We start from the raw sequence: 144,179 nt of genomic DNA, 5'->3' as shown, positions 1-144,179 counted from the left end.
GAATTTGGCTATTTGCTCAAGTTCATACATTTTGAAGGAGGTCTTACCACAAGTATACTCAGTAGTGTCTATACTTTTACAATGAGATTGAAGCTTACAAGGGATTTAATTAATTGGGCATTTCACATTAAAAATCTTCAAGTTTATCATTGCAAGAGAACTGAAGTAAAAACAACAAATGAGTTGTTCTTGGATGTGTCAAGAAACACAAGAGTTAAGAAGCACTAGAGAAGTATCAAGAGATACTATCTTGATGAGCGTGATGTTTATGTTTAATCTTCTTGCTGAGCTTGAGTCTTCCAAATCTTCTTAATGAGGGTTGCACTTGCTTGTTGATTTGTTGTGATTTCCTTGATGGATATTGAGTGTTATAGTAGATTATAGTGGCATTGACCAACTCGAGTTGAATGAAGTAAAAGATGAGTTTGAAGCTTAATGTTTATGAAGTCCACAGTTAGGGTTTCTGAACTTATTAGTTTTTTCTTTACAGTTGCACATAGAAGCAATCATTGCTCGAGGCATTGGTGAGAAAGAAGCTCATATAGTGTCCTAACAAAGCCCTATGGTTGTAGGTTGAATCACACTTTGTGTCAGGAGTTGGGAGTATATGACCAGCACAGGTGCAAATCTAGACAATGATCTCCAATTTCTACAATGGTAGGCTCAAGGCAGGGTAATGTTGATGTTTGAAGTGATACAAAGAGGCCTTAGTAGTAGGGAAACATTTCCCCAGAAGGAAGTTCAGTGAGATTTGGCACGTAGAGAGAGATATGAGAACTCCAAGTAGACAGGGTCTTGCAGGCTATGGCTACCATGAAGGTAGGGAGTGTACATGAAGTTGGAAATGAAGTCAACCACTTGGATTGAGTTGGATAGAGATGAAGAGGAGCTAAGAGAAGAGATTTCAAAGTTGATCCATGCTCACCATGGCTTTGATACCATGTTGAGAAACACGAATTTTGAGCATGGTTTAGCTATGGAGGATAGAATACATAGACACGAACCATGATGACATAGACAAGAGACAATGATTGTTACTCAAGTGAATTAGGTTCCAAGATTAAGTGCTTGGACTCATAAATAAAATCTTGAGTAGGACATGATAAGGACACAAATTGGAAGGAGAAGGTACAATAGCATTGCCTTGAAATAAGAACCAAGTACATGCTTATGTAGCCTTTGGGTTGTTCTCCTCACTGTGCTTATGGGATACAAAGCATCTCTTCCCAGAGCTTACATCATTTGACATATCTTTCAATAGATTTAGGCCCTTCACTATCGTAGCCTAGAGATCCATCCAGTCTTCCATGTTTCCTTGCTTGAGCCATACCATAGCTCACCACACTGAGGGGGAAGAGATCTAATCCCCCACCACCCTGTCTGTCTAGATTGAAGATCATGAAGAATTTGAGGTCGAGCATGTCTTAGACTCAATGATCTCCTAAGGATGATTGGAATACCTAGTTCACTGGAAAGGATATGACATCAATGATCATAGTTGGGAACTTGCAGAATATCTCTAAAGCGCACCTCTCAAAGTTAAAGAATTTCACAAGAGGAATCTAATGAAAAAGGACCAAACCACCAAGCTGCTCCTCATGGAACTTGTCTTAGAGGAGAGGCTGATGTCATGGATGTGCCATGATCAATTGTATGTATTAATTATTGTTCATGCCATATGAATCCACACCCCATGTGATTGCACCCTTAATAGGACATCCTCCAACCAACCACATGTGAACCCACCCTTGCCATGTCATCATAGAACCTTCTAGAAGATATTCCATTTCATCACCTATGTCATCAATAATGTCAACATGGAACATTCTAGAAGATCTTTAGCCACTCTCCAACACCTATAAAAGGAGGGGCTTGCCATAGAGATCCTTAGTCTTGCCAATGCCAATCTTGGGAGCTCAAGGAGTTGAGATTTCCAAGTAAGTAACTTCGAGTTCCAGTTCTAGTTCTTGTCTAGTCAAGGTATCTAGTCTTGTCTTGCCTTCCATTATACTTATGTTGTCCTATCACCTTGTAATCTTGTAGTACGAGATCTTGTCTAATACTATCTTGTATCTTATTCATCCCCATCCGAGGGAGATCTTGTAATTCTGTTACCTTGTATTCATACCTATGGTCATGGGTTGTGGGGTTGTTCATATCCTATCGAGTCATGTTATCTATAGCTACGGTCCCGAATTGTGGGATTTTTTGTATCTTATTAAGTTATCATCGTACCTTGTGCCCCTATGTGGGGTTATCTTATAATCAAAATTATTATAACAAATCTTCATCTAGTCTAGTCCCTCAAGCACAGTCTAGTGCTCCCATAACAGTAGTTGCCCCAAGGTGTTCTGGTGGAGAGCTTCCCTAGCCACTTTGAGTTTTCTATTCAATCCCTCCATTGTGTCCTATTCTTTCAAGTTGGTGACTTTTGTGAGAGTCTTCACAAAACTCTTTTGTTGGATTCTCATTATCTTTTCTGCACACTAGGCCTATCTTCTGCTACACCTTTGTCATGCTTAGCCTTTGCAAGTTTGCAAGCAAGGTCCTACATAGGTTCCTTTCTTGCATTGATCAAACTTTTTTCTTGCTTGCTCCAACCCTCACTCTTGCCACTTTGTCAGGGCTTTTAAAATTTTGATGTGTTCTTCGTTGCTTCATTGGAGGTGCTCATTCTCCTAGGTCAACATGGCTATAGTCCTCTTGAGTTCTTCCTATCCTTTGGTGGCTTCCTCCCATTGCTCTACCAATTAGAGGGTTCTCTCCTTTATTTTCTTCACTTCTTCATTATTTAGCCATAATTGCACAATTTTTCGGTCTTGCTCCTTTAGCCTCTCTTCTAGTTTTTCCATAATTTTTTATGTCTCCTCATGGAGGGCTTCCACATTTTCTCTATTCTTTTTCTCCTATCTATACTATGCAAGTAACTCCTCATACCTATCATTATCCATCATTTTTCTAGCCAAGGTGGCTAGCACTATTCTGAGAGTGTAAACCTCCCTAGTGTACTGCTGTTGGAGCATTACATAAGCTTCCTTTTCCCTTTCCAGGGCTAATATCACCTGCTTCTTTTCTTCTTCCTTATGGTCCCTTTGCTTTTCAGAGTCTTGAGAAGGTTATCAAATCCCAGTCCAGTTTCCTGAGTGATATGGGGAACTTGAGATGAGATGTCCTTTAGTCGTGGCACCTTCTCTGTCCTCCTTTGTGATTTAACTTCTTCTACTACAAGCCTCTTTGATCTTGTAAGAACAGATCCCACTAATGGACTTCTTGACAAAATTGAGTAGAATGCTTCTACCCATTGTTGACCTTCACTTGAGATCTAACTACTTCCTTTTGACCTAGTAAGTGGTAGAAACGATAGTGGGACAATAGATAGTGTGGTTCTTTCAAGTACTTGGGTAGGCTATGGTGGTGGTGATAAGGGATGAATTGGCCTTTTCCCCTTACCCTTGATTTCCTTGTGCCCTTCTCCACTAGCTGTGCCTCCTGCTCTAATTGAGCTGATGCCTCATTGATTGGTATTGGGTGGGGCTTCCACTATGGTTTCTTCTCTTTTATGCATATATTTCACTTAGTTTTGTACAACCAGATGATATTCCTCCTCTGCTATCTTTTCCTTGGCTTGTCTTTCTGTTGACTGCTGTAGCTTATCTAGACTCCTCCATGGCTGTTTCTAATGTATCTTTTTCTTCTGATGGAGTATTTTCTTCTTCACCCTACTTCTTGGTGGTGTCTTTCTTCTTTCTAGCTTTTGCTGATCTTTTCTCATTATTCTTCTCTTTGTCATCTTTCCATGGCTCTTTTTCTTTCCTAGCCTTCTTTTCCTTTTCTGCTTTTTAATGGCTTCTAGCTTTACTTCCTATTCATCTTCCATTCTTTTCATCCTCTCTTCTTTGGTCTTCTTTTCCCTCTGTGTATGTATCCTTTGTTTCTTCTTGTTGAGTGTGGTTTAAGACCCTTCTTCTTCTTTTGTTTTCTCTCATCATTCTTGATCATTGGATCCCATTTTTCTTATCGTGTCTTGTCCGTTGAGGACATGGTTGTATCCTCTTGGGTGTCTGTTGCCACCTCTCTGGGCATGTTGGAATCATTCAATGCTTCTTCAATGATGGTGTTTAGTACCCCTCCAAATACAACTATGGCTACTCTCCTAGTGGCTTTTTCCCTGGCAAGCTTCTGGTTTTCCATTGTGACCTCTTCAAAACATGTGGACTCACTAAGTAGCATGGTTGCTGCATGAATGACACTTCTTGTCAAGAAACCCAATGTGGGGTTGATCATGGTGTGTACAAAATGATTAACACATAATTATGGTGGATTGTAATAGACAAGGAACTCCATGGCTATAAATAGAAGGCACACAATATGCACCCTCAAATGTTCTCTCTTATCTTTCATTGCATAGACTAGTTACATATATAAAGGAGGAGATGCTCCATCAATGATCTCTCACACTTTCCATGTGTGTGCCCATGTGACACTATATAACCCACACTTTACATGTGTGCCCTATGTGGCATACTTTTAGTCCACATCTCTCATCCCTATTCGTGCACCAGGCAATCTTAAACACATAAGAGTGCTTTCACATATACACAACCACAAACACTGAAGCTTACATTCTCAACACTTCTTGTGTATGTGTCCATATCCACATCTTTTAAATCTCTTGTGACGAAATCTTTAAACATGTTAAGGTGGATCCTGTTCATTGCAACATTGTGGTGAGCATCGGAGAACAATGCGTGGATGAACTTGGTCTATATCTATAGACCAGGATCGAGGATTGCCTCAAACTTGATGCCATCATTGCCCATTTGTTGCTTTGTGAAATTAAGTTGGGCTACAACATCTTTCTTTGCCTTCAATTTGTAGGGGCATTGTGGTAGACCTAGGGCATGATATACCAATCCTATTGAGAGTGGAATCTTTACCTTCTGTAGTCCTTTAGGCATCTTCATCATGATGGTCCATGTTGTTTTATTTCCATTATAATTTGTTTTAGGAATTCAATGCATTTTGGATGGTTAACTCTATCCCCAAATTTCTCCACGTACTTAGCTAAGGAACACAATTCCACTAGTTATTTGGCTTCTTGTTCATCGTTCACCACTTGTCTATGGTTCTATATCTGTATGTACCTTAGATCTCCATTTCTTAAGATATCAGTGCGCATGTTGTATTTTGCTTGCTCTACATTTGTGAATGGGATTTGTAGCTTCCTGTGTCTATGCAGACAACATTCTCGTCAACTCCTACCATTTTTGATATGCCTTTTGTGAAAAAGAAAAAATTGCAATGAGAGGAAGGTTTGAAATATTATATGAGCTTACACACTTTGCGTGTTCAAAAATTAAGCAATGCTTCCCTTATTATAAAAGTTGCTAATAGTAATATATAATGACTTACTTTGAGCACTTGATGAACACTTTTGAATACTTGATAATATTTGATGAACACTCTCTCTCCTCCTTGGAGAGTTAGCAATTCTTCCTAGCTTACAAGAAGGTGAGCGGGGGAAGAATTGGGGTGGCACAAGCCTCAACACATGTTATGAGGAAATGATAGAAAAGATTAAAATAAAAGAATGAAATTTGTACATAGTAACTAATAGAAATGCACACAAGAATGTAGTTTAAGGAGAGGATGTCAAATCTTTCTACAAAAACCAATCATAAAAATGACGATTGTATTCCATGGCAGCATAATGGTCCATGTCAATTGGTCTAATGTCTACATGCATTATATAAGTGAGAACATCTGTGAGAAAATCTCTCATGTTTAGGTGGCTAGCAATATTTAGCTCCTCCTCACATAGTACTCTATCCAAATATGGAGGTAATGGCACATGATCTTCTAGAGGGGTCTTTTGGGTGATGGCCAGCACTCGGAAGGAAGTGGATGTAGTGTAGCTGGGATCATATTTAGTGGACTTGATGGCTCATCATTGTTCCACGTTAGTAATTATCTAACAACTGAGTCATTGCCATTGTTCATGTAGAGTGAACCACTTGTGAAGGAATGCACATTCTAACATGGCTAGCTTCTCTAGGTCAACTATTTCTATTTTTAAGGCTTCTACATGATTATGCTTAAAAGATGTGATTAATTAGCTATGTCTGGTGGCTTGCTCTTTGCTAATTTGTGTGCTAATGAGTTCTTTGGCAATAGAGGTGTGCTTGGTGAAGATGAATCCATACTCTTACCAAGAGCAAGGGAGACCTCTTACTACTATCGCAATGGCTTCATCTAACAAATCTAAGTCCAAGCGGTCATAGCTACGAGCAAATAGGGTGAATATATTGTCAAGAGGGTGGATGCTATTGGCTATACTATTACTCATACTAGTAGCCATGTTTGCTATGAGTTCCAGTATGGAAGGTTTGAGGTATGTGGACAATAACTCGGTAGGAGGTTCTAGTTTATTATGACTTATCGATGATATACTTATGCTTGACCTTGCTGGAGGATTTGCCTAATTGTCATGTAGTGCTGGTGTGCACTCAAAAGTAGTTGTGGTCATTGAGGACTATCCCTGTGGGATAATTGGATTGGAAAGGGAGACAGTTGTTGAGTCTTCTTGAGATGGAGAAGAAGTTGCCTTTAGGTCTGGACAATTGGTATCTGTTTGTGTAGTTGCATTGATGATGGTGTGAGAGTAGGAGGCTCTTGGTGTTTAGGTTTCCATTTGCAGACAGATAATGGCGGTTGATGATGTGGAGTCATCTAGCCCTTGACTATGACATTATTGAATTTTTCCATTTGGGCCCAAGATTAGGTGGCTTGCTATGTTGTTGGTTGTTACAAGGAAGCACAATAGTCATATTAACACGAGTGTAACTAGCAATATGAGAATGAATTGACTTCCCTTTGGTATGTGCAGTTGTGAGAGTGATCATGGTGGGATTCTTTGGTAGCCATAGCCACATTTGCCTTCATAATACCCTTGTACACATAGCAAGGCCTTGGGGACCCATCGTGGCTTTACATGTGTTTGTTTGCCATAGTGCCAACTTCTCTATTGGGTTTTTGATAGTGGGTTTAGGTGGCCTTGAGATTAGAGTTTTTTAGGAAGAATACTCTATGTCAGAATCACACTTGGCATGTACATTTTGACCAGGGGTTAGCTTGCTTACAAGTTTATGTTTGCCCATCTAAGCTTGTTGCAAGTCATACAATATTTGTTTATCCTCTTACTAGAGTTGGTGGTAGATGAAAACTTTGGTGGGAGGCAGTGCCATAGGCTAAGGCCTGGGTGCCCTTGCCAAAAGCCATTATTATTCTGACATTTGTGAGAGTGAGGTGGATATGTTGGGTTGTGTAGTCAACATTGCATTGAGTTTGTTTCTTGAAGGTTTGTCCCAACAATGTTTCATGTCCCACTCCCTTAGCATTCAGAAGCACGTAAAAAATAACAAGAAGGCTTTCAGTCTCGATGGTGATCTCATGACTCTACACTTTCCTAGCAAGAAGTATGGTTTTCTCCCATGTGGGTTAATTTTAAACGAGGTTTGGATCAATTGGGATTGCTTGGCTTGATTTTGGTCTAGTTTTTGTACTTGCTATGTTATTATCAACACCTTCGTTGGTCAATGCATTAAGGACATGGTCTTTTTGGGTCATAACACACGGTTGCAAGTAGGTTGGTACAATGGTTTCCTCATCTTCACAATTGACTTTAGTATTTGATATTGCTTGTATGTTTATGGGTGGCAAAAGCACAGGGGGCTAGTGGAGTGGATGTATAGGTGGGTAGTGATTCTTAATGCAATTTCCATTGAAGAAGCCTATGCCCTCCCCATCTAGGGTTTTTAGCTTCACATTGCTGGTTTTGCTAATATGACGAACCTTGAATGGTCCTAATCTGCCAAACTTCATTTTTTGCTTATGGTCCTTGATCAAATAGAGTAACACTACGTCACCTTTTTCAAAGTCACGTTGTTTGACATGATTGTCAAACCAAGCCTTTATTGATTCCTTTTCACACATGAGTGCATGAGTGGTGATAAGTCATATTTCAAATAATCTTTCCAATTCATCTAAGTGTTTGATCCAAGCCTCTATTGGTCTTCCCATCTCTTTTGCATAGTTATTAAATGCTTGGAACAAATAATTCAATCGACAAAATGGCTTTTGTTCCATAGGTTAGCTTGAATGGTGTTTGTCTAGTATCTGTTTCATAGGTAGTGCAATACACCCACAAGGCTACCATTAGCTTATTGTCCTAATCACTTCGCAAAGTAGAGATAGCTTTAATTAGTACATTGACCAAGATTTTGTTTGTTGCTTTAGCTTGATCCTTGACTTGGGGATAGTATGGTGATGAATTTTGATGGATAACCAAAAAGGTGGACAACAGATGCTTAATGACATCGTTAATAAAATGTGTGCCTTGATTGCTAACTAGTTCAATGGGGTAGCCAAACCTAGAGATGACTTGATCCCAAAGAAACTTAGCAATGGTCCATGCATAATTTCTCCTCGTTGCCCTTGCTTTAGTCCACTTTGTAAGGTAACATGTGGCTACTATGATGTATTTCACTTGGGAGTACTAAATAGCAGGACTAATGGGTCCAATCAAGTTGATCCCCCATTTTTCAAATGGTTGGCGTGCTATCACTAGTGTCAACTCCATTTTTTTCTTTTGTATGGGAACTTTTGTGTGCTGGCACTCATCATAGTGCTTAACAAACTTTGCAGCATTACAAAACAACATAGGCCACCGCAATTAAGACTGCCAAACCTTTTGTGCAATAGTATCTCCATTCAAATGACCTCCCACAATTCCACCATGTACTTGGTGAGCACATCATGCATCTCATTTTTATAGACACATCCTCTTAATATACCATCTTACCCAAACCAATAAAGTTGTCCTACAATCATCTAGTAAGACTGAACCTTCAAAATGAGACACCTTAGTCTAGCTTTTTCAATCAAGTGATCAAGGATTCCATTTTCTAAAATTTGTATTATATTATTAGCCCAATAAGTTGTAAGGTCTGCTTTGTAAAGTTTCTTTTCGTTGGATATCTTGAAAAGGTGAGCATTAGGCAAATCATCCATGATGCCTTTCCCAATAGGTTCTCTAATGGTTATGTGGGACATGTGATTTGCCATATAATACTACTTTTCCTTTTACACCACCATTGAGAAATCAAATTTCAACTAGAGCAGTAACCATAGGCAATGCATCCTATTGCATAAGGCTTGTTAACAAGATAAAACAATGCTTGATGATCAACAAAAAAGGTGAATAGCATAGCCAAAAGATAATGCCTAAATTTTTTAACGACAAACACCATTGCCAACCCTTCTTGCTTTGTTGTGGAGTAGCTCATCTCTGCATCAATGAGCTGCTTTCTAGCAAAGCTCACTAGGAAATCCATGTTATGTTCACTAGGTTGGCACAACATTGTCCCCATGGAAAATTTTGAAGCATCAATGTCCACATGATGGACCAATCTGGGGCTCTTAAGATAGAAGTTGATGTTAGAGTCTCTTTGAGCTATTCATAAGCTTGTTGGAACTCCTCTGTCCATTCAAACATAATCAGCAACTTGTATAGGGGTTTAACAATCAGTGCATAGTTCAACACAAATCATCAATAGTATCTAGTATGATGTAGGAAGCATGGGACTCCCTTGTAGTTTGTCGGAGGTGGAAGATAAAAAATCACCTTCACTTTTGAGAAGTCCATAGCAATTCCATTCCTTGACACCATGTGCACTAAGATACATTTGTATTTTATCCAAAATTGACACTTCAAGGGGTTCAACGAGAGACCATATTGTCTACAACGTTCAAAGACTATGCATAGTTTCTCCAAGTATTCTTTCAATTGGTATGAATAGATAGCTCATCAATGATTACTTCTAACCATTTTCTGAGCATGTCTTTAAATATCGTACACATGAGATTTTGGAAGGTGGTAGGGGCATTGGTTAGCCCAAATGGCATGACTATATAAGCAAACACTCCCCATTCAGTGGCAAATGTTGTTCCTATTTTGTGCCTATTGTTCAGGTGGACTTGCACTTGATTATAGCCCAAAAACCCATTGAGGAAGTTGTATGCCTCCTTCCATTCCACTCTCTCAAGAATGTGGTTGATATACGGAAATGGATAGTTGTCTCTCTCAGTATAGCTTCATTGACTTCTCTATAGTCTACACACTTTGATCTTACCACTCTTTTTGATAATTACAATGGATGATACCCAATCTGTGTGCTCAATTTTATAAATGAATCATGTGCCCAAAATTTTATCAATCTCTTCGTTCACAGCATGAGCATACTTTGGATTCATGGTGTAAGGCTTTTGTTTAACTAGTGCTGCATTAGGGATCATAGGAATATTGTGGGTTACTATACTTGAATCAATGCCTTTTAGCAACTCTATGGACCATGCGAGCACATCAAAGAATTCCTTTAAGACACTAACAAGGTTAGCCTCCTCTTTACTAGGAATAATGGTTGGGATTTTTCACCTTTACTAGCCAAGTTGACTTCCTTGAGCTTGATAGGACCTTCAATGGGCTCGTTGGTTTAGCCTTGTCATTTTGCTCCTAGTAACACCACTATTTTATCACCCTTTTTGAATTTCATGAATCATTTAGGTAGGTCATGTGGTTTTCTTTTCTTTTCAGCATTCGAATCCTTTGCTTCCTTGCTTCCTCCTTCATCGGTGTTCACCTCAAGTGGGGACTGGGAGGTCTCCCTTGGTGCATCAGGGTCCTAGGGGGTTTTGGAATTTGAGGATCACTATTAAAGCTTCTTTCAGAATTGGAGTTGAATTCACAACCTTTACTAAAACGAGTCTCACTAGGTGGTGTGAGCTTAGACACTGATCTTATTTCATACATGTGAACACAGGTTAGGTTTGTTAGAGATTGGCATTCCTTGGATAGGTAGGTGTAGATTTGAGCAATTTCTAGCAACTATACCAGTAGGTAGTCCACGTGGTAGGAAGCCGATGTTAGTAGATGACATGAAATAGGGCAGGTGACATGTGTCAAGTCAGACATTTGTGCTACAGTTAGGGATTGTGCATGTTGGATAGTTTTTGTCTAGTCAACTACATTTAATGTAGCTAACCTACATTATTTGATGCATTTTTCTTGGGCTATTTATAGGCCCTAGTTTCCACACACTTGCGTAGTTGTGCTCTTAGTTTTTAGGTTGCAAATCGTGGAGATTGCCCTTGGGATTCACAAAGTGAGATCTTTGAGGTGGACACACATTTACATATTCTCTCTACACTCGTGTACATATATGCATCCTTCCACAGCATTCTACACTGTAGATTTTTTATGTTTCACTCACTCTCACTCTCACTCTCACTCTCACTCTCACTCTCACACACACACACACACACACACACACACACACACACACACACACACACACACACACACACACACACACACACACACACACACACACACACACACACACACACACACACACACACACACACACACACACACACACACACACACACACACACACACACACACACACACACACACACACACACACACACACACACACACACACACTCTTTGTCTTGGTCATTCACTTTTGCATTGCTTCACTCTAATAGGGTTAACCTTATTTGTTCATAGTCAACCACATCTAGATGCTCTAGCCAGGTCCAGTGACATTTCATTTTCATAACCCCCTTTTCTATCCTAAAAGCATTAGTGCCTTTGGGCTAAGAGTCCATCATTATTTGCTTGATTGTCCGCCCATCAGTGTCATAGTCTCTGGTTTCCACTTCTTTCTCATTATGCTCATTCCTAGCGTCACAATCTATGCATTCTTTCTCACAATCATTGTTTACTTGATTGTTTGCCCATCAATGTCATAGCCTATGGTTTCCACTTCTTTCTCACTATCCTCATTCCCAGAGTCATAATCTACACATTCATCATGAGAATCCTCTCATTTAGAAGTCTTGGTTCATCGTCTTGCAAGTTCTCATTGTTCCTTAGTAGAGCCCAATTGTATACTAGGTTCATGTTGTGCAATCTAGCCCATTTTTACCTTGTCTTTTCTATGAGATCTGCAAGAGCTTTTAGGTTGGTTGTAGGGTTGCATGCTAGTTTTCTAGTTAGATACTCAAGGACTTAGTGTAGCTCTAATTTTTTGTTGGAACATGGTAGGTCATAGGCAAAAATTTTGTGTTTGAGTTTCATGCCATCATGCATAGAGGTACTATAGGCAAGGCATCCCTTGGTGCATGGACTTTCACCTCCTCATTGAAGGTGCTTGCCTTTTCCATATCCCTCTTGTAATCATCCTCATTGTCAGAGAATGAAAAGTCAATGGTTGCAAGCACATATATCCAATCCCGCTCATTGTCAGAGAATGAAAAGTCAATGGTTGCAAGCACATATATCCAATCCCGCTCATTCTCTCGACAGGGAATATATTTGGTTAATGGACTGTAGTTGGGACTACCTATGATTCTCTCTTGAGCATGGCTAAGATGGCATCTAGATCGACTGATGGGGTCTTCCAAGTGTCCATCTCTACTCGAATTGCCTCCTTTCTATTTCTAAAGGATATTAATCCATTACGCTAGTCCTATATTACATAGACACTTTGCATCCATGGTCTTTCTAATAAGATATCATAGTCCACTCTTGTTATCACAATGAAATTGACTGAAAACTATACTCTAGCTATCTTGATTAGCCAATACTTTAGTACTTCAAACAAGTGAACCTTCGTATTGCTGGCTAAGGTTACATTGAATCTAGTAGTTTCAATAGGTAGAATTCCCCATGCTTGTAGCACTCTATGGCTAAGAATGCTCACTTGTTAACCTTTTTGCAAAGAAGCCACAAGAAGCAAGAAACACCAAGCTACTAGATTACACCAAGGAAAGCCAAACATTAAAAAAGCAAGAGGCACAAAAGTCAAGGGCATTCAAGAGTGACAGTCTAAAGGAATAATGATTGCAACCGATTGGCAAAAATTCAAAGCCTAAAAAAAGAGCAATCATTAAGATGGAAAAAAAAGGCAAAAATAATGTAAGAGCATTAGATGCTCTAGAAAAAATAAGAATGAAGAAATATAACTAAATAAATTTTGTATAATCATTTTCGAGCACTGGGGTCACTCCCGTGCAAATTGTAATTAATGCGCATTTAATGGTCTGTGAGTGAGTGAGTTTGGACAATTAGATGAGACACTGGGCTCGAAAAGCGGGCATCAAGAGGTTACGAGTGGTGGGCACCTTGAGATAAGAGGTCCAACCCAAGTTTAAATTCAAAGGTTACATATATATGGTGGGAAACCTTATTGTAAATCACTTCTATGACCAATGCAAAGTAAGCTTATCTCTTTCTTCTCGACTAAGTTTGCTTCCATATCTGTGTAGCTACCTCATGCTTGTAGAAGTTCTGAGGACAGGAGAGATTGTGAGCTTACTTTTGGTCTTTGCTGTACTACTCCATCACTTCTCCTCACCTTCTTGGGATCTTCCTAGTTTATAGGGTGAAAAGGTAGAGATTGCATTATAGAGACAAAGAAGTAGAGAGGGTTTAGGGGGGGAGGGAGAGAGAGAGAGAGAGAGAGAGAGAGAGAGAGAGAGAGAGAGAGAGAGAGAGAGAGAGAGAGAGAGAGAGAGAGAGAGAGAGAGAGAAGAGAGATCGATGGTGCCTGCTCGCGACCTGCCGTCTCGTCGTCGTCCGTGGCTTGCTTCCCCCTACGTACAGCCGACATAGGCCGTCGCCCGCCCGTATCATCCCTGCCGTCGCCAGCCTGTGGAGTCCCTGCCGTCGCTCGCCTGTATCGTCCGTGTTCGTGTCACGCGACTGACTCCGCAGCACCGTCCTGGTCCTTCCCGGGTTCCCTTGCGCCGTTTTCCTAACCACTCCCGCTGCAACGCCGGCCGACGCCCGTCAGCTTTCGCCTACGCTGCTGTCCGCAGGTACGCCTGCTTGTTTGCTTCCCTTCTGCAGAGCCGCCCGACGACGGTCAACCCTAAGCCCCACAGTCGTCAGCAAGGCAGCGTCTCGACCTGACTGCTTGCTGATCTGCACGGCAAGCAAGAGAGAGAGAGAGCGAGAGAGAGACGTGCCACCCCGTCTGCAGCTGCCTTGTCTCCGTGCCGTCGCCTGTCACCGCCCTCGTGTCGTCACCCACAGGCTCCTCGCCTGCATCTGGCAGCCCGTCAGTTGCGCCTCTAGCCTTGCTGTCGCCCGCGTGCACTGCGGGCTCTGTGCCTGGTTCACGCCCGTCCGCCTTGTGCGTCCGGCCTTTTGCCCGCACCTGATTTCTGCCCACGCCTGAGGTCCGCCCTCGCCTGTCGGTCGCCCCCCTCGCCTATGCGTCAGTCCTCCTTCGAGATCAGCTCGTCATCCAAGATGGCTGGATTGGATCTGGATTTCATAGACAAAACGGTGGCAGCACTTGGCCCGGATTCTGATGCTGAGGAATCGGAGGATATGGTTCCGTGCACTGAAGAGATGCCCCCGGGTCCTGACATCCAGCCTGCGGGTAAACATACCAAGCATACCTCGGCAGAGATAGGTGTTATTCAGGATCGTTCCTATGCGAAGGTTGCTTCGGATTCTGTGGACTCTCAGGATGTGGACTGGGAACATCTGCTGGAATTTGCCAACACTCTGCTTGGCGAATATGTTCAACATAACCAGGAAGCCTTTTCTGACTCTGCACCTGACGATGTTCTGGAAGCTACCGTTGACCCAAAAACTGTCCTACGATCTTTTTCGGTGTTTTATGAACGCGATGTGATCCTCTTCTTCACTGGTCGAATCCCGCTGCTTTCCCGTATTCGCCAATGGCTGCAGAGTCTGCTACAAGGAGAATGTGTTGAAGAGATTTTTGTTGGGTCCCGGGGTTTTTTTGAGGTCCTCTTGAAAACTGAGACGCACCGTGCTGCTCTCCTGTCTAAACTGCCTTTGTTTTTTGATCGTCGGTTGGTTCATGTGGTTCCATGGCGCCCGATGGCAGATTTTCAGCGCCTGCTGCAACGTGAATGCCCTGTGTGGGTAGAAGTGGAAAATTGTCCGGCTGTTTATTGGCCGCTATTGAAGGATGCTATGGCCGCTATGGGCACGGTTTTGGTCCCTCCCAGTCTCAGGGCTGTGAATTGCAAGCGCTTGTGCATGTTATGGGATACTGTAAGGAAAAGGCCTGCTTGGTTGCGCCTCAATTGCTCTGGCATGCATCCGTTACACTTTCGTTTGAAATGGGGCAATTTTGCAGGCCATTGCTTTTCCTGTGGACAGTTGGGGTATTGCCATGGCTTTCGTTTGTTCTATGCAGGAACACAGGCCATGCATTATTCGGGTGTGCTCATGATTGTACATGCCAAATATCAGCCTGTTCTTATTAAAAATGATGTTCATGGCCGCTTTTTGGTGGTTGAAATTTTATTCGAAGGGGAAATCTTATGGTTACTTGGCCTCTATGCTCCGAATGATTCGTTATCTCGCCGAGAGCTTTGGCAGACGTTGCAGACTTCCTTGTCACTTGGTAGATGGGGCTTCTTCATGGGGGATTTCAATGTGTGTTGATTCTTCCTAGTCCACATCGGAGCACTCGGTCATGGATGCGCCGGAAAGTCGTATGTGGCATGAGTTGGCTCTTGCTGTTCTTAAGCAAAATCTCTGGTCCTGGCTACACCCGTCTTCTACCGGGTTTACTTTCCATTCGGCCCAGTATGCAACAACATGGTCGCGGTTGGACCGTATATATATATCATGCAGAATGATGATTTTCTTCCTGAGATGCTCGAAATAAAAGTGTTGCAGCAATATGCCTTGTCGGATCATTTCCCTCTACAGTTCGAGTTGCTTGCACAACCTATTGCACCTTTCAAGCAATTTTTGGAGAGACTCCCTTTGCGTTTCAACTCGTCCTACTTGAAGCATGCAAATTTTTAGGGCTATATGCAGCAATTGCTTGACAGATTCGTCTTGGACTTCTCCTCTCAGGGCACTGCGTCATTTGACAGATTGCTCTCTAATGTGCAGCGGGTTGCTCGGCAGTATGGGATCTATCATGCCTCTCTTTGTCGGCGCCGTCTACAGGCAGCGGAGGACCTGCTGGTTTTGGTTCGCTTGCACTGGCCATGCAGGTGGCCTATCTTATTAAAGAATTCCAGTTAAAATCGTATCAGCAGGCCAAATTGCAACATCTGACAGAGACTTTGCAAGATAGTGCATGTCAGACCCATAAGTTCTTTTGAGCTCTCTATGGCTCTCCTGCTCGCGAGAATATGACCAGATTCGAGGATGCAGAAGGCCACCTTATCCTGGATCCACAGTCTATTGTGCATATGTGCAGGAATTATTTCCGTCACCTTCTCGGTTCCGCTTCTCCACCTTCAGCCCAAATCACTCAGGCCCGTTCGGTTTTTTATGACCTAGTCCGCAATCAGCTTCCGCAGGACATCCAAGCTACTATGGAGTCAGATATTGGTGAGGCAGAGGTTATGGATGTCTTGTTACACTTGCCCAAAGATAAAAGTCCGGGTTGGGATGGTCTCACCAATGAGTTCTTTGAAGCTTTCGCTACTCAACTGGCCAAACCATTGCAGGCTTTATTCCAGCAGGTGTGGGAAACGGGGATCATGCCTCCCTCATGGAAACAAGGACTTATTAAACTACTTCCAAAAGTTCCTTCGCCATCTAAGTTGACACAGTGGCGCCCAATTTCTTTGATGGGTTCAATGTACAAAATCTTTTCCAAAGTAATGGCAAATCGGCTCCATAAGCATCTCCCTGCCCTTGTGCACCCTCTCCAGTATGGTTTCATTAAGGGCCAAAATATTCTGCACAATGTTTTGAATGCCCAATTGGCCATTGATTATGCCAGGCATTCTAATCAGGAGGTAGTACTGGTTCAACTGGACCTGGAAAAGGTTTTTGACTATCTGGACTGGTCTTTCATTGCTGAACTTATGTCTGCTATGGGCTTTGGTGCTCGGATGTCTCGTCTAATCTACACCATTAGTGCTGCGACGTCTTCGAGAGTCATGCTGAATGGAGGTGTTACTGAGCCATTTGTCCTTGCCCATTCCGTCAGACAGGGGTGCCCTTTGAGCCCTCTATTCTTTGCCCTGGCGACACATCCAGTTCTTTCCATGTTATCTCATATGGCCGCCTCCTCTCAGTTGGCTGGACTGTCGCTTCCTACAGGACAGCACTTCATTAGCCAATCTCTGGCGGATGACACCTTTATGATTTTGCGTGCGGACAAGGATAACCTTCGAAAAGCATTGGATGTTTGGGGTCTCTTTGGTCAGGCGTCAGGCCTTCGTATCAATGCGCTCAAATCAGCCATTCTAAGCTGCACGGAGTCGAATTTGTAGTCCTTGGACTGGCAGGGTCTGGTTGTTCCTCGTGGCTCCATTGTCAGACATCTTGGATACCCTTTGGGTGTTGGTGTTCCCCCAAAGCAGCTTCTGCAGTGGATCTCTCAGAAAATGGTGACTAAGTTTATGTATTGGAAGTCTCAGGCCTGGCCCTTCCATGTTCGCCTCAAAGTAGCCCAGATCATTATGTTGCCAATGCTCACCTATTTCTTGCCATTGTTGCCCTGGACTACTACGACTCTGAATGCTCTTACTCAGTCTATTCGCTTCATGCTATGGAAGGACTCATTGCATGCAGGTATTTCCTGGATCTCGTGGTCGCATGCGTGCACCCCCAAACGCATGGGTGGTGGAGCTATTTTAGATGCCCAAACTCACATGCAGGCACTCCGTTGGTCTCTTTTCCGCGCCATGTGTTCGTATCATCATCCATAGGTCGATATAGCCCGTTATTTCCTTGAGGCCCATGGGCTTCTGCATGGCAATACCCAAATCCGGAGTTCTTGGTGGCATGTTCTTAATGCTGATTCGCGGTTCTCCACTTCTTCTTCATCGCTGCTTACTCATTTGGTATGTTCCTGGAAACAAGTCCTTCAAAAGGCTCAGTGGCATCCAACGGAGGATCGCTTGGCTACTAACTCTTTTCAATTGGAATTACTGGCAGTCTCGCGTTTACTTTCGTGGGAAGGTAAACATGAGCTTAGACCACAATTCAACAGGATGGCACGTTTGGGCTTGTCTTCGGTTGTGGATGCCACCCTTGACAGTCGCAATGTGCTTATATCGTTTCTATAGCTAGGAGGCTTTTCAGGATCCCTCGTGGATATAGGCCTTTATGGGAACAGCTTTTGACGGCGCTCCAGAGCAGACAACCCTTTCCTGCCCTTGCTTCGGATCGTCCCTGGCAGGATTGGGACCTACAAGGCCGGCTGAATTTGAGCAAAGCTTCTGCTAATCAAGTGTATCATCTTCTGATTACAGATCATCAATGGCTAGTTCCTAAAGCGAATGCTTTATGGGGATTGCGTAAATCCCGGTCATGGTGGAGGGCAACTGTGATGGAGGGCTGGTTGAACAAGACACCCTTTAAATATAAAGTCTTTTTTGGCGAGTGATGATTGGGGGTCTTCCGCTTGCTTCGGCTCTTTCCAAGCGACGAATCTCCAATGGCACCTGTTTCTTTTGCACCACTACTATGGAATCCGCCCGCCACCGATTTATTTCTTTCCCCGTCGCTAAGAAAGTCTGGTTATTTTTGTCGGCTGTTTGGCGAGGGGTGGTTGGTATCACCCTGCGTCCCTTTCATTGGGTTTTTGGCCAGCCCAAATACCCTACTCCCGCACAACCCCATATGAAGCTCATGTATCACTTTCTTCGATACTGGGGCTGTTGGCATAACTGGACCATTCGGAATGCTTTTCTGTTTGACTCCGCCTACAATGTTCAGCGGCATATTGTGAGGCTTAAGGGCCTCTTGTATTGGCAGTTAGCTCTTCTCCATCGTTCTGATTTGCTCTGTACGGAGGACTTCCGTCCCTGGCATGTGGCAATTTCCTCCGCATCCTTGCCATGACATTGTAACTTGTAGTACTTAGAACCTCTTCACATGATGGCTTGGATTGTCGTCATGTATCTTGTAATCCAGTAATCTTGTATTTTTTTCGTAATTAATACAATTACCTTTTACGAAAAGAGAGAGAGAGAGAGAGAGAGAGAGAGAGAGAGAGAGAGAGAGAGAGAGAGAGAGAGAGAGAGAGAGAGAGAGAGAGAGAGAGAGAGAGAGAGAGGTGATAAACTTGGGGGAGCTTGGAGGAACAAGCAATAGAGGCCATATCATTGCATGCAAAGGACAAAGGTCAAGAAGTGTAGGGCTTGTCATAGTGTGCATCGGTGGAGTTGTTTGTCGGGTAGTCTGGGAAGACTAGGACATGCTTGCATGACAAGAGAACAATGGGGCTGAATGTTGAATTCAATTAATTTAGTTAAATTTTCAATTTTTAAATGTTCGATCATCAAGAACAATCAAAAATCTATGATTGACTGCTTGGTGTTGTATTGAACACTTGTCAATGCTTGATTATCGTGGAAATAGTGTGATTGTTAAGCTTGTGATTGACAGTGTTCTGCCCAAGCAACTAGATGAGTTTGATTACTAAAAATTATTATTTGAACTCTTGTGAAGCATTGAAAATTTTTAAAAATTCATTGGTTGTATGAAGTATAAGGGTAGGAGCTAGACGAGGTTTGACTAGCTAGTTTATGGGGCCTATAGGGAACTTGTTCTTGGTCATGTTGTTGATTGAATGATCAAATAGGGAATTTCTGTAACTTATTATACGAGAGTAGAAAAAAAATCATTAAAATTTGATTGGAACTTGAGGTATAGATTGGGAAAACCACTTGGCTCAACAAGGGAGCAAACTAATTGTAGTGATGCCATCGTTGGCTAGTCGAAACTAGTGAAATTCTAAGCCAAACTGTGCAAGCCATCAAAACTCTCATGGAATGTATCCAAAGTAGGCCACAAACCTACAATTTCTCTAATAATCATTGAGCATTGACCATGGGTATCATAGACAACACCTATTGTAGTGGGTTAGTCGTCTGTAGTGTCAACTACCTCCTCTTAATAGGGCATGATGATGCATAGTTTGGAGAGGTATGAACCAGGGCAAGAAAGGACTTCACACCCATGTTTAGCTTAGAAAAGCTAATATTATTACTAGCCCAAGAGGTGTATTGAGTTAGTTGTAGTAGAAAAGGCTATTTCTATAGCTTAATAGGCTGTTTGGGGGGACCTGAAAAGCTAGGTTGGGGACTCTCGGGAATATAGTTGCAACCAAATTGTGATTGTGAGCTCTTGTACCATTCCCCATCATGGAATTGTAGGTTTACAAGCTTGAATTGTAGTTTTTTCACGAGTAAGAGTCTTACACACTCTGTCATTTGTTGTGAATAGATTGATTGATGGGAAGCAATCAATTAGTCATTGCCTAGTTGTGGGATTGCCCTTTTGAGATTAGAGGGATGACTTGCTCATGGTTTGGTGGTCTAACTCCTTGTGTTAAAGATCACTAGGTCATTGGAAAGAAAATTTCTCTAAAATTAAAGGGGGTAGCTTATGACCTTGTGGAATCACATGCAGATTGTGACCTCTAATGACAACACATCATGGACCATTGTGGGTGATTTAGAGACCTCCTTGAGGACTGACCAATTGCATGAAGCATCTTGTGAGAAAGATTTAAGTGACCTTTGGCATCCACTTGTGCCATCCGCTTGAGTCACATATGAGTTGTGACCTTCTCATCAAGACTGAAGCTAGTAGAGGCTATTAGTCACCTCACAACTTCCAATACCCTAGAGACTAGTTTACACCCTCAGGGGTATTAGAAGCAGCTTGGCTAGAGGAAGAACCATAAGAGTAGAGCATCACTCATTGCACTCGAAAAGTGTAACGGTGGCTTGAGGATACTTTTGTTGCTTGGAAGGGAGAGATTGAGCACATTGCACTAGAGCCCAATATTGATGTTATGAGAAGGATATCAGTATCATTGTCATAACCATCCTTGGGTAACTTTGGTTGAAAGATCCACATTGGTTGCAACCAAAAACTTACCAAGGACACCATAGGGGAAGGTTTGAGTGTGAGACCAACTCGAGTGAGTAGTAAGGAAGTTGCAAGCTAAGCAAATGTGAACAACATTGAATCGATGATACCACACACATATCAAAGTAAGCAATGAGGACAATCTACAATCTTGCGACCTTGAGGAAAGAAAGGAAATACAATCATACACAAGAAGAGAATATTGATTAGGGCAAGAGACTAAAGAAGTTGCAACATGAGAAGTGAGAAGGAGATAGAAAAGTGTACCTTCATAGGGAAAAACACCACAAGAGGCACCAAGGACTTCCTAGGGATTAGAAGACTATAAAGCCATTGAGAGGATGCACATCCTTGACCTAGATCTTGGGTTCAACCTTGCAATTGATGTGGATAACAAAGTAAAACCAAAACAAGGAACTTGAGTGACGGGAGTATTGAAAGAGAGAAGGTCAATGTACACATCCAAACCTCGAAGGGAACTACCATATTAGAAAAAAAAGGAGACTCAGATATGAGTGCCATCCTAGCCATCAAGGGATGCAAGGCAGCAAGGTGAAAGCACTTGTAGGTGCTAATGCTACATCTCATGGATCAAAAGCATAGAGTATTTCGAGCTTGCAAAGAATCCCCATAGGAACCCTAGCACCTTATCTGGGCTCATTAGCCTCAATGCGATGGATTTTCCAATCAACATTCAATACTTGGTCACTCTATGATCAACATACTCATGGCAAACATAGGGGAAGAGAGGTAGAAGAAATCATAGTAGACATAGAGGTGGAAAGGAAACTTAGAAGGGACCTCACTAGGCAAGTTGCAAGATTCACACACAACCAACAGGTAGACAAGCAAAGGAAGGAGACCGAACTAGGACAAATCTAGTGTATCTTGGATCTGGTAGGAGGAACCATTGCAGTAGAACAGGTAGGGGAAGCAGGAATACCTAATGCAGGCCTTAGCCCATTCGAGCCCGTTCTTGAGAGATTGCTAGACCGCACATCAATAGAAAAGGGTAGTGTTGCACTAGCTATGATACTTCTAACCGGCTTGGGGGCAACACCAAGAATAGGAGACAAACAAAAATACCAATAGTCACAAAACAAGTGGACAAGTGTAGGGTAGGAGATGATCATTACAGCTTTGTTGAGCAGTTTGAACAAGTATGTGATGCAATATTTAGGCCTTTGTGAGAGGTAAGAGAATGCATAGAGATTGAAGCTCAAGCTCAGCTAAGAGTATAGTTGACAATGAAGAGAGTGTGGGAGTGTGATAGCATTACATCCAATATAATAATCAAAGAGTGTAAGATGCAAGTACCAAGTACAACCCTTAAAACCTTAGGGTCGCTAGAGTGTGTTCACACCCAAAAGGTGTAAAACATGATAAATGTCCAAATTGTGCAACACAAACACATAAAATAAAAGAGAATAAATCTAGGGAAAAAACCTATCGTAAGGAGAGTCAAAAGTACCCCAGTGTCCTATCAAGAATCATCAACACTCCTCTATGAGCGTAGGCATGAGTCAAACCCAACAAATCCCCCTCAAGTGAAGATTGATCAATATACAAGGGTCATTGTCCAAAGGAGATCAAATTTAAAGCATTGCACAATGCTTCAAATTTTTCACGAGCAAGAGCTTTGGTGAAGAGGTTTGCCACATTACTAGTAGTAGGACAGTAGATAAGGCTGATATCACCTACACGTAGCCTCTCTTTGACAAAGTGATAGTGGATCTTGATGTGTTTCATGTGTGCACTTTGATTTTACAACTCCAACTACACCTCCCCTAAGAGAATGTGGACAAAGGGCAACTCAGCCTGCTCAGCCTATTCAACTTGCTCTAGCTTAGCCACTTTCCCAAAGATGAACAACACAAAAGGCATGGGACACACAAGATGCTTAGGCTTTGTCACTGATTGCATTGGTAGTTCAGCGGTCCATCATCCCACACATTTGGTCTACAGCTTCTTCACGAGAAGCATGACTAACCTTAGAGCAAATTTTTTCTTGAAAGAATGAGATACACATCTCTTTCTTGAAGAAGAGCTTGAGATTGTGAAGATGGATGAGGGTGATTCTATACACAATCATCTAAATAAAATCCAGGACTTATGTGAGTAGCTTATGAATGTAGATGAGTATTACTCAAATGTGTAGTTAATTTCCCTCGTATTTGGCCTTTCGTACAGAATTGAACCTCACCATGAGGATTTCCCCACAACCACTTACTTTCCTTTAGTTGATCGGTTTGCTCTTAGAGGAAGAGCAGACAAGAAAGAACACTGATGTGGATATTATAGCCTTTCAACAAGTTTTTATGGCAATGCAGAAGGACATGTGCACCTAAGCTAAAAATGCTACGTAGAGCTCTAGCACATCATGTGCTTCATAGAGTATCAAGAAACATGGGGTAAGACAAGCCAAGAAGGGCAAGTACCACTATTGCAAGAAGCCAGGACATTACATCATAGAATGTAGAAAGCGCATAGTCGAGGGAGAAGAAAAAGGAATCAAGGATGTCTGCCTTTTTTTATGCACCTTCAACTACTACTAAGTCTACGTATTTTGTTGTTGACCAGGACTATTATTTTTACATATGTAGTTATGACTCTTGTTGGGCTGATAGAGCCTTTAAGTCTATTGAGGATGCAAGCACGTGGTTTTTTGATAGTGGTGCTTCTAGGCATATCACATCCTGCAAGGATTTGTTCTCTTCCATTATTGTAGCTCCTATTGGCAAGTCTGTGCAGTGTGCCAATAATGCATCATACCATGTTAGAGGTATTGGGGAGATTATGTTGACAGCCATTGATGTCTCTATTCTCTGCTTGTACGATGTATTATTTATGCCATGCATAAAGAAGAATTTATTACAAGTCACCTTTAATGATGACATATGTATGGTCAAAGATAAGGAACACATGACTTTAGTTTTGACTGGCACTTTATGTCATGGGTTATATGGGTTAAATGCTTATTCACTTGATTAGTCTGTCTATCTAGCATCTACTCTCACTCTTGCTATGCCACACACAAATTTATGGCATGCTCGCATGGGGCATGTAAACTATGGTAGCTTGATGCTCATGCAGCGTACACAGATGCTTGATGGTTTACCTCTCTTGGAGAGACCTCTTGAGCATATATGCGAGGGGTGCATTTTGGAAAAAATGCATCATTTTTCATTTCCTCGTGATGTTGCTTTTAGAGCAACTACTAGATTATAGATTGTGTGCTTGGAGATGTATGTGGCCCTATGCAAAAAAAATCATTGGGTGGCTATCACTATTTTTTCACTTTCATTGATGACTTTACTCGTTTTTGCTAGGTCTATTCTTTTGTGAAAAAGTCAAAAGTGTAAGATACATTTTTGGCTTTTGTAGCACTTGTTGAAAACTAATCTGGCTACAGGGCTAAGAATCTTTGTTCGGACCAAGGGGAGGAATATATGTCTTTTATGTTGAGTTTGTTTTTGAAGCAAAAAGGCATTGTCACTAGTATGCTATTGCTTATACTCCACAGCAAAATGGGATTGTAGAGAGGAGGAATCGATCACTCATAGAGATGGCCAGATGTATGCTTAAAGCAAAGAGCTTGCCACATAGTTTTTGAATGAAAGCAATTATGTGTGCTTGTTGTGTTTTGAATAGGTGACCCACCAAGGCATTAAAGAATGTCCCACCTTTTGATGCTTGGAATAGCTTGGAAATCTTTTGTTGGACATTTTTGTACTTTTGGGTGTCTTGCATATGCACACATTCCCAAGGTACTCAAAAAGAAGTTGGATAACAAGGTTGTTAACTGCATTTTTGTGGGGCACAACAGTGAGAGCAAAGGTTATAGATTATATGATCCTATCTCTAAGAAGGTGTTTGTCATTAGGGATGTGGTTTTTGATTAAACTTTAGAATTATCCCTTGCTGGTTTTGATACATATCAAGCTGCCAATGATGTATTTGAAGGGCTATTGTCCATTTCTTTCAGTGATAGAGTTGGAGCTTCAACAAGTGAACTTAATGTTCAACCATTTGCTCCATTAGGTAATGTAGAAAATCATCCTATGACTAATTTGAATATTCAGCAAGGTGCTGAATTTGAAGTTCAACAAGAGCTTGTACACACTCACGAACCTAGGCAGATGCCTAAATGGTATTTGCAGACTATAAAATATAGCCATTTGGATGCCCCTATTGCTAGTTGTAGTAGAAGACAAGCTCATATACATGATGGTGCACATACAATGGATTTTATTATAGCACTAAATACATTCAATGATGAGGAGCCTATATGTTTTGAGGATGCACAACATAGTGTGCATTGGATGGTAGCAATGCAAGCTAAGTTTCATTCTATCACAAAGAATCAAACATGGGATTTAGTGTATTTTCCTATTGGAAAGAAATCCATTGGTAGAAAGTGGGTCTATAAGCTAAAAAGGAATGCATGTGGATCCATTGATAAATATAAGGCCAAGCTTGTGGCTAAAGGCTACGCATAGAAGAAAGGCATTGACTATGAGGAGACATTTGCTCCTACATCCCGCATGACTAGCATTCGGTCTATGGTTCCTTTGGCTACCCATTATGGATAGATTATGCACTAGCTTGATATAAAGACTGCATTTTTACATGGGGAACTTCAAGAATAAGTGCATGTATAGTAGCCCATTGGTTTTGCAGGTGTGGGATATGAACACTTGGTGTGCAAGTTGAAAAAGGCTCTATATGTTTTGAAGCAAGCTTCTCGAGCTTGGTATGCAAAGATTGATGCCTTTTTACATTGACATGCATTTATAAACAGCTCATTAGAGTCTACACTTTACGTATGTAAAGAGGGGGGATCCTTGCTAGTCATATGTCTTTATGTCGATGATCTTTTGCTTACAAGGACACATGTTGATTAGATTTTAGCATTCAAACAAAACTTGCAATAAAATTTTGAGATGCCAAATTTGGGGCCTTTGCACTATTACTTGGGCATTCCGTTCATTCATGATGCTAGAGGCATTGGATTGCCACAATCTAGATACATTGGTAAACTTATTGAGAGATTTGGCTTACAGGATTGCAAGCCAATTTGTACACCAATGGAACCTAGACTCAAGTTGTCTTTGCATGATGACACTGATCTGTTTGATATCCATACGGATGTCTCATTTGCTTATGCAACACAAGGCCAAACATTTAGTTTGCAGTTTTAGACCTAAGCAAATATATGCACCAGCCACATATGTCACATTGGCAATCTGTCAAGCATATCTTTTGTTACTTGCTGCAAGGTATTAGGACTCTTGGATTGCTTTATGCCAAGGGGGGACCATTGCACTTACATGCTTACAATGATTCTAATTGGGCTGATGATTATGATTCTCATCACTCCACTAGTGGTAATTATTTCTTTCTTGTCTCATCTTGCATCTCTTGGCTTAGCAAGAAACAATCCATAGTTGCCACATCATCATGTGAACCTAAATGCAAGGTGACTTTCACTACCACAGTTGAATGCGTCTGGCTTAGACACTTGTCAGCTAATTTGGATGTATCTATCATGGAGCCTACTTCTTTGTTCTTCTTCACCCTCAGTAGAATCCCAAAGATTATTTGCAATTAGCATATTCTTCATCATAAAAGACCATAGAGAATAGTTACTGCCATCTAACCTATCCTCCTTGGACACATATGTGAATACATCACCTCCCTAATTGGCCATGATAATGCCACTCATCAAGGAGAAAAAGAGCAATACTTCACACTAGAACAACCTGGAAATCTGAAAATTTCTAAAAATTATAGCAAGCACTTTGCTGTAATTAGCAATTGTAATCACACTCTATCAAAAAATTATCTGAAGTACATGTTGTCTAAGGTGCAAATAGTGCTCAACAGCACTAAAAATGCAAAAGCCCCAAAATTCTTGTGTGAAAATTCACAAAATTAGTCTATTGTAGATTGTTCTTGATGTACATTTGCCAATATCTAAGTTAACAACAAAAGCCCCAAAATTTTGACCTAAAATGTACAAAATCTTTGCAAGAAATGTGTCCTAGACACTTGCAAGAGTAGAGAGATGCTGTCTGAGAAAAATCCCCTTCCCAAAGATGAAGTTTGAATTATAAAATTAAAAACTTGAAAGATTTTTTCTTTTTAGCTTTGATAATGCAAAGCTGGAGTCGATCTGGGGGACGCTAGTGGCGTTCAGTGTAGTGGCACCTAGGGTAGGGACATGGAGCATAGAGCTGGAGGGTGAGTAGCTGCTCGTCATGGATTGGCAGGGTGTATGTAGTGCTGGTGCTGCCTATAGAATAACTTGGCGTAGGGGGCAGGGACAAGAGTAGGTTGGCGGTGCAATGGAGCAAACCAAGGGCAGTTAGGGGGCAGGGACAAGAGTAGGTTGGTGGTGCAATGGAGCAAACCAAGGGCAGTAGGGGGCAGATGCTTGCAATAGGAAAATAGGCCAAGGGCCATGCGGGTGGCTTAGGTAGACTTGGTGGGTGATTGCTTAGGTAGTGGTGGGCACCTTTGGTGTTGACTAGAGGGCGAGTGGCTATTATTGGTGACTCTATCTGGCGATGAGTTGGCTCTAAATTGGAGCTATAAGTGGGGCCAAATTCTGTGCAGGTGGTGCTTGGAGTTGAATGCCAAGAAGTTGAAACTTCAAGAAGCTAACAATAGCTGAGAGGTGGCGGGTCACCTAGCGATGGCCACGAGCTGAGTTGAGCAAAGGGCTACTTTGATACCAAATGTGAGAGGTGAGATAATGCATAGAGATTGAAGTTCAAGCTGAGTTGATAGTACAGTTGATAGTGAAGGGAGTGTGTGAGTGTAATGGCATGACACCCAATACAATAATCAAAGAGTGTAAGATCCAAGTATAAAGTACAGCCTTTAAGCCTTAGGGTTGCTAGAGTGTATTCACACGCAAAAGATGTAAAACCTGATAAGTGTCAAAACTGTGTAACAAAGACACATAAAATAAAAGAGAACAAATTTGGGGGAGAAAACCTCTTGTAAGGAGAGTAAAAAGTGCCCCAAAGTCCTATCAAGGATCACCAACCTCTGTGAGTGCAAGCGTGAGTCAAACAAACCCAATAGCCTTGGCAAGCAATTCATAGGCCATAATAAGGGTGGATGATCTACTAAAGGAAAGAAGGAGCAAAACCTCACAACCAATAGGAATCATTACTATCCATAGCAAAGATCCACAATTCATAGCAAGCAGATGACCTCTGAAGCTCAAGAGAAAGGGAATAGTGTGAATTTCTCCCAAAAGATGCCTAATCTCAAGCTCAAAGTGATGAAGCTTCAAGATACTATGTGAAGACCTATAAGGACAAATATTCAATGTGTGCACTACGACAACATCTAGTAGTAGAATGTCTAGAGCCCAAGACCTAGGACTTATGCCAATTGTGGCAGGTGTAATAGGCATGAAGCTATGCACTATAGATTGCCTTGACACCTACCATACTAGCAATCCTATCAGCCACATTATCTAGTGAATTGCCCCTTCCAGTTTGGTTGAGGAGCTCCATTATCTCTACCAACTCCCAAAGAGTAAAGCCCAGTTGCACCAAGGGCAGACATCAATCCAACAGAAATACCTAGATCCCCATTAGCAATCATCACCTTTCCTTAGAGCAATGTTCCCATGCATTATGTAGAGGAACCCCTCAATGAGGAACCATGTGTCAACCCCTACATCTCATATGATGAAGAAGGAAATTTGGTTCTTATGGACTAAAGACCCATCTCAGTGATGACATTGGGTAGAGGAAGAGGATGTGGATTTGGAGGAATGCAGTCACATGAACCAATGACATGCTAGAATTGTAGTCACCCTAGACACATCTCCTCTAGATGCCTGGAAAAGGAACAAATGAACAAGGACAAGACTGAGTTGTGATGCCCCAATGTAGCATAACCCATTTATATGTTGATTTCCCAAGAAGAAAGGCATCAACGAGTGCCTCTAACATTCCATCAATTCCCTTGGACTATTTGGGATAGAGAGTCTCAATGATGATGCTATGCCTATACGACTTAATGTGATGACCTGAGCATAAGTGAAGCAAGTTAGAGTGATAGTGCCTCGACCTAGCAACATAGATGTATCTTCCATTGGCAAGAAGAATAAGAAGAAGAAGAAGAAGAGAGAGAAAGGAAAAATCAATTAAAAAAGAAATAGTGTAACAACGTTGACATTAGGAAGGCAAGTGCCTAATGTAGAACCCGAAACATCTGTACCAAAGTCTGAGAAGAAGGGGATTGCTAAAGTAGAAGAGTTTCCTGACCCTAGGCATTAGATGGAAAATATAGAGAAAGTGAGAGGATGGGTAGAAGAGACTTAGGCACACATGGGAGAATCCTTACAAGATCATGAGGGAGATATCTAGCATAGAGCTGCTCTCTCCTTGCCAACCTACTTGAGAGAAGTGACTAGCCATGGGTAAGAACCTCACTCTCAACCAGAGAAAACCACCTTGCACCAACTTGACCTAGGGATAGGAACTCAATATCCTAGACAACGAATAACCAATGACATTGATGTATGACTACTATCAACCCTTGTTTCAACACATGTCATTTCCCTTGGGGCAACTAATGAGGCAAAATCAAGGATTGTGGATCATCTTTAAGGCGTGGGTTGAGAGACAAGAGAAAACTATGCCACTAGATGGAGCAATAGCAACATCCACATACCTAGTGTGATACCATCTCTAGTGGCAAGATCACAACAAATAAATGCCTTTTAGAAAGATATTGAGATGCATGCCATCCTATCCATAATAGAATTGGGGGATACAACACAAAAATGCATAATAGTAGACACCAGTAGGAGTGAGCATCCTTAGCCACAAGGAGTTATGGTCGGCAAGTTGTTCCAACTCTGCGATTTCTTGATTTGTGGCCGGGGTTGTAGTCTTGTTATATGACATAATGAGATGTTGCTTGATGGCTTGTTTGTGGGATATCTCAATTGCAATTAATTCCTGAGCTGCTTTAGAAGCCTTGACAAATACAAATTCAGACTCTTTCCAAGAGCAAGGGAGTGTTCGTACTTCCGTTGTTATAGGTTCATCAAAGAGGCCTAAGTCTAGTCGTTCGTAGCTTTTAGCCAAGGTCATGAAGTAGGTCCAAGCGTCAGAGGCAAGCAACCAAGTTGTCCCCTGTATTTTCAGCTAAGTCTGCAGCCAAGGTTAAGATTGATCGTCGCTCATAAGATGGTCGAAGACCGGTGGGGGGTTGAGGCTTAACAAAACTAGAGAGTTCAACAGCCAATAGTCACAGTTTGGGTTTTTCTTTAGGTTGGAGCTTGACCTCACATTCGATGGGTTTAGTGGGAGTTGCAGCTGTCGTGCCACTAGATGCCTTCGAGATGTGAGAGGTATCGTTAGCGCTAGAGCTAGGAATTTTGCTAGTGGCGGGCTACGATTTTGGGAGGTAGATTGGTTCAGGCCCTACTGAGCTAGAGTTTGGAGGTTCTACGGACTTAGCAACTTGATTCTCTTGTGTTGTGAGTGTCTCTGGCATGATTTTTCGTGTGGTCAAGTTTGAGGGTGGCATCTGAGTAGGGCCTTTGGCCATTTTGGCTTGAGGTAGCCAAATCTAGGTGTTATCCACATAGTAGCCTTGCGATTGCAATAAGGTCTTGGGGACCCATTGCGGCTTGACTGTGCATCGACGTTTATGGCAAAGCCTTGGTTTCCTAGGTTTTGGGTGTAGATGATGAGCTTTGTGAGGCCATGGGTTTCTATTCCTATGTGGCGCTCCTTGTTTAAGTACCCATTTGAACTAGGGTTCATGGGCTTTAGTGTGGGTTTTAGTGGGTTGTTGGCCCCAAGGCTAGGTGGGTTGTGATGAGTCTTGGCCCCCCTCCTTAGCCTTGGTGGTGGGTTTCTTTATCGGTGGCATTTTGGACTTGGAAAGGGTCACACCACCCTTGCTGAAAGCTGTAACTATGTGGACATTACCCATGGTGAGGTGGATGCGCTACGACTCGTAGTCGACATTGCAATGAGCTTGCTTCTTAAAAGTTCGTCCCAATTGCGATTCCATGCTTGCATTCTTAGTGTTGGGCAACACATAGAAAATTATCGGCATGCTTTCAGACTCGATAGAAATTGCAATCTTGCACTTTCCCAATAGTTTGGAGGGTTGGCCTCCATGAAAGGTGAGAATGATCGAAGCTTGCACTCGAGAGCTATGGCGGGAGAGCAAAAGCAAGAAAGAGAGAGACAAGAAATGGGAACTCCAACAGTCACAATGTGTGACCGGGCCTTCCTTTATTCAAACTGTCACTAAAAGAATAAAGAATAAAGTGACGGTGATGGGCACCCGCCACCTGCAGTGTGCCATGGTGGTGACTGTCAGTGTAATAATACACGGGCGGCTAGGCGGAGGCACCTTTACCCCCAACAAACTACCACTTAAAGGCGAATCTGCCCTAGTGAGGAGTGAAAAGAAAAATAAAAAAAGATAGTAGTACATGTACACATGTACAACAGGATGAGGAAAGACGTTATCTCATCCCATGCCCATCAACCTCCTGAGGAAGGCAAAGCGCTTTGTAGAGAGGCTTTTCGTGAGTAGATCTATAGGATTCTTGTCAGTCGAGATTTTGACAAGATCAATAGACTTGTCCTCAACAACCCCATGTATGAAGTGATACCTCACCTCAATGTGTTTCATCTTCTCATGGAAGACCAGATTCTTGGCTAACTGAATAGCACTCATAGAATCCGAATGCAGTGTAGGGGTAGCATCAATACCAAGGTCAGCAACCAAATGACCCAACCAAATGGCCTCCTTACAAGCCTCAGTGGCTGCAATATACTCGGCCTCTGTAGTAGAAAGGGCCGTGCATTTTTGCACCGTGGATATCCAAGAAAGAACACCTCCAACATAGGTGAATACATAGCCTGAAGTGGACTTTCTACTATCTGCATGTCCTGCATAAGCAGAGTCAATGTACCCCATGACTCCTGTATCCTGGCTGCCATAGCATATGCACATATATGCAATGCCCTTCAGGTACCTCATGATACCCTTCACGACATCCCAATGCTTCTTGTCAGGTGTAGCCATATAGCGTGCCACAACACCAACTGCAAAGGCAATATCTGGATGAGTGGCTATCATGGCATACATAAGATTGCCCACTGCAGATACATAGGGAATCTTGGCCATCTCGGCCCTTTGCTCATCTGTCTGTAGACAATCAGCTTGTGATACCTTCACATAAGAAGGCAATGGATAGTCAATAGGCTTTAGATCTTGCATGTGGAAGCGCTCAAGGACTTTATGAATGTACTCCCTCTGTGACAAGTAGAGAAGTCCCTGATGCCTATCGCATCTAATGCGCATACCAAGTATGTGAGCGGCCTGTCCTAGATCTTTCATCTCAAAGCTCTTCTTGAGATGAGTCATAAGAGCATCTAGCTCATCATGAGCTTTCCCTGCTATTAGCATATCATCCACATAGAGTACAAAATCAATAAAGAACCATCACGGGCTTTCTTCTGTAAAGACACGGATCCATAGCACTCCTGCTGTAGCCCTGTGACTGCATAAAGGCATCAAACTTATGATACCACTCCCTAGGTGCCTGCTTCAAGCCATAAAGATTTTTCTTCAATTTTCACACTAGGTGCTCCCTACCAGGTTCTGCAAAGCCCTTAGGTTGCTCCATATAAATCTCATCATGCAAGTCCCCATGTAAGAAAGCTGTCTTGACATCCATCTGGTATAAATCCAAGTCAAGCTGAGCAACCAAAGCCAAGACTAAGCACAGGGTGGTCATCTTAACTACAGGAGAAAAGACCTCATCAAAGTCCACACCATGCTCCTGCTTAAAACCCTTTGCTACAAATCTAGCCTTGTATGCCGGCTTGGGGTGTCCAGGGGTACTTTTTAGCTTGTACACCCACTTGCATGGCAAAGCCTTCTTGCCCGTAGGCAAGGAAACCAAATCCCAAGTGTCATTCTTATGCAAGGAGTCTACCTCAGACTACATAGCCCTCTCCCAGGAATGGTTGTCACCCCTACGCATAGCCTCATCATAACTGAAAGGCTCTCCTGCATCTGTAACCAAGACATAATGCATCGAGGGCTGAAATCTATCAGGTGGACGTCTGTCTCTAGTAGACTGTCTCACGGTAGGCTCTGCTGCCTGCCCAGCTGCTTGTCCAACACCCTGACCATGAGCATTTGCTGCAGTTGTAGGCTGTCCAAGTGGCTGTGCGGGAGCTCTCGGCTCCTCTTGAAATATGACCTTGTGGATCTCAACAACTCTCTCAGGCTGCCGATGCATCTTTTTTTCATGGAGGACTACATCATGACTGCGGATGACTTTCCGTGCCTATGGATCCCAGAGATGGTAACCCATCTCACCTGCATCCCCATAACCAAAGAGAATGCATTCGACACTCTTAGGATCCATCTTACTTCTCTTTTCCCTAGGCACATGGAAAAATGCCTCACATCCAAAGACACAGAGATGCGCATAAGAGGGAGGTTTTCCAGTCCATACCTCCTCTACAACCTAGAAATCCAAACCACTAGAAGGTGATCTGTTTATAACATGCACAACTGTACTAATTACCTCAGCCCAAAAGCTCTGTGGTGGTAGGCTTGCATGGCTAAGCATACTACATACACGCTCCTAGATGGTTCTATTCATTCGCTCAGCCAAACCATTCTGGAGGGGTGTAGGGGGCGGTCAACTGACACTTAATACCCCTCTCATCGCATAATTGCTCAAAAGCACGTGAGACATAATCACCCCCATTATCTGTTCTTAGGCATTTTAGCCTATACCCAGAGTGGTTCTCAACCAATGCAAGCCATCTTTGAAACACAGCCAAGACATCGGATTTCAGCTTAGTGGGATAAGCCCAAAATTTCCATGAAAAATCATCTATGAACATAACAAAATATTTTGCACCACCCATAGATTGACAAGGCAGGGGCCCATAAACATCTAAATGTACCAATACCAAGGGCTCACTCATGCATGGCCTAGTAGACTTCTTATGCGTGGACCTAGTCTGCGTGCCATAAAGACAATGCTCACATGAATCAAAACATGCATAATCAAGGGGTGGTAAGTACTGCAAACCAGAAAGCATTTTCATTCTCTTCAAAGACGTATGACCCAAACGGGCATGCCAAAGAGATACATGTGGGATAGAACCCACAGAGAAAACATAATCAAGGGAAGAAGCGGATACAATCAAGGGATAGAGGCTGCCAGCCTTGGCACCTCTCGCAATCACAAGTCTGTCACGAGTGATCTTACATGCAGAGTCTCCAAAAGATACATTATAACCTACGTCATCAAGTTGTCCAGCTGACATGAGACTGTGTGTCAAAGCAGTTACATGATGACGTACATCTTGCATAACAAAACTACTGCTAGAAGGAAATTGCAGCCTAATATCACAAATGCCCACAATGTCAAGAGAGTTGTCATCACCCAAGCGCATAGAACCCGAAACAGTATGGTATGAATGAAACCACTCTCGGCAAGGTGTCACATGAAAGGACACACCTGAGTCCAAGAGCCAACACTGTGCATACATAGAGTGTATCTCTGTCATCTGGGAAGCACTAGAAGAAGCTGCAAGGATATAATCATCGTCATCAACATCCTCAGGCTGCATAACATTGATCTCTTCAATTTTAACATTGGACTTTGCAGGCATTATGCTGCGAAGACTTATCATGCACTTTGTCTTTCCTCTTATCTTTGCGCCTTTCATTGTGCAGTTCATGGCATGGTGGCCTAATATGGCCCTTTTTCCCACAATGGTGACAAATAACATCTGCATTCTTGCCACGGGATTTGCGACGTGACTTCCCATGAGACTTGGACTGAGATTTCTGAGAATCCCGTCCACAGCCACTGCCACTACCATGCTTTCCATATCCATCATTCCTGCTTCTAACTATCATAGCATGTGACACATGAGAGGCATCCAAATTCTTATGGTTAACCTCTTCTTGTAGAAGCCCACAATTGCAATGCACTCTGTTCTTCCTCAAATACATTGTAATGAACCTGTTCTGTGAGAGATAATACAATAGTGGACTTGCATAACTCATCAAGCTCAAGCTATTCCTCATCCAGCATAGTTGCAGGCGGATGCCCGCTCAACCTCAAAGGTTTGATCTTCGATTTTTGCACCAACACCTGCCAAATCTGGCTCTTCCAATAAGAGTAATTCGTACCATCAAGCTTAGTGATGTTGAAAATAGCATGATCAGTGGACGAATTCACCATAATGCAGGCTGGAAGACTATAGACAGTTCAAAATTGCTTGTTGTTTACCGTAGAAAATGACCAAAAAATCATCAAAATCGAGAGAAAATGGTGAGAAAAGTGTAACCAAAGCTGTTGCCCACCAAGTACTAGTGAAAATACATCATTTCAAAATATTTTAGCATGAAAAATCCATGTCTATTTCATCAGGAGTTATATGCTTGTTGTAATAAATGATAGCAGGTTACCATGAGAGTCAATTGCTGACCAAATCATTACACCAAGTCAATAAATGACAACCAAGACATGATCAGCCATAAATGGGCATAAATCAGCACCAAACAGTCATCAAGACCCTGAGCAAACACCCAAACATGTCACGAAAGAATCCGTCATTGAGTAGGCATACCCCCTGGACAATAGGGCAAAGTATACATAACACTGGCAAGACCTGACACTAGTAGGTGTATGCTCACAAGAGTGCAAAGCCCAAGCTCAGGTCAAAAGCAACTCCAAGATATCAGTCCATGAACCATGCAACGTATAACTGTAAGAGATCCCAAAGTCTCAAGTATCTGAAAAATGCTCAAATAGCATAAACCTCTTGTTCAATGTCGGTCAAGCATACAAGATGCTCCCACTGGCACAAAAGGCGGATAAACGAGATCAACAGCTCAATCAAACCAAGTCAGAGTACCAAAGTCAGGTAACCAAGACAATGCCTCAATAGCATCCCAAGAGCATGATGACTACAAAGCAACTGTAGGTAGCATCCATGAGCAAGACATACATCCCAATAAATATCTCTGACAACCAAAAAATGACATCCAATACAAAATTCCAGAATAGCAAATGAGAATCCAAGCCAAGTCTTCAGAGAGCACTGAAGCTCAACAAGTACATGGTACACTATGCCAAGACAAATGCATGAAGCCGTAGGCGTCGGGTAAGCATGTACCCAAAGAGCATATAACTGTCAAAGCACTGACCACTGTCAAGCATAAACCAATGTCAATAAGTGCAGGCTGAAATAAGCTCAAGCTTCCAAAAGCATCTGGATCCAATGATAAGCTCGAAGTTGTCCCTCGATGATCAATACATCATAGCATAGCCCAAGACATACACCCGGAACCAATAGGCATATGTCAAAGCATGAAAGATAGCTTCAGCCAAAGAGTATTCAAAATGCATTTACTATTATAAACTGAGTATTTCCAGCCCTACAATTGGACCAAAATCATAGCATTACATATAGCTTCAATCCCCCAATCAATCGGGATGCAATAGGCATCAAACCGGTTATGTAGTCATGCCCAAACAAGCATAGGCATAAACTGTGAATGTAGCACTAGCATCAAATGTCTATGGACTATTTATAACAATCCTAAAACACTATTTTCAACCACCAACCAATACCTAATCCCAAAGGATCAATGCTGCCAAGCATCAATACATGTGCAAAAGGCCAGAAATGGAGCCCAAACAAGTGCTTAATGCCAAGCTGGAGCTGGGGCTGGAGTGACTGATGTGTTGCTATCCACAAAATAGGTGCAAATCTGCGTGGAGTTGCTACTGGTCCTGCTGGTCCATGTGGCAACTCTGGAGTGGTTGGAGGGCTCAAACATGAGCCAAGGGGGCCCGAGAACAAGCCTCTAGTAGCCCATAATCGGAGGCAAAGGGATATGAAGGTTGGAAGCTTCAATGCCCCAGATCCAGGGTTGGTGCCACCCATCTCCTAGTTGTGTGTAGCTATGCTGCAGGACTAATGGATCCAATGAAGTAAATCCCCCATTTCTCAAACGGTTGTCGTGTGATAATTAGGGTTAGCTCCATGTGATCCTTATGAATCAGGACTTTAGTCCTTTGGCACTCGTCGCAGTATTTCACAAAGTGTGTAGCATCTCGGAAAAGGGTAGGCCACCACAACTGGGAATGCAGTACCTTGTGACCTGTTGCTTCTTTGTTGAAATGTCCTTCGATGATCCCACCATGTGCCTCTGTTTAGCACGTCATGTATTTCATATTTACACATGCATCTGCATAATAACTCGTCTTGTCCCAGCATGTAAAGTTAGCCTGCTATTAACTGGTATGGTTAGATCTTTAGGATGAGCCGCCTAAGTCAGGCTTTATCCATTGCTCGCTCCGGCAGTCTGTGCTCAAGCACTTGAACTATGTCATCTGCCCAATATGGCGTCATGTCAGCTCTAAATAAATCTTTTTCACTGGATAGGAAGAATAGGTGTGTGTCTAGTAGTTCATCGACAAAATGCCTTGGCCAACCACTTCTCCTGTGGGGATACAAGACAGATGGTCAGCCATGTAGTGCTGCTTTCCTTTACACACTACCACAGAGAAGTCAAATTCCAAAAGCAGAAGAGGTCATCTAGCAATGGATCCTGTAGCGCATGGTTTATTAACCAAATCAACAAGGCTTGATGGTCAACAAAGAAGGTAAAAGGCATAGCCAAAAGATAGTGTTGAAATTTCTTCACAACAAACACCATGGCCAAGCCCTCTCTCTCTATTGTCGAGTAATTCATTTCAATCTCAGTGAGTTGTCTGCTAGCAAATTTCTTCACAGCAAACACCATGGCCAAGCCCTCTCTCTCCGTTGTTGAGTAATTCATTTCAATCTCAGTGAGTTGTCTTCTAGCAAATCTCTAATTGGGTAGTCCAAGTTATGTTCACTGGGTTGGCACAACATAGCTCATACGGCGAATTTTGAAGCATCGATGTGCACGTGGAATGTGAGTGTCCAATCTAGGGCTCATAGTATCGAAGCAGTGGTTAGAGCATTTTTTAGTTCTTCATACGTGCGTTGGCATTCTACGATCCATTCGAATATGATCAACAGCTTGTATAGAGGCCTAGCAATCAATGCTTAGTTTAACACAAACCGTCGATAGTACCCGGTATGTCCTAAGAAGCACCGAACACCCTTGTAATCAACTGGCGATGGAAGATCGACAATGACCTTGATCTTTGAGAAATCTGTGGCAATTCCATTCTTTGATACCACGTGCCCTAGGATACATCCATGCTTCACCCATAACTGGCATTTTAAGGGGTTCAATGAGAGGCGATATAGCCGACATTGTTCAAAGACCGCTTGGAGCCTGTCTAAGTGTTCTCACCAAGCAGAGTGAATGCACAAGTTGTCCACGAAGACTTTTAACTCCTTCCTCAGCATGTCTTTGAATATTGTATACATTAGTCATTGGAAAGTGGTTGGTGCGTTAGTCAATCCAAAAGGCATGACGATGTAGGCAAAGACTCCCCATTATGTGGTGAATGCTGTCTTAGGCCTATCGTTAGGATGCACTTGCACCTAATTGTACCCAAAGAACCCGTCCAAAAAACTATAGGCCTCCTTGCCAGGTACTCTCTCAAGCATGTGCTTTGTGTATGACAATGGGTAATTATCTCTCTTGATAGCTGCGTTTACCTTCTTGTAATTGACACACGTGAATCTAATATTTCCATTCTTCTTCAATATAACGACTATGGGGGAAACCCCCGGTCCGCGTGTTCAATTTCATAGATGAATCTTGATCTCATTAGCTTGTTGATTTCTTCCTTGATAGCATGGACGTGTTTTGGATTCATGGGATATGGTCATTGTTTGACTGGTGTTGCGTCAGGTGTCATGGGTATGTTGTGGGTCACCACGCTAGGGTTCACCCCTTTAAGTTCTTCTAGGGACCAAGCAAACACATCCATATACTCTCATAAGAGATTAATGAGACTTGCCTCATCTTGCTTAGCCAAATCATCGGCTAAAAAGATAGGTCGTGGGACCCCTGGCTAAGTTGACCTTCTTGACCTTGGCGGGTTCCTTGATTGGTTCACTTGCTTGCCCCTGCCATTTGGCTCCCAACAAGATCACCACCCTATCTCCCTTCTTGAACTTTGTGAATCGTTTCGGTAGGTCTTGTGATTTTTCTTGTTTGTTTGTCCGCATTTGTTTGCTCAGTGCATGTCATTCCTCCTTTAATCGTCGGTGTTGTAGGCAGATGGATAGGTCCCCCTTAGTGCATCTGGTCTTAGGAGGCAGAGGTAATTCTAGGTCACTATTTGAGATGACTTATGATTCAGAATCAAAATCTTTGTCTTTGCTAAAAGAGGGGCTTTCCCCTAGAGGTTGTAGCTTAGAAGGTGAGTCCGTCCGCAATAGTGATGCATCATGTGGCGGATCTAGACCTACCTGCTCATAGTCAATTGCACCCATGTGCTCCAAACAAGTTCGATAGCAACCCTTGTGTCTGACTCCTTTCTCCTCTCTAAATGCACTCTGCTTGAGTAGTCTAGGGTCTACTTGTATTTGTTCAATGATATGCCCCTAGTGTCATACTCTAGGGTATCGAGTTCCTTTTCACTCTCCTCAATGAAGGAACAACAGTCCTCATATTTGTCATCTGAGCTGTCTCTGTCCAGTCGCTTATCATTTTTCCAGTCGTCTTGAGAATTTCCTTCTTGTTGGTCAAGAAGTAAGACTCAATTGTACTTCAAGTTCAAATCGTGCACCTTGGACCATCGCCATTCAAGCTTATCCAAAGTGGCTTAAGATTTGTCACTGGATTGCCAATCAAGTTATTGGTTAGGTATCCTAGGATCTCCTGTAGCTCACGTCTATTACTTGGGACTCGGAATGCATCTTGAGTGGGTCTCCCACGTAGACTCATGGTCATCATGTAGACAAGCACTGAAGGCGTGTCCTTGAACCTGTCAGTTTTCTTGACAATCTATTCGTACTCCTCACTATTTGAGAATGGTAGGTCGATGGTAGCAAGAACGTGCATCTACTCTCGCTCGTCCTCAGGAGGGCACAGGATATGCTTGGTAAGATCTCCATAGGATCTGTTGGTTTGTCCTTTGTCCTTTAGTATGGTGGAGATGGCATCTAGGTCGATTAGCGTAGTCTTCCAAGTGTCCATCTCTACTCTCATGGATTTTGTTCGATTGCCTAAGAAGATAAGACCGTTGCCCCAGTCTTCTACAACTCTTGCATTGTGCATCCAGGGTTGTCCTAGCTGGATATCGTAGTCTACTCCCTTCATGACTATGAAATCTACAGAGAACTGAATCCTTGTGATCTTCACTGGCCAATTTTTCAACACTCTGAATGGCTTCACCTTCATTCCATTCCCCAGTGTGATGTTAAATCTAGCAGTCTTGATACTAATTGAAGGGAGAAGCCCAAGTGAAAGCATGAGCAAGTGGAAGCAAGAGAGGTGTGAGCTATGGCGGATGGAGTAAGAGAGCAAGAGAGAGATACTCAAGATGTGGGAACTCCAATAGTCACAATATGTGTGACCAACTTCCCTTTATTTAGATGTCATTGAAAGAATAAATAATGAAGTGACAATGATGGGTGCTTGTCACCTGCAATGTGCAGGTGTTGGTGATGTCAGTGTAGTAATACATGTGTGGCTAGGCACAGGCGCATTTACCCCCAACACATTGTAGTTGAATAGCTTGAGAATAAGGGTCTTTACTAGTTAAAGCTAATTCCAATGAGGTCGAAGAGAATGGTTTCTTCTTCTAGTGCTTTTCCACCTTGCTTTGTCACAAGCATTGATGTGATATAAGGAAGAAAACATGTAAGTGACCTAGGGTGATAGGTCTAACATGCATGATTCTTAGGGATGTCTTGCTAGTTGGAAGACTCAAGGGACCCCTTGCAACTCTCATCTACTCAATGCCATTGATTAATCAACAAGGAGGACAAGTCTTTGAGGATTTTTGAAGATTTGAAAGAATCAAGTCAACAACATCTAGCTCAACAAGGAGACTCAACATCAATAGTATCTCTTGATACTCAATCAATGTCTCTTGGCACTTGTGTATTTAGCTCACTCATGAACAAGCCATTCACTGATTTTACCTCAGCTACTCAAAAACCTATTCTCAACATGTGTAATGATTTAAAGCCCTATTGATCAAATCCATTTGTAAGTCTCAATTTCTGTTTAAAAGGCTATACAACGCCCGAGTGTTCTTGTGGTAAGACCTCCTTCTAAGATGACTGAACTGAAGCAGATAGAAAGTTTAATAGTGAAGGATTTCATGCTTGGAAAGAGAAAACCATATATCATCTCATGAGGAAAGATGCTAAAGAGGAAGATGCTGCAGAAGACCAGCCTAAAACAAAGGCATGGAAGAAGATGAACAACAAAGCTCTGGGTATTATTGCATGGGGTCTATCAAATGATGTATTACACCAGATCTCTGGCATCAGGGATGAAAAGAAGGAATGGGAAGAACTTGACAAAATATTTGGTACACAAGCAAAGAACTAGAAGGTAAAATTACTTATGTAGTTTTATAAGTTGGATGCAAAAGACAACTCATCTATGACTATACACATCAATAAGTTCAAGAGCCTTAAAACTCATCTAACAACTCTTAAAAAGAACATTGATGAGAATGAGGCAATAGCAGTGCTACTTGCCAATGTTAAGCATGAACCTTATGAGAACCTTGTTTCAACACTAAGTAATGTTCCCAGTCTCTCACTCAAAGACATTGAGCACTCATTGCTTGATGGAGAAAGCAAATTTAAATGCAAAGATGTAAAAGAAACCAGCTAAAGGAAAAATCTCTTATACACCAAAGGAGTTGCTGGACCCAAAGGAAGAGGTCGAGGATTCAACACCGACAACAAAAGTCGGATGACATGTCATTATTGTGGTAAGACTGGCCATATTGCCAGTGAATGTTTTCACAAGAAAAGAGCACAACAGATGCATAATGACCACCACCAAAGTCAATTCATGAATGAAGAAGAAGAAGAAGATGCTTCCGCTACGATCAATAACTCTAACAAATTATTCTAAGGAATTTGTTCCCATAGCGGATTTGCTTTGTAAAAACCCTTAGCAAAGATGTAAAGTCTCAAGCTTTAACTTGATTAGGCTGGCTATGAGCTAGTCTCATGGGCCATGTTATCATGTAGGGGGGGCAAAAGCCAGCAAGTGTAGGGACTCATCATTTGAGGGGGGGTGTTGAGAAATAACAAATGATGTATGCTCTAGGAAGAGATGCCCTGAATCCCATATGCATAGTGAGGAGAGTGGAGAAGCTAGAAATCTATAAAGACATGTACTTGGTCACTTTTCAATGCAATGCTATTGTACTTTATACTTAGAGTCTGTAACTTTATCTACTCAAGATTGTGTTTATGAGTCCAAGCTAATCTATCTTGGAACCTAATTCACTTGAGTGAAAGTTTGTGTCTAGTCATCAGTCTTCTTCATGTCTCTTGCTTACCAGTTCAAGCCTCCATAGCTAAACTGTGCTCAAGTTCCATGTTTGTCAACAATTAGGTACCTCCTCATGCTATCATCATTATAATCTTGTGTCAAGGTAGGTTACTCATTCATTGAGGCACTGGAGTATCTAATCTCTCTTTAGACGTCATCATGGGCCTTGCTTACCTTTTTGCACTACCATCTAAGTGCAGTCCACATGACCCACCGTCAATAAAACTGCATAAATTCTAGTATAGGGAACTTCAATTGAGGAGACATTTGATTCAAATCAAAGGGAACTTCAATTGAGGAGACATTTGATTCAAATCAAAGGGGAAAAATATATATTTAAGATGAGATATTAAGATTTATGAAAAAAAAAATCATAGAATTGTGTAATTGGATCCATGTGGTTGTCTAGAGCTGTCTGCATCCTATCCACAATGACCTGAATGCACAAAAATGGTCATACCTTTAGATTGTAACTCCGATCAAGGATATTTTTGATTTAAATCAAAGAGAATGATGTTTTCTTCAAGATGAGCTATAGGATTTCCTCTCAAAATCAATACAAAATTTATTGCAGTAAACTTTCTACGATTGTCCTTGAATTCTTGCAGCTAAAACACTACATATCTTGGCCCAACTTCACAATGTATGAGTGGCTCAAGTGGGTTGAGGAGCCTAAGGGTCATTGTAACTAGCATACATAGAATACTGAGCATGATTCCAAGTACATTTAAGAATCAATTTATTCTGCAAACATTGCATATGGATGCCTCAATGCCATACATCCCGCATTGACCATATATATGTCAAGTGCCATACATGGATGTCTTGATTGATGAATGTGTCTCATATCAGGAGGCATATCATTTGGGAATTGGCTAATCTTGAAGTGTACATGCACCTACACACAAGTGTTGAGCTGAAGTGCCATCCGAGATTTTGATAAAACCCTCAGAGTTTGCTAACTAGGCTTGCTTGAGTCTACCCCACAATGGAAGTTCCGGCTACTCCCACAAGGATTGACTTGAGTTTTTTTGGTCAAATCTATTACTAGTGGAAAATTAGTATTAGTGGATTCTAAAGTGATGCGAGTCAAGCTTTCTAGTTTCTAGTGGTCCATCAACTGCTATTTTTATTCCTTCTTGGGAAAGCTCTTGGATTACTGAGACCACCTAGCCATAGGTCTGGATCCATCCTCCCAATTCCCTCGAGAGAGTACTTTTAGTTATCTAATTACCTACCACTTTAGGTTCAACATATAAAAATAGATTCTTTGAATTATCTCCGGATACAAATTCGTTACAACCCCTTAATTCATGACACAAAAATAGAGTAAATCAATTCCTTCTTAATAGTTCCTTTTAGAAAAATGACATTTTACAAATATTTTCTTGTTTGAAGATATTATTCTCTCCAAGTTTCGTTCCCCAACTAGTATTTGAACTTCTAGGACACAGTTTAGAAATTGAAGGGTAGTTGGAAGTTTGTAAGAACCTAAGGAGTTTGTGACCATAGCCCCCTGGTACCCTCACCTTCTCCTACCAACTAGAGTTCCCTAACAACAATACCTTTCACATCATGATTGGTCTATTCTCACTAATGTGAAACAAAAGAGAAAAACCCCTTGCAGTAGGTTTTGTTCACGTTGGCCTTGGGGAGGTCTAGTGCCATTAAGAACACTGCCTAAGTCATTTGACATTTTGTGCTTACCGAAATATTGCCTCAGTCAGCGATCTATACTTAGTCATCCATCTTTTAGCTTGATGATTTTAGAAAAGATTAGGACCTAGCTTGCAATCATAAACATATTTATTTCGAATGCATTATACTTAAACTTCTAACATGTTTGTTTCCAAGACAAATCTTTTCTTTCCAAAAATTAATAACATCGGGACAAATTAGCATAAGTGGAAAAATTAGCGTAAGTAGCAATACTTAATAACATTGAAACAAATTAGCATAAGTGAAAAAATAACTTCGAGAAAAATTAGCATAAGTTGCAATATCTTTCAATAGTCTTCCTAGACTTCCTCTTCCTTGGGGATTAGTTTGGACTGAATTCAAGAAAAAAATTCATACTTGAGGATAAATCCATTGGAGTTTCGTGGGTCTTTGCCCGCAATAAAACAATTTCTTGGTTAGTTTAATTACGAACTGTATCATTTGGAAATTGGATCTCAAGATTTCTTATATACCGAGGATTAGCATCCGTGATTACCTATCAGAGATTTCATTCGATCAACACAAAAATAAAAAATATTGAATCTTTTAGGGACGCAATATCTTCCTCGTACTTGCTTAGGTTCATCTTGTATAGATCCAAGTTACCCCTTGGAATTTGTGGTTAAGAATTTCTCAAAGAAATTATATGGAAGAATCAAATAAAATCTTATTTTGCACATGCAGCTTTTGTTGCATGTTCATGGGATCAAGACCTGCTAGTTGTTTTTATTTAAGAAAAATAGTATGTGAGGATCCATGGCGGGTTATTGGTTGATGGTATTTGGGGCTTCGTTTGATCCTCGTACTGGCCATTGTGTCTATAGTAATTGTGTTCACAATGCTATTGGGAGCTCTTGCCTTCAGACCTTTGTAGCTTTCTTCTTTGGGGCCATGGTCTTTAATTGCGAGATCACAAAAAGGGATATTTGGCGAAGGAGCTTGGGGATAATTAGATTGATAGAATTTTGATTGTCTGGAGGAGGGGGGAAAGCGATCACCAAGAATTTTGAGTAATCAAGAAGAGTCTTGATTCCATAGGGAAATAGGATAAAAGGGATGGAGGAATTGAATTCGAGAGCTCACGAGGTATCCTCCTTGTCTTCTTAACGAGAAATTCATATGCTTGCGCTTCTCTTGCCTCACTCCCTCTTGCTCTATGCTCTTGAGAAGGGCCTATCCTCTCTTCCTCCAATTGCTCTGAACGGCTCCCCATGCCTCTTACTTATAGCTAAATTGGAGAAGAAGGGTTGTGGCTAAGAAAAAGAGCTCTTGATGGAGGGGACCTTGGCAAAATCAACAATTTGAAGCTTCCAAGATGCAATTTGATGCTGGCAATTTGATATTTGAGGTTCAAAGAGGCTACTAGAGATGCCATGATTGATTCGCCTGGCTCTCGGATGATGTTGCTTCATCCTAAGCCTCTCGTCGAACTGAAAAGAGGGGGAGATTGCTGGAGTTAATTGCCAAATCTCTGGAGTTGAATTCATGTTTTTTGGTACAAAATTGGAGATGCCAAATTGGGGGGGGGTTATTGATCCATTTTTTCCCAAAGAAAGAGGGGGTGGCCAGATTGTTGTCATCTTCCTCTATTAATCTTCTTCTTTTTCTTCATAAAGCTAAAGCTTTAAAGCTTTTGTGACTTATTCGACTTGCGAAGTTTAAAATGTGTTTAGTCAATCCAAAACTTATTAGTCATAACTATTGTGCATATGGTGATCCTTGTGCAGGGATATTCGTAGCTGTATCAGACTTGGAAGGTATCGGGTTTATGAATTTTGAACTATTTTTGTTCGAGACTTTCTCTATTTAATGGTCTAGAATCCTTCAAGTCCAATTGCAAGAAGTCAGGATATCACATCCTCCCCCCCTTAGAGGAATCGAGATGTCCTCATCTCGAATGAAACTGGGGATATTGGTTACATAGTGATTCATTGTCAATCCAAGTGGCATCCTCTTCAAGATAGTCTTTCGACTGGCCACCCCCGATAACAGTCAAGGATATGCGGAGCTTTGTAGGGTTAACGGGCTAGTATAGAGTCTTCATTAAAGACTATGCCTCAATTACCACACCTCTCACTTACTTCTCAAAAAGGAGGTCTCCATTACATGGATGTCTGCCGAACAATCTAGCTTTGAGAAGCTTAAGCAGAGTTTGGTAACTGCCCCTATCTTAAGGCTATGTGACCCTAGCAAAGAATTCAAAGTCGTAAAAACTGATGCAAGCTCTCTTACTTTGGGTTGTGTGCTTATGCAAGAAGGACATCTAGTAGCCTATATGCTTCAAGAAAATTAAAGATCCACGAAAGAAACTATACTACACATGATCTAGAATTACTTGTTGTAATCCATGCCTTTAAACTATGGAGACATTACCTGCTTGGTAATAGGTTTTCTCTAGCCACTGATCATAAAAGCTTAAAGTGGATTTTTACTCAACCAGATCTCAATATGAGACAACGTCGATGGATTGAGACCTTGAAAGAATTTGACTTTGAAATCAAGTATAGACCAAGTAAGGAGAATGTGATTGTAGATGCCCTACAACAAAGGATCCAAGCTATCAAAACTTGTTAAGAGAAATTTTTGTCAAGGATTCAAGTCCAAAACTCAAGACTAAGTATCAAGATTTTTCCATAAACGAGGAGCTTGCCTATTACAAGACAAAACTATGTATTCTTGCAAGTCACATTTTTGGGTCATCTTGGTTATGCTAAGACTCTTAATACAGTCAGAAGAAGCTCCTACTAGGAAAGACTCAAGGGTGATGTACTCAAGTATGTCAACGAATTAAGGCCGAGCATGTCAAGATGCCAAGAAAGCTCCAACCACTTGATATCCCTCAAATGAAATGGGAGTATATCAGCATGGAATTCATAGTTGGATTACCCCAGCCACTTGACATCCCTCAAATGAAACGGGAGTATATCAGCATGGACTTCATAGTTGGATTACCTCCAATACAAGGAGAATATAACTTCTTAATAGTATTCATTGATATGCTAACAGAAGTTACACACCTTATTCCTATAAAAACCAATTACAAAGCTTCTAATATCACCAAGCTTTTCATTAAGGAAATTTTTAAGTTACATGGATTACCCCAAAGAATCATCAGTGACCGCAATTCTCTCTTCACCTCAAACTTTTGGAAGAGTTTATTTGAAGCTCTAGGAACCCAGCTATGCTTTAGTACTAGTTACCATCCTCAAACCGATGGTCAAATAGAGCAAGTCAACCAAGTTATTGAGAACATACTAAAGTCTTATTGTAATAGAGAACCCAAATGGTGGATCCAATACCTACCCTTAGTTGAATTTGCCTACAGTTCATCATACCATCAAAGTATTCAAATGACTCCTTTTCATGCACTATATGGGTAAGATTGTCTTACACCATTACATTTTTCTGATCCTACCCTACGGATAGAAGCATCTAGGCAAATGATGGAAGAAATGGATCAACAAGTGAAAGCTATAAGGCAAGATATTTAAGCCACCAAGGATTGACAGAAGGCATATGCTGATCAACGAAGGCAAGAACGCATCTTCAAAGAAGGGGACATGGTTTTCTTACAAGTTCGCCCAAAGAAAAGTTCCTTATCTTTTGGAAAATTTAAGAAGCTAAGTCCAAGTATTGTGGGCCATATAAGGTGCTAAAGTGTCTAGGGCCAAATGCCTACAAGCTGCAACTCCCTAATAACTTGAAAGTACATAATGCATTTCATGTCAGTCTATTGAAAGCATATGTCTCTAATCCAGTCCATGTACTAAACGACCAAAAAATTGTAATATCTCTCTCGTCTTTCTTAATGAAAGAGAAGACCTTAAACCTTGACTTGTAGGGGAGAGGATGACCCCAAATGAATGCAATGCTCGTTACACACATAGGCATAACCAAACATGAGGTAATAGGCTTCAGCCCACTGTAGTACAGCAGTGATTTACTGTTCAAAACTGATTATTTTCAGCAAGAAGATCAATCCAAAATGATGGCATACCATGTACCTTGCATCCCCCAAACAATCGATCATCAATAGGTATCAAACCGCTTAACTAGGAAGCACCGACAAGCATAAGCATCAACTGTTAGTTTAGCATTGACATTCAATGTTTGTAGGCTAATGTAAACTATTTCAAAACAGTGCTACAGGACCTCAAATCAATGTCCAAGGTTCAGGAGGCTTCAAAGCATGTCAAGCATCAATGCCAAGGGTGCCACATTGATCCAGGAGTAGGGCATGACCTTTAGCAAGTGGGAGATGAGCTATCCAAGGAGCCTGTAGATCAGGTGCAAATCATGTTGATTTGCTAAGGACTTCTGCTATTGTTGTTGTGCTAGTCAGGATGGTAAGGAGCTCGAGGGGGTGCCCAAGGAGTCACACAACAAGCCTTAAGTGCCCAAATGCAGGAGAGAGCAAGATCCAAGCTCCAATGGTTTGAGCTATGGCTGCCCTGATTGATTGCAACCTGAGAATTGAATAAAAGCACTAAAATAACACTTCAATACCTCTGTAGCAATGCCTTGAGGGTGCCTCAATAGACTGGGAAGGTGCTCGGGAAGCCGGGGAGTGACGGGAGCTCGAGAAGGTCGGCTATGGCTGTTGGGAAGGAGACCCAATGCTGTAGGTATTTGAATGGAAGCTAAGAATACCACAAACCAAGCTCGGGAAGTCAGGAAGCCTCGCTCTGATACCATTTGAAAGGTGAGAAGGATCAAAGCTTGCTTGGAAGTGAGCTATGGCAGAGAGCAAGAGAAAGAAGAGAGAGAGACACAAATGGGAACTCCAACAGTCACAATGTGTGACCGGGCCTTCCTTTATTCAAACTGTCACTAAAAAAATAAAGAATTAAGTGACAGTGATGGGAGCCTGCCACCTGCAGTGTGCAGTGGCGAGTACTGTTAGTGTAGTAATACACAGGCGGCTAGGCAGAGGCACCTTTACCCCCAACAAATTTTAGATTAAAAAATGGACCTCCAGAGTTTCAAGGAGCAGGTCATAAAACTTTGATCCCTATCTTACATATTTTATGAGGGTTTTCATAGATGATTTTTGTGTATTTGGCAATAAAGTGGATCATTTGCAGCAGCTTAGACTTTGTTTTGAAAGATGCATTCAATTTGGAATGTCCCTTAATCCTTTCAAATCAATTTTTGCTGCCAAAAGAGGAGTTCTTTCGGGTCATATCATTTTTGAGGAAGGTATGGCTATTGATTTAAGGAAAATTCAAGTTGTTCAAAAGGCTATTGTACCTAAAACAGTCCCTGAAAAGTAATGCGCTTTATGGGGCAAGTTAAATGGCATAGTAGATATTTGATGTATCTAGCTCATATTTGTGCTCCACTGACATTGCTTACTAAGAAGGGAGTTCAGTTTGTCTGGAGGCATGATTGGGAAAAATCTTTTTCTATCTTGAAGAAGATATTGGTAGTAGCACCAATTTAGCAAGCATTGCAAAGGGATCTTCCATTTCACGTATTTGTTGATGCATCTGATATTGCAATGGGGGCAGTTTTTGTCAAGATTGTGGGAGAGAAGGAAGGAGTCTCACTTGTAGCTTTCTTGCTTGCACAATGGGGGAATACACACAAGGGTGGAGGCTGAAAACAGTTTTCCTCTTCTTAGTTGTGTAAGCCAAAAGAACTCTCGTACAAAGAAATAGAAGAACCCTAAATATGGGTCTCAAACCAAACTCAACTAACTAAGGTGGTGTTGAGATATCGAGCTCCACTCGTGATACGCCAGGGTGACCGTTGTGTATTTATGTCACCGACTTGTCAGTTGCAGATGCGGTTGGTACACCGCCCCTGAATAATAGCTACATGATAGCTATCCTTATCTACTCTAGTTCGTGGCTCAGTTAGTATGCCACCTTAGTTAGTTGAGTTTGGTTTGAGACCCATATAGAGGGTTCTTCTATTTCTTTGTACTTGAGTTCTTTTGGCTTACACAACTAAGAAGAGGAAAACTGTTTTCAGCCTCCACCCTTGTGTGTCTTCCCCCATTGTGCAAGCAAGAAAGCTTCAAGCGAGACTCCTTCCTTCTCTCCCACAATCTTGACATGGTATCAGAGCCTTGTTCGTGGTAAGGAGCTCAAGAAAGCAAGCCAAGCTCACGGTGTTCTGGTAAGAGGAGCAGTGTTGCTTTCATTTTCTGTTTTGGGAGCAGATCTCTACAGGTAGCACAGCCGGAAATTGCAGGAGTGCATTGTCTCAGGTTGAGACGCCCTTCGCGGTGAAGCAAGAGGGCAGTATATGCTGCGGGAAAGGGCTTTAGCCCTTGGCGACCTTGTTTTTTTGATTTGAGGCCATTTCGGGGCCTATTTTGCAGACGGAAGTTTTCTGCACGCACTCAGGAAAAGGCTCAGTTTTATGCTGTGCAGCCACTGTTCTACAGGTCGGTGAAAAGTTACTGTAGAAATTGCATCGTATGCTTGTGCGCAGAGACATTGGGAGTTTCAGAATCATCCTTGGTTCCTGTTTATGCAAAATCGTCACTAGGAAGTGACTGTGTGGTCAAATACCACTTTCGCCAGTTTTGCAGATTTGCCCTTGTGAGGGTGAAGCTGTGTTTTTTTGCAGTGACAGAATTTCTCGCAGTATTCTGTAATGGCGTCTGATTCTCTTTCACAGATTGTCACTGAAAAGCTTGACAAGAACAACTTCCAGGCATGGAAGTTTAGAATGACGAATTTCCTTATGGGAAAAGGATATTGGGAATTTGTTGCAGGAAATGAAGAAGAACCAGTTCTTCCTGATGTTCCCAATCAACAGCAAATGCAGGCATTCAAAGCATGGCATGAGAGAGCCAGGAAAGTTATGTACTGGCTGTCTATCAGCATTTCAGACTCTATGATTGTGCATATTCAGGATGCAAGTACGCCAAAGGAGGCATGGGATACTCTGTCAAAGATGTATAGCACAAATACGCAAGCCAGGAAAATGCAGCTCAAGCAGGAGTTGCACAATGTGCAAAGAGAAAATATGAGCATCAATGACTACCACATGAAGGTGAAGAAGATTGCAGATGCACTTGCTTCCATTGGGTCGCCAGTGGAAGATGATGATTTAGTTTCTGTGACCTTCAATGGTCTAGGAAAGGATTATGCACAGTTTCGGACATCCATTTCAGTTCGTGAAAGATTTCCTGACTTTGAGGAGTTGATTGCTCTTCTAATTTCTGAGGAGCAGAGAAATGGTGGTGCATCTTCTTCAGGAGGAACTTCAAAGGAAGCTGTCTTCTACTCAAATGCTGGAAGAGGTAGAGGCAGAGGTAGAGGAGGCCGATTTGGAGGCCGTGGTAGAAATCAGAATATGCAGCAAACTCAAGAAAATCAGTCCTATGGAGGAGGACGTGGTAACTCTAGAGGCAGGGGGAGCCAAAGAGGTCGTGGTGGATGGCAAAGAGGCCAAAATGCAAACAGTAATGTTGAATGCTACTATTGTGGTAAAATGGGACATATGGCTAAAGACTGCTACAAAAAGCAGAATGACATCATGAATGGAAAACTGCAACAAGGAAATTATGCATCTTCTAGTAGACAGGGTGATGACAGAAATGAGCATTTGTTCATGGTGCAGCACATGAACAATTCTATGACAAGTGCAGAAGAAAGCAACGATGTATGGTATGTTGACTCAGGTGCGTCAAACCACATGACAGGTCATGCAGAATGGATGGAGGATGCAAGGAAAATGGAAAAACCAGGATTCGTGGAGACTGGTGATGATACTGCACATCCTATTGTGCAGATTGGAAAAATTCCCTTGTCTATGCAGGATGGGAAAAAGAAATACATGTCCGATGTATTTCATGTCCCGAATATCACCAAGAATCTGGTTTCTGTTGGTCAAATGGTTGAGCAGGGCTTGCAGGTCAGATTTAATCCTCATGGATGCTTTGTTGAGGATATGAAAAATAAAGGTCGCTTGATAGCAAAAGGAAAGAAGAAGGGCAGAATGTTTACATTGGATGCAGACATGTCTGAATTGAGTGCAGCAATGTTTGCACATGGGACTGGTGTAGTTGCAGATATTGATATCTGGCATAAACGCATTGGTCATGTTAATGTACAGCGACTTAAATCAATGCAGGCCCAAAATATTGTTGCAGGATTGCCTAAATTCAAGGTTGCAGAAATGCATAAGGTATGTGAAGCCTGTCAGTTTGGAAAACAGGCAAGGAAACCATTTCCTAGACATGTTCAAGAGAGTAAGAAGCCATTGGAATTAATCCACTCTGATGTGTGGACTACTAAAGCTGCATCTCTTGGAGGCTGTCATTATTTTGTCAGTTTTATTGATGACTATAGCAGAAAAGTTTGGGTGTATTTTATGAAAAAGAAAAGTGAAGTTTTTGGGCATTTCAAAACTCTTAAAGCTATGGTTGAAAAAGAAACAGGTCTGCAAGTAAAATGCCTAAGGTCAGATGGAGGGGGAGAGTACCTCTCAAATGAGTTTGCAAGGTTCCTGCAGGAGCATGGCATAAAGCAGCAATATTCATGCAGTCATACCCCACAGCAAAATGGAATTGCAGAAAGAAAAAACAGACATATTGGAGAGGTGTCTCGTGCCATGCTCAATGAAAAAGACCTGCCAGATTTTTATTGGGCTGAAGCAGTTGCTACAGCAGTCTACATAATGAACAGGACTCCCACTGCAGCAATACATGGAATGACTCCAGAGGAGAGGTATACTGGTAGGAAACCAGATATTTCTCATTTGAAAATTTTTGGTTGCATTGCCTATGTACATGTGCCAGATGAGTTGAGATCCAAGTTGGATCCAAAAGCTGAGAAGTGCATCTTTATTGGTTACTCTCTGCGGCAAAAAGGGTATAGATGCTATAACCCTTCTACTCGTAAGTTTACAGTGAGCAGAGATGTTGTTTTTGATGAGATGAGTAGCTGGTATAAACCAGTAAATGTGATTGATGATGTAGATGCACAAAATGGTAATACTGCACAGAATTCACAGCAGCATTCACAAAATATTAGTGAACCTGGAGCGTCCTCTAGTAGTGGTTCACACTCTTCGCCATGGACAGGCAGATTGAGATCAGGAGAATCTTCTCAAAGTAATGCAGATAGTGGTATGCAGGTATCACGAAAAGGAAAAGAGAAGGTTGATCAGCCCATGTTTGATGTGAATGCAGGTCACTCTTATGTGGATGGTGAATCCAGTGGCTCAGAACAGAGCATTGATGATGAGTTGGGTATTCCTTCTATTGTTACACCTGGAGTAAGGAAGACCAGGGATGTTTTGAGAGCACCTGGGAGTGAACTTACTTTGCGCAGGTCTACTAGAGCTAGGTATCTTGTGGATAGGCTGAATTATGATGGATTTACAGCCATTCACTATGCCTATGTGGTCAAAGTGATACAGGAACCAGAACCCACTTCTTTTGAGCAAGCCATGGGAAAAGAAAAATGGGAGAAAGCCATGGATGAAGAAATGGATGCCTTGGAATCAAATGCTGCATGGGAATTGGTACCTTTGCCTAAAGATAAGAATGTGATTGGTTGTAAGTGGGTTTATAAGGTGAAGTACAATGCAGATGGTTCTGTGAACAGATACAAGGCAAGATTAGTAGTCAAGGGGTATGCACAAACATATGGCATTGATTATGAAGAAACATTCAGTCCGGTTGCAAGGATGGCAACCGTAAGAGCAGTCATTGCTATGGCACCATCAAAGGGATGGTCTTTACATCATATGGATGTAAAGAATGCCTTCTTGCATGGTGATTTGCAAGAAGAGGTCTATATGGAGCAGCCACCAGGTTATGTGCATGCTCTTCATCCTGAGTTTGTTTGCAGGTTGAAGAAAGCCTTGTATGGCTTGAAGCAAGCACCTAGAGCATGGTCTGACAGGATAGGACAGTATCTTGTCACTATTGGCTTTCAGATTTCCAAGGCAGATTCTCACTTTATGTGAGAAAAACGGAGAAAGGTATTATGCTACTTGTCATTTATGTTGATGATTTGATTATGACAGGTGACAGTGATGAAGATATCCTTCATGTGAAAATGCTATTGAAGCAGAAGTTTGAGATGAAGGATTTGGGAGAGCTGCGTTATTTCTTGGGCATTGAGGTGATTAGATCACCAAGTGGGATACAGCTCTTGCAGAGGCAGTATGGATTGGACATGCTGTCCAAATATGGGATGACAGGCTGTAAGCCTATTTCAGTTCCTTTGGAGCAAAATGTGAAGCTGAGCACAGATGCAGGTGAGCTTCTAGAAGACCCTACTATGTACAGACGCATAGTAGGAAGTTTGATTTATATGACTATTACCAGGCCAGATTTGAGCTATGCTGTTGGATTGGTAAGTCAGTTTATGCAGGCTCCAAGGAAACCACATTTGGATGCGGCTAGACGCATACTCAGGTATGTGAAGTCCACATTGCAGTACGAACTATTTTATGAGACTGGGTTTCAGATACAGTTGCATGGATACACTGATGCTGATTGGGCTGGTAGTATTTCTGATAGACGATCTACCAGTGGATATGTGTTCTCTTTTGGGAGTGCTGCAGTCACTTGGAGCAGCAAGAAACAGCCTACAGTTGCCTTTTCGAGCACAGAGGCTGAGTACAGGGGTGCAGCAATGGCTGCATGTGAGGTAGCTTGGTTGCATAAGCTACTTTATGATATGCATCAGTCTACAGATGGACCAGTTGTCATTTATTGTGACAACATGAGTAGTATACACTTGGCAAATAACCCAGTCTATCATGCTAGAACAAAGCACATTGAGGTGCATTATCACTATGTGCGAGAGAGGGTTTTACTAGGTCTTATTGATCTAGTTTATGTTAGCACAGAGGATCAGGTAGCTGACATATTTACGAAGGCATTGGGCGCAGAGAAGTTGCGCAAGTTCAGAGACCTGCTTGGTGTGCAGGAATTGGGATTGAGCTCGAGGGGGAGTGTTGAGATATCGAGCTCCACTCGTGATACGCCAGGGTGACCGTTGTGTATTTATGTCACCGACTTGTCAGTTGCAGATTCGGTTGGTACACCGCCCCTGAATAATAGCTACATGATAGCTATCCTTATCTACTCTAGTTCGTGGCTCAGTTAGTATGCCACCTTAGTTAGTTGAGTTTGGTTTGAGACCCATATAGAGGGTTCTTCTATTTCTTTGTACTTGAGTTCTTTTGGCTTACACAACTAAGAAGAGGAAAACTGTTTTCAGCCTCCACCCTTGTGTGTCTTCCCCCATTGTGCAAGCAAGAAAGATTCAAGCGAGACTCCTTCCTTCTCTCCCACAATCTTGACAGGTGGCATACTAACTGAGCCACGAACTAGAGTAGATAAGGATAGCTATCATGTAGCTATTATTCATGGGCGGTGTACCAACCGCATCTGCAACTAACACGTCGGTGACATAAATGCACAACGGTCACCCTGGCATATCACAAGTGGAGCTCGATATCTCAACACTCCCCCTCGAGCTCAATCCCAATTCCTGCACACCAAGCAGGTCTCTGAACTTGCGCAGCTTCTCTGCGCCCAATGCCTTCGTAAATATGTCAGCTACCTGATCCTCTGTGCTGACATAAACTAGATCAATAAGACCTAGTAACACCCTCTCCCGCACATAGTGATAATGCACCTCAATGTGCTTTGTTCTAGCATGATAGACTGGGTTATTTGCCAAGTGTATACTACTCATGTTGTCACAATAAATGACAACTGGCCCATCTGTAGACTGATGCATATCATAAAGTAGCTTATGCAACCAAGCTACCTCACATGCAGCCATTGCTGCACCCTGTACTCAGCCTCTGTGCTCGACAAGGCAACTGTAGGCTGTTTCTTGCTGCTCCAAGTGACTGCAGCACTCCCAAAAGAGAACACATATCCACTGGTAGATCGTCTATCAGAAATACTACCAGCCCAATCAGCATCAGTGTATCCATGCAGCTGTATCTGAACCCCAGTCTCATAAAATAGTCCATAGTGCAATGTGGACTTCACATACCGGAGTATGCGTCTAGCCGCATCCAAATGCGATTTCCTTGGAGCCAGCATAAACAGACTTACCAATCCAACAGCATAGCTCAAATCTGGCCTGGTAATAGTCATATAAATTAAGCTTCCTACTATGCGTCTGTACATAGTAGGGTCTTCCAGAAGCTCACCTGCATCTGCGCTCAGCTTCACATTCTGCTCCAAAGGAACTGAAATAGGCTTACAGCCTGTCATCCCATATTTGGACAGCATGTCCAATCCATACTGCCTCTGCAAGAGCTGTATCCCACTTGGTGATCTAATCACCTCAATGCCCAAGAAATAACGCAGCTCTCCCAAATCCTTCATCTCAAACTTCTGCTTCAATAGCATTTTCACATGAAGGATATCTTCATCACTGTCACCTGTCATAATCAAATCATCAACATAAATGACAAGTAGCATAATACCTTTCTCTGTTTTTCTCACATAAAGTGAGAAATCTGCCTTGGAAATCTGAAAGCCAATAGTGACAAGATACTGTCCTATCTTGTCAGACCATGCTTTAGGTGCTTGCTTCAAGCCATACAAAGCTTTCTTCAACCTGCAAACAAACTCAGGATGAACAGCATGCACATAACCTGGTGGCTGCTCCATATAGACCTCTTCTTGCAAATCACCATGCAAGAAGGCATTCTTTACATCCATCTGATGTAAAGACCATCCCTTTGATGCAGCCATAGCAATGACTGCTCTTACGGTTGCCATCCTTGCAACCGGACTGAATGTTTCTTCATAGTCAATGCCATATGTTTGTGCATACCCCTTGACTACTAATCTTGCCTTGTATCTGTTCACAGAACCATCTGCATTGTGCTTCACCTTATAAACCCACTTACAGCCAATTGCATTCTTACTTTAGGCAAAGGTACCAATTCCCATGTAGCATTTGCTTCCAAGGCATCCATTTCTTCATCCATGGCTTTCTCCCATTTTTCTTTTCCCATGGCTTGCTCAAAAGAAGTGGGTTCTGGTTCCTGTATCACCTTGACCATATATGCATAGTGAATGGCTGTAAATCCATCATATTTCAGCCTATCCACAGGATACCTAACTCTGGTAGACCTGCGCAAAGTGGGTTCACTCCCAGGTGCTCTCAAAACATCCCTGGTCTTCCTTACTCCAGGTGTAACAATAGAAGGAATACCCAACTCATCATCAATGCTTTGTTCTGAGCCACTGGATTCACCATCCACATAAGAGTGACCTGCATTCACATCAAACATGGGCTGATCAACCTTCTCTTTTCCTTTTCGTGATACCTGCATACCACTATCTGCATTACTTTGAGAAGATTCTCCTGATCTCAATCTGCTTGTCCATGGCGAAGAATGTGAACCACTGCTAGAGGACGCTCTAGGTCCACTAATATTTTGTGACTGCTGCTGTGAATTCTGTGCAGTATTACCATTTTGTGCATCTACATCATCAATCACATTTACTGGTTTATACCAGCTACTCATCTCATCAAAAACAACATCTGTGCTCACTGTAAACTTACGAGTAGAAGGGTTATAGCATCTATACCCTTTTTGCTGCAGAGAGTAACCAATAAAGATGCACTTCTCAGCTTTTGGATCCAACTTGGATCTCAACTCATCTGGCACATGTACATAGGCAATGCAACCAAAAATTTTCAAATGAGAAATATCTGGTTTCCTACCAGTATACCTCTCCTCTGGAGTCATTCCATGTATTGCTGCAGTGGGAGTCCTGTTCATTATGTAGACTGCTGTAGCAACTGCTTCAGCCCAATAAAAATCTGGCAGGTCTTTTTCATTAAGCATGGCACGAGATACCTCTCCAATATTCCTGTTTTTTCTTTCTGCAATTCCATTTTGGTGTGGGGTATGACTGCATGAATATTGCTGCTTTATGCCATGCTCTTGCAGGAACCTTGCAAACTCATTTGAGAGGTACTCTCCCCCTCCATCTGACCTTAGGCATTTTACTTGCAGGCCTGTTTCTTTTTCAACCATAGCTTTAAGAGTTTTGAAATGCCCAAAAACTTCACTTTTCTTTTTCATAAAATACACCCAAACTTTTCTGCTATAGTCATCAATAAAACTGACAAAATAATGACAGCCTCCAAGAGATGCAGCTTTAGTAGTCCACATATCAGAGTGGATTAATTCCAATGGCTTCTTACTCTCTTGAACATGTCTAGGAAATGGTTTCCTTGCCTGTTTTCCAAACTGACAGGCTTCACATACCTTATGCATTTCTGCAACCTTGAATTTAGGCAATCCTGCAACAATATTTTGGGCCTGCATTGATTTAAGTCGCTGTACATTAACATGACCAATGCGTTTATGCCAGATATCAATATCTGCAACTACACCGGTCCCATGTGCAAACATTGCTACACTCAATTCAGACATGTCTGCATCCAACGTAAACATTCTGCCCTTCTTCTTTCCTTTTGCTATCAAGCGACCTTTATTTTTCATATCCTCAACAAAGCATCCATGAGGATTAAATCTGACCTGCAAGCCCTGTTCAACCATTTGACCAACAGAAACCAGATTCTTGGTGATATTCGGGACATGAAATACATCGGACATGTATTTCTTTTTCCCATCCTGCATAGACAAAGGAATTTTTCCAATCTGCACAATCGGATGTGCAGTATCATCACCAGTCTCCACAAATCCTGGTTTTTCCATTTTCCTTGCATCCTCCATCCATTCTGCATGACCTGTCATGTGGTTTGATGCACCTGAGTCAACATACCACACATCGTTGCTTTCTTCTACACTTGTCACATAATTGTTCATGTGCTGCACCATAAACAAATGCTCATTTCTGTCATCACCCTGTCTACTAGAAGATGCATAATTTCCTTGTTGCAGTTTTCCATTCATGATGTCATTCTGCTTTTTATAGCAGTCTTTAGCCATATGACCCATTTTACCACAATAGTAGCATTCAACATTACTGTTTGCATTTTGGCCTCTTTGCCATCCACCACGACCTCTCTGGCTCCCCCTGCCTCTAGAGTTACCACGTCCTCCTCCATAGGACTGGTTTTCTTGAGTTTGCTGCATATTCTGATTTCTACCACGGCCTCCAGATCGGCCTCCTCTACCTCTGTCTCTACCTCTTCCAGTATTTGAGTAGAAGACAGTTTCTTTTGAAGTTCCTCCTGAAGAAGATGCACCACCATTTCTCTGCTTCTCAGAAATTAGAAGAGCAATCAACTCCTCAAAATCAGGAAATCTTTCACGAACTGAAATGGATGTCCGAAACTGTGCATAATCCTTTCCTAGACCATTGAAGGTCACATAAACTAAATCATCATCTTCCACTGGTGACCCAATGGAAGCAAGTGCATCTGCAATCTTCTTCACCTTCATGTGGTAGTCATTGATGCTTATATTTTCTCTTTGCACATTGTGCAACTCTTGCTTGAGCTGCATTTTCTTGGCTTGCATATTTGTGCTATACATCTTTGACAGAGTATCCCATGCCTCCTTTGGCATACTTGCATCCTGAATATGCACAATCATAGAGTCTGAAATGCTGATAGACAGCCAGTACATAACTTTCCTGGCTCTCTCATGCCATGCTTTGAATGCCTGCATTTGCTGTTGATTGGGAACATCAGGAAGAACTGGTTCTTCTTCATTTCCTGCAACAAATTCCCAATATCCTTTTCCCATAAGGAAATTCGTCATTCTAAACTTCCATGCTTGGAAGTTGTTCTTGTCAAGCTTTTCAGTGACAATCTGTGAAAGAGAATCAGACGCCATTACAGAACACTGCAAAAAATTCTATCACTGCAAAAAACACAGCTTCACCCTCACAAGGGCAAATCTACAAAACTGGCGAAAGTGGTATTTGACCACACAGTCACTTCCTAGTGACGATTTTGCATCAACAGGCAACAGGGATGATTCTGTAACTCCCAATGTCTCTGCGCACAAGCATACGATGCAATTTCTACAGAAACTTTTCACCGACCTGTAGAACAGTGGCTGCACAGCATAAAATTGGGCCTTTTTTTGAGTGCGTGCAGAAAACTTCCGCCTCCAAAACAGGCCCCGAAATGGCCTCAAATCAAAAAATCAGGGTCGCCGAGGGCTAAAGCCTGTGCCCGCAGCATATACTGCCCTCTTGCTTCACCGCGAAGGGTGTCTCAACCTGAGACAATGCACTCCTGCAATTTTTGGCTGTGCTACCTGCAGAGATCTGCTTCCAAAACAGAAAATGAAAGCAACACTGCTCCTCTTACCAGAACACCGCGAGCTTGGCTTGCTTTCTTGAGCTCCTTACCATGAACAAGGCTCTGATACCATGTCAAGATTGTGGGAGAGAAGGAAGGAGTCTCACTTGTAGCTTTCTTGCTTGCACAATGGGGGAATACACACAAGGGTGGAGGCTGAAAACAGTTTTCCTCTTCTTAGTTGTGTAAGCCAAAAGAACTCTTGTACAAAGAAATAGAAGAACCCTAAATATGGGTCTCAAACCCAACTCAACTAACTAAGGTGGCATACTAACTGAGCCACGAACTAGAGTAGATAAGGATAGCTATCATGTAGCTATTATTCATGGGCGGTGTACCAACCGCATCTGCAACTAACACGTCGGTGACATAAATGCACAACGGTCACCCTGGCATATCACAAGTGGAGCTCGATATCTCAACAGTTTTGATGCAGGAGAGGATTGCAGGTTGGTTCAAACCTATCTACTATGCAAGCATGAGGCTTATAACAGTGGAGAAGAACTATACTGTCACTGAACGGGAAGCTCTTAGAATGATATTTGCATTGCAAAAGTTTAGACATTATTTGTTAGGGAATCAAGTTATTTTTCATGTAGATCATCAGGCTTTATTGTATCTTATTAATAAACCATAGCTTATAGGTAGATTGGCAAGGTGGATGCTACTTTTGCAAGAGTTTGATTACAAAGTAGTTCATACACCAGGAAAAGAGCATGCAATAGTTGATTTTCTTAGTAGACTTGAGACAGTGGACCCTACATTGGGGGTAAATGATCAATTGCTTGATGGAGAGCTTTTTAGTGTTCAAGCAAGCCAATTCAATTCCTTCTATGATCAAATATTACATTTTTTGCTTCATGGAGTGATGCCTACTGATTTGTTAGAGATCATTGTAGGAGGTTGGCTTTGCAGAGTAGGAATTATCAAGTGATTTTGGGGGTTCTCTATAGGAGAGGTATTGATAATGTGTTAAGAAGATGTGTGATTGTTCAAGAGTAGCATGATGTTCTGCATGAGGCACATGTTGGACTCACTGGGGGGATATCTCAGGTGGGATTATAGCTAGGAAGGTTCTTCAAGCAGGATTATAGTGGCCAACTATTCTTAAAGATGCTCATCAGTATGCCAAGGAATGCATTATTTGTATGAGGGAGGGTTGACCTAAATCTACAGATAGAATGCAAGATCATCCAGTTTTACCTTTGGAACCATTTCAAAAGTGGGGGATTGATTTTGTTGGCCCCATCAAGCCAGTTGCTCATCAGAGTAAGAATCAATATATTTTGGTTTGCATGGACTATTGTACTAAGTGGGTTGAAGCCAAAGCTTTGTGGGATAACAAAGCAGCAAGTGTGGCTCAATTTTTGTACTCTAACATAATGACCTGTTTTGGTTGCCCCATAGAGTTGGTAAATGATCGTGGTAATCGTTTTCCAAATGAAGTGATTAAGGAGTTGACTTCTAAGCACATAATTCTACATAAGAAGTCTACAACTTACCACCCTCAAGCAAATGGGCAAGCTGAAAGTTCTAATAAAATTCTACTTTGAATCCTTAAGAAAATTGTTGCTGATAACCGTAAGGATTGGGACACAAAATTGAATTCTATATTATGATCTTTTCGTACAACATATAAAGTTTCAATAGGTTTAAATCCTTTTAAGTTGGTTTATGGTCTTGACGCAGTTGTTTCTATGGAGTTCGTGGTGCCTAGTTTGAGAGTAGCAATTACTTATAAGTTGTGCCCTAAGGATTCGGTTCATAATAGGTTGCAACAGTTGATGTAGTTGGAGGAAGATCGGATCATGACACATTATATTCATCGAGTAGTTCATCAAGAAGATAGGCATGGATTAAGAGACACGTTAAAAAGAAGATAATTAAAGAAGGAGATTTGGTTATGGTATATAATTCACGGCTTGGAAAGCATCCGAGGAAACTCAAGTTAAGGTACACTGGACCTTATGAAGTTGTAAAGGATGTTGGACAAGGTACTTTTCTATTGGCTACTTTGCAGGGTGAATTAATTAAGCCAGTAGTGAATGGGTTTCAGTTAAGAATATTAGTGCAACCAATTTATGATGAATCATCTCGTGAAGATCAGAGTATATCCACAGTTGTAGTGAATTTGATTCAAGTTCTAGCAATGGTACCTTATGGAGCAAGTAATGGGATTTTACCCCATGGAGTAGTTTTTGATTCTTTGAATCTTCTAACTATTTTTAGGGTTTTTTGGTTTCATTCTTTACACAAAGAACCATTATTTTCTTGTCATATATTGGGAGATGATGTTATCTTATACATTACTTGTGGAGTTCCTAAAGACAATATGCAAATTTCCATAGTGCTTCATGAAGTGCAGGGTCTTTTGGACTTGTTTTTGGTGATGATAGAAGTACAAAGCAGCTTCATGAAGTGGTGGCACTATATGATATTCAAATTTGGTTTATGCAAATTGACTTGTGGATGTGAGAAATGCGGGATCTAGAGCATGGCAAAGACGGAAGCTATGGAGGTTGGAAGATGAAGATACTACTCATGTTGACATTAACAAAGAAGACAACTGTTACACAAGTGAATTAGGTTTCAAGATTGAGACTTGAACTCATAAACACAATCTTGTGTAGGACTGACAATGACACAGAGACTTGACACAAAGAGACAAGTACTATTGCATTATCATCATATGAAAGTGGTAGTCAAGTACATCATTATATAGGATTGCTTGGTAGCACATTTCATCACTGTGCCTATGGGATCTGTCTCTCTTCCTAGAATGAACTGCATCTTCCTAGCCTAGTTGTCCCATACAAAGGGGCATACATAGGGTGTGATTGGCAGATTCTCAACACCCCTCCTCAATCACAACCTGAAAGTACAAAGTGTGTAGAGGCTTTAGTGAGAGCTGCACCTGCAAAGTGTGGGCATACCACAAACATGGCAAAACACCAGAGGCTGTCGCAGAAAAGCCTAAGTGTGGGTACCATAAACATGGTGGACATCCAGAGGCTGTAACAAGGGCCTCACAAAGTGTTTAGAGGCTGTAGTACAAGGCTACATGAGGAGTTTACAAAGCTTATGAAAGGAACATTAAGGCAGGTACAATGCTTTTAAAACATAAAATGAGAGACAAGGACCGATATGCCCTTGTGGTCTTTTTCAGCATATGATTTCTCTTTGTTAGCATGGAAAATCTTCTTGTCTTTCATCTTTGGTTCTTCAGCTTTGAATGATGTGGTCTTTTGGTCTTCATGGCTGATCTTCTTATTGTCCTTCTTCCTTTGCTCTTTGATCTTATGGTCTTCTTGGTCTGGTTCCCCATGGACTTTGCTTGCAGCTTTAGTCTTCATGTCCATGTCTTTGTCCCCCTCAAGCAAAGACATCTCATTCTTCATGATGGCCAAGGTAACTGGAGTGTCTTCAAAAACTTTAGATGGAATCATTGATTGCACTTTAGTATGAGCAACTCCATGTCTCTCTGCAAGTAGATCACAAAAATCTTCTATGTAGTGTAGATAAGCAATACAGGTCATGTTACTTTTCATGAAGTGTATCCACATATAAATCTTCTTGGTTATCATAGATATGACCAAGAATCTGCTTCACATCTGTGAGTAAGTGGCAACCAAATTGATCTTCAATGTGTCAAAAAACACAAGTGAAGATAGTGTTAAATCAACACTCTTAAGTATCAAGGGATACTAGAGTTGAAGATGGTGATTCTTGATGCCGATCCTTTGCTTGATGAACCCGTTGTTTGAGTCCCCTCCTTGATGTGTGGCACTGACTTTGGTTAACTTGAGAAACTTGGAACTTGAAGTGAAGTTGAAGCTTTGGAGCTCAAGTCTATGAGAGGTCTTCAAATCTTCAATGGGTCTTTAAGTGCTTCAGATATCTCCCCTCCTTGCTAGTAAAATCTTGCTGGGAACTTCAGTAACACAGTGGATCAAAGTGATAGAGGCTTGGGTTGAGTGTCAGGAGAGAGAAAATTGAAGAATTTTTGAGTTTGAAGGATTTTGGCTATGGTGGATTTTAGGGTTTCTGAGATAGGGGCCTGGTTTTTCTAACATTGCAGGAGCTATGGTGGACCATTTTCAAAACTTTTTTTATAGAAATGTAGCTTATGAGATGCTCTACCAAAGCCCTAATCTTCTCGTCCAGATCGCGGCCTGTACTGCATGCGTAGAGACGAATTCCGTGAACAGGCGTAGTTTGTACAGATTTTCACGATTTCCGCAATGCTGGGCTTGATGATGACCAATGTTGGACTGTGATGTATCAGAGAGCTTTGCCACGAGTAGAGGAATGTTTCTCCAGAAGGAATTGTGGGCTAAGATGACCTATAGAGTAAGATATAGAAGCTCCAAGTGCTGTATGTCCTATCTGGCTATGGCAGACACAGAGCAGAGATTGACAGTTTAAGCAATGCTGAGCTATGGAGTGGCCAATGTCAAGCTCTTAAGTGATAGAAAGAAGCCTTGGGAGTCAAGGAACAAATGTCTAGAAGAGAGCAGGTTCAGATATGACCTATGGAGAGAGATCCAAGAGCTTCAAGTTGACAGGGTGCTGCTGGCTATGGCTGCCATGGAAGCTTCAGTGAGGATAGAGGTAAGAAATGGAACCATGAGCTGGACTTGAGCTGACCTGAGGTTAAGAGGGACTGAGAGAGCAGATAAGGGAGTTATGCCATGCCCGACTGGGCTCTGATACCATGTGAGAAATGCGGGATCTAGAGCATGGCAAAGACGGAAGCTATGGAGGATGGAAGATGAAGATACTACTCATGTTGACATTAACAAAGAAGACAACTGTTACACAAGTGAATTAGGTTTCAAGATTGAGACTTGAACTCATAAACACAATCTTGTGTAGGACTAACAATGACACAGAGACTTGACAGAATGAGACAAGTACTATTGCATTATCATCATATGAAAGTGGTAGTCAAGTACATCATTATATAGGATTGCTTGGTAGCACATTTCATCACTGTGCCTATGGGATCTGTCTCTCTTCCTAGAATGAACTGCATCTTCCTAGCCTAGTTGTTCCATACAAAGGGGCATACATAGGGTGTGATTGGCAGATTCTCAACAGTGGAGACTCTATTTTCATATCTAGTTCTCAAGGTATTATGCCTTAGCAAAGTGATATCATGGTTGTGGGAGAGTGTATCTTGAAGCAACTTCTATCTTCTTATTTCAGATTTGTGTGTCATGATTTACAGGGTCAATTGACTTTAACTCTAGTTCCTTTAGTACTTCGGGTGTGTGAAGTCACAAAATTTTAGTTGCATGATGTCTTTTTGAGGAGACAAGAGACTTATGTCACATTCACTGTGAGTACAACTAGTTATCCATGTGGTATCATCTCTCTCTTTTCAAGGAGTTCAACTCACTGTTAAGTAAGGAAAGTGAAAAAAGGGCAAAGTATGGGAAGGAAGGTTTGTGTGTTGTCGCCTACACCCATACAATAGTGCCTTCCCCCAATCTCACACCATCATCCTTCGTCGATTTCTTCTTCTCTCTTCATCCCAAATCAGCATCAGGTCATGGATGATGCTGCCATGGTTAAGGCAAGGCAAAGAAAGAGTGCAAAGCTTCATATGAAGCATGGGCGACAGCAACTGAAGGCTATCCAAGACCATGACGAAAGCTAGAGTGATAGTCCACCTGAGTTGACTCCATTGAAGGTCAAGGACTCTACAACCAAGGCATCCTCTACTATGTCAAGTGAGGATGAAGGTGAAGTGCTTGTGCCTATGTTGGATTGTGCTATTGTTTTGGATACCCATGAGCCTAATGCCAGTGGTTGGTTAAAGCGAATTGGTCTTCTTGGTTTTGTTGAGTTGCCGTGGGATGTTTGGACAAATAATATTCATGCTCAGCAAAAATTATTATTGATTTAGGAAAGTGGAAAGATTGGTGGCAAGTTAGAGCTTACTCCTTCTCTTATAGCTCAATTCTTCTCTCTTGACTTGAATGATCGACCTAAACATTGACAGTGTATCGATGAGGCTATGCAGTAAGAATTTGGGCCTCCTATAAGTGTTCGGAATCAATATGTTCTTCGTCATGCAGACTTGAAGAGAAGGTTCTTTATCAAGTGGTTCATGCAGGGGTTTTTATTGTTTATCAAGGCGGATGTAATCACCAAAGACACTTTTGGTATTCTGTGGTATGCATAAAATGTTAGAATGCCAAATTGGCCGGGGACTCTTTATGACAAATTGATGCAGGAAGTTCATGTTCTGACTATTCGAAAGTATAGCAGAAAATAAGGGTTGTGGTCCTATGCTTGCTAAGTTATATGCACATTTGTAGGTTGTATGTTCCTGACATTGCATCCATCTCTTTGGTAGTCTCCAAAGATGGATAAGATCATTGCCTTTAATAAGCAAAAATTGGTGGATGGGATACTTGTTGGCATTTATGACAAATATTTGTCTCATGTTGATGCTTCGGTTCATGTGGATAATGACAAATGAAAGGATTTTGTGATCCTTTATTTATGCAACTTTCTTCTCATGACATCTCTCATGCTAGTCCTTTGGGAGCTTCTATGCCATTAGATATTTCTGAATGGCTAAATGATGATGTTAAGAATGTTGATGTTCATGAGGATGTAGTGGTTATAGGGGTCAAGAAGAAGGTTCGTTTCTCCAAAATCAAAATGGAGACTATGTCTATGCCCAAAATCAGTGATTCTATGTAGCATAGTGGTGATATGTCTTCTAACAAGAAAGTGGTTTATGATGGATGTGTTCCTCAAAACCTTGAAGAGGCTTGCTCTTATGCTGCAGGTTTGCATCAGTTTATCACTTGGTTACATGCAAGTGGTGCAATCAAGTTAGAAGTGGTGCAATCCTTGTAGGAGCAGTTGGAATGTATGAAGACCGAAAAGAACACTATGCATATTGAAATGGAGAAAATGAGGGAATTGCATGAGAATGAAGTTGGTGCCTTGAGGAGGAAAATTGATGATTATGCAGACATGTTGGTTAAATGCAATTTGTCCTCAATTACTTTTAAGGAATGGACTATTACTATGTAGGATAAGTTCAATGGTGAGCTTGATTTGTTGGCTAAAGAAAATGCTAAGTTGAAAGCTAATAGAGTATTGTTGGATGCTTGGTTGCAACCTCTTCTTAAAGTGGAAAAGAAACTCTTGAGTGATATGGAGGTTGACCTTGATGGTTTAGTTTTTATGTAGCAGAACTTAGCATCTATGAGGTCTACATTGATCAGTTTAATGCATGACGAGTGGGTAGGTATTGCTTCTCGGATGTCTCAGGTTATATCTCGACCCTATGTAGTTTTAGAACAGTCCTTTGTGTCTGAAAATATGGAAGCATTTATTCATGAAAAGAATGCTCTTAGCGAGAAAATTGATGGGATGCAGGCTGAGTATCATAGACTTGTGGTAATGGTTACTGCTTTGCAGAGTGTTAAGCAGATTGATCATGCTAAAAATCGGTCTTCTGATGTGTTGATGTTATCAAGGCTGATATTAATGATGTATTGCATGATATTCATAACCAGGTGCAGATCAGGGAGCTTACAGTGGTGGATAAGATTCATGACATGGATGCTTTACCTCTTGGATCGCATGAGCAGCATGATTAGGAGTAGTCAGTCTACTGATTGCCATGATGCTCATGAGCCTCATAGTTCATGACTTACTTTGATGTACCACTTTCGGATCTATTTCTTTCTTTTCACCATACTTCTTTCATATTTGATATGTATGCCTCTAGGATTATGCCTTTATCTTTTGTTTTGACTCTCTTGAGGGGCTTATCCAACTACAATAGAGGGCTATAAGTATCCTACTGGAGAGGCTCTACTTTGTTACTCTCTTGAGGAGCTTATGCAACTACAGTAGAGGGCTATAAGTATCCTATTGGAGAGGCTCTACTTATGGTTACTCTCTATGGCTTACTTCACGGTGAAAGGCTATGGGTAAGGCATAATCTTTCTCATTAGGTATGTCAATTTTGGATAAGGCATTTGCACTTCATACATCATGTAAGGGTTCGTGTCATGGCTGTGCCACCGGACTATGCTAGGTGTTAGCCATGGACATGGTCTCACACTATATTGATCATGTATTATGCCCTTAGCATGGTTAGACCTTAGTTGTGTTAGTTCTATGTGTGAGGCAACCTCTAATTGTCTCATGAAGTTATTTGCCTCATGAAGTGCAGTTTTTGGGTAGTTGTAAAAATGTGACCTGATGAGGCATTTTTATGTATCCTTCTTATCTATCTGATCATCTCTGATTTCTACTTCTGATGTATGATGGATTTACTTCAAAATATGAAGGATTTGGCAGTTGGCTCCATCACTTTTAGTGTATCTGTTCTATTTACAGTATGCTTTATGCATTATGGTTCTTATGCTCTGATTTGTAGTGTTGAGTAGAGTAGATCTATGTTGTCATATGATTATTTCTGAGTTTCTATGATTTCTGGGCATGATATGGAGTATTTGCTTCACAACTAGCTGTTTCAGCTTCGCAATTTCTTGGTCAGTGGGCAAGGACCATGCTCTTGGCATATGACATAATGAGGCATTGCTTACATGCTTGTTCACAGGAAATCTCGATGACAATGAGTTCCTCAACCGCCTAGGGAGCCTTCATGAATACACATTTTGATTCTTCCCATGAGAAAGGCAGTGGTGCATACATTCATTGCTAAAGGCTCGTCTAAAAGCCCTAGGTCTAATCGGTCATAGCTTTTAGCAAGTGCGGTAAATGTGGCATCCAAATGCCGAAGGCAACTAGCCAAGTCATCCCCTATATTTTGAGCTAAATTTGTAGCTAAGGCAAGGATTGATCGTCATTCATAAGAAGATTTAAGACCTACTAGAAGCTAACATTGTGCTACCAAATGTTTGTGAGGCTTGAGTAGCACTAGCAGTGCTAGGTTGGGTTGGTTTGCCATAAGCAAGTTGCACTTTTGGTCGATAGACTCGTTGAGGTTGTGTAGGGTCAACGATGTTGGGCTCTAGGGGCTTTGCAGCTTGAGCTTTTTGCAATTTCAGTGCCTGATCTGTTGTGCAGCTTTGTATAGTTGGGCTTGAGGGTGGCATTTGAATAGAGCCACTGACCCTCTTGGTTTTAGGCACCCATATCCAAGCATTTCCCTCATAATAGGCTTGCATTTACAAAAAGGTATTGGAGACCCATCTCGGCTTGACCGTTCCTCGGTGTCTATAGTTGCTTCACTACCTCCTAGGTTTCAAGCATGAGTTCTTAGGTTTGCAAGGCAATGGTTGTTGCAGGCTCTTCGGCGGCAATCCTTGATGTTTAGGCACCCACTTGAGTGGTTCAGGGGTTTTAGCTTTGATCTCAATCGTGTTCTGATGGTGTGGTGTGGCGGGTTATTGTGACAAGTCTTGACCCCCCTCCTTAGCCTTGGTTGTGGGTTTCTCTACTGGTGGCCTCACGAGCTTTGATGGAGCCGCGCTGCCCTTGCTAAAAGTCATGACTATTTGTATATTGTCGATAGCAAGGTGAATATACAGTGACTCGTAGTCGACATTACAATGTGCTTGCTTTTTAAATGAGCATGCTAACAGTGATTCTTGACTGACATCTTTTGTGTTCGACAACACATCAAAGATTATGGGTATGCTTTCAGACTCGATAGAGGAGGCTGTGACTTTGCACTTTCCTAAAAGGGCATACAATCAGCCCCCAAATGGGCTAAGTTTGGCGTTTGTAGGTTGTAGTTGTGGGCAGTCAATTTGAGTCCAATGATCGTGAGTTAAGATATTAAAATCAACTCCCTCATTGATCAATGCATTGAAGGTATGTGTATGTTGGGCAATGACCGTTACGCACAAGTAAGCAGGTGCTACTATCTCTTCATCTTCCTCCTCAATTTTTATTATTGTGGCAACTTGGAATTTCACATGGGACTCTAGCATAGGAGGTTCATCCAGTGGGATGTGTGGGAGGGTAGTACTTCTTCATGCGGCAACCATTGAAGAATCTATGCCCTCTCCATCTAGGGTCTTGAGCTGTACATTGCCAATTTTGCTCATAGTGTAGACTTGAAAAGGCCCTAATCCCCTGAACTTCATCTTCTATTTATTTCCTTTTATTGAGTACAACAACACTAAGTCACCTTGTTTGAATTCTCACTGCTTGACATGCTTGTCAAACCAACTCTTGCGGCGTGCCTTTTCGCAAATCAACACATGGATGGCTAGAAGTCGAGTCTCTGATAAATGTTCTAGCTCAATTAGGTAGTCTGTCCATACCTCCTTTCCGTCCCATCTCTCTTGAATGGCTACTCTCAAGCTCGGGACAAAGAACTCTATAGGTAGAATGGCTTAAGGCCCGTAGATTAACTTGAAGGGAATTTGTCCTATCATTGTTTTATAGGCTATTCAATAGACCCATAAGGCTGCCATCAGTTTTTTGTCATAGTCAGTGCACGAGGTAGACACTACTTTGGTTAGGATGTTCACTAAGGACTTATTAGTAGACTTAGCCTAGCCATTTGCTTGAGGGTAGTAGGGTGAGGATTTTTTATGGATGATAAAAAAGATTGACATGAGGTGAGTGATCACTTCATTAATGAAGTGTGTGCCTTGATCACTAACTAGTTCAATGGGGCAACCAAATCGTGAGATTACCTACTCCCAAAGGAACTTAGCAGTGGTTCTAGCATTTTTTTTCCTTGTGGCTCGCAATTCTACACACTTTGTGAGATAGTCTGTAGCAATGATGATGTACTTGGCCTACGAGTACTATGTGCAGGGCTAATCGGCCCAATGAAGTCAATTTCCCATTTCTCAAATGGTTGTCTAGCAATGATTGGACTTAGCTCCATTTTCTCCTTGCAAATGGGTACCTTGGTCCATTGGCACTCATCGCAGTGCTTTACAAATCATGTTGCATCTCAAAAAAGAGTAGCCACCATAGTTGAAGCTACAGTACCTTGTTGGATGTCGTGTCTTTGCTGAAGTGCCCTCCTACAATTCCGTCATGTGCTTTTGTAAGTGCATCACGCATCTCATGTATACACGTGCATTTATGCAACGAGCCATCATGCCCCAACCAATAGAGTTGTCATGCTAGCTATCAACTGATAGGGTTGCATTTTAAGGATGAGTCACCTAAGTCATGCCTTCTCAATGGGTCTTTCAAGTAGTTCATGCTCAAGCAATTGGACTATGTCATCTGCCCAGTATGGCATCAAGTCAGCTCTAAACAAGTCCCTTTCACTAGACAGGTTAAACATATGCGTGTCATGCAAGTCATCTGTGATGCCTTGTTCGATGGCTTCTCCTATGGGTATGCAAGACATGTGGTCCACCATGTCATGTTTCTTCCCGTTGTGTACAACCACATAGAAGTAAAACTTGAGAAGAAGAAGTAGCCATCGAGCAATAACATGAAACAATTATTTCTATAGATGCTTTCAAACTCTAGTGATTATAGCACCTTTTGTCCCAGCTTCTTTTGACATATTTGACTTTGCAGTAGCCTCTATTGGAACATCTTCATTATCTTTTGATGTTAGTTGCACACTTGCAACCTCTTGGTCCATGCTTTTCTCATCTTGGTTTTTCGCATCATCTCTTGCATGAAAAGAGTGAAGTTGTAAAATGATTAGGACAGAAGTTTGTACAACATGTCTTAATGGATAAATAAAGTCAGTTACCATGTGCAATCTTGCTTTTCCTCTCCTTTCACATCATCTTTATCTTCTATAGGATACATAGACTCATTTTTGCCACTTCTTTCGAACATATATTCAAATGGGTAGCAACATTGCTTGCTTCATTGTAATATGTTTTGATAATGCCTAGCTCCTTCCTTACATCATCCTTTGAGACAACTATGTATTCTTTGTCCCCATGTACACATGCATTGCGATCCTTTCTCATACTATCTCTTGGGCATTTTATTTGTTTATCTTTTTTTTAGTAGACTTAGGTTCTACAATCATGACAAGAAGTAAGAAACAAATCACTAGTCAAAGGAGTGGGCACCTAACTAATAGCTACTAGTCTAGATTGAGAGTTAGCACTCCAAATCCTAATAGATAGTTACTATTCTTAGACTAATAGCTAGGAGTCAAGGTTGAGAGCTACCGATACTAGTGGTAACTATTGGCACTAGCCTAGTAACTACTAGTCCTAGACTAAGAGCTACCAAACCCACTAGCACCCACTACTAGTCTCATATTGCTACTCTAGTAGCTACCAATTTACTAGTTTGGGACTTTGATAGCTACTACTTCTAGACTAGGAGCTATCAATCTACTAGTATGGGACCAATTGCAACTAGAATGCTAGTGGTAGTTACCATTCTACTAGACTAGGGTTGGTAGCTACCAATGTGGGATGGGTAGCACCAATCTACTAGTTTGGGAATGGTATCTACTATTAGAACTCATAACGACTATTGGGGCTTGTAGATAGTCATCAGTTCCAAATTGGTAGATACTAGTCCAACTATTCCTAACCTAGCTAATGCTACAAGCAAAGGTATAGCTTAAGTGTGAACACCAATGGCAATCCTAGCTTCCACCCCGGTCCTTGTAAGCTCAAGAATATGCCTAGTAATAGATTCCTTCTCAAAAGTTGACACATTTTCCCTTAATTTCTCAATGCTTTGAATAAAATTTGTAGCAAATTTGTCTAGATAATCCAAATTTTATGTCACGCTCCAAAACATGATTTCAACTGATGTATAGAACTGCTTGTTACATCTCCATTGCAACACCTGCTGACACACTTAGAATATCCACATTACTCAAGAGGTGTTCTTGTGTTGCAAACTTGTTGTTGCTTATAAGCTCCAACATTTCCAAACAAAGAGCTACATGTTTCATAGCTAGCTTGCTGCTGAAAAACTTGGCCATAACCAGTTATACCCATCTTCAAAGATAGCCTCAAGTCCTGGAATTTCAAAAATTCTACAATGCCTCAAAGATTTATGTGATTCTCAAGAGCACTTTACAAGCAAATTCCAGGCTTGCAACATTTCTCTTAATCATATATGATCAACAGTCTTCTATTGTCTCTATCCTGAAAACCTATCAACGTCTCAAAAATCTCCATTAGATGTGATGTCTCTAATAGTGTGAATGATCTTGAGAAGCATGTTACTCGATTGGGTCTATATTCGGGTCATAATACTAAACTAGCCTTAGAATTTTAGGTTGCTATTGCTAGCATTATTGTCCAAGAGGTTGCTGTGGTGATGTACATCTGACTACTGCTAGCATTATTGCCCAAGTACAACTATCCTCCTACAATCTACACTTTTTAACACATCATTGGGAGACCAATACTGACTGCAAAATTGTGCTTGATGGAGGCCCAATATTACTTGCACAAGATTGTAAAGGCATGGTAATCTAACCATGAGAATATTGTAAAGTCATTATTGGCTAAAAGCTTTCAGTTAGAAGCATTTTGGCATGAAGAATGCACTAGTGGCTAAAGGCTCCATATCAAAAGCATTCTGAGCGACTTATTAGCAACTTGTCTCTCTCTTTGTTGAGCTATAATCTTTGCTTGAATAAGTGTTTTATTTTTAAAGTGGCCCTTCCCTTACTGTTCAAGATGCACAATAAGGAAGTCAAGTGTTTCGTTTTCCAAATGGCCCTTCCCTTACTGTTCAAGATGCACAATAAGGAAGTCCTCGTTATTTGTTCTTTCTTTGGTTTGATTGTGTCCTCCAATCTACTTTCGAGCAAGGCCATTCAATTCCTGCTATAGGAGGTTCATACGAGGTTTTGCATATGTTGCATCTCCTCTACATGACCTTACTAAGGAGTGAATCCCTTTTTGCTGGGGATCAAGGCAACTACAAGCCTGTGAAAAAATTAAGTTTCTTGTGACTCAAGAACCAGTTCTCATAGTTCCGGATCTTTAAAAACCTTTTGAAGTTCACTATGATGCTTCTAGGGATTGCATTGGAGCTGTGCTTAACTAAGAGCATCATGTAGTAGCATTTGAGAGCTGACGCCTCAAGGACCATGAGCTACATGCTCGAGTATATAAGAAAGAGCTTATGGCAATGGTACATGCTCTTCATGTATGGAAACACTATATATTTGGTGCAGATTTTGTTATTAAGACAGATCACCAAAGTCTAAGATACTTCCTCACTTAGAAGAAGCTCTCAGAGAAATAGATGCTTTGGGCAAATTTCTTATCTATGTTTCATTTTCAAATCCTTCACACATCTGGAATTAAGAATGTGGTAGCAAATGCTCTATCACAGTGACCTCGAGTGAATGCAATCACAACTGTTTACCATAACGAGTTCATGGATTTACCCAAAATGTATGCAGCTGATTCCGACTTCTCAACCATATAGGATTAGCCTAACTCAGGTCAGCCAATTACACCTTACTCGATTTGAGATGGTTATTTGTATCATCATCATGCAATTTGTGTAGCATTACCATTGCAACACAAGGTAATGGATGAAGCACATGCATCTCCATATGTTGGACATAGGGGTATTCTACCCACTACTCAAGCATTGGAAAGATATTTCTTTTGGCCCACTCTTAGAGCTGACATTGAAAGATATGTCCGCGAGTGCAAGATATGCCAAAAAGTAAAGTATGATAGGCATAAGCCACCTGGTCTACTGAAGCCATTACCTATTCCCAATGAGCCTTGGGAAAGTATAGCCATGAACTTTATCATGGAGCTTTATCGCACACAAGCAGGTAATGATGCAATCTGGACTATCATTAATAGATTCAGTAATAAGCAAGCTCACTTTATACCTGTGTGAAACACAATCAAAGCCAATCATATGGCTAAGCTATTCATTGCTTGTATTTCAAGAATCATGGCATGCCTAAGTCCATTATAAGTGATCAAGATCCCCGCATGACCAGCCTATTTTGGCAAGCTCTCTTTGAGAACCTCGGGACAAAGTTGAAGTTTTCATCCTCTTGTTATCCTCAAACGGATGGGTGGAGTGAAAGTGCTAATTCTACTATTTTGGACCTTTTGAAATCCTATGTCTTTGATAATCAAAGAGAATGGGAAAAGTATTTGCCTTTAGTAGAGTTTGCATACAATAATACGGTGCACTCTAGTACTGGTAAGGCACCCTTTGAGATCATCTACGGTAAGCCTCATTTACCACCCATTCTTCTTACAAAGGATAAGATCTTTGTAGCATATGAGTTTGTTAGAGACATTGATACAAATTTCACTCAAGTAAAAGTTGCTATCTAAAGGACACAAGAGAAGCATAAACGCGAAGTAGATAAGCATCGTCGTAAGTTAGATATCAAGTTGGGACAGTACGTTCTTCTTAAGTTTGAGAAGGCTCTCTTGAAGAAGCAGAAAGGTCAAAAGGATAAAGTGGTTAAGCTTTCTAATCGCTATTATGGCCCTTTCAAGATCACAGATAAGATAAACAATGTGACTTTTTGTTTGGATCTACCAAGTCATTGGAACATCATAATGCTTTCCATATAAGTTTGCTACGTCCCTATATTGGAGAGCCTCCAATGGAACCAATCAAGGAAGATTTACCTGACATAGAAGAAACAGAAGAGTTCCTTGTGCCTGAAAGAATTTTACACCATCAGGACAATACTCTAAGGTTAGATAAGGTATTACGGAAGTATGTTGTTAAGTTTAAGAATTATCCCCCATTGGAAACTTAGTTTATGATTGAGAGAGAACTATAAGACTTTCCAGATCTTCTTAAGGACTATGTATCCCCTCTACAGTTGAGGTCAACTATTCAGAAGCCAGAGGGATGTCACTAAATTGATTGCTTATTACTCATTCTCTATTTAATAAATTCATGTCAATAAATTAATGAGTTACTTTTCTTTAAGTGTTGATGATGATCTAGCATGGCCATGAGACCATTTAGAGACCAGTATTCCGTGTAAAAATTTACACGGCGCAGCGAACAGAATCTGAGAAAGAGATAGAGAGTACACAACAGATAAGAGGAGAATCAGTAAATTCTTTAGCTCCAAACAACTGATACAAAGATGGCTCTGTCCACCCGTGCGCTTCCACTATGTGAAGCTTAGATGGCAATCTAGACAGAAGATAGGTGAAGAGCTTAAGGCTAGCTGGAACAACAACTTTGATTGGGTGAAAGATGAATGATGGATGGCTGTGAAGGGGTTTAGCTTTTATAGCCTGCGAAGGCCGTTAGGTCGGCCTAACTGACCTACCACATAAGCCTCCACTAGTCGGCCACAGAATATTCCCTTTACCATAGGGGTCCCTTTTAACTCCTTTACCCCGCAACTTGATGCAATGCGCCTCAAGTTGCTACCAGCTTAACCACTCCATCTAACCCAAAGATTAGACCCACAACGATCACCTTTTTGCCATCCAATCACATAGACCTCATCTGATATACAAGTCAAGACTCAACCAATGTCCGGGCTCACATTTGGCTTCTCCTCATAATGGGGGCCTTACAACTTTGAGCACCATGGATCATTGGTGGCACCTAATGAGGGTGGGGCATTGATTATATCTAACACCCCCCCTCAATGTCCACCCATAGGTGAACTATCTCCTCAGCCCATGCGGAGTCTCTGAAGATGAACTTGAAGCAGATCCTTCGTAAGTGCTTTGGTGAAGATATCTTCTCCATTCTCCTCTGTTGGACAATAGACCAGTTCCACTATCCCATCCTCTATCAAATCACGCACATAGTGATATTGGATCTCTATATGTTTGGTGCATGCATGAAACACTGGATTTTTGGCAATGACGATGCAACTCTGATTGTCACATCTCAGCACAGTTGGTTCTTCATCCTGCACTCCCATATGCCATAGAATCCTTCTCAACCATACTGCGTCACATGCATCAAAACAAGCTGCCTTGTACTCTGCTTCGGTAGAAGACAATGCCACTATTGGCTGCTTCTTACAAATCCAAGAGAAAATTCCTGAACCCAAAGAGAAACAATAACCAGAAACTGACTTCTTGGAATCACTGTCTCCTGCCCATCTGAGTCACAGTTCCCCACAAGAGAAGTTCCGAAACTGTATGTGATACCATAGTCAAGAGTTTCCTTCAAGTATCTGAGCACCCGCATCCCAGCCTTCCAATGACTCTCATGAGGTTTGTTTGAGAACCTGCTCAAAACACCAACAGCAAAACTGATATCTGATCTGGTGTTACACAAGTAGATCAGACTGCCGACCAAGCTCCTATACCTCCCAATGTCTGCTAGTGTTGATGTATCCTCAACGGATAACTTTGCATTCACCTCTATAGGTGTAGCTATCTCCTTGCACTCGGTCATGCCAAATGCCTTCAAGATCTCCCATGCATACTTCTTCTGAGAGATGAAGATCTTTCCTGGCTCTTGCCAGACTTCAATCCCCAAACAATAGTGCAGCAAGCCCAAGTCTGTCATTTCAAACTCAGAACTCAAAGCCTTTCGAGTTTGGTTGATCATATCTTCATAGTCACCTGTAATAAGAAGGTCGTCCACATATAGGACAATCACTACAGACTTTTTACCATCCCTGTAAACATACAAGTTAGCATCTGAGGCACATATTTTGAAGTTTAGGTTTAAAAAGAACTTATCTATCCGCTGGTACCATGCTCTGGGGGCTTGTTTCAGCCCATACAATGCCTTCTTTAGCTTGCACACTTTGTCCTTAGAATAGGGGGCCTCAAACCCTGGTGGCTTAGCCACGTACACCTCCTACTTGAGGTCACCATTTAAGAACGCTGACTTAACATCCATTTGGTACACTGGCCACTTCTTGTGGGCAGTCACTGCAAGTACCGTGCAAATAGTGGTTATTCTGGCAGTTAGGGCAAATGACTCTTGAAAATCAAACCCTTCAACTTGTGAAAATCCTTGAGCAGCTAGTCTAGCTTTGTACTTTTCTAAGTTTGCCTCTTGCACACTCTCCGATCTCTAGAGTCCCCTGGGCTCTAATACCATGTAAAAATTTACCCGGCGCAACGAACAGAATCTGAGAAAGAGATAGAGAGTACACAACAGATAAGAGAAGAATTAGTAAATTCTTTAGCTCCAAACAACTGATACAAAGATGGCTCTATCCACACGTGTGCTTCCACTATGTGAAGCTTAGATGGCAATCTAGACAGAAGATAGGTGAAGAGCTTAAGGCTAGTTGGAACAACAACTTTGATTGGGTGAAAGATGAATGATGGATGCTATGAAGGGGTTTAGCTTTTATAGCCTGCGAAGGCCGTTAGGTCGGCCTAACCGACCTACCATATAAGTCTCCACTAGTCGGCCACAGAATATTCCAGGGAATATTCCCTTTACCATAGGGGCCCCTTTTAACTCCTTTACCCCGCAACTTGATGCAATGCGCCTCAAGTTGCTACCAGCTTAACCACTCCATCTAACCCAAAGATTAGACCCACAATGGTCACCTTTTTTCCATCCAGTCACATAGACCTCATCTGATAGACAAGTCAGGACTCTACCAATGTCCAGGCTCACATTTGGCTTCTCCTCATAATGGGGCCCTTACGACTTTGAGCACCATGGATCATTGGTTGCACCTAATGAGGGTGGGACATTGATCATATCTAACACCTAGTGCATCACTTAATGGGGTGATCAAAGCACTATGATGGGGATATCTAGTATAGGTAGTACAAGTTATGAAGGAGAAAAGAAGTGTTTGCCAAGTGTAAGAGCGTACACAAGAACCAAGGAGTTACACATAAATGAAGATGGATTGAGTTCTAAGAAGAGAAAGTGCATTAGCATTGTGTATATGTATTTATGTGTGCATCTAAGGATGCCTGGGAATGTTTCCACTTCGGGCTATGTCATTGGGATATGCAATGAAGTATTGACCTTCGAGGTACGACATCAAGCTTGTTTTCGGTTCCGGATCTTTATTTGCACTCGAGCTTGACTTTGGACTGCATTTGATGCTCCATCTTGGATGCACATATGGCATGTATGTTACCTATGTTTGATCGGTCTTGACATGCTTGGCCTATGCCACTACTACATGCTCATTACATTGTTTGGAGCCAATTGCTACTAGTGCCTTGTCTTTGCTTGCATCTGGCTTCATAAAACTTACTTGGGATATTAATTGGATTACCAGAGTTATATTTGGGATAAATTTGATGTTTATGGATGCTATACTTGAAGGCTACAGAGCCTATATGCTCATGATGTCTTATTGATGTCTGGTCTTGGATCTTTCGTCATTGGTGCTCTCATATGCCTTTCTTGAGCTTCTTGGCTTGATCCATACAGATTTTTCTCCAGTGGGAGCATCGTTGAATATTTGACAGACATTGAACATGTGGTTTATGCTATTGAGCTTTGAGTCTTTTGAGGCTGGGATCTTCTTCACTTGGATGTTGCATGGTTGATATGTCATGGTCCGCATACATGTACTTGGGCTGATTTGAGCTTCGCACTTACTGAGCATACACCTCTTTTTGTCAATTTTTATAGTGTTGTGTACACTTTTCCCTATTACACAGGGGGTGTGCTAGTTTACTGACGGATTCGTTTGACATGCCTAGGTGTTTACTCAATGTCCGTATGACTATCATATACTGATTTATGCTTGCTTGATGCTGGTTATGCTTTGACAGTCCGTGGTTGACTTGGTGCATTGATTTTTCCTACAGTTTGCTCTCATTGTACCTGGCTGTAATTTATTACAGCAAGTAGTTATTTGACATGCCTGGGTGTTTACTCAATGTCCGTATGACTATGATATACTGATTTATGCCCGCTTGATGCTGGTTATGCTTTGACAGTTTGTGGTTGACTTGGTGCGTTGATTTTGCCTACAATTTGCTCTCATTGTACTTGGCTGTAATTTATTACAGAAGTAGTTATGTATGGATTGATGTGGAATTTTCATGCCGAATCATCTCAATTTTATGTACTTTTTATGATACTTGGTGGCCAGCATCATTAGCTATCAGTTCGTGGTCATTTTGCCTTGGTTTTGGCGGTATTTTTGCTGTTTACAATAGAAAACAACAAGCAGTTTTGAACTGTCTGCACTGTTTTGGACTGCGTTATGGGTTCTTCTTCCACTGACAGTGCTATCTTCAACATCACTAAGTTTCATGATACGAATTATGCCTATTGGAAGAGCCAAGTTTGGCATGTATTGATGTAGAAATAACATATAAAGCCACTAAGGATGCATGGTGAGTAGCTTGAAACTATGACTGATGACGAATGGGATGAGCTTGATGAGTTATGCAAGTCCACCCTCATCTTGTCTCTCACTGAATAGGTGCATTACAATGTGGTTGAGGAATCACAGAGTGCTTGGCAGCTTTAGCAGCAAGTTAGATGTATTGGCTGAAGTAGCTTAAGGACCTGCGCATAAAGGAGAATATGACAATGTCTGCTCATTTGAGCCAGTTCCATGCTATTCTCAAGCACTTGACTTCGCAAGGTATTACCTTTAATGACGAGGTCACTCCATTGTTTTTTCTTGGGACTTTGAGTGAGTCATGGGATGTATTTAGCACTGTGTGCTGTTGCTACTATTTTGAACTTGCCTGATGTAGAGAGTGCTCTTCTATATGAAGAGATCAACCGTAAGAACTTGGATGCCTCTCGTGTGACGCATGCTTTGACTTTAGAGGCAGAGATGGTAATGGTAGAAATGACCATGGGAATGGCCGTGGTAGAGACTCACAAAATTCTAGGTCTAAGTCGCGTGGTAAGTTGCACAGCAAGTCTCGTGGGAGAAATGCTAATGTGACATGTCCTCACTGCGGGGCAAGAAGGGTCATATACGCCCACACTGTCATGAGTTGTGCAATGAGAAGCTCAAAGAGAAGGGGAAAGACAAAGTACAGGAAAATTCCTTTGATCACAGCATTATGCCTGTGAAATCTAGTGTGAAAATCGAGGAGATAAATGTCATGCAAACTGATGACTTCGATGGGAAGTACATACTTGCAACTAGTTCTTGTGATGCTACATTGTTGATCGATGTTCACTCTATGTATGCACAATGCTGGCTTTTGGATTCTGGTGCTTCATTTCATGTACACCATACCGTGAGTGGTTCCACTCCTATCGCATTTTCTTTGGTTCAGTTTGCTTGGATGATGACATGTCACTTGCTATTGTTGGCATTGGGATGTACGGTTGCAGTTCTCTACTAGCAGTACTTTTCTGTTACAGGATATACGTCATGTACCTGCACTTACACACAATCTTATGTCTGTAGGGTAGCTTGATGATGTTGGGTTTCATGTTTCATTTGGGAATTTTGCCTGGAAGATTACCCATGGTAGACTTGTGCTTGCTAGAGGTGCCAAAGCTGGTAGCCTCTATCCTCTTGTAGTTGATACGTCCTCTGTTGACCATGTTTTGTCAATGGGTTCCATCCCACATGTATCTCTTTGGCATGCCCATTTGGGCATATGTCCTTGAAGGGAATGAAAATGATTTTTGGTTTGCAGTACTTACCGCCCCTTGACTACGCATGTTTTGATTCATGTGAGCATTGTCTTTATGCCAGACAGACTAGAAATACGCATAAGAAGTTGGGTAGGACATGTATGAGTGAGCCCCTGGCATTGGTACATGCGGATGTCTGTGGGCCCATGCCCTATTAGTCTATGGTTGGTGCAAAGTATTTTGTGATGTTCATTGAAAAATTTTCGCGTAAATTCTTGGCTTATCCCATTAAGCTTAAGTTCGAAGTCTTGGCTTTGTTTTAAAGATGGCTTGCATTGTTTGAGAACGAGTGTGGCGGGACGTCCGAGTGGTAGGACGTCCAAGTGCACGCGCGCTGAGGGGTGTTATTGTCCGAGTGGAGGGACGTCCGAGTGCATGCACTGAGAAGCGTCCGAGTGCAGTGCGGTCTCTTTTGGATGCCTGCACTGCACGTCTTCTACATCGAGTCGTCTCTCTCCTGTGAAACTCTATCACGATGGACCGAGATATCAATATGCAACATGTTGATTTAAACCCTGAAGCATTCTGGGCGTGGAACAACAATCAGCTCTGTAGGGGAATGGCTGGGTCACTAAATAAATCTTTTGGGAACGTCGTTGGCAACCCATTTTTCAATGGTTTATCAGCTCAACAAAATCACCATGGCGTCTGGGGAAGGAGTCAAAGTGGAGGTTTCGGAGGTGGAGGAGGCGAATGGGTCCTGGAAAATGGACCAATCAACATGGGAGGTCCTTTGGACCCACTGGGAAGAAGCGGTGGAGGCAGCCCCTACCTCTAAAGGGAGAGCCTCAAAGAAGCTGAGAGGTCTGACAACCAAGCAACTTCTGGAGATCAGCAGAGCTTTCCTCAAAGAAGTGAACATCAGGCTGAGGATGGAACACAAAAAGGGAAATCTGACACCAACGGCATCCCCAAAGCGGGCCAAAATCCTAGTAACTCAGAAACAGACTCCACCACCACAGCAGGTAACAAAGTACCTCTGTTGGTTCCAACAGGTGAGTTAAAAAAATGTAATTTGTCGTATCAATCTAGGGCTCTAATTGGATTATGTCATGGTGCCCGACCCCCAATGGACTTTCTAAGGACATAGGTACAAACCAACTGGGAACCAATTGGGGCTAAACCAATAGTCATGCATTATCTCCCCAATAGTTATTTCTTCTTCTTGTTTGAGAATGAACAAGCTGCCCTGACCATCTTGAGCTATGGGCAATGGATGCTCAAAAGCTCACCATTATCTCTGTTCAAATGGGCCTCAAAATTCGACCCTACAGGCCCAAAGCCTACTTGTATACCTGTGTGGGTAGAGTTTCCCAATCTCCCACTGAATTTGTATCCATTCCTTAAGATGTTATCATCCCCAATAGGCAGACTTCTGGGACAAAGACCGTATACGGATATCAATCCTAAATGGCACCCCCAGCTCTTGAAAGAAGTAGATCTCAGTAAAAAACTTGTAGAATCTTTGCTAATCTCTGACTTGGAGGGAAATTTTATAAAGGACCAGCCAATCCTCTATAAAAATCTTCCCAACACATGTTTTAAATGTCTCAAAATAGGGCACTTCATTAGAAATTGCGCAGAATGGAAAAATAAGGAAAAATCAGAGCCCCAAAAGAAACAAACCCCTCCTCCAACTGAGAAAGCCCAGGATGATGGCTTTCAGACAGTAAATAGAAAGGGGAAAAACAAGAATCAGTCAGCCCATAAAAACAGTAACCCAACTAAGAGTAAAAACAATAATGCCAATAGATTTTCAGCACTTCTAATGAATATAGAGGAGGAGCCCACTAGTACATTTGAGAAAGGAGAATCTAGTAAAGATAAGGAGAGAAAACCCACGGAATCTGATAATGATGATGTGATTATTGAAGAGACTCAAATGGAGGCCAATGATGAAGGGAAAAATAGGGAGAACCCCATCATAGACCTCAACACTCAGGATGACACTGAACTGAATCAGGCTGAAGAGGAGGAGCTACCAGATAGGGGAGACATCCCCCTAAGTCCACCTTTAGGGGAAAGCCCAAGAAAAGATGGAACTGGGGCACAAAACTCTAAAATAAGATACTCTAGAGTAGGGCAGAGTGCTAGTAACCCATTTGGTCAGGGTAAAGAAGCGAGTAAGAAGGGAAAATCTAAAAAGAACTAGATTTACGATGATGATGGACAAACTGAAAATTATATCTTATAACACAAAAGGGCTGACAAACCCTAAAAGAGCATTAATCATCAGCGAATGGCTAAAAACTGATGCCATTGCCCTTGATATAATATACCTACAAGAGATTAAAGTCACTGAAACCCCCCTACTTAAGAACTTAGATAGAGTATCAAGAGAACACATATGGTTCTCAACCAAACACACAAATAGGAGAGGGGGAGCCTGCATAGGAATCTCATCAAAGCTGAATGACAAACTGCTCAAAGTCACTGATGATGATAATGCTAACTAGGTTGTAGTGCACTTCAAGGATAAAGATGAGTTTGCAATTGTCTCTCTTTATGCACCTAATTCCTCTATGGAGAGAGCTAGAGTTTGGGATACCTTACAGGTAATCAACTGTCCCATCATTTTGGCTGGAGATTTCAACATGGTGGAAACCTCCAAAGATAGGTATTTGGAAAAATGACATAGTATTTCATGTAAGGAAAAAGATAAATGGTTAATTACTAAAGCATTTCATGGTCTTACTAATGTCAGTGAGGATTTGGGATTCACTTGGGGAAATAATCAAAGTGACTGTCACTTAAGAAAGGCAAGGATTGACAGGTTTTATGTTTTAGCAGGGCTGTTGGCCTCATATATCAATTGTAGGTCCAAAGTCCTAGATAATATTGTGTCGTCATACCATAAACCCATTCAGCTTGTCCTGTCAAATTTTGGGCATACCATTAAGGCTAGGTGGTTTCATACAGACCCTAGGCTTTTCAAGAACCAGAATGTAAGAGACACTCTTAGCAGGATATGGTCTCTATCCTTTCAACAAGAATGGTCATCTACCCAAGCTTGGACTAGAGCCATTAGAGACACCCAACAATATCTTACAGAGGTCAAGTTACAGCAAGTTAAAAGTACAAGGATTAATAGAGCAAGAAAATATGTTGAATGTCAAACACTTGAAGTAAGGGTTGACCAAGGGGAAACATACCTTCAGCCTCAGCTGTTAAGGGTTAAACATGAATTGAGGTTAGCTGAAGAGAAAGAGGCCTCTAGTATTCAACTCTTTATTAGGCAATGGTGGGCTGGAAAGACTGACAGACCCACCAAAGAAATGTTTCAAATCCTTAAAAAGAAAAAGGAAAAAGACACAATCCCCCTGCTTAAAAGGGATGATGGAACTTATGCCCAAAACAATGGGGAGAACCTCCTTATTGCCAAGGAGTTCTTCTCCAAAATGTTTAGTACTCCTAGGAAGAGCAGTTTGGATGACACTGCAACTAAAGCCAAGATAGAAAGGGTAAGGAAGAAGGTTGTACCTTCTTGCTTAGCTAGCATCCTAGAGGGGGACATCACGGAAATTGAACTAAAAGACACCATAGATTCTTTAGCAAATGGAAAGAGCCCAGGGCTTGATGGTCTGCCCAATGAATTCTTTAAAGAATTCAAAGACTTCCTTATTCATCCTTTACTAAAAGTCTGGAGAGAGTCTCTCAAGTATGGGGCTTTGCCACATATTATAAATGAAGGAGTAGTAAAACTAATACATAAAAGAGATGAGAAGGAAAGCCTAACTAATTGGAGACCCATTACTTGCTTGACCTCAGCTTATAAAGTATTTGCAAAAGCTCTAGCTAGAAGATTATCAACCCATCTGGATAAGTGGATCAGAAAGGAACAAAAAGGTTTTATAAAAGGAAGATTTATACTTGATGCTATCATTGCCCTTTGGGAAGGCATTGAGCATGTGGCAAGAATTGCGTGGTGGGGGGACTTGCTCAAGATGTTGCGCCAAACACACACAGAATGCACAAGGAGAAGCTCACTCAAGAGACAAGAAGAGAGATGGAGGCCAAAACGTTTTCTTGCTGATTTCTTCTTCTTCTTCCACACACTTTACAATGTAAACAAAGTATAGATAAGGTACAACATAAAGAAAAGTGGCCTACTAAGTCAAACAATGCATAACCGACTACACTAGTCGACTGGCGCTATAACTATGCCAACTGTAAATAGGTGTAACAACCTGAATATAATAAGTAATGAGTCAGTGGCCATGTGTGAGTCATAATGACCACCAACGTGCTAAGTGTAGACGTGTGGACCCATCTAACCAGGCCGTCCATCATCAATGTCCACATGTGTTGAGCTTGTCATCTCAACAGCATGCTCAGAGAGAAAACCAGGATTTTGTCTTCTTCAAAATTGATTTTGATAAGGCATATGTCAAGTTAGAATGGGATTTCATACTACAGTCCCTTCAGGATATGGGACTTGGTAAGAGCTTTTCTCTCTGAGCATGCTCAATGCCTTCCCAAAGGTGGGACTCAGACAAAATCTCTGAGTCCCAGGTGGCTAATAGAAGCTAGTTGCAAAGAAATAGAAACTGGTAAAGTTTTCAGGTTGCTAGGTATTCCTATGGGCTTTGATGTGACTATGAAGCAAATGTGGGATTGGGTGATAGATAAGATAAGCAAAAAATTTGAGAAATGGAAGGGCTGCCAGCTCAATATGGTAGGAAGAGTGCTTGTGCTGAAACACATTCTTATCCCTTCAACAATATATTTTCTTGCATGTTGGAAACCCTCAAAGACATGGATGAAACAACTTGAGAGGTTGGGCAGAAATTTTCTTATGGAGTGGGGATGGGGATAAATTCAAGATACCTAAAGTGTCTTGGAAGATATGTACAACACCCAAAAAGTTGGGAGGGCTTGGTCTTCCTAATCTTCATAGCCTAGCTGAAAAGCTAGCGGCTAAGTGGATTGCAAGAAGCCTGAACAGAGAGGAGGAAGATTGGATAAACCTTCTGCATGCTGCAACCAAACATTTCCAAGTGTCAATATGCTCCAAGTGGAAGGTACTTGATCCTCTAACAGTAGCAATAAGCCCTGTAAATATAAAAACCAAAAATTGTTCTCAATTAGTCAAAGGAATTTGGGAAGCCTGGTTCAAATACAAGGGTCTCCTTAGGACTTCTTCCCAAATCAATCTCACACTCCCTTGGAGCTCCAGAGATTCTATCTGGTTCAGCTTCCTTCATGGAGCAATAGAAGACCAAGAGGCCAATTTGGCCTATAAACTATATAAAAAGGGGATTAAAACTTGGGGTGACATATGGGACTATAAAGACAAAAACTGGATTCAAGAGGAAAAGAGGGGTCAACTGTTTAACCTCAAACAACATGAAATTGATTTTTTAAGGGGAAGGAAAATGTTATAGGACCAACATAGAGCAAAAGGAATAAATCTCAACCAACAATTCAACCACAGAGGGGTGTGTTTGCAAGACACTACTTCCACTGCCTGATCTTAAGATAAACAATGCTCAATTGTGCTACAAACTTAATGCTAGATGGCATATTAATTGGAATGCAGATCAATGGAACTACAGATTCAACAACCTGTGGTCTACCTATATTCAGCCTAAAATTTCTTGTCTGATGTGGTTGATCACGGTGAAAGGCCTCTGGACCAATGAGAGGGCTCTGAAAGTTGGCATAGGAAATGGAATATGCCAAAGGTGTGTTATCCAGGTAGAATCTATCCCTCATTTGTTTCTTAATTGCTCTCAAAATACTAACATATTTTGTTTACTGCAGGTTTTAATCTTGAAGTGGCACCCCACTAAGATCACTTGGAAAGAATTATTGTTAGGGGAAATTTATGGTATACCCCCCCTGTCTGGAATTGGCTGAGAAGTCTCTATTTGTGGAACATATGGATATGCAGGAATAAAATGGTATTTGAAAAGCAATTTGCTGATCCTCTATGGGGTTTTAAGTCTGATTTGCTTTTGCAAGATGAAAATGAGGCAAAGAAGATCATTCAACAATGTAAAGACATCAAGAAAGAAGTTCAGGAGATGGAGGTGGCAGCCATGATTGCAGAAATTAAAAAAAAGGCTCCAGAATAGAATCATGAAGAATGAAGAGAAGACACCTTATCTAGGGACTGCAATAATAGAACCAAGTTTAGGAAAATAGACGAAAAGCTAGATCATGCTTTTTTGGACTTGTTCAATGATAAAGATATGGTCTTTTGATCCAGGTTGCTCCCCTGTAATGGAGCCTGAACTACTACATATCTTGTAAATTTTCCATTTAATACATACTTAAAGCTTCCTACAAAAAAAAAAGTATTGTACCAATCCATGAGTTTACCCTTAAAGGTCGCTGCAAACTGTTGTAATTTAACTTGGTCCCCAAACATATTGTTGAAGCCACTCACCACCCACCTTCTCTCAAACTATGCAACATGACAATCTGGATCCTCCTTTTTTTGCCCCGAAAACTTTGATGCCCTAACTTTAGGGTTGAGTGGTGGGTTGGGATTCATGGCTTTAGGCTTTCTCTTCTTTAGTGAAGGCAAGGGATTAAAAGTAAGAGACTTCTTTGCTATGATAAGCCTACTTCTCAATAGGACATCACTCCCTAGCACCAAATGCTGCAATCTCTATGCTGCTCTATCAGGAGGAGTTGCAAAATACTCATATTTAGGTATTGCATTATCATCTTCAATGGGACTTGGAGGAGATTCATTTTTGATGTAGCAGGAGAATGATATGTTGTAATGGTACCATCAGAGGTACCAATATCCTAGACCTCGTCCTCTAAACAAGGAAAACACCTCTTCATCCAAGGTGGGATTTCCTCTTGCTTCAGTATCTTCATTTTGCCCTAACCCCCATTGTTGTCCTGCCAATACTTCTCTGAATTCCGTGGATTTGCTTCGAGTTAAAATAACATTTGATGGATATAGGTAATTCTCTGACATAAATGCAAAGATACCAAGGTAAATCTTTAATCTGCATCATGCTACTTCAAGCAATTTGCCAATGCTCGAAGAAGAAACTAGATTGTCAAATACATATCATCAAAGATAAGTATCATGCATGTGCTTTAACATCAGAAAACAACATAACAAGACTTTAATAAGCTTGTCTCTAGTTTTTCACTGCTACTCCCAACCAAATTCTGCTTCATACAGAGAGCTTCTTCATGTATGCAACTATTGTTTCATGCAGCAAATTCGAATTTCTAGCCTCAAATTGAGTAATTTTCAATTGTACCTTCCGCCACATGATCAGAAGAATGAATGACAATTTATATGCAGAAAACCCTTTGAATTGTATACAAAAAATTAGGTTTTCTTGCCAAGAACAAGATCATTTTTGAAAAAGCTTTCAACCAGAGGTTTGGATCTACAGAATGCATAAAAGAACAGAGAATACTTCATGAAGAAATACTCCATATCATGCTCAGAAATCATAGAAACTCAGAAATAATCATATGATAACATAGATCTACTCTACTCAGCACTACAAATCAGAGAATAAGAACCATAATGCATAAAGCAAATACTAAAAATGATGGCACCAACTACCAAATCCTTCATATTTCGAAGTAAATCCATCATACATCAGAAGTAGAAATTAGAGATGATCAGATAGATAAGAAGGATACACGAAAATACCTCATCAAGTCACGTTTTTATAACTACTCAAAAATTGCACTTCATGAGACAATTAGAGGCTGCCTCACACATAGAACTAACACAATTAAGGTCTAACCATGCTAAGGGCATAATACATTAACAATATACTGTGAGACCATGACAATGGCTAATAGAGGAGTTACACATTGCTATCCAAATAGCCTCTGGTGATTTCCTAATGGACGTCCTCACCTACCTCACCCATGTATGCATACGACCTATCGACCTGGACCATTATGCTCAAATGGAGTACAACCCAAACTTCTACTCTTGGCTCATGTGAAGGTGAAACATTGTTAGCACACACCAAATAGCCTCCACCCTTCAACCTCTAATCCTAGGAAGGATTCTTCTCATCTCTAAGGGGGTGGGAAACATAATGGATCATAAAAGGTGTGAAACATAAAAACAAACCCAAAAACCTCAATCAATGTTCAAAAATGGAAAAGAATGTGTAAAAATCAACTCATGATTGAGTAAAAGTGTCAGAAATTTTTATGGAATGTATGGACTGTTTAAAGGAAAATTCTTTTTCTATATTTAAGCATTTCAATTTCCATATGCATTTTTTCCATCTCCTATGCATCTTTCCGTAAAAATTATCTGAAGAATACTGATGCTGAGCTATGGCTTCATGGCAAGCACCTACAATGGCAAGATAGGAGAAAACAAGCAAGCTGCCATTCTCGGAGGAAGAGCAGGCAAGGTACGACCTCTCAGTGGAGACAAGGGCCTACAACCAATTCAAATTCAGGCACATCCTGAATTTGGAAGACTTAATCATGGAGGAGCCAATAAGTGGTCTTTGTGTCTTGGTAGATGAGCATGAGCCTCCATCACAATTGTTTTAACATCACCTTGTTTTACTAGGTGTTTTTTTAATACATATATGGGAGGGAGATAATTTTATTAAACAAATATGATTAATATTTGCCTTAAATTTTAGAATTACATAAATACTTCTCTTAAAAATTAAAGGCATACATGGTTTTCCCCATTAAACATTAGGATTAAATTTGTGTAGCCCTCCCCCTTCAATTTTAAGGTTAAGAATTGTGCTATCGAGTTTCGTGTGCCATCCCAAATGTTGATGGCCTTTATCTTCAAAATCTATTTATGGCCTAAGGAGAAAGAGAAGAAAGGGTTATACAAAATGCAAGTACAATAAAAATAAAGAAATCTATAGATATTCCAAAGTTTAGAAGATGGGAAAAAATAGCATCATAGAAAACTTATAGTGTGCGCATGTGAAATCATGAATTAAAGGGAGGTTGAGTATGAGAAAATTAAACCAATAAAGTCTATCTAAAATAAGTAGCTAAAGATGATATTTAGATGAAACATTTAAACATGAGAAAATGTTTATTTTGGAAATGGAAGAAGCTAGTGAGTCACTCTCACAAAGTCTTCGGACTCAACAATGTAGGTAAGAGAACACTAGTTTCTTTTGTAAAGAGTTCTCTTGAATTCAACACTAAGCTTTGTACACGATATTAGCATTCCCTCTTAGGGCATATGCTATTATAGTGGTATAGTGACAATGTGATTCTTCCATGAAAAAATCACTCCTAGTTAATTGGAATTAAGAGGCCTACTTTAAGGACATAATGCTAATGACAAAAGAGCAATGCTCACATAAATGCTTAAGCACCCTTTGTAAAACCTTATGACAATATGGGTCAAATCGTGCAACGATCCAACTGCCATGTGATTGGGAGGTGGTTCCCATTTTATCAAGCCACATGCTTGCTGTTTGACTCAAAAACAATCCACCAAGGCTCTAACAAAAAGAGCTCATGGCAATAAAATAATGAACCTTCATTTTGAATCAAAACAAGAGCTACATTGACAAATAGGCACAAGAAGACAATTAGAGTTAGGTTGGGTTATCATTTAAGCGGTGGAAAGGAAAAAGGGAAGGGGCACCATCCAATGTGTGTACTTTTCATTAATTGCACATGTAATATAATTGTAAACCTAGTTTGCTCTATCTTTATTATGTTAGATTGGTTGTTTTCTTCCATACTCCTTAAATATAGATGTTTGTTAGAACTTTTCTTAAAACACGCTATGGAAATATCGTTATTTTCAATTAAAATATGTTATTTACTTTTGACTCTTCAAAACATGCTAGTTGAATATGGCTATGTACTTTACTTTCAAACTACTTTTCAAAAAAGATGTTTGATTTCAATATGGTTGTGTATATGTTTTAAAATTTGAATGCATGTTGTGGAATGCTTTTACTTGGCATGGATTCATAACTATGTAAATAGTAGAGAGAATTCTAAGTGAAGTATGCTTCAAAAAACAATCCTTCATTTAAGAAATGTGCCTCCATAGCTAAACCATGCTCAACATCCATCAACCTCAACAAAATCTCTGGTGGTCTAGCTTGGTGGAGGGCCTTATTATCTAGAGATTATGCCTAAGTAACCATACTTTATCACTGACTTTGTATGCTAGATGTTGGAGATGATGTTGGTCCGCAACATAGTGCTTGTACTGATCTAAGCCTTTTGGATTTATTGCTTGAGTTCTTGGTGCATATCTACTAGGGTGTTGAGCTTTATATCACATGGCAAGGTTATTTACTTAATTGGAGAGATGTACATCCATCCTTGGATGCTTGCCATAGTTTGCAAAGAAAGGAGTTTGCTTGTAGATCCATGGATACTATCATTATAAGAAAACTCTACAAAGGGCAAGAGCTCAAACCAATTATTCTCATGGTAGTTGATGGTGTAGTGGAGATATTGTTCCAAGACTTGATTCACCCATTCCATTTAACCATCAGTCTGTGGATGATTGGCCATGGTGGATAACTCAACTTGGACTCTAAGGAGGTTAAAAAGGCTCTTCCAAAAACCATATATGAATTGGGGACCCCGATCATTGAGAATGTCATCTAGGAGTCCATGTAATATGAAAATGTATCTAAGGAAGAGTCTAGCGATAGCTGCGCTTGTGATGGTCTTGGTGGTAGGGATGAAATGTGCCATTTTTGTGAATCTATCTACCATAATAAGAATAGAGTCATATTTTTCTGATTTGGGAAGATTTGTATTAAATCCATGGACAGAGAAGACCAAGGTCACATTGGAATGGGCAAAGGTTGCAGGAGGCCATGTGGTTTGTGACGAGGTACCTTGGCCCTATTGCATATATCACATGATTTCATATATTCCTTAACTTCTTTCCACATTTGGGACCACCAAAAATCTCTTAAAATAAGCTCTAGGGTCTTATTAACTCCAAGATGTCCTGTTGCTGGGTGTATTGGCTTTCCTAGAGGGATGTAAAGTAGGTCCTTATAGTACAACAATCCATTAGTTTCTTGAAACTCACAAACTTCATTTCCTTTTCCCTCTTGATTTTTTCTCTTGACATTGTTGGCATGTGGCAAGGCTTCATGGATTAACTGGATCAAGGTAGGGTCATCTTTGGTGACAACAACTGGAGATGGTTGCTAGCTAAAGGTGCTCTGGCTTGAGTAGTATTGGTCCTTGTTGATCAAAAGCTTCTTCTCCCTTCTTAGGTGACAAGTAAGATCTTCTTGATAAAGCATCTGATTGGCATTGTCGGCATCATGGGTGATAGGTGATGATAAAGTCAAAACTAGATAAGAAGTTACTCTAGTGGGATTGTCTCCCATTGAGGATGCGGGTTGTCATAAAGTGTTCTAGGTTTTTGTGATCTATATAGACGATAACTTTATGGGTTGCACCTTTTAGATGATGATGCCAAGTATCAAAGGCATCTATAATGGCAAGGAGTTCTTTGTCATGGATCTCATAGTTTATCTTTGGAGGGGAGAACTTCCTTGAGTGGAATGCCATTGGATGCATATGACTATCATCTCCGTGTTGGGACAAGATGGCTCCTAAGGCATAGTCTAATGCATGGGTCTCCAGGAAAAATGGCTTGGTAGGATCTAGGTGGACTAGGATTGGGAAAAGGGGGTGAAAGCAGTCTTCAAGGTATGGAAAAATGGCTTGGTAGGATCTGGGTGGGGCGGTGGGGGTGAAAGCAGTCTTTAAGGTCTGGAAGGCCTTCTTGGCTTCTAGGGTCCATGAGAGCTTTGAGTTTCCTATGAGTCTGGTGAGTGGTGTGACTATCTTTGAGTAATCCTTTACAAATATCCTATAGAAGTTGGCAAAGCCAAGGAAACATTGGACATTGCAGACACATGGGGGTGTTTGCAAGTCAAGAATAGTCTTGATCTTCTTGGGTTCCATGAAGATCCCTCTCTGGGAGACATTGTACCCCAAGAATTCCACTTCTGTCTTATGGAAAAAACACTTCTAAATTTTTGCATATAGTCCTTTTTGTCTAAGCTTTTTCAAAGCTAATTTTACATGGTGCTCATGCTCCTTTGGATCTTTTGAGAATATCAAGATATCATCCAAGTATATAACTACAAAATCATCTAGATGCTCTCAAAAGATATCATGCATCATATGTTGAAACACTGCAGGAGCATTGATGAGACCGAATGGCATAACAACATACTCGAAGTGACTATACCTTGTGTGGAAGGCTATCTTCCATTTATCTCCTTCTTTGATCCATACAAGATTATAAGCCCCTTGTAGATCAATCTTTGTGAAGATGTTGGCTTTTCCAAGGAAGAGCTCTAGTATCAAAATAGCCAAGGGTATCAATTCTTGAATGTTATCTTGTTGAGTCCTCAATAATCCACATGCATTTGAAGTGACTCATCTTTCTTTTTACGAACAAAATCGGGGCTCCACAAGAGAATTCAAGTGCCTAATGAACCCCTTTGGCTAATTTCTCATCAATGTTCTTGTGAAGTTCAACTAGTTCATCATGGGGGGATAGCCTATAAATGGGTCCAAAAGGTGGTTGAGTCCCCCTCATGGAATTCTATAACACAATCATAAGGTCTATGTTCGGGCAAGAGATCTACATTCTTTTTTTCAAAAACATCTTGGAATTCTTGATACTAGCTTGGTAGCTTGATTGAGTTATCCTTACGAGAGTATATCATATATCATGTAGATCGGTTCTTGCCTTGCTATGTGCATAAAGGCTTTGGCTCCTAGATATACTGACTTTCCTTGATTTTCACGATGTGTAATCTTTTTCTTAACCCAATCAATTTTTGGGTTGGGTATCTTTAGCCAAGGCACCCCAAGGATAATTGGATTTATGGGACTGAATATGTCATTAAAACATATACGAGATTTGTTTGATCACCAAGAGTTGTCGTGAGTGGTTAGGTTTCCTTGGTAATATCTCCAGATGCTAGAGGTCTTACATCCATGACTTCAACTGGTGCAGGATTGGTCTTTTGGAGTACTAGAATCTAGTACCTATTCACAAAGCCATCATCAATGAAACATGTAGAGGCCCCAGAGTCGAGCACAACTTTGAGGAACTTAGCAAGATCATCTAGACTGCAACAAGCAAAGTTTAAATGGGTATGGCTAGAATCAAGAGACCCTTTCTTATATCAAGATTCAATTGTACGGTCTCATTTACAACCGGACATCCTCATTTTCTTGCTGAGGATGGTTGTAGCAACTCTTGGGGTTCTTTTCCTCTTATTTGGACAATTTAGGGCGATGTGTCCATGGTTTTCACAATATAGGTATAGATGATTCTCTATTCGTCTTTGCTTTTCTTATGGGGTCAAAGGCTTGAATTTGGTATTATTTATTCACATTGGTTTGGGCTTGGTTTCTTCTTTGATTGGATGTCTAATTGGGGTTGGGTTCCATTGGTGAGGCCTTAATTCTTATCACTTCTTTGGAACAATCTATTATCACATTAGATGGCTTGCATGATATAATCATTGAGTGTTTTTGCCTCAAGCATAGTGAGCATGAGGTCCTTGATGTCATCTCGAAAACCCCATGTGAATTGGCTGATAAAATACTCATCATGCCAAGTGAGGTCATAGATTAATTGCTTAAATTCAGATGCATAAGCAGAGGCAAGGTGGTTACCTTGTCATAGCTTTTGAATTTTTGTTTCCGCTGCTCGACTAGTATCTGCATCTCCAAATGTGGAAGTGAGCTCATAACAAAATGTCTCTCATAGTTATGAAGTATTGGCATATTCTTTTCCAATATTGGAGTGAACCATGATAAAGCATGACCATAAAGCAAAGTTCCAATGAATCCCACCTTGGAAGCGTCATTTGGATACCTATCCGGTTGCAAGTAGATATAGAGTTTTACTTGTTGTAAGAATCATGTGAACTTCAAGTGTTCACCATTCAACTTCTCTGGCATGCTAATCTTGGGTTCTCTTGTTGGGGGTTGAGAAACAAGTGGAATCATACAATATTTTTTTTCTATTGTTCTACAAGTCTTAGATCTGGTCTTGCATCTCTTGAAATGCAAGGCCTAGATGCATAGGGTGTTCTATTTGAAGTTGCACTTGTCGTTCATCCAAGTCTCGAATTTGTTGTTGGAGGTTTTGAAGGGAGGCCATAATTCTTTCAAGGGTCACCTCCATGGTGCTCAGTAGAGCTAGAAAGCAGTCTGGCCAAACTATTATGGGAGCACTAGACTGTGCTCGAGAGACTAGACTAAATGCAAGATTTGTTACAAGAATTTTGATTACAAGACATGTACGAGCACAATGTACAATGATAACTCAACAAGATTTGAAAAAACTCACAATCACGGACCGTAGGTATAGACAACAAGACTTGGTAGGATATGAAGAATCCCACAATCTAGGACCATAGGTATGAATATAAGATGTAAAAATTACAAGATCTCCCTCAATGGGGATGAACAAGATACAAGACCGTACTAGACAAGATCTCGTACTACAAGATTACAAGCTGATAGGACAAAAAGAGTATAATGAAAGACAAGACAAGACTAGATACCATGACTAGACAAAAACTAGAACTAAAAACAAGAATGGAGTCATGGGATGCAACAATGATATTTTTTTTCAATAGAATGGCAAAGCTCAAGCAGATAGTCCCAGTGAATGTCATGAAGCAGGTGATTGAGATTGGGCCAGTGTTAGGTAGGAGATGGTGTTGGGGGTAAAGGCGCCTCCGTCTAGCCGCCCGTGTATTACTACACTTTACTACATTGATAGTACCCGCACTGCACACTACAAGTGTGGCGGGTGCCCATCACAGACACTTATTCTTTATTCTTTTATTGACAGTTTGAATAAAGGAAGGCCCGGCCACACATTGTGGTTGTTGGAGTTCTCACTTTTGGGTCTCTCTCTCTCTCTCTTGCTCTTGCTCTCCATCCGCCATAGCTCTCACCACCAAGCTTCTTCCTCCTGGGCTCTACTTCCCTTTCAATTGGTATCAGAGCAAAGGCATTGGAGCTTGCTCGGCATTCTTTTTAGCCCAGATATGAAGAGCTTCAACTTGAGCTTCAATGGCAGCCATGGCACCTTCATTTGCAGGTATGTTTTGATCTCTCGCCTCCTGCCCGATCTTCCGGCCTTCATTCGGCACCTTGCAAGGCTGCATTGGAGCCCCCTAATCATTTCCAAGGGCTCAGTAGCACTTTTGAAGACCCCCCAACCCCCAGGAGTAGCCAACGCAAAATTCGGCGCATTTTTAGGGGGTTGGGCTGATCCACTCCTTGCATTTCCAACTCCTTCCCCGGCTTCACGGCTTTGTTTGCAACCTTCTCGATTCTTCGGACTCCTTGGCATTGGTTCTTGGCTCCCGACGATCGATACGAGTGCTTTCACCTTCAGTCATTGTTGTATATACAGTCCCAGGACTGTCAAAAACAGGGAATCACTTGACATTTGATATTTGATGCTTCTTGGCATTGCCCATTTGATGCCTATTGATGTCCGGTGATGCCCTGATATTATGGGATGCTATGTCTATGCTTTGGAACTGAGTTGGAGCAAATTCGGCCACCGATTGAGCTTCATTTGAAAGTAAATATGTTGTAGTAATACAGTGGGCTGAAGCTCATTTACTTGGTATATGCATTGGTTCTTAGATACGGGGTGCTTACCGAAGATTTGAATGCTCATACCGATGTATTTGGAAATTTTCAAATACTTCTTTTTGGTTCCGGAATGATTTTGAGCTTGGATTAGGCTCTGTCTTGGTCGTCATTCACTGGCATTTGGATTGAGTTGGCATGCTTTGGACCGATTTATGCCTATTGTCACTGCTTGACATTTAGGCCTCTTGCATTTATGCTTTGGTCAGATATGGCTGTCACTTGGTTTGCCCATGCTTTTCAGTCACTTGGAGCTTCATCTTTGGATGTATTTGAGCATTTTGGACCTATTGAACATTACATTTGGTTGTCAATTACATGTTATTTGATTGCTTTCATGCTTATGCTTTACGGGTCTGAGATAGCTTGGGATTTATGCTTCAGATGTACCCTACTGGGATTTGGAATGTCTAATGCTATGTACTCAATGTATTTGAGCATTGCTTTCTCTATTTGCATCTGACTTTACTTCCAGTGGGAGTCTCTTGGCATATTCGGATATACACAGAGTTTTACTTACACTTGAGCTTGAGCTTGTGGGACAGTTACATACATTTTCTCTCTTGAGAGATTTATGTCTGCAATTAGTCTGTAGTGGGCTAATTTGATATGCCTATTGGGGCAAACACATATCTCTGTCTCATAGGTTTGTCAATTTTGTATGCCTCTTGGATGGTTATGCATTGAGTTTCTTGCTCTATCAGTTGTACTTGTGCTTGATCTCTTCTCTTACCTCGAGACCCATTACATGCATGACTTCTAGACCAATGAGATGTCTCTTGCCTGACAGGTTATTGGTTTGATAGTTCTTGGTACCTTCTTGCCCCTTGACACTCATTGTTGGATGTATCTTGCTACCTGGCAGTTGCAGTGACATATGTATCAGTGATTGCTTCACTTTGGGACAATTTTATATACTGATGTAATTTATTCCAGCAAGCTAAAATCTACAGATTTCAAGCACTTGTATGAGGGTAATGCTTACTGTTTGATGTTATCTTGGTCATATTTGGTGGACAAGTGGTTCTCTTGGTGATATCCACTCTTTCAGCCAGTTTTTGCAGTGGTTTTAGTGCATTTTCTGCTAATTACAACAACTTGCAATTTTGCATTTTTTCTTTGATTTGGGATAGTATGGCTGGTCATTTGAAAGATGCAGCTCTCTTTAACATTGCCAAGTTGGATGGTACCAACTATGGATATTGGAAGCCCCAGATATGGCAGGTTTTGGTGCAGAAGTTGCAGATTAAACCCTTGTGTTTCAAGGATGTTAAACCCGAGGATATGGATGATGATGTTTGGATGGAAGTTGATGAGCTATGCAAGTCTACCATTATCTTGTCGCTCTCAGAAGAGGTCCATCATAATGTTGTTGAAGATGAGAATCAGAGTGCATGGGACTTATGGGAGAAGATTCAGGAGCTTTATGCACAACAGAGTCATGCGTCACAGATTTATTAGCTGAAGCAATTAATGGACCTTTGCATGAAGGAGGGGACATCCCTATCATCTCATTTCAGTCAGTTTCATGCTATCATGAAGAATCTATTGTCACAGGGTATTGAGTTCAAAGACAACTTGCACCCGTTGTTTATGCTTGGCACCCTGCCTGAATCATGGGATGTCTTCCGTACTGCCATATGCACGAACAAGCTTGATAGGCTGAAAATCAAAGATGTTGAGAGTGCTTTATTAACTGAGGAAATCAACAAAAGAAACAATGATGCTTCTCGCTCTTCACATGCATTAACCATTAGAGGTGGCAGGCATGGCAGGCATGATAATGATCATAAGGGCAAGGACTCTCAGAAGTCCAAGTCAAAGTCACGTGGCCGCAATAAGTCCCATGGATGGAAGTCTGATCTTACCTGTCATTATTGTGGGAAAGCAAGACATATTAGGCTGTAGTGCCATAAAATGCGCGATGATAAGGGGAAAAGAGAAAGTGCAGGAAAAGTCTTCTAACCGCAGTACTGTACTTGCAAAGTCCAGTGTGAAGATAGAAGAGGTTAATGTCATGCAGGCCACAAATTCATATGAGGATTACATACTTGTAGCTTCCTCATGCGATGCCTTACAGGCTTCTAAGACACATTCTATGTATGGGCAGTGCTGGCTTTTGGATTCGGGTGCGTCATTTCATGTGACACCCTATAGAGATTGGTTTCATACCTATTGTACCATCTCTGGTTCTGTGCGTCTTGGTAATGATAGGTCTCTTGACATTATGGGCATTGGAGATGTTAGGCTGCAGTTTCCTTCTGCAGTTCTTTTGTTTTGCATGATGTACACCATGTACCTACGTTGACTCACAGGCTTATGTCAGCTAGACAGCTTGATAATGCAGGGTATTTTGTGTCTTTTGGAGACTCTGCATGGAAGATTACTCGTGGTAGGCTTGTACTTGCAAGTGGTGCCAAGTTTGGTAGCCTCTATCCCTTACTTATATCTGGAGCTACCTTGAATCATGTTTTGTCTGTGGGTTCTATCCCCCATGTATCCCTTTGGCATGCTCATTTGGGGTATATATCCCTTAAAGGAATGAAAATTCTTCGTGCTTTGCAGTATCTTCCGCCTTTTGACTCTTCACATTTTGATTCTTGTAATCATTGCTTGTATGGCTGGCAGACCAGGATTATCCATAAAAAGTGTGGTAAGAAACACATGGGTGAGCCCTTGGCTCTTGTGCACTCAGATGTATGTGGGCCCATGCCCTGTTAGTCACTTGGTGGGGCAAAGTATTTTGTTACTTTCATAGATGATTACTCACGTAAGGTTTGGGCTTATCCCATAAAAAGAAAATCCGATGTCTTAGACACATTTCAATGTTGGCTTGCATTAGCAGAGACCCAGTCTAGGAATAGGCTAAAATGCCTAAGGTCAGATAATGGGGGTGAGTATGTATCATGTGCTTTTGAGCAGTTTTATGATGAGCAGGGTATTAAGCGTCAGTTGACCACCCCTTACACCCCTCCCCAAAATGGTATGGCTGAATGCATGAATAGGATCATTTAGGAAAGGATCCATAGCATGCTTAGCCAGACTAGCTTACTGCAACGCTTTTGGGCTAACGCAGTTACTACTGCAGTGCATCTCATCAACAGGTCACCTAGCAATGGCATTGCCTTTCACGTTGTAGAGGAGTATGGGTAGGCAAGCCCCCCTCTTATGATCATTTGCGTATCTTTGGATGTGAGGCATTCTGCCATGTGCCCAAGGACAAACGCAATAAGCTGGATCCTAAAAGTGCCAAATGCATTTTCATTGGCTATGGAGATGCAAGAGAGATGGGTTACCGTCTATGGGATCCGTAGGTGCAGAAAGTGATCCGCAACCATGATGTCATCTTTCATGAGGAAAAAATGCATACGCAACTTGAGAAAGTGGTTGAGGTACGTTGAGTCATCTATCAGGAGGAGCCACTTGCTCCCGTACAGCCCACTCCACAGCCAGCTAGACAGCATGTAGAATCACTTGATGCTCATGGCCCAGATGTTAGATCTGCTGATATTAGACAGGATGTTTGTCATGTAGCAGAGCCTGGGTTGAAGCATTCTACTAGAGATAGATGACCTCCTGACTATTTTGCACCCTCTATGGATTATGTACTGGTTACAGATGCAAGAGAGCCTCTCACTTATGATGAGGCTATGCACAGGTGTGATTGTCACTCTTGAGAGAGGGCTATGCAGTCTGAGCTTGACTCATTGCATAAGAATCAGAATTGGGATTTGGTTTCCTTGCCTCAGGGTAAGAAGGCTTTGCCATGCAAGTGGGTGTACAAGCTAAAAAGTACCCATGGACACCCCAAGCCGGCATACAAGGCTTGATTGATTGCTACGGGCTTTAAGTAGGAGCATAGTGTTGACTTTAGTGAAGTCTTTTCTCTTGTGGTCAAGATGACCACCCTAGGCTTAGTCTTGGCTTTGGTTGCACAGCTTGACCTGGACTTGTACCAGATGGATGTCAAGATAGCTTTTTTACATGGAGATTTGCATGATGAGATTTACATGGAGCAGCCTAAGGGCTTTGCAGACCCTAGCAGGGAACACCTAGTGTGCAAGCTAAAGAAGAGTCTATATGGCTTGAAACAGGAACCTAGGGAATGGTACCATAAGTTTGATGCATTCGTGCAGTCGTAGGGCTACAGCCACAGTGCTATGGATCCGTGCTTGTACACGAAGAAAGCCCATGACGGTTCTTTACTAATTTTGGTACTCTATGTGGATGACATGCTTTTAGCAGGGACAACTCATGAGGAGCTAGATGCTCTTAAGGCTCAAAGAGCTTTGAGATGAAAGATCTAGGACAGGGCTCTCATATACTTGGTATGCGCATTACGCACGATAGATCTCAGGGACTACTTTATCTGTCATCACAGAGGGAGTACATTCATAAAGTCCTTGAGCACTTCCGTATGCAGGATGTTAAGCCTATTGGCTATCCATTACCTTCTCATGTGAAGGTTTCACAAGTCGATTGTCCGCAGACAGAGGAGTAGAGGGCCGAGATGGCCAAGATTCCCTATGCATCAGCCGTGGGCAGTCTTATGTATGCCATGATAGCCACCCATCTAGATATTGCTTTTGCAGTTGGGGTTCTGGCACTTTATATGGCTACACCTGGCAAGAAACATTGGGATGCTGTGAAGGGTATCATGAGGTACCTGCAAGGCACAATAGATATGTGTATTTGCTATGGCAACCAAGATACAGGAGTCATAAGGTACACTGACTCTGATTATGCAGGACATGCAAATAGTAGGAAGTCCACTTTTGGCTATGTGTTCACTTATGCTAGAGGGGCCATCTCTTGGATGTTCAGGGCACAGAAGTGTACAGCTCTTTCTACTATAGAGACCAAATATATTGCAGCCACAAAGGCTTTGCAAGGAGGCTATCTTATTAGGCCATTTGCAGACCTTGGTATGATAGATGCTATGGCTACACTGCATTCGGATTCTATGAGTGCCATTCAGTTAGCCAAGAATCCGGTTTTCCATGCAAAGACGAAACATATTGAGGTGAGATATCACTTCATTCGCAAGGTTGTTGAGGACATGTCTGTTGACCTTGTCAAGATTCCCACTGAGCAGAATCCTGTAGACTTGCTCACGAAGAGCCTCACTACATAGCACTTTGCCTTCCTCAGGAGATTGATGGGCGTTGGATGAGATGACGTCTTTTTCCTCATCATGTTATACATGTGTACATGTTGTACTGTCTTTTCTTTTCTTTTCTCTCTCACTGGGAAAAATTCGCCTTTAAATGGGAGGTTGTTGGGGGTAAAGGCGCCTCCGCCTAGCTACCCGTGTATTACTACACTTTACTACACTGACAGTACCCATCATTGCACACTGCAGGTGGCGAGTGCCCATCACAGTCACTTATTCTTTATTCTTTTAGTGATAGTTTGAATAAAGGAAGTGCCGGCCACACATTGTGGTTGTTGGAGTTCCCGCTTTTGAGTCTCTCTCTCTCTTGCTCTTGCTCCCCATCCGCCATAGCTCTCACTACCAAGCTTCTTCCTCCAGGGCTCTACTTCCCTTTCAGATGGTTGGATCAAAAGCTACAGGAGATTGGGGCAATGTTAGGGAGGAGATGTTTGGATCAAAATCTGCAAGATCCTAACTCATGCCGAGGAGCGGAGGCAAGGTACCAACAAAATAAGGTATTTGAAAAGCCTAGATTAATGCTTGGCTTTGAGTCACAACTAGCTTGGAGACACACTATCTTGAAGGAAAACAATGAAGCATGGATGGCCTTTTGTGGAGCGCGGGCTCTCACCCGTGAAATTTGTAAAGGTAGATGGGTGGTAGGAAGGAAGTTAGGAAGATAGGAGGACAATGGGAAAAAGGGCCTAGGCCACAGCCGGCCATGTAAAAAAGGGGATAAGGGGATGACTGCCCAAAAGGGATTTAGGGTTTTGTATATAAAGTTGAAAAGTGAATGAGAAGCTCATTCTTGTGTGTGGCCAAAAGTGGCTCTCCTCTTCCTCTTCTTCTTCTTCTTCTTGCTTGCTTGAGCTTGTGCTTGAGAAAGGGAGTGTGAGAGTATGAGGGAGTGAGTGTGTGAGGGTGAGGGACCGGGGAGGAGAAGCTCTCCATCTTCTCCTCTCTTCTTCTCTTCTCTTCTCTTCTCTTGCTCGCGGCGATGGAGCTTGGAACATGGAGCTTGAGGATGGAGCTTGCTTGAATCTTGCACTTGGATCATGGAGCTACCGGAGTGCGCGAGAGAGGAGGTAACTCGATCGGCATGGAGGTAAGCTCACTACACCCATAGATATGGACGGCGCGTCGCCTATGTGAGAGGTAGCCATTAGTGCTGGGCTTGGAACACTTGAAACAATAAGCGGTCCGTGGGTCTTGGCGGTTGAGCGAAAGCTCCCACATTTTGGTTCCATTGCTGGGACAACGGATTCAAGCCTTGAGCGCTTGCACGCTTCGAATCGAGCATTGAAGTAGGGTTTTCCCCGAACCGGTGCTTGAGGTAGATAGGTAGGAAGCGAGGGAGTTTGAAGAGGTATTCGATCTCCTTAGCAAGTAGGTTTTTGTTGTTTTGGACTTGGGAAAGCATGATGGAGTAGTGTAGGTATTTTTCTTATAATTTTTTATTGCATTTAGAAAGAATATGAGCAAAACATTGGAGCAAACAGTAGGGTTTTCTGTTGCTGTATAACAAGCTGAAACAGGAAAATAGGGGCACAGATTTAGATTTCTAGCTGGAAGAGTATGAGGGATTAATTTATGAGGTTACAACAGGCTGGGATGGGGCAATAAGAGGCCCAGGGAACCAAGAAAGACCATAGTGAGCTTGAGAGCTAGGGAGAGAGAGAGAGAGAGAGAGAGAGAGAGCTGTGGGGAGATCGCGAAGTGCTGATCGATTCGAGCGCCACATCGCTTCAAGGTATGCTTGGCAGTTCCTTCTATAGTTTTGCACCTATTTGGAAGGCACGGTATGATTCTGTGGAGTAGGCGTTGACCTTGAGGCATCGCGTGCAACCCGCGGGCCGTCGTCCACGCCGTCGAACCAGTCCGTTCGATTTCCACAATTGGACCATTCAATTTCGGGGTCAGACTGTCCAACTGCTAGAATCGGACCACCCTGTTCAATCCGATTCCCAGAATCAGACCACTGCGAGAATTGGACCTAGTCTCAAAATCAGACACCTCGACCCTGAAAATTGGACACACTGAAAATCGGATGCAAGGAATTGGACGAGTCCAGAATCGGACGCCTGTCAAAATCGAACATCCGATTCCAAAAATTGGATGTGACCTAAATCGGACCATTGGGCCGATTGGACGAACCCAAAATTGGACGTCCGATTCTGATAATCGGACTCCTCAAAATCGGACATCTGAGAATCGAACAGAAAACTGTCAAAATCGGATAGGTATTTAGAACACAGATCTTGACGCATCTAAACCCCAAAATTGGCCCCAAAGGCTACGTAGAGCTAAAGGCACATCGCAAATCCATCACTGGGCTAAAACTTAGAGCAAGTAGTTCAAAATTTGGCTATAAACGGTCCTCCAAATTGCGCATGGTGTTTACTGTAACGGCCCTACAGGCCGGGGGGGACTGCCCCCCCCTCTCGGACCTCTGCAAAGGGGACTCTGCCCCCTCTGCACCTCCCCCAAGCAGGTTGGAGAGAAAATGCGCGTCATGATAGGTCCTCCGGATTAGGCCCTAGTGTAGTAATGGCTCTACACAAGCATAGATCTTCACTTACAAAGCAGCAAACAGAAGCCCACACCCAAACAAAGACAAAAAGAGACCCTAGAACCTCAACAGGCCAATCTAGCCATCAAGGGCAAAAAGGCGCACCACGAGAACACAAAGACATTGTGTTCAGACCATGTCTAGTCAGAGCAAAATGCAACATTAGCAAGCTACAAATGCGAAGATGCCTAGACATGACACTCTTGACAAGAGATGTACCTTGAGCAGTACTGCACAGACGACCCAAGACATCAGTGGAGAATCCACATCTGGTCGTGCAGTTGGGGACTCAAGGGCATTTGTCAGAAGGCTTAAATTTACAAGCCAAGACCCGAAAGACGAAGACACAGTACCACCTGCTTATCTTAGGGTCAAACTCACCGCAAAAAGAGAGCACACTATCGATGCTTTGATTTTTATATTTTAATATCTTGACCTATGAAGCATGGACCCTACTAGGCCAACCAGAGCTCACACTGATTAATGCAACTCTTAGTCCTTACGAGGGACACCCACAAGCACTCATAGGGAAGTGCAAGATCCTTGCGACAATTGGAACTGAAAGCTTGCCTATCCTATTTCATGTTCCTCCAAATAGTGCTAATTATGGGAAGGAAACCCTCCTAGGAAGACCCTTCAAAAGGGAAACCAAGTGTGAGGCCGACTATGTAGCACAAAGGATACACTTGATACTACTGGGTGTGAGGATAGTCACAACCTTTAGCAAGGGTGACCTCATCGAACCTCGAGGGAAAGGCAAAGAGGGTGTTGACATAACAGTCAAGCCTGCTAACAAGAGCAAGGACTTGTTGGAAGAGTTGATACAAGCACAGGTCGAACAATGAGAACCAGTGAGTGAAGCCATGCCTGAAACAAGAAGGTCAAGAGACAATGCCAAGGACGGGCTTTGGACTTACAAATATCGTGGAAGACCCCAAAAGAAGCCCAAGCCTTATAGACGAAGGCATCGATGGAGGGTCAGCACAATGCCACGATGGATATCCAAAGCATTGCTACATGCTCAAGGGTATTACGCACGTAACCGATGGATTTGGGTGTCAAAACCCCTTGCTAAACCTCCCTTGTCGACTGAAGGCCAGATCGTATCAAGAACAAAGAAGCGTAGGAGGAGATCTAAACGAAAAACCAAGTCTCGAGTCAACAACAGTGGAGTGACCGAGACCCTCATGGTCGAAATCAAGGAACCAAATGAGGCCAATCGGAGGGTAAATCCTCAGCCTAGTGTGCTTGACAAGCAGATATCAGATGTAATCATTGAGGATATGCAAAAGCCACTAGTGCCCAAGGAGCCTTTGATTCCCCAAGAGGATAGTAGGCATCATAGGCTCAACATTTCTCATGGCAAGGTTGAAGGCTCAATAAAGCAAATAGCAGAATCATTTAACAGCCATGAAAAATCTCCCAGCCAGTGTCAAAGCCACTTAGGAGTCCCAAGTCTCCTACACCCTCTTCCCCTAAACGGACACAGGGAGCACAACAGTCGTCAAGTGCGGCTACTCAATCCCAATCTCTACCTATGTCAAAGCTTCCAAATGTCCAAGACGTAGGACATGGCACCACCCTTAGCTCTCAACCTAAGGATATGCCTGTGCAATCCACCATGGCTAGCTCAACTAATACTTAAGTGAATGCTCTAAGGGCAACAAAATACACGATCAATTCCAATCGACCTAAGGACTTGACACCACAATCCACCAATAATAGCAAGTCCACTGAACTAGCTGCTACTACTTTCAATCAGGGATCACAGCAGTCACAACCCTTGGCTGTGACAATGCCCCTTGCAGAATGTGTCCTTAGTAGTTCAGTTCACCTGTGGAGGAGGTGTCACAACCAACTTCATTGAGAGAATAGCCAAAGAGAGTACCAAAAAATACTGAATGATAGTAGAATGGTTTCAAGAGTATCAAATGTATCCAAACCAACCAAGTGCTTCAAAATGATTCAGAGGCAATAAAGCACCAATTTCACTAAATGTTCAAAAATACATTGTAATCTAAGAGTACTAAAAACAACCAAATGTACCCTATATTTTCAACTATACCAAATGCAAGTTCTAAACCTAATGCACGGAAGAGAACCAAATGTATTAAATAGGACAAGATTGACCAAATACTTTGAGAATGTACCAAGTTCTACCAAATGCTTCACGTACTCAAGAGCTTAAAATGTGCCAAAGATACATAAAATACCAAAATATACCAAAAAAAGCCAAAGTATGTACCAATAAGCTTTTTACTAAGGAGAATAGCCAAAGAGAGTTCCAAGGAGCACAAGATGGTACTAAAAGGGTTTTGAGAGTAACTTCCAAAGCACCTAAAGTCTAGGCTAGAGGAGTTAAATAGAAGGGAAGAGCTAGACTCTCCAAAAAGGGAGGCACTTATACCCTCACAACCTAGCGAGGCTATTCAACAGGCCAATGACCAAGAAAGAGAGGAGAAAACAGCGAAAACAATAGCAGTTACAGGTGATTGTGGACCCCAAGAACATTGACACCAAGAGCGGTGGAGAGCTGAGGAATAAAGCATCGAGTCCATCCACCAATGACCCCATTGATGCCTCTCTTAGTAGCGATGAAACCTCAAACACATCCATGTGCTCTGAAAAATCAAAGCAGTCGTTATCATCAACGGTTGCTTGTAACACTCAATCCACCGACAAGAGAACTCGCATTGACCAATCAAGAGTGGATACAACATTGTCACAACAGGTGACAAATTTATGCCAGTCACATCCAAGGAGAACTATGACGCAATGACAAAGCCTCAGGAGAAACATGGAAACCCCAAGAGCATAAGAAATCCTAGCGTTGACCAATCTTGCTCCGTCTAGGCCTGAGCCCCCAGCTATGCTAAAGCCTAGGCAAACTCCTAGAACCTTGCATGAGATAGCAACTGAGCAAGCCCTCGTTGAACATAGAAGTGTCGCAGAATGCTTAATCGAGTTAGATGCTAAGCTCAAAGTGTTCGCACGTGTCTATGTTTGGCAGACATAGGTGCATTTCCTAAAGAGCAGCTTAAAGAATACTTGCCATTTCCCTTATCCTGGGAAGAGCAAGAACATCTCGACGAGCACTATAACAGGCTCCTGCATGAATGCATGCGACTCATCTCTGACAAGGAAGCCAACGAACTACGCTTAACTGTAACATTCAATTATGTGCTCTGCTAACTGAATCTCTTAGAGATAGAGCAACTAAAGCGACAATCAGAGGGTCGAAGTCAATTTGAACAACGTTGGTGTGAAAACTACGTTGCAATGGCCGAACTAGGAGCTCAGATCATGACAGTCTCAGAGGAGTGATTGGCCAAATGGTGGTCTCAAAGAGACCCAACCTATCTGGCACCAACTTCCTTTCGAGTGTGCTGACTGCCATTCGGGGTATGGACTTAGCTGAAACTATCCAAGAGAACTCTCTGTCTGATAAGGTTCTCACTGAGGAGGAGTTACATGCTGCTAGTAGACTCGGACAAGGTTCCATGCTACTCGATGTTGCGAAATATCTATCGGTATTGAATAAGCTGCCACCATGAGTACTAGATGTGTGTGCCACACTCCAGTACAATCTGGAGTTCTACAATTGGCTTTTATCCTTGTGAAGTGGCATGGATTCGTAAATATGTACATAAATAAACAATGAATATTGTGACCTTGTATAGACAATATCAACACACACAAGCAATGATAGTCAAGCACAGAGAGAAGAGTTGGGTTTAGCAGGCTAAGCTCCTCAGTTCCTCCTCTCACCACACATTTAGAAGTTGTGTGACCATTCCCGCCTCCAGGTGGAGGGCATGTAACTCTCATCACCACCATAGGAAGCTCTGACCAACATCTCTGAGGGTGTAGACAGGGTACCATCCCTTTCTATACACCTTTCCCCCTTTCCGGTCTATCCTTCTGAGGATAAGCCCTGCCCCACTCCATGACAGCTAGCCCACGCAACTTAACATAAGCCAAGATCTGCTAATGGCTAGAGGCCAAATGAACATCATCATAGGGGCCATCCCTCTACTACAAACATTGCATGCCTCACCTCTCCCCTCCTCGTCATATGCGCTTGATAACCCACTATATAATCCCTTCCATTCGAATAGTTTGTCCTGTCTCAAGGCCTAATCCTTGGTTTGTATTTTGCAGGTCTCCCTACGGTAGTAGACATGGAGCACCCAGTGCAGGTAGCTTGCAAAGATGCTATCCGCCGTCGAAGGGAGCATGCAGCACAATCTCCTCTGCTGGAACGCTATGTACCTAGCCTCAAAAGGTATGCAAAGAAACAAGGCCCCAAGCGATATTGCCCTGGACGTAGGCCGAAAAATCCCCACGCCAGGGGAATAGAAGCTCAACGGAGCACACAAGGCGTGGCAACACCGGTCGTGCGGGCCCCCAACAAACGCTCGGGCACACCAGGTGCTCAAAAGAGGAGAGGGAAACTCGAGACAAGGAAGCATTTGATGCACTGTTCAAAAGTATTTTGGAAATAGTTGCGGCCAGGGACTACATCATTCAGGTCCCGGGTGATATCTTCCCTGCCCAACCTCATAGGAGCCCCTTACCAGCAAAGCTTCAGTTGCCTGACCACCCGAACCCGCCCTACCTCGTACAAATAGAGTAGTCCCATGTTATGTAAAAGGCTTATCAAATGCTACCTGGCCATGACTTTTTGTCTCTAAAAGGGTTACGTATTGACATGTTCCCCAATTGTATAAACTTCTCATATCTGCGTTTACTATGTTTCACGTCTTTAGCAAAAGAAAAAGATAATCAAGTGCATGTGATAAGTATCTAAGTCAACACCATGGAATTCAGATAAGTGATGTCTCCTTGTGTTGCATTTATTATAGTTTTGGCATGAGTCGTGCATGTACTCTCATGAACTGACAAGTGGATGCAGGATGACATAGGTCTTTGTGCGAAAGTGTTCAATGCCCAAGTCACCGCAAGACCACCGACCCCACAAAGAGCCGTGACAAAGCCACGTTGCCGAAAGCAAAAATCACCCGTGCGAGTGCCCACATCGCATGGCCCAAAGCATGATCTTAATCACTTCCTCTTTCTGGGTTACACTTTGCGATGGGCACTCACGGTAGCTGATACCCCAACTGTACCAACATCGCATGTTCCAAAAAGGGTTGCAATATCTCAAGTGTATCTCCCTATCTCAACGACTACTTCTCTAACAATGAGGCTAGGGCACAATCATCACTGTAATATCCATTTCCTGAGCCTTCGAAGCTTGACATTTCCCAACCCATTGAAAGGCTAATAGCCTCAACATATTGCAATGGTTGTACTCAAGCAAGGCCAAAAAAAAAAAGCACAAGAAAAAGAAAGCAAAAAAGCAAAAAAAGAAAAGAAAAGAAAAAAAAAGCGAAAAGATACGAAGCACCCACGATCATAGCACAACACCTAGGGGTCCTCAAATTAGGTACGTCCAGTGACCTTGGTCGGCTGGCTCGTCCCTAGTCCCCTAGCCCTTTAGCATCACCCACAATTGTTCAGGGCACATCAAGGGCAGGACATACCTAGGGAGCTTGTCTCACCTATGGTTAGACCTGTCACCTTGACCCATTCGCACGATTCCCTCTTGCACTCTGCCTTAATACCATTTCATTCAATTGTGGTAAGCACCACACAAATGGCCATGAAAAGTACACCGTTCTCATCAAGCAAGTCCAATAGCTCCTAGCTACCGAAAGTGCGGTGTTCTTGTGTTCAATTATGCTATGTCATGCAATCACAATGCAAATGATGTCTCATACACCTTCATGTGTACTTCTTCTCAACATGGACAACTTTGCTTCATTCACACATTGTTACAAGAAACCAGCTCGCGATCTCCTAACTACGTAATATCTAAGTATGCACGAGCACTCACATAATATTTGCACCGAAATATATACACAGTTTGGGTCCTCAAGTGCAAGACAATATTCTCAGCTTGCTTAGAGTTTGACCTGTCTCCCAAACTAATTGAAATATGGCTTGTGCACGATAGAGAAGACTAGCACTACCCCTAGGGAGAGACCACCTATGAGAGGTTTTCAATTGTAGGTATTGAAGACTCCAAAGAAAGTGTCATTCGCTCTTCATCGACACCCAACTCTAAATTATTATCCTTTATCATCCTGCAAGCCCGCCAAGAATCGTCATGTACAGAATCCCTAACAAACCAACACTTGTGCTGGCCATCAGTGCAATCCCCAACAAAGAATAGCCCTGCCACCAACTCCAACAACCCTACCACCAGCCACCTAGGCCACCAACGTGCCCCCAACGACCTTCCTCCTCACCACCACCAACACTCCTCCATGGCAACCACCGATGTCTCTTCCACCCATGTCTTCAGTGCATGCCAAAGCCTGCTACCTACGATGGTGAGTGCCATGGGACTAGCACTCGTCTAGGAAAGGGGGGGGGGGGGGGGGGGGGGGAGGGGGGTAATGTTAACCCTCAAACGAACAAAGATGGAGAATCCGAAAAAGTTGAAGCAGAAGACAAGGCCAAGGAAAAAGTGAAACGGAAGACGAAGGCACGCCAAGAAAAATCTAGAAACACAAGAAGCGCAAAAAAGTCCTAAATAAGGGAAAAAGGCACATAAGGAAAAGCGCAAGTTAATACTTTTGTAAAAGAGCGCAAGTGCATCGTGATTTAATTTAAGGAGCGTCGGGCTCTCACCCGTGCAATTTGTAAAGGTAGATGGGCGGTAGGAAGGAAGCTAGGAGGATAATGGGAAAAAGGGCCTAGACCACGACTGGCCATGTAAAAAAGGGGATAAGGAGATGACCGCCCAAAAGGGATTTAGGGTTTTGTATATAAAGTTGAAAAGTGAATGAGAAGCTTATTCTTGTGTGTGGCCAAAAGTGGCTCTCCTCTTCTTCTTCTTCTTCTTGCTTGCTTGCTTGAGCTTGTGCTTGAGAGAGGGAGTGTGAGAGTGTGAGGAAGTGAGTGTGTGAGGGTGAGGGACCGGGGAGGAGAAGCTCTCCGTCTTCTCCTCTCTTCTTCTCTTCTCTTCTCTTCTCTTCTCTTCTCTTCTCTTCTCTTCTCTTGCTCACGGCAATGGAGCTTGCAGCATGGAGCTTGAGGATGGAGCTTGCTTGAAGCTTGCACTTGGATCGTGGATCTATCGGAGTGCGCGAGAGAGAAGGTAACTCGATCAACAGGGAGGTAAGCTCACTACACCCATAGATATGGATGGCGTGTCGGCTATGTGAAAGGTAGCCATTAGTGCTCGGCTTGGAACGCTCGAAACAATAAGCGGTCCATGGGTCTTGGCGGTTGAGCAAAAGCTCCCACAAGCTCTCTACAAACATCTAGACTACACATGGTGAATTCCCCTACATATTTTTCTTTGGTTGTCTTCTTGCTCAATGGATTGCAGATTCTCATTCGTGACAAGTAGAGTGACCGAGACGAGATGGTAGGAAACCTCACAAGGTGAGGGACCATGAGTAGACTTGGCTTGAGGGAGTGCATGGCTGATATGCGTCTTTCCTTCTAGATTCATCACGTAGGCGAAGTGACTCTACACATCTTTGTTAATGTGAAATGTTGCATCCCATCCTAGCACCTTGTATTAGACTTGCAAATGATCTTTTACTACGAGAAGATACGCCACAAGTCCATCTCTTGTGTAATATCATTGGCATTTCTTGAGACAAGAACTAATGATAAGCCTACAAAATCAATGTAAAGCAAGATGCTTTAATTGACATATCAAGATTCCAAGGATTTAACTTCCATTTTCTCTCTTGAAAAATCTACTCAAGGAAAAGTCCCCCTCTAATAATAGACACAAGCAACCATCTATCAACACTCTTTTGAATTAAAAACGATCATCCTTCTTTGAACTCTTCTCATATAATTAAAGCTAATATTGTCATGTATCATGGGCCATCATGTAGGTATATATTGATGATATGTTGAATCTCCATATGCATTGTATAGGATCATGAATTAGAATAAGTTATATTAGGAATAAAGAAAAACACAATATTTTATTCTACTTGATTATTGCATGTTTTGTGTTTAATTTTTATTTAAAAATATAATAATTAAGAAAAAAGTTTTTTTAAGGAGTCTTGGAGCCACTCTTGTTGAGAAATGCATTCATTTTTTCAACAAAAGGTATGGCTGATGTTAATTTATTTTAGAAAATAGTTTCTAAGTATAAAAGTTTTGTAGTCCCATATTTGTTTGTCAAATGTGATAGGAAGCAACATAGGCCAAGCTATAAGCCAAATACACATCTTGACTAGGACGAATGGGCAAGAGAGGGATTTATTAACATCTTTCTAAGTATTTTATGTTTTATTTCATAAGTACAAGGTTTTGTTAAATTAGACTTTTCTCTATAAGCAAAAGAAAGTCTATGGACGTTCACCCAAGTTAATAATCATTGAATTTGACAAATACCAAGGATAGTTGGACTTCTCTACAAAGATATAGTTCATAGCATACCAAGGCTATTAAGCTTTACAGGCGATGATTTCTTTGACACATACTTTGATAAGTATCTAAATATATTTCTAAACCAATATGATTTCTAAGTAACACTTCATTCTATGAATAGATATCTCACAATGTGCAAGAGATTCAAGGGACGTGCAACATGGAGACTCTTGCTCAAGAAGAAGCGTCGAGCTAGCATGTAGATGGAGACCGCCCTTGGTGAGGATTCAAATACACAAGAGAGGAAGCATACCCATGAAGAGCATGGCCATTCTTTTGAGCATTCTGCTGCCAAAAAGCAGCCTCCTTCTCCACTATGGCCTTAATAAGACCAACAAAGCCATAGAGATGCTCTTCATAACTCTTCCAAATCTGGTTGAGAGCCAACATTAAAAGACGAGTGCTTAAGAAATCTTGTAGAGATACCTTCCTCATCTTAAAGCAGTTGTGCATATTCATCTTCAAGGCAAACAATTGTATCTCTTCATCTTCATGGTAAACGATTGTATCTCTTATTTGCTTGAACTTCGATGGTGGAAAATCTGATCGATGTGCAAATTCTCTCAGTATCATATCTTGAGCCTTACATTGATGAATCTTTGCAATTAAAACTCGAGAAAGTCATTGTTCCTTAATGTTATCTTTAGCATCTTGTAGTAAGCATAGAAGATAAGCATCCCTAGGATCAAGAAGCAAAGAATTAAGGTTGCAATCTTTGAATTGTTGGCACTACAAGGAGTAGTTGCCTTCCCATTTCTACCTTACCACAACCATGTTGCTTGCAATAATAAGTTATAGCATTAATTCCATCTCTCCATCTCACAAAAGAACCAAGACTTAAGCAATAGCTTCTTTCCATTTACTCTTCAACTCTTCCAAAAAAACAAAAAGGATGTGATGAACTTTAAGGGAGGGGGCCCTTTAAAAGTTTCACACACACAAACCTACATGGTAATCAAAATTGAGATGTGGTTTAAAGCTTGGTACTCCCTTTATAAGTTTCTGCCACACACACTAACTTAATGGTATTCAAAATAGGGATATGGTCTAAAGCTTGGTACTCCCCAAGGACAACATATCTAACATCGTGTGATATCCGTTCTCCATCCCCACATGCATGGATTCAATCAAACCTTGCTTTCAACAATTTGTTTATTATGCTATGATAATTAGATTGTCTTGTCAAATTAGTCAAATCTATAAGGCCTTTGCTAATGTAGTGCTTGCCATGCAGCCCTTTATTCTTCAATCGTGCCTCCTAGCCCACGCGATCTATCATACACATTGTGAGTCATGTTCCAATTGCCACAAAGGATGGTGGACGGGCTCTGGATTCTTTCTCCAAGCCAATATCCAACTCTAGTTCTTGAAGAATTAGGGGCGTACATGGAGATGACATCCATTTCTTCTCCATCAACAATAAGGGTGCCTCCTCTTCTCCTAGAAGAAAGACTAACAAAATTAGTATGCCCATTGCATGTAAATTGAAACTCACCACCTGTTTTGATTTTCTAAATAGTAAGGATATGTCACTTCCTTTGCCTAACTAGTTGCATGCATGCCTACATCTTCTCCCTCGAGCATAGCTCTCTTATATTGCAGCTCACAATTGTAATTCTTCTAGCAACTCTATCCATCAAGCAAGCACTTTCAAACATTAGCATCCAAATCACCCAAAGGGCTATACACATCTAGTAAGTAAGAGCCTGTGAGTTCCTTGCCATCTTCTTAAGAGATGCCTTCTCTTTTGCAGGCTCTGGAATGCTGTTTTCTTTCTCCTACATTGCTTGTCCATCCTTCCTCACCTGTGATTGCCGATCCTAGGACTTCTCCTTATTTGCTCCATGACCGGTCTATTGCTCCTTGCTAGCAAGGGTTGAAGCAAGAGCCTTGCTGCTCTTTGGTTTCTCTGCCTTCTTAATGTCAAACTATTTCCGTCAATTAACTTGCTCAAGAGGTTTTTTGCTTAGTGTTCTCCTCCACCGCCACGGGATTATTGGCCCCAGTCTTTTGATGCACAGCCCCTTCCTGCCTTCCATCCTTCCTTGTCTTTTTAGTACAAGCTATTGCAAAATGACCCGACTCATGAAATTGATAGCAGGCGTCAGGAAATTGCCAAAACCCAACTTCATAATCCTCTCCTATCTTGGATTTTCAGGATCTCTGTGGGCTCAACCCTATGACCCTATTGTGTAGAGAGCTTTTGCCAATGCAGATAATAGACTCTTAACCTCTGTTTTCAAGATAGGATCCGATACAGGTCAGGGGAACTGATCGATACAGGACACTCCGATGATTAAGATCTTGTCTCAAGAAAAGATAGCTTGACATGGCAAGACCTGGAATTTTATGCATAACCAATTGCATGCGAGAGAACCCAATCTCTCTCTCTCTTTGGGTCCCCAAAAGGAATGGGTAAAAGCCCCATTCCAATGAACCTGTAGTAATGCAAGAAGCGATGAGCTTGATATGTTGAACTGAACCATCGACTAAATTCTTCATCTGTTGGCACTTTTCGCATATGGCAGGCAGAAAAAGTAGCAGTAGTCGAGAACTCATGGCACCTAGCACAGATGGACTCCATTGGCAATGGTTGCCTGCCGCCTCGACAGCTTGCTTCTTTTCCCCGTTGATCTTGTGCATATATCAGAGAACAAAGCTTTACAGATTGCTTTGACATCTACTGTGATTTCTTTAGCCTGAGACGCGAATGTTTGTACTTCCGTTTCCCGCCCACCATCCTTGGTTCTTAGAGCCGTGGACTCTGAAGCAAGCATTCACCTCCTGCCTCGCAAGAGGAAACTGGGGGGGGGGGGATGAACCTGCACTCGTTACGCACTCAACACGGCACAGAAAGGTAACATGATATATGAGCTCAAGGTATACTCTTGTATTATTCAATCCAAAAAGCGGGACAACATAGACACATCCCAGGACTACACCCTCGTGACGCCGCACATAAGAGGGTTCACCACTAGGTATAGGGAATCACACGTAGAGTGGAAACAAGGCAGGGCTTTGAGTCACTACTACTCCCTATGTAGGTGCAATCGGTAGCAACGGCATGGTATAGCTACAAAGCCCTTACACTCACCCCCGCTTACTGGATTGCTAACCTCAGCAATCTAAGGGTAGCGTTTGTTATTTGACTCATCCGGGGTCTTAACGCAGCTTTTCCTAGCAAGTTGGTCAGTGTCTGCTGGTCTAAGGGGACCGGGGATCTTAACACAATCTATACTATCAGACTTGCCAGTGTCTGCCGCACTAGGACGTTGGGGCTTTTTGTTTGATGGAGTTATTTTTTGATGATTGCTACCATGCGGGTCCACCCTCGACTCGATTACATTTGAGGAGTGGAGGCACGTTTGGGGTCTATGATTGAGAACCGCATTATTTGTTGGAGTGTTGGAGAGACTCAAGGGTCGTTGGAAGGAGTAGGGGGGTTCTCCTCGAGCCAAAGGGCGAAGGCATCCTTTCCGCGTTCGCAGGCCTCCGCTTCTGAGATCCAAGTGGCCTCCTTGAGTGGACGCCCACGCCACTTGGTGAGGTATTCGAGGAAGCGTCTTTGTTCCCGGCGTCGGAGGAATGCTTCTACTTTGAAGGGACCGTTGGAATGGAGCATTGGTACGCGCCGTCCCCATTGGTTGTCAGGATAGAACCTGCGCAAAAGACTGGTCGTAAAAACTTTGCCTTTCAGCTCCTGCACAAGAGGCCGACATGACTTGGGATTGGATCTCGAGGCCCGCATACTAGTCTACGGGTGGAAACTTGGATTACTTATCCGTGAGGATTGCTGGATTGCCTTCGGGCGGATTTATGGATTAGCCTTCGGGCTTGATTATATGATTTATTCCAAAGACTGATAAATAAGATCAATTGTTGAGGAACTTGTTTGACATTGTGGTATCCTGATCTAAGATCAATACGACTAAAGTACTTGGCCCCATGTAATCTATCTAAGAGGTCTTCCACTAGGGGCATGGGGTATTTGTTTTTTATGGTGATTTTGTTAAGGGCCCTATAATCTACACAGAGTCTGAGTCCCCCATCCTTCTTCTTTACAAATAACACTGGGGCACCAAAGGGGGATTTGCTAGGGCGAATGAATCCTTGTTCTTCTAGTTCATGTAGTTGCTTCTTCAGTTCCATGAGCTCGGTGTGATTCATGCGATAGGGAGCTCGGGCCGGTGGGGTAGAGCCTGGGATCAGCTTGATTTTGTGGTCCACATCTCGCCTAGGTGGTAGACCCTTGGGTAGCTCGGCTGGCATCACATCTTTGAATTCCTCAAGTATTTCTACCACCTCTGTTTTCTTGTTCTGTTGTCTGGGCTTCTTGCCACTTTCTTCTTCTTCAATCGATCGGATCATACACAGATAGACCATATCTCCTTGTTTGACTGATTTTTCGACCTGCTTGGCACTGCAAGTTATGATACGTGGCCTGATAACGGTCCCCTAGACCGGTGCACTTTGGGTCTGGCCCTTTGGTTGGGTTGTAGTCGGTTTCATTGTTTGGCATGATACTCCTAGCTTATTCTCCTTCATTTGCACTTTGATTGGGGTCCTGCCAGGCAGTTGCATTCTTTCACATGGTACTCTGACGCCTTCTCTGCATATCTAGCATCATTTCATTTACACCTTTACCAAACATTGCAATGACATACTTGTCATAGAATTCCAAGCCCAGTATCACTTCAAAATCATCCATGGGGATTACTAAGAAGTTGAGTTTCGCTTTCCACTTGTCAGCTTCTACTTGGACTGCAAAGACTTGTTTCACCTCCTTGGCTTCTCCTTGTGCGAATGTTACTGTTAATCCTTCTGGGGCCTTCGACAATTTTAATCCATGTTTTGCTGCACACCCTGGTGTTATGAAGTTGTGTGTTGCTCCTGTGTCCACCATGATAGGTTGGTTACCCTTGCCCACTCGGCCTTTGATGTATAGGTGGTGGATTGCTGCTACTCTGGCTACTGGCATGCATTGGGGTCAGGCGCTAACTGACCCTACCTTTGGGTGGTCCATGCTTTCTTCACTCCCATTTGGAATTTCCTGGATTCGCGGTGGTTGTGGTTCTTCTCCTCCATATGCACTAGTTGCATTCACCCTTGATCCACTTGACGAAGCTGTATCTTCTATTGGGCATCTGTTTTGGTAGTGTGGACCCCCGCATTTGAAGCATCTGATTCCAACGGACGGGTCTGGGGGTCTCCACCATGACGTGTTTGATCCTGCGGGCCCATACGATGTGCTAGGGGTTGGGCTATAGTGATTGTTTCCCCATCTTCCTGCTGCTCCTCTTGGTACTAAGGCGGTCTGTGATACGGCCATGGTGGTGGTGGTGTTTTGGCTCCTTGTATCTGTGAATGCCCCTCTAGGAGCATCGGGCCTTTGGTTCCATGAGTTGTTGTTGTTGAAGGTGTTGTTGAACCTGTTTTGATTCCCTTATGCTGTTCTTCTGCCTTTCAGGTCCACCAGTTGTTCGGCCATTCTCATGGCTTCTGCTAAGCTTGTCGGCTCCTGTCTCTCCACATCTCTTCTAGCCCATTCTTGCATCCCAAACAAAAATCCATGTAGCTTAGTGTCTGTATCCATGTTTGGTAGCTGCAGCATGATCTACCTATATTTGCTGACATATTCTTTCATCTTTCCCTATGTTTGCTTGAGGTTCCTCCATTCATCTCTCACTTTGAATTTTTCCATTTTTGGAATAAAGTACTCCTTCAGTTCTTCCTGGAGTTCTTCCCACGAAAAGATGGTGTGGCCCTGCTCTTGTTCCAGCAGGTACCAACTAGCAGCATCCTCCTCCAAGTAAATGGCTGTCACCTTTGCTTTCCTGTCTTCGGTTATTCGTGAATACTTTAAGTATCTGTCTACCTCTGCGATCCATTTCCTGTCTGTGATCCATTTCCATAATCATCTTCTGAACTACTGCTATCTTTCTCTTCTTTGCGATGGTGCTTCTTCTCCTTCTTCTTGTCTTTCTTTTTGCTTCCTAATTCTACTACTTTCTCCTTCTCCTTCCTTGTATCTTGCACCCTCCTAGATGTCTCCTCTCTACCCATTCTATCCATCTCCTCTTGCATTCTGTGTCTTTCTCCTCTTCTTGTTGTTGAATCACCCATTCTCTATAGCCCTGCTCTACTTCTAGTTTTTTCCTCCTTTCTTCCTCCTCTTCTTTCATCTGCATGTTCCTCCATATTGACTCTAGCATGCCTGACATACCATCTAATTGTCTTTCTAGTCCAGCCACCTTCTCCTCTTGGGCCACTCTCCACTCTTGCCCTCTACTTTTCTTCCTCTCCTCCATTGTTGGGAGGGTGACATTCTCCCCCTCGTCCTCCATGTGGTTGGTGGTGGTGTCGACGCGGAGAAGCCGTGTTTTGCCTTGTGGTGGTGTGGGTCGTGCCGCAGGGAAGCCGCCTCACGTCTTCAGATGGTGGGATGTCGATGTTGGGGCGTCACGTCGGGGCGACGTGTCGGGGGCCGTCGCGACGTGGGGCGACGCGACGAGGGGCGACACGACGCGGGGCGTCACGCTGTGGGTCGTTACGACTTCAATTTCTTCGGGGCACTGGATCTTTCCTCCCGCTTCCCTGAGCACTCATTCACTCCGAGCAAGAGTCGCTCTGATACCAAGTGTAATGAACCTGCACTCGTTACGCACTCAACACAGCACAGAAAGGTAACACGATATATGAGCTCAAGGTATACTCTTGTATTATTCAATCCAAAAAGCAGGACAACATAGACACATCCCAGGACTACACCCTCGTGACGCCGCACATAAGAGGGTTCACCACTGGGTATAGGGAATCACACGTAGAGTGGAAACAATGCAGGGCTTTGAGTCACTACTACTCCCTATATAGGTGCAATCGGTAGCAACGGCATGGTATAGCTACAAAGCCCTTACAGAGAGGGGGGGGGGGGGGGGGGGGGGGGGAACGGAGAGGACACCATATGGCGACGATGCAAGAGGAAACTTTCCCACCGGACACATAGTTGAACCTTCTGTCCTGGGCCGCTTTCATCGACTTGCGTATGTTTAACTCGTATATTTTGTTGGTGGGCTGGGGGTCACCTCCCTCCATTTTTCGAGATCTGATCTGACTTGAACCCCCTAGCCTACTGGCCTGTGAGTAGTTGTTCACTGGCTGGGACTCCAGGAAGGAAGGTGTGGCGTGGCATTTCTTGGAAACGCCCCATTCAATACCTAGTCTGATCTCAAAAATCCAAACCTAAAATTCATAGTTACTTGGTTATTTATTTTAATCAATTAATTATTAAAATCAACCAAAGTCCATCCACACACACTCTCTTTCTATGTGTGTGCGTGCGTGCGTGTGTGTGTGTGTGTGAATCCACCCCTTGCAGAAGTCATGAGTCACGAGTTGTGACTCGTTACTTAGACTAAGGATTCCTAGAATTTAGACCTCACATCAATATTCTAAACAACCCACATTCGTAGCCAAAGGTTCACTTCTCCAACCTTCACTCTACTTAGTCAATCACCACTCATTAATCTAGACTGCTCACTACTCATTTAGCTCAACCGACCAACGTCAACCACCATCATGACATCACCCACAAGCCACTGTGCATTTTGCTACCATCCACGCTACAATATGCTTCTATTGCTCACAGCTCTAGACCACCCACATGGCTCCTCCAGGCTCCAATATGCATGTGCATCAATGATCAACGATAGGCATTGAAGCTACGAATTTGGAATAGGTTGCAGCCTCCAATCAACTCCATATTGGCAAGCTGCAACACTTGCGAACCCATCCTACTACTTGCTATTCTCAAAGTTATAATCAAGTTAGATATGCTCAATGCCCCATCCTCGTAAGAGGCCACCAATGATCCATGGTATTTTAAGTTGTAAGGCCCCATTATAAAGAGAAGTCGTGTGCGAGCACAAGTTGGGGGTCCTGGCTGACTTGTATCTTAGATTAGATCTATGTGACCAAATAGCAAAAAGGCGATCTTTGTGGATCTAACTTTTGAGTTAGATAAAGTAGTTATGCTAGTAGCAACTTAAGCCACAATGCATCGAGTTATGAGATGTGAGAGTTCTCAAGGAGCCCTATTTTGGGGTTCGAAGGCCGTGAAAGCAACCCCTCACTGGGGGGGTCTCATATGAAAATAGACAAGAGGAGAGAGAGGTGAAGAGCCCAAAAGTACACATAGCTGTGAAAGAAACCCCTCGTTGGGGGGTCTCATATGAAAATAGATAAGAGGAGAGAAAGGTGAAGAGCCCAAGAGTACACACACAAAAGCAATGGAGACTTGAGAACGCAGAGAGATAGGGCTGAAATTTTTTTCTTTTTCTTTCTTCTTCTTTCACAAAAAAGTATACAACATGATAAAAGACTAATATGAAAGTACCACACATGTGTATGCATGGTCATTGAGTGTGAATTTGCCAAGGAAAGAAGAGGTGCCTCAATAAATATATCATAACCGAGGGTGGATTACGTCGGTATAGTCTAGTTGTAGAATTATTGGCATATCCTTATATCGGCCACCTAATATACCAATGAGTAATATCTTAACACATCACCAAGGCACATAGTGGATGTCAACTCATGTAGAGCTCGATATCTCAACACTCCCTCTCAAGCTAAGCATGAGCTCATGAACTCCAAGCATAGTCTTGAAGCATTAAAGCTTCGCCTTGGTGAAAATGTCAGTAGCTTGATCCTCTATGTTAAATAAATCAAGTCAATATCACCTACTAGAACACACTCCTGAATGAAATGATTATGGACCTCCATATTTTTTATCCATACATGATACACTAGATTCTTGGCCAATTGAATGCTACTAAAGTTATCACAGTAAATGATCCTTTTCATGTCCACCTACATCGCCAAGTTACCAAGTAGCATACGTAACCAAGCTACCTCACATGCTACAATTGCAACACCTCATACTAGACAAGGCAACTATCTGTTGTTTCTTGCTACTCCAAATAACAACAATGCTACCAAAGGAAAACATAAAACCACTAGTAGGTCTCTTGTTTGAAATATTCATGGCCCAGTTTGCATCTGTGTAACCCTGCAAGTCCAATGGTACACATGTATCAGCATTGTTTCTTACTGCTCCATGTTGGTAGATCTCATGTCTGAAATATTCCTAGCCCAATCTGCATCTATGTAACCATGCAAGTCCAATGGTATACATATACCAAGAATAAGGCATAGTCCAATGTGAACTTGACATAGTGCAATGTGCGTCGCATTACTGCATCCAAATGTGGCTTCCATGAAAGTTGCATACACCAACTCTCCAAATCAACTGTGTAGTTTAGGCTTGACCTAGTGATCATTAAAAATATAAATCTTCCTATAATTTTCCTATACATAGTGACATCCTCAATCAAGTCACCCTCATGTGCACTAAGCTTAGCATTAGCATCGAAAGGTATAAAATTAAGCTTGCAATTAGCTATACCATACTTCTTCAACATATCCAATGCATATTGTCTCTATGATAACCATATATCCACTGGAGTGTCCTGATTATCTCTATGCCAAGAAAATAGCACAACTCTCCCAAATCCTCATCTCAAATTCAATCTTCAAGAGATCCTTCACATGGTCAATCTCTATCATACTATCACCCATAATTATCAAATCATCCATATATATAGTAATAACCACAAGACATGCATCACTCTCATAGATATAGAGTGAGTGATCAATCTACACTCTACAAAATCCAATGCTGACAATGTATTTTGCAATCATGTCATGCCATACCTTGGGTGCTTGCTTTAGCCCATACAATGCCTTATGAAGCCTACATACATGATTTGGAAGGTATTCTTAGCATCCATTTGATTGAGAATCTAACCTTGTAATGCAACCACTGCTATGATAGCCCTTAAAGTGGCTATTTTAGCCACCACTGAAGCAAAAGTCTCCTCATAATCAATATCATGGGTCTACAGTATCCTTTGATAATCAATCATGCCTTATAGCACTCAATAGATCCATCTAACTTACGCTTAACTTTGTAGATCCATTTGTAGCTAACAACTTTCTTGCCTTCAAGTAAAGGCACTAACTCTTACATGTCATTATCCACAAGTGCATCCATTTCTTCATCCATAGCATGATCCCAATACTCATTACCCATTACATCCTCAAAATAAGTGGGTTTCACTTCTTGTAACATTAGCCATGTATGCATAGTGATGAGCTATATAGATATCATATATCAATCGTTGCATTGGATTTCTTACTCTACTTGACCTACGTGGATCTGGATCACTACTAGGTGCTTTAGCATCCTCTTGTGCATTCTACACACCAAGTGTTTTAATAGACAGGATCCCAAACTCATTATCCAAGCTTTGCTTAGATGTAATGGAGGGGAAATACTTAGGTCAAGTTGACCTAAGTATAAAAGGTGTAAGGGACACTCCATAGGACCATTTGATGAATATACATCTGTCCTTTCACCTTCTTCCCTGTCCTTCCATGGCTGCTAGTCATTTCTCTCTCCTCTTCTTGCCTTTCTCTCTCTACTAGTCTTTTCTCTCCTCATCACCCTCTTTCTCTCTCTTTCTCTCTCCTCTCTACAGTCTCTTCCTTCTCTCCTTCTCTCTCCTATGTCCCCTTCATTATAGTTGGTATCAGAGCTTAGTTTTTAGATCCTTTCTTTCCTCTCTCCTCATTGATGCTGTGTTTGGTACATATTCATATGCGACTGCAGAAAATAGCACACTTGGTCACTTGGTAATAATGATTTATGCACTTGGAAATGTTGTGGAACACAGGGAATCCATGAAAGGCTAGCATACTCGCACTGATGATGTTTTGATGTAGATATTTTTCACAGAGGGGAAGTTTATTTCATTGTTTTTTTTATTTGTGAAGTGAAGTGCTTTTGGTGCAACCTGAGAGGTCATAACCTGGGAATTTGTGTCTTGGTCATACGAACTGGGTACTTTTGAGGGGTCAACCTATAAACTTTCAAGACTTGTTGTTCAGAGCTGGTCATAATATCAGGCTACATGTCTTTGACAAGCATTATGGCAGGTCATTGATGATGTGAGAGATATTTGCGAGATGTATTATCCTTTGATGGCATGTCGAAAAGGTAAATCATGACACTCACGTAGCACAACCCATAATTTTGGGAGTGAAGAGGAGCAAGTTTGATGGAAGGAAGGCTATACAAGTTGTACAGAGGAAATGAAACAGGGATGAAGAAAATGAGAATAGTGTACATGAAAAAAACCAATTTGTTAGAGCTAAGCCTTGTATCAAAAGGATACAGTCTGTCGTATAGGAAAGAAGGGACTTCTCATGTTTCAGAACCGAGGCATGTCAATCCCTACATGTTGTAATCTTTTGCTTGTTGAGTATGATGTGAATCCAACCCATGCGATGGGAGGATCAGTGCTTCTGTATCACGCTTCACCGGCTTGGCCGAGCATATGTTTGAGGTTGAAATGCCTGGAGGATTGGTTTTAGCTTTTCCAATTATACATTCTGGAGCCTGCTACAGCATTGGAAAGAGCTTTAACTTCACAGAAGCAATACGAAGTCATTATCCCACAACTTTTTCTGGAAATGTCAAGAGGGCTGCATAGTTCAAGTTTCTGAAAACTCAAAACTCCTTGAAGGAAGACTGGTTTTAATGCAATGGGCTTGTGATGAAATAGACTGAAAAGAAATTGTGAGCTCCTCACAAGAATGATTTGTACCAGCCTGATCAGTTGCACCGGAAAGTGGCAATGAGGTTATCTTTCACATTCCAAGTTTGATTCTTGTATCTGTTGATACACCGGTGTCCATGCTTGTAAAGCTTGAACAAAATCATGCATCCGTGTTAACCAGCTCTTCCTCATTTAATAATGCATTCAACACTTCACTCCGATTGGGGAGTCTCATAAGGATTTGCAGTGTGCACTGTGGTAGGATTTGCAGTGTGGAGTGTATTGTAGGGTAAGGGATCTCACTTTAAGAATGATTGATGGTGCTGTTATGCTTCACCTTGAGGATGACAATAGTTTGCAGAGAAGAGAAGGCCCTGATGTGCTTCACCCCAAAAATGTCAATGCTCTTAGGAGGATAGATGGTCACGGAATACTACGACCTGCTAGTGACAAGACTCTTAGGAGAAGGGACGGACCTGGTATGCCACAACCCGAAGATGATACTCTGAGGAGAATGGAAGGGACTGGGATTCCTGGTCCTGAACTTGATGATGTATTTAGAAGAGTACAAGGCCTCAGTGTTAACGCAGATCATGGCAATGATTTTAGGAGGATGGAAGGGCCTGGTATACAAAAGTCAGATGGCAACGATTTTGATAACCAAAGTATTGTACAATACGACTTTGGGCAACACCTAGGCTATGTACCTTGTCATGAGGGTGGATCATACTCCAATGGATTTGATCAACAGTATGGCTATCATGGGCAGCATGATTATGTCCATTATGGACAGCATGATTACGCTTACAAGCACTCCTATATGCAGCAACACAGTCCTTATGCAAGTCATGATCATGGACATGTATACAGTAGCTCATACAGCATTGGTCAGCATCATGCATATGGAGATTCTTACGCCATGCAACCATATGGGCAGCTGCCTCATGGAGATCTTGATGCAATGCAGGAGCGACAAGCAAGTGATTATGACCGACATCATGCCGATACCTATGCTCATGGACTTGCCAATCATCATACTTATGGTCAGCCTAGGATCCAAGGACACCATTGTAGTCATGTTGAACAATCATCATGCAATCTTGGGCAGCATGTTTATGGGCAACAATATGACCAAAGTGTTGGTAGTAGGCAATAGTAAATAGATGTATTTGGGCAGCGGCATGAACATTTTTGTGACATGCATTCTCATAGAGATTATGGACAACATGACCAATGCTGTGGGATCAATGATCAAAGCCAACATGCTTATGACTGTTATGCGTGTGATGCATAGCAGGGCTATTATCACCACATGCAATATGGGCAGCGTGAGTATTATTATGAGCAGCAGCCACATTGCTACGACCATCCATATGGACAGCATGAGCATTATGGTCATGAGCATGGATAGCCATTTGCTGTATATGAGCAGCATGCTTATGTACGTGAGCAGCAAACATCAGTGGAAGCAAATGCATATGCTCAACCAAATTGTCCCTCTGATGCACAACAGGGCTATTATCACCATATGCAGTATGGACAGCATGAATATCATTGTGAGCAGCAGCCACATTGGTATGACCATCCATATGGACAGCATGAGCATTATGGTCATGAGCATGGACAGCCATCTGTTGCACATGAGCAGTAAGATGACTATGAGCAGCATGTTAGAACTATTACTGAGCTAACCAATGATGATGAGCATGTGTGTAAATTGCTATCTAAGGCTAAACGCATTAGACACCTTACTAGTGATACGATACGGGAATTGCATGCTACGGGCTTATGCTATTGATGTGCTAAGCCAATATCTTGTAATCATCAAGCCACATGTAGGGAAAAGACTACCAAAATACTATTGGTATTAGAGTATTATGATTCAAAGGATGGAGAATATCTTGTTGAAGACCATTTTGGTATGGGTCCACAACAAGAACCTTAGTTCAAGAAAGCAAATCATGGGCAGCATGTGGATTTGAATGATCATGATCCCATGAGGGAGCCCCGTTAGTCCACAAACCTGTAGTTTAAATGCTTGGACATCACTAAGAATACAGGGTCCATGAATATGCAGCACTTAGGGGCTGATGCAGTCCATGCAATGGTGACTTCAGCCTCATATGCTTCAGTCATACAGAGCATGGTGATGCCTGAGAGGCTTATGGAAGAGCTAGAGAATACCACCATGCTGATCATGCTTCCAGCTGTACTTGACTTTGACCTTATGGAAGCTGATCCAATGCATGGCAGCAATACCACTTTCCCTTTTTATCCAGGTGGCTACAGGCTGACCTTGACCCTCTACATAGACTAGTACTACTCTTGAATATTAGGCAATCTTTTACTGGGTCTATGCCAAGAACCCCCCCCACTACCTTTTGCCACTTGTAATGCTGTACAGAGTAGTACTCTGCAGCCCACTATTTGGCTATACCAATAAGTCCGATCTTTGTTTTTGAGGACAAAAACTTCATTTTGAGTGGGGATAGATTGTAATGGAGGGAAAATACTTAGATCAAGTTGACCTAAGTATAAAAGGTGTAAGGGACACTGCATAGGACCATTTGATGAATATACATCTGTCCTTTCACCTTCTTCACCTTTTTCCCTGTCCTTCCATGGCTGCCATCCATTTCTCTCTCCTCTTCTTTCCTTTCTCTCTCTACTCCTAGTCTTTCTCTCTTCTCGTCACCCTCTTTCTCTCTCTTTCTCTCTCCTCTGTGCAGTCTCTCCCTTCTCTCCTTCTCTCTCCTAGGTCCCCTTCATTACATTAGAGCCATCTGAATCACCTTCAATATTAGAGAAACTTGATGGCATATCTGTCATAAATAGGTGAGTCTCCAACTTTCTTTACATTTTCTTGACATCTATGATATACTTGGTGGAGTAACCTATGACCTCAATTTGCCATTCCAAGTCTATTGAACAGAATTGCGATTAGGAGACTCTTGTGATCCACTCAATATTTATGATTGCTGATCTATTTTCTATCACGAGTCGTGTGGTTGGGGAACTTGCTTGAGTTGATGTACCAAACACACACCATACACACAAGAGGAAGCTCACTCAAGAACACAAGAACAGATATGGATGCCAAAATGTTTTCTTGTTGGTTTTTTCTTCTTCTTTTTCACACAATACAATGTACACAAAGTTTAGATAAGACAGAACATAAAAGAAAGTGGCCTACTAAGTCGAACACTGCATAACTTACTATACTAATCAACTAGCGCTATAACTATGCCAGATGTAGATAGGTATGATAACCAAATATAATAAGTAATAAGTCAGTGGCCATGTGAAGATAATAATGACCACCACATGCTAAGTGTAGACATGTGGACCCATCTAACCAAGTGGTTTATCATTAATGTCCACACCTATTGAGCTTGCCATCTCAACGCTTTCCCTCAAGCTCAACTATCTGCACCCAATGCCTTTGTAAAAATGTCAGCTATCTAATCATGTGTGCTTACATATACCAAGTCAACCTCTCATGCAAGTACCTTCTCTCTCATAAAGTGGTAATGCACCTTAATTTAATTTGTCCTAGCATGAAACATTGGGTTTCTAGCTAGCTATATACTACTCATGTTGTCACAATGAATGACAATTGGACCATCTTCCTACACATCCAAATCACCCAATAACTTTTGCACCCATACCACCTCACATGCTACCATAGTAGCACATATATACTCAACCTCTATACTTGGTAAAGCAATTGTAGGTTGCTTTTTGTTGCTCCATGTATCTGCTGCACTACCAAAGGAAAATATGAATCCAGTGTTAGATATTCTATCAGATATACTATCAGCCCAATCTACATTTTTGTATCCAAACACCTATATCTCCTTACCTGCCTCATAAAAAAGTCCATAATGCAAAGTGGACTTCACATACCTCAATATGCATCTAAATGTATCCAAATGAGGCTTTCTAGACATTTACATAAACTGGATGACAAGGTCAATAGCATGGCCTTATGATAGTCATGTAAATCAAACATTATACTATCCTCTTGGACAAAGTCAGGTCTTCTATCTCATCCCTAATATTAACTCTCAACTTCACATTTTGCTCTAATGGCACTAAAAGAGGCTTACACATTGTCATATCATACTTGGATAACATATCCAGGCTATACTACATTTGGGATAGCCATATACTATCATCACTTCTAATCACCTCAATACCAAGAAAGTACCTTAGCTCACCCAAATCCTTTATCTCAAACTTCTTCTTCAAAAATTCCTTAACTTTAACAATCACACTGTCACTTATTGTCACTTGTAATGATCAAGTTATCCATGTAGATCACTATGATGACTAAATTTACATCTCCCTTTCTCACATAAAGTGAGTGATCAATATCAAAAACATGAAAGCCAATGTTGGCAAGATACTCTCCATGTTGAGAATTTAGGTAATCACACCTAGTATAACCTCTTTGTATGGAGTAGTTGGGTCAAGGGAAATGCAACCAATCTACTGGAAGGGACTGAATCCCATAAGCACAGTGGTGAAAAGTGCTACCTATCCAAAAGACTATAAAGCATTGTACTTGCCTATCATTTGAATGGAATGTCATTATATTTTTTGTCCTTTTAGTCAATGTCAATGTCATTATCTACACACACAAGATTGTGTTTATGAGTCCAAGCTTCCATCTTGGAACCTAATTTGCTTGTGTGACAGTCATTACCTCTAAATCAATGTTATCATAAGTCTTCTCTTTCTCTTCCATTTGCCATAGCCATGCTCTAGATCCATGCATTTCAACATAGTATCAAAGCTATGGTGAGTATGCCTAAGCTCATTAGTTCCTCTTCATATTTGGTCAGCTCATTGTCAGCTTATGAGTTCATTCCTCACTCCAACTCCACTCTTTCTTTCATGGCAGCCATTGCCAGCCTACACCTACCCTACTTTAAGCTCTTGGATCTCTCAAACCAAGGCATATCTCACTGAGATTTCTTCTATGGAGACCTCTTGTTCTACTCAGGAGCAACTTCCTATCACCTTACACCTCAACATTGAGCACTCTGGAGGTCAATAGTCAACATTGCAGAAATTGGAGATCATTGCCATATTTGCACTGTCATCAGGTTGTACCATTGATGCTACGTGAAAATTTTTCCATTTATCCTATAACCATAAGGCTTTTGAATCCCATCTCATCGGCCTTTTACCCGTCAAATATCTCGTGCAATAATTGCATGTACATGATGCTATCTTCAAAACCAGACACCTCTATGAACCCTAAAAAGAGAGCAGCCATAGCCTTTGAGCTCAAAGCTCACAAACCTCTTCAATTTCTTATTCCTTTGGGCTCGACCAACCCTCTACAACTCTGATTCACTCTGATCTACTCAATGCCTCATTCAAATCAACAAGGGAAGCAAGAACTCAAAGCTCAAGATCAACATCAAGTGCTTCAACTACATAGTATCTCTTGGTACTACCTAGTGTTGGTTAACACTAATCTTCTTATACACATTCAAATACCAACTCTCTTACTGATTAAATCTTACATTTGAAGTTGATTCTTGGTCATGCCAATGATAAACAAGAAGATCTTAATCTGGAAGCTCTTCAACTTGAAGAAGAATAATAATATGACTCTTAATGCTCATTTACACTACATAGACTTGTGTGCTCTAGTTGTAGGGAAGGATGGAGTTATGTGTCTTTAAGTGCCATCAATGTTTCCATCTGAAGACCTTGAAGATATTTCAATCACTCTATTCAATATGGCAACTCCTAAGTATGTGACGTATTTTCTTGAGGGGGACATGAAGACTAATGCAAGCAAAGTCAATTGAAGAAGAAGACCATAAAGACCATAAAGAAAAAGACCAAGAAAAAGAAGACCATGAGGACAAAAAGAGCATCAAAGAAAGAAAAGTGGACTACATCAATGTAAATAAGAAAAGAAGATCTATACTAAAATCAAATCAAAAGCTAAAGACCACAAGGGCCTATCGATCCTTGACCCAAAATTTTACTAGATCTTTTTTTTGTGTATGTAGCTTGCCCTAATGATCCTTTCATAAGCTTGTAAACTCCTCATGTAACCTAGCACTATAGCCTCTGTACACTTTGTGAAGCCCCTATTACAGCCTTTGGATGACCACCATGTTTTTGGTATCCACACATAGCTTTGTTTGCAACAGCCTCTAGATGATTACCATGTTTGTGGTTTGCCCACACTTTGCAAGTGGTTGCTCACTAAAGCCTCTACACACTTTGTGCCCTTTTGGTTGTGATTAAGGAGGGGTGTTGAGAATTCAGGCGATCACACCTAGTGTAGCCGCTTTGTATGGAGTAGTTGGGTTAAGGGAAATGCAAGCAATCTAGGAGAAGGGATTGAATCCCATAAGCACAGTGGTGAAAAGTGCTACCTGCACAAAAGACTATAAAGAATTATACTTGCCTATCATTTAAATAGAATGTCATTATACTTTTTATCTTTTCAGTCAATGTCATTGTCTACACACAAGATTGTGTTTATGAGTCTAAGCTTCCATCTTGGAACCTAATTCACTTGTGTGAGAGTCATTACCTCTAAGTCAATGTTATCATGAGTCTTCTCTTTCTCTTCCATCTACCATAGCCATGCTCTAGATCCATGCATTTCAATACTCCAATCTTATCAAACCATGCTCTAGGTGCTTACTTCAACCCATAGAGCGCTTTCTTTAACTTGCACACATATGTGGGATGCTCTAAATCCTCATCACCGTACTACTAGCTACTCTATATACACCTCTTATTGCAATTCACCATGCAAGAAGGTATTCTTGACATCCATTTGCTACAAACTCCAACATTTGACTAATGCCAAAGCAATCATGCATCTAATAGTTTTCATCCTAGCAACTCAACTAAATTTTTCTTCATAATCTATGCTCTATATTTGAGCATAGCCTTTTGAAAACAACCTAGCTTTATACATGCTACTAATAGAACCATTTGCATTATGCTTGATTTTATAAATCCACTTAGAACCAATAGCTTTCTTGCCCTTAGGCAATGGTATTAAATCCAAATTCTTATTGGCTTCTAATGCAACCATCTTCTCATCTATTGTCGTATCCCAATGAGCATGATCGACAGCATCCTCAAAACAAGTGGGCTCAACATCCTCAACCACTTTTACCATATAAGCATAATGGTGAGCTGCATAACCTTCAAAACCAAATCTTTTAACAGGGTATCTGACCTTGGTAGACCTACATACCAGTAGATCACTCAGTGGGGCCTTTACATTATCATATGCTCTCTATATACTTAGTGTCCTGAGTGAAGGAATACCAAGCTCATCATCCAAACTCTCTAAACCATTGGAATCTCCATCAAACTCCAAATGACTAGTAGATGCATCACTACTATCTGACACTTTCTTCTTCCCTTTGTCTTTACCTGCAACACTTGTAGATACACCTGAAGATGTGGGGTACTCCTTAGTCTCCCAAACCAAGGGCTAACTGTAAACGTAGTGCCAGATGATGTTTCAGTCACTAAGGCTCCATGATTATTTATTTTCTTTTTGCACATAATTATTATGATCATGATCATTATCCAATGTATCACCACTAGATGCATATCAAATGCTCATCTCATAAAAAATAATATCCCTACTCAAACCTTTAACAAGGTTATAATAGTGATACCCTTTTTGCTCTAATGAGTATCCAATGAAAATATATTTTTCAGCCTTTGGATCAAGCTTCTTTCACAGCTCGTCTGATACATGAATATATGCAATACAATCAAACACTTTCAAGTGTGACACATCGGGATTCTTGCATAAAATCATTCTTCAGGAGTCATCCCATGAACTACAACTATGGGAGTTCTATTCATAATATAGACAGCATTATGAATAGTTTTAGACCAAAAATATTTTGACATATCCTCTTCAACTATCAATGCTCATGCAACTTTTGCAATATGTCTATTTTTCCTTTCTGCAACCCCATTTTGTTGTGGGGTATACTTGTAAGTAAACTATCTCTTTATCCCATCAGACCTCTCACTAAACTCATTAGAGAGGTACTCTTCCTCTCCATCTGATCTCAAATATTTAACTTTCAATCTTGCTTCTATTTCAATAGAAGCCTTGAAAGTTTTGAAGTGCTTAAATACATCACTCTTTTTCTTTATAAAATATCAATAAGCATCAATAAACATGACAAAATATCATATTAGTAGTCTTTCATCTAAGTGATGTTAACATTAAGTGTTTATGCTCTTGAAATTCCATTCTCTTGCTAGACAAGATCAAAACTAAGTCTCATTGCCTTTAATTTTATTGAAATGTATAAGTTGAAAGTACCAAGTACATGTGCAAAAGCACATTTACTTTTTCAAGGTGTCTTGGATGTGCTCAGATATGCCACATTGAGGCTTTATAGATTCATTATTCTTACAAAAATCCTCTCATTTGTGTTAGAATATCAAGCTCTTTCATGTGTGTTTGACCGACATGAGCTGGACAAGCTAGTCTGGCTAGGTCAGTTAGGTACATTAAATAAGTTGGTTCTACTTCTGGTGTGAATGGTCTTTATGACCTTAGGTTGTATATGCACCAAAAGTGTGTGTTGAATTAATAATGAGTAGAATAGAGAGAGGAAGCATGTTGCTTCACTCTGGGTTGCTCTCTTTTTTGCATCCATGAAAGCTAATATGGTATCAGAGCCATGAATGGGCTCACTGGTGGAATGCACTCAAGAAGAAGACTTGAAGATTGACCTAAAGGGCTGGAAAAGGAAGAGGACTGACAGTCATTTTCATCACTGGGCACACAGAGGTATGTATTGTGAAGCATTGGAGTCTCATTGCTTGAAGGAGGAGCTGTGGCTTGCTGAGGAGTCTCCCAAGGACTGGTTGAGCACTAGTGAGTGCTTCATCATTATAATAATCAGCAAATCGTGCAGCAGGAGAGGTCAAGCCAGCCAGCGTGTTTGCGCCTATTTTCAAGCTGAACTCCATGGCTGAGATTCAGTACATGGATTGCTCACCAAGGCTGGCCATTGAGCATTAACAAGTGTGTGGCTTGTCTAGAGACTCACCAAAGCTCCATTGAGCATCAACAAGTGGGCATTCATCATCATCACCAAAAATCTAATCTGAATATACTTTGAACAGACTGTGTGGATTGTGCCTATGAACAGGCTGCTCTCATTGGCTGAGATTCAAGGTGAATAGCACTTGTCAAGTGGCATAGAGCATGGATGCATACCAAGGAAGGTTCTTGAAGGGTATACTTTGCTATTGCTCTTATGGGAGCTCATGTGTGAGCTATAATAGAGGTGTACAGATCTGAACACATAGGGCTGAACTTTCATTGAAGTTACAGGGACATTATACACTTGTGATGTCTGCATTTTGGATGCTCTTTGGCATGTACATTGAGCTTGAATGTAGCACTTAATGCTTCGTAGAAGACATGTCATATTTCTTGGGTATTTTGACATAAACTTGGAGCTTGGAATGGCCTGATCTGAGAGCTTGTGACAGGCTGAAAACTGAAAAAAAAATTGCAGACATAAAGCACTAATTGGTTACTCCTGAAGAACTAGTTGATTTGGTTAGTCCCACAGGTACTTGAAGACTTGGTCTGTGACTGTTAAATGCTTGAGCATTGGAAACAAAAGTGATGCAAATGTTTTATGGTTTTTTGGGACTGAAATTAATCCCTGTTGCAAGTGCATTGGCTGTTTGAAATCTAGGAATGTATTTACGACATTCATATATGCTGGTTATATACTTTTTTGTGGTTCTATGCCTATGCACGGCTTGACACATGTACTAGCAGCTATCTATGGAAGTTTGGGACATGTATGACATGTATACCACTCAGTTTTGGGCTTGAAACCATTGCTGGTCACTCATAGAATTACAGTTTTCAGACTGCATATATGTACCCTGGCAGTGAGGTTGCAGGAGTTCAAACCGAAGTAAATACATAGCATTTGCACTGACTGTTTTACTCATAGGTTAAGCCACTTGTTTATGGGTTGTTTTGGGTTGTCAGTGGGCTGAAATACCCTGGTTTTTTACTACAGTTAATTGTAGAAAACTGTCATAAACAGTTCCGGGCTGAAGTTGAACTGTTAAGAAGATCTTGGTTTGCAGGTAGTCAGGCAAGGTCTACAACATGGCAAATGCTGATAGAACTGATAATGTAACCCAGATTGTGGGAGAAAAGCTTGATAGCAACAATTATGCAATATGGAAGTTCCGCATGGACAACTTTCTAATAGGCAAAGGATACTGGGACTTAGTGACAGGTGTTGAGGCTAAACCTGAAGTTCGAGAAAGGAATCCTACAGCTGATCAAAGATGAGCGCATCGAGCTTGGATGGAAAGAGCTCGAAGAGTTTTACATTGGTTGTCATTATGTATCTCGGATACTATGGTGATGCAAATCATGAACTGTAAATCCCCAACAGATGCATGGAATATATTGGTCAAATACTATGGCATAACCACAAGTGCCAGGAAGATACAATTAAAGCAGAAATTCAATAACATGGAGAGGAAGAACAGATCCATACAAGATTATGTCACACAGGTTAAGACCATAGCAGATCAACTGGCATCTATTGGTTCACAGCTTGAAGATGAGGATATGGTTGCAGTGACCTTAAATGGCTTGGGTCCTGAGTACAAGTCTTTTGACACTTCAGTGTCTGTGCGGGCTGAAATGCCTGACTTTAATGAGCTGGTTGCATTATTGATTCATGAAGAGGTGAAGCTTGGCTTAGCTACAGGGTCAAGCAGTTCAAAGAATAAGGATGCAGTTTTTTACTCGAATCAGTGTGGTCATGGTCGCAGCCGTGGTAGGGGCTATGGATCTAGTAGAGGAGGCCAGCAGAATGCACCCTATAGTAATAGCAATCAGCCGTCTCATCAAATGCAAGAGGTGGTGGAAACTTTCGAGGCAGGGGGAGATCTAACTCCCGTGGCAGAGGCTCATGGCAGCAGCAGCGTCAATCAGACAATCCAAATAAAGATAAGGATTGTCACTACTACAGAAAGTATGGGCATATTGCAAAGGACTGCTGGAAGAAGCAGGGAAACCAGAAGGGCAAGCAACATGGACATTATGCTACGTCCAGTCATGCAGATGACTCTGGTGATAGACTATTTGCCATGCAATATGTCAAAGATAAGGCTACTAAAAAATCATCTGATGATGCAGTGTGGTACATTGACTCAGGGGCATCGAATCACATGACCCCTCACAGTGATTGGTTCACGGATATGGTGGCTGAAAAGCATGGCTATGTATGCACAGGTGATGACACACAACATAGCATTGAGCATAAAGGCAAAGTGCCTCTTGTGGTTCATAATGGCAGAAAGAAAAATTTGCATGATGTATTGCATGTCCCTTCAATTACGAAAAACTTATTATCTGTCTGTCAAATGACGGAGCAGAACTTGCAGGTTAGATTCAATAAGCATGGCTGCTTTATTCAAGAGTTTGGCAATGGCTGCAAGTTGATAGCTCGTGGTCACAGGAATGGCAGAATGTTTACTCTTGATGCTTCTTTGCCAGAGCTGAATTCAGCTATGTTTGCCCATGGTTCTGGCACTACTAGGGATTTGGAAATATGGCACAAGAGAGTGGGATATGTCAATTTGCAAAGGCTGCAAATTATGCAAAAGAAACAGCTAGTTACAGGTTTACCGAAGTTCCAATATTCAGATATTGGTCATGTATGCGAGGCTTGCCAGTTCGGTAAGTAGTCATGATTGCCGTTTGTTAGGCATGTAAGACAGAGTACACGTCCATTGCAGTTAGTGCACTCTGATGTTTGGGGGCCAGCTCATAATGTATCTATGGGAGGTTCCAGATATTATGCATCTTTCATTGAAGACTACAGTCGCTATACCTGGCTTTACATATTGAAAACAAAAGATGAGGTCTTTGCTATTTTTCAGCAATTTAAAGCACAGGTTGAGAAGGAGTTTGAATGCTACATCTCTTGCTTGAGATCTGATAGTGGTGGGGAGTATGTATCAAATGAATTTGATGATTTCTTGGCTGAAAATGGCATTCATAGGCAGCTCACCTGCAGCTACACTCCGCAGCAGAACGGAGTGGTTGAAAGGAAGAATAGGGTTCTGATGGAAGTTGCTAGGGCCATGATGAATGAAAAGCATATGCCGCTTTACTATTGGGCAGAGGCTATTATGACAGCCGTATACATTCTGAACAGGACTCCCACAGCAGGTATTCATGAGACGACACCGTTTCAGAAGTTGTATGGCTATAAGCTGGATGTAAGTCACATGAAAGTCTTTGGCTGTCTTGCTTATGTGCATATTCCAGATGAGAAAAGGAAGAAGCTGGATCCCAAAGCGCATAAGTGTGTTTTCATTGGATATTCGCAGGAGAAGAAGGCATACAAATGCTATGATCCCTCTACCAGGGAGACTTTGGTAAGTAGGGATGTTATCTTTGATGAGATGGGCTCTTGGTATGTATCACCAGTTGCAATGCCAGCGGATATGCCTTCCACTCATGCCTCTACAGTTGATTTACAGCAGAGCACTACTATGACAGGACCTTGTAGTCAGACAGTATCCCCATGGACAGGGAGATTGAGGAGCTCACCGTCCACTGACACCAGTATGTCAGTGAGGGGGAGACATGATGTCTTGGACAGCAAAGGAAAAGAGAAAGTTATTGAGGATGCATCTCGTATGATGACACCTGGCAGAATGACTTCTGGCTATGAATCTACTGATACTTTGGACAGCGAACTTGGTATTCCGACTATCTATACGCCTGGCACAAGGCAGAGCAAGTATATTCCGCCTCATGACAGAGGGGAATCGAGCAGTGCACCACAGCTTCGACACTCACAGAGGGTCAGATACCCTATTGACAGGTTGACATACAGTGGCTACTCTGCAAAGCATTATGCTTACATGACAAAAGTGATGGAGATTAAAGAACCAGGTACATATGCTGAAGCAGTGAAAGATGAGAACTGGTGTGTAGCCATGGACGAAGAAATGAATGCCTTAGCTGAAAATAAAACATGGGATTTAGTGCCACTGCCTGAAGGGAAAAAGACCATTAGCTACAAATGGGTCTACAAAATCAAATGCAAGTCAGATGGCAGTGTGGAGAGATACAAAGCCAAGCTAGTTGCAAAGGGGTATGCCCAACAGTATGGACTTGATTATGAGAAAACATTCAGCCCTGTTGCCAAGATGGTAACCATACGCACTGTGATTGCCTTGGCTGCTGCTAAAGGCTGGAAATTGCAGCAAATGGATGTTAATGCTGAAGAAGTATGGCATGGCTGAATGTAAACCGTCGGATACACCTCTTGATTAGAATGTCAAGCTGGACATGAACACTAGGGCTGAAGTAGAGGATGTGACTATGTATAGGCAGATGGTTGGCAACTTGATTTACTTGACCATCATTAGGCCTGACTTGAGCTATGTTGTAGGGCTCATAAGCCAGTTTATGCAGAAGCCTAGAAAGCTGCACTTGGATGCAGTTAGATGCATTATGAGATATGTTAAGTCCACTGTAGAGTATGGGATGTTCTATGTCAAAGATAAGCCCTTGATATTGACTAGATACACGGATGCAGATTGGGCAGGTTGCTCATATGATCGTAGATCTACGAGTGGATATGCATTTGGATTTGGTAGCAGCATGATTAGTTGGAGCAGCAAGAAGTAACCTACGGTTGCTTTGTCGAGTACTGAGGCAGAGTACAGGGGTGCTGCATTGGCAGCATGCGAGATTTCATGGCTGCTCAAGCTTATGGCTGATTTGGACATACAGGTAGATGCTCCAGTGAAGTTACTATGTGATAATCTGAGTAGTGTACTCCTGGCTATGAATCCAGTCTATCATGCCAGGACGAAACACATAGAGGTACACTACCATTTCATCAGAGAGATGGTTCTTGCAGGACGAATTGATCTTATGCATGTAAAGACAGATGAACAGGTAGCAGATATCTTTACCAAGTCCTTGGGTAAAGATAAGTTCTGTGGTTTTAGACAGTTGCTTGGAGTACAGATGTTGTCTTGAGCTTGAGGGGGAGTGTTAGAATATCAAGCTCTTTCATGTGTGTTTGACCGACATGAGCTGGACACAGCTAGTCTAGCTAGATCAGATAGGTATATTATATAAGTCGGTTCTACTTCTGGTGTGAATGGTCTTTATGACCTTAGGTTGTATATGCACCAAAAGTGTGTGTTGAATTAATAATGAGTAGAATAGAGAGAGGAAGCATGTTGCTTCACTCTGGGTTGCTCTCTTTTCTACATCCATGAAAGCTAATAATTTGCTCTTTGTAAGGAGATGGACATTTTTGGACATTCTTATAAGCTGGTAAGACCTCTCCATTACATGCTAATAGCTACACAAGATGTTAATGTTAAGTTCACATGATTACAATTCCATACATGGTAATCCAAGTTTATGTATCCACTCATGTGAAAGAGTCTATGGGAAATCATCATTGAGAGAGACACAACAAGAATTTAGGAGAAGACTATGAAGAGAACAACAAGAAATCATTGGGTTGATGCTTAAGTATGGAAACTAGCTTTAAGAGAGTGAATATACATCCAGATGGAGAAGGATGGAAACTAGCTTTAAGAGAGTGGATATACATCCAGATGGAGAAGGATGGATCACTTGGCAAATGTACAATAATCATTATCAATCACACATCTAGAGTGGATATACATCTAGATGGATAAGGATGGAACACTTGGCAAAAAATACAATAATCATTTTTCATCATAAGATGTATGTGTGTATTTTTCTATATGATCAATAAATATATCAAAGCCCAAAAATTTGTAAGGATTATCTATATTCATAGCTAAGGTAAAAATACTCTTCAAATTCTCTACAAAAATTTGCTTGCTTGTTTTACATTAAATGGAGGGGGGATTGGGCAGAAGCATTCTGGGGCTACATGCTTCCAAAGATTACACAAGTTTATTGTTTTGTCCACTTTCAGGTTCACTACTTGAGGAGGATATGTAACTTGTGTTTCAAACTTAATTGCCATGCCCCAATCGATGATCCAATGAATACCCTCCTTGATGTTTTAACAAAGTGAAACACTACATTCACAAAGCCATATACCAAGGATAGGCCATCTGCTTGGACTCTTACAAACCAGTCATCCTCTTTGAGAAAACTAACAAAGTGTCTTGGAGGTATGGAGGAGGTATGATAATTATATTTTCCTTTGAATTAGGTATATCCATCCAGTGTTGGATATTTAAGCCAATCCAAAAACAAAGCACAACTATCAGATGCCCCTCTTGACAAAGCCATTCCAAAAACAAATAGGTTTGTTTAGTCACCCTCATGGACTTGACTTAGATGTCAAGTTTGTTCATAGGTGGATCAAATGATGCCTTGGAGGATAATAAATTTTTATACGACTTTCATTAAAGTGATACTACATCCATCCAAGGTTTCCAAGTCAACATTGCTTTGTGTATATGGGTCTATGTGCACTATGGTTGTGGGAGCTCTCGCTCAACCGCCAAGACCAACAGACCGCTTATTGCTTCAAGCGTTCCAAGCCGAGCACTAATGGCTACCTCTCACATAGCCAACGCACCATCCATATCTACGGGTGTAGTGAGCTTACCTCCATGCCGATCGAGCTACCTCCTCTCCCGCGCACTCCGGTGTCCCTCTCTCAAGCACAAGCTCAAGCAAGCAAGAACAAGAAGAAGAAGAAGAAGAAGAGGAGAGAAACTTTTGGCCACACACAAGAATGAGCTTCTCATTCACTTTTCAACTTTATATACAAAACCCTAAATCTATTTTGGGCGATCATCCCCTTATCCCCTTTTTTACATGGCCGGTCGTGGCCTAGGCCCTTTTTTCCATTGTCATATCTTCCTAGCTTCCTTCCTACCGCCCATCTACCTTTACAAATTGCACGGGTGAGAGCTCGACGCTCTTTAAATTAAATCATGATGCGCTTGCACTCTTTTACAAAAGTATTGACTTGGGCTTTTTCTTGTGCACCTTTTTCCTTTATTTAGGACTTTTTTGCACTTCTTGTGTTTCCATATTTTTCATGGCGCGCCTTCATCTTCCGTTTACTTTTTACTTGGCCTTTGTCTCTTGCTTTAGATTTTCTAGATTTTCCACCTTGTTCGTCTGAGGATTAACATTATCCCCCCTCCTAGATGAGTGCTAGTCCCATGGCACTCACCGTCGTAGGTAGCAGGATTTGCCATGCACCGAAGACATAGGTGGAAGGGACTATTGTGGTTGGCCTTGGAGGAGTTTTGGTGGTGGTGCGGAGGAAGGTCATTGGGGGCACATTGTTGGCCTAGATGGCTGGTGATAGGGTTGTTGAAGTGGGGGATAGGGTTGGCTTTTGTTGGGAGTTGCACTCATGGATTGGCACAAGTGTTACTGTTTGGGGGATTCTGGGACGGGCGATGATTTGTTGGTGGGATTGCACGATGAAGAAGGATAAGAATTCAGAGTTAAGTGTTGATGAAGAGGTGACGGTACTTTTGTTGGATTTTGCAATACCTGCAATTGAAAACCTGTCATATGTGGTCTCTTCCTGGGGTGGTGCTAGTCTTCTTATCATGCACAAGACATAGTTTGATTAGTTTGGGAGACAGGTCGAACTCTAAGCATGCTGAGAGTAATGTCCTGCACTTGAGAACCCAAACTGTGTATATATTTTGGTGCATATATTATGTGTGTGCTCGTGCATACTTAGATATTATGTAGTTAGAAGACCGCGGGTATGGTTCCTCATAACAACATGTGATGAAGCAAAGTTGTCCTTGTTGAGGAGAAGTAAACAGGAAGGTGTATGAGACATCCTTTGCATTGTGACAATACGACACAGCATAATTGAACATAGGGATAGTGCACTTTTGGTAGCTGGTAGCTATTGGACTTGCTCGATGAGTACGGTGTACTTTTCATGGCCATTCGTGCGGTGCTTACCACGATCGATTGCAATGGTATTAAGGCAGTGTGCAAGAGGAAATCATGCAAATGGGTCAGGGTGACAAGTCTAACCATAGGTGAGACAAACTCCCTAGGTATGTCCTACCCTTGATGTGCCCTGAAAAATTGTGGGGGATGTGTAGAGGGCTAGGGGACTAGGGACAGAGCTAGCCGACCAAGGTCACTGGGCGTACCTAATTTGAGGACCCCTAGGTGCCGTGTTGTGATTGTGAGTGCTTTTTCTTTTCTTTTCTTTTCTTTTCTTTTCTCTTCTTTTCTTTTCTTTTTTCTTTTTCTTTTTCTTTTTCTTCTTTCCTTTTCTTTTCCACACTTTTTTTAAAAAAGAATAACATGAGTACAACCATTGCAATACATTGAGGCCACAGCCTTTCCATGGGTTGGAAAATGTCGAGATTCGAAGGCTCTGGAAATGGATATTACAGTGATGATTGTGCCCTAGCCTCGTTGCTAGAGAAACAGTCGTTGAGATGGGAAGATACATTGGAGAGATTTTGTAAAACCTCTTTGTAACGTGCGATGTTGGTACAATTGAGGTAACAACTACCGTGTGTGCCAGGTGTAGAGTTTGACCCAGAAGGAGAGAGTTGCCACTGATTATGCTGTGGGCCATGCGATGTGGACAATCACAAGGGTGATTTTCGCTTCCAGCGATGAGGCTTCCATCATGGCTCTTGTGAGGTTAGTGGTCTTGCGGTGACTTGGGCATTGAACACTTTCATACAAAGACCTGTGTCATCCTGCATCCACTTGACACTTCATGAGAGTATATGTAAATCACATGTGTCAATTATGATGAACAGCTGCAACGCAAAAATATATTACTTCATCTAAATCCTATGGTGTTGATTGCAATGCATCTCATCTAAGCTTGTTGAAGACATGCCATGCATTAATAGTAAGGAAGGTTTGTACAGTTGGGGGAGGCTTGTCCCTTTAACCACTTAAAAACAAAAAGTTGTGGCAGGATGGCGTTTGGCAAGCAGCTTATACAACATAGGGCCTACTCGATTTGTATGAGGTGGGGAGAATTTGGGTGATCGGGCGATTGGGGCTGTGCCAATTGTGGGTTCCTGGCAGGCTGGGCAGGAAAGACGTCGGCTGGGACCCAAAAGTTATAGTCCCTTGCCAGCTCGATCTCAAGAATGCCTCAAAACAATTCATCAAATTCCTTCTTGAATTGAGCTTCCCTGTCCTCCTTTGAGCACTTAGTGCCCGAGCTTCTGGGAGGGCCCGCACGGCCAGGGTTGCCACTTCCCAGGCATTCCCCTAAGCTTCTGTTTCCTGGCCTGGGAAGTTTTTGGCCTACGTCTGGGGCGGTGTCACTTGGGGTCTCATTTCTTTGTATACCTCTTAAGGTTAGGCACATAGCATTCTGGTGGAGGAGCTTGTACCGAATGCTCCCTCCGACGGCGGATAGCATCCTTGCAAGCCAGCTGCACTGGGTGCTCCATGACGGCTACTGTAGAGGAACCTACAAAATGTGAACCAAGGTTAGGCTTTGAGGCAAGGTAGAATTATTTGCATGGAAGGGATTAAACAGTGGATTATCAAGCGCATATGAGGAGTGCGGTGAGGTGAGTCATGCAGTGTTTGTTGTAGAGGGATGGCCCTCGTGATGATATTCGCTTTGCTTCGACTCTACGGGGCATATTCCCACCATTAGCAAATCTTGGCTTATGCTAAGTTGCGCAGATTGATCGTGATGGAGTGGAGCAGGGCTCGTCCCCAAAAGGACAGACCGAA

This window comes from Lygodium microphyllum, chromosome 12 (genome assembly GCF_053477565.2).
Source record: "Lygodium microphyllum isolate KBCC chromosome 12, Lygodium_microphyllum_v1.1.10, whole genome shotgun sequence".
NCBI lineage: Eukaryota > Viridiplantae > Streptophyta > Polypodiopsida > Schizaeales > Lygodiaceae > Lygodium > Lygodium microphyllum.
Note: the sequence above shows the minus strand (reverse complement) of the source record.